The sequence below is a fragment of the Caretta caretta genome, chromosome 10, assembly GCF_965140235.1.
Source record: "Caretta caretta isolate rCarCar2 chromosome 10, rCarCar1.hap1, whole genome shotgun sequence".
NCBI lineage: Eukaryota > Metazoa > Chordata > Testudines > Cheloniidae > Caretta > Caretta caretta.
In genome coordinates, this window is record NC_134215.1 from 32,840,415 (window position 1) to 32,962,310 (window position 121,896).

Genomic DNA, 121,896 nt, shown 5'->3' on the forward strand with positions numbered 1-121,896 from the left:
CTTGATGATCACTTTAGATAAGCTATTACCAGCAGGACAGTGGGGTGGAAGGAGGTATTGTTTCATATTCTCTGTGTATATATAAAGTCTGCTGCAGTTTCCACGGTATGCATCCGATGAAGTGAGCTGTAGCTCACGAAAGCTCATGCTCAAATAAATTGGTTAGTCTCTAAGGTGCCACAAGTACTCCTTTTCTTTTTGCGAATACAGACTAACACGGCTGTTACTCTGAAAACTGGTCCTAAGTTTGTGTCTTCTAGGGAGAATGGCATTGTAACTAGGTTGCATCCAGTTAGTGTCCTAGCAAAATCCCAGAGATCAGACAATTCTGGTGCTTGTGTGTTGTTGGGAAAGGGTGTAGCAACTTTGTCTAATCAGGGTGATATCCTAGCCAGGGCACAAGGAGAGCAGAAAGGTGATATGCTGGTGTTACCTGATGGTGTGGAAACTTGTAGCAAGAAGGAAAAGATTCCTGAACTTGTGTGTGGCAAAGGGAAGGAGAATGCTTCTAACTTTTTATCTAGGAAGTCTATAAGTTTGCCTGAAAGGGGACTGTGTAGGAATCCACTTGATGGGCCAGAGGTGATTCTGGTTGTAAGTGAGACCCAGAAAGAGTCTGTTGTTGCTCAGGAAAGTGTTCCTTTAGAGCAAGCCCTAGGTGAAGAGGCTAAGGGCAGAATTTCTGTGAAAGGTGAATTGTTGCTTAGAAAAGCTCCTGGGGAAAGGAATCCCCATAGTAGTCTTTGCAAGCAGTTTACTGCAACTGAAGGGTGTGAAAGTGATGTAATCAAGAAAGTTTCAGTTCCTAACAGCCAGAAATTTTCTGTGGTGAATGGATCCCCTGACTTTCCTTTTGGAAAGTGTGGATAGCTTTGAGAAGGTCTCAGATCCAGTGTGGATAGCTTTGAGAAGGTCTCAGATAGAGTGAAAGCTGTTAAGAAAGTTGGACAGTCCTATAACCAAGTGGCTGTGTTTGGTCAGCTTGTTGGGGAGACAAGGTTGTTGAGAGAGGAATGTCTCCATGCTGATTCTGTAAGTGAACAGTCTGTGTCTCAGGTTCAGAGGGAAGACTGGGTAGCTGAGTCTGCAGAGCAGAACAGCTGTGCAGTTAATCTCTCAAGAATGCAGGGATGGCAGGTATACTCTCATCTCCAGACGCTTTGGATATGACTTGTAGTCTCTCAGTGAACTTAACATCTAATTCCATGTGGAAGCAGAGGTTGGTAAGGGAAGGACAACAGAACTCTGAGTCTAGCTTGTTAGTGAAAATGGATGGTATCTCTTTAAGACAGAGTCCAGCCTTGGAATTGGTAGCAGTTAAGGATCTGAAAACTGGTGAACTGGCTCCTGTCTGTGGTAATGCAAATTACTTGGCTGACAGGGAGAAGAAGGACTTGGTAATAGCTGTTAGCACAGAGAACACACGCAATCAGCCAGTGAATTCTGTTAAGCAAGAGAAATCAGGGTTTGATCCTTCAGGACAAGGAGGAAAAAGAGAACTTAATTTTGCAAAGGGAAGCCACAGGTTAACCCTAAAATGCCCAAACCCCAATGGTATTGTGCCGAAGATGTGGCATGAGAAATATGGCTGTAGATGGACACTTGCAAAGAATTTGTTCGTATTGCTCATGGTAATTTTTGTGACTGTTGCTATGTGTTGCTATGACCAAAAACTGTAAAAATGCATGATGTGCCTAATCTTTTGGAAAATTCCTTGAACATGTTAAAAGGAACACACTTTACGTTAAAAGGCCTTGTTATACTGATGTTTCACAGTTAATGCCTGTAAACAGTATTGGAACTTTTTACAGGAGAAAAGACATTCCAAACCTGATGTGATGTATGAAAAGGGAAACTGAGGCACACTACCATATTGCTTTCATGGCTAAATGCCAAGATTCCTGTACTACAAAGAACAGTAATATCTACATTAAGTTGATGTTAATTGAGTTCCAAACATTTGCCAGAGCTTGTATGGATAAAGTAGCTATGTTCTTTAGCTCTTGGCAAGATCACGAGACATACAGGAACCATGCTGCAAGAGCAGATCCAATCCACTATTGTTCTAACCAAGTTTTACCTTGAGTTGGTAAAGAGAATCCATCATGTTATTGAATATGACTTTGATAAACCATTTTTATTATACACTGATATGGCTTCTAAACTAATACTTGCTGTAGTAAGACAGAACCAAGGATGGGGAGCACTTGGGATGCGGTCAGTGATATTTGTGTTAGCCCTTCCCGCATCAATTTTGCGTTGGGAGTGTGACGTTATTGACTTGAACTGGGACTGTATAGAACATCATTGCAACCAAGCTCCTGTAGTGGCACCAAATCTTGTATAAAGGGGGTCAAATAACGTGTCTAAGACAAGGTTATGGTTTGCTGGTTATGATTATGCTATCTGTTTGCATGTATCATTTTTGTATTTAAAGATATAAGTATTGGCTCTATACTGTCTGTATTTCAAACTTATGCTATGATTCCGGGTGACACCCCAGACAAGTTGGTGTCCGCTCTGCCTAGCCTGCTTGATGGCCCATTAAGGACCATCAGCTAGACAACTGACCCATTGAGAGAAGGCAGACACGCCTTGGGACTCAGCAAGGCATGCAGAGACATGCCTATGGACAGAACTCTGAGGTTTTTCCAGGCCATGTGATGGACAGCTTGTCTTTGGAACAAAGAAAGACAGACCACATGGCAAGAGAATATAACAAGCTGCTGCAGCTCCTCCATCTTGTCTTCAATCCTGCTTCATACCTCTGGAGGGACTTGGCTACACTGAAGCTTTGAACCAAGGACTGAAAGACCCATCCCAGCTGTGGATGTTCTCCAGAGACTTGATTTGAACCTGCAGTTTATTCCATCACCGCTGCAAGCCTGAACCAGGAACTTTGCCATGACTGTATGTAATTGATTCCATTCAACCAATTCTAGCTCTCATCTGTATCTTTTTCCTTTTATGAATAAACCTTTAGATCTTAGATTCTAAAGGATTTGCAACAGCGTGATTTGAGGGTAAGATCTGATTTGTATATTGACCTGGGTCTGGGGCTTGGTCCTTTGGGATCGAGGGAACCATTTTTCTTTTATAGGGGTATTGGTTTTCATAATCATTTGTCCCCATAACGAGTGGCACTGGTGGGGATACTAGGAAACTGGAGCGTCTAAGGGAATTGCTTGTGTGACTTGTGATTACTCAGTGGGGTGAGACCAAAGTCCTCTCTGTCTGGCTGGTTTGGTTTGCCTTGTTGTGCACAGAAACCTCAGCCTTGGGCTGTAACTGCCCTGCTTGAAGCAGTTTGTCCTGAATTGGCACTCTCCGTTGGGTCCCACCAGAACCAGCATCGTTACAGAGGCTGAGTCGGGGAGGGAGAAAAGGGTCCCTTCCCGGTGCTGGGCCTGCTGGTCTGGATGAGGGGTGGGGAGGCTGCAGGGAAACCAGATCGTCTGACTACCTCTCCCTTGCCCATTGTCCCTGGGCCAGGGTTTGTGTGAGGTGCTTAGCACAGGGCAAGCCGGGGCTTGCTTGCACCACCAGACAGATGCACCTGCCCTGCTCCACATTCCAGCCACCGCCTCCCCCTCCCTGCCTGGCCATTGTTCAGTGGCTTGGTCACTGGCCTGAGCTGTATGGCACAGGTCCCGTGTGGACTAGGGTGCTGTGCCCCACGCACATGTCCCAGAAGTGGGAGCAAGGCCCGGTCCCAGGCGTCACAGCTTGTGGGAAGGCAGGGCCTGGGGAGGAAAGCTGGGGCCCCTTTGGAGAGTACTGGGCCGTGGGGATCCAGCCCTGGGCTTGACTTCCCCTCTCTGAACTGGCTGAATCTTGTGCCTCATTCCCTGTCCCAGGGGCTAGTTCTGTCCCAGAGGGCCCCCTGGGGAAGGTGGGTCTGAGATCCCCACAGAGGTACTGGGGGCGGGGGGCAGTGGGATGCAATGGGCCAAGTGAGCGTGGCTTTCTCTGGGACCCCAGTTCTGTGTAGTGCTGGGTGTGTATGGAGGAGATGGTGGGGAACCTCATGCTGCTTGACAGGGACTCGGGGGTGTACCCTCCCAGCACACCTGGTGTGGTCTGGGTGAATCTGTGCCCCCCAGCCCTGTGCTCCCTATTCCCTCTCTGTGCTGCTTCCCCCTCCCACCTGCTGGGAAAGGCCTTGTACAGAGCCCCCCAGGACAGAGCAACCCCCCAGCCCAGCCCCAGGGGAACACACAATGGATGATCCCACATGGAGATGGGGGCGGGACCAGCCAGTATATTAGGGACTAGACTCAGGGACAGTGATTCCAGACAGTATAGGGACCCCACACAGCTCTTCCAGCGTCCCACAGCTCCTGCAGCTCTGTTGAGGTCTCTCAGTCCTGACCTGCAGCCCCTTGGCGATGAGACTGAACCATGCCTGGGCAGGGCAAAGCCAGAGGACACTCGAGTCAGTCGTCCATCCTGGACGTAGGGGCACAGACTCAGCACCCCATCTAGTAGCTGGCTCCCGCAGGGAGCTGGTGCTCGTCTGTATCAGCAGTTTTATCTGACACAGCAAATGACTGCAGGTTGTGGGGCTGAAACGATCTCAAGCTGTTCTCAGGCTGTCTGTGGGTGAGGTGCTCGGCTCGCTTTCGTGGGTCCGGGCATGGGACAGGAGTACCTAGTGCTCGCTTTCGGTAAGCAGACCTGGTGCTGTGAGATGAGCTGAATGCTGGGTTTAGGCGCCTGATGCCAATGCTCATCAGAGCCCAGGAAAGGTGCTGGTTGGTACAGACAGCAGGACGGTGGCCATGGAAGTGGGAATCCAAGGAGCATGTAACAACTCACCTGCCTGGAAAATGGAGATGCTGGAGGGTTGGGCCCATCCCCAGCCAGCGCCAGCGATGAGAGCTGAGGGATCTACGCTGTGACAGGCAGGAGGGCTGCTGAGGTATGGGCTCAGGGGGAGCTGCAGTAGGTGCAGAGCTTGGTGGCAGCAGCAAATATTCAAACAAGAACTTTTGAAGACCAGAGTGGAGAAGGGTGAATAGGGTCGGTTGGTCCAAAGGACCGGGCAAGAGCCATTCCGAAGAGATAGGCAAGTGCCGTTCTGAAGAGACGGGCGATGGCCTCCGTTACTCTCAGCCGACTGAAAGGGAGTCGGGTGCAGATTCCCGAATCCAGAGTGGCAGAGATGGGTGCCATGAGGCATCCAGTGCAGTAACGCAACTGATCCCAGAGAAGCCAGCGGAAGCCCCGGTAAGAGTTCTCTTTTCTTTGTGAAGGGCAGGGCACCCTTGAATGGGTTCACTCCAAGAAAGGGGCCCGAGCCTTGGAAAGCATCATAGTTCCAGCAGCATCCGGTGAGCTCTCACTGGGCCTTGAAAATCCGGGGGAGATGGTGTAAATCTCGCATTGGCTGTACCCATCTCCATAGAATGATAGAATATCAAGGTTGGAAGGGACCTCAGGAGGTCATCTAGTCCAATCCCCTGCTCAAACCAGGACCAATCCCAAATAAATCATCCCAGCCAGGGCTTTGTCAAGCCTGACCTTAAAAACCTGTAAGGAAGGAGATTCCACCACCACCCTAGGTAACCCATTCCAGTGCTTCACCACCCTCCTAGTGAAAAAGTTTTTCCTCACATGTAATCTAAACCTCCCCCACTGTGACTTGAGACCATTACTCCTTGTTCTGTCATCTGCTACCTCTCAGAACAGTCTAATCCACTCTCTTTGGAACCACCCTTCAGGTAGTTGAAAGCAGCTATCAAATCCCCCCTCATTCTTCTCTTCCGTAGACTAAACATCCCCAGTTCCCTCAGCCTCTCCTCATACATCATGTGCTCCAGCCTCCTAATCATTTTTGTTCCCTCCACTGGACACTTTCCAATTTTTCCACATCCTTCTTGTAGTGTGGGGCCCAAAACTGGACACAGGACCCAGATGAGGCCTCACCAATGTCGAATAGAGGGGAACGATCACGTCCCTTGATCTGCTGGCACTGCCCCTACTTATACATCCCAAAATGCCGTTAGCCTTCTTGGCAACAAGGGCACACTGTTGACTCATAGCACATAGTTGACCTCCACAGCAGGTCTCCAAGGGAACAGCCTTTGGTACGTGTAGGAAGGGAAGTCGGCAAGCCAGATTGGGATAAGGATTGGCTCTAAGCCGGCTGGGTCAGTCGGGTTTGGGTGTGCAGTGGAGCTGCACGAGATGCCCTTCTGGATATAAGCCAGGCCCCTCCTGAGGATCGCCCAAACTGCAGCGGGAATTGCTCCCCTCTGGCCTTCTGGGGGGTAGCTGCTGTCCTGCCTGGCACCAAGTAGCTGATTTAGTATCGGTGGGAACAGGGAACGCCAACAATTTAATTCACACAAATGCCTGTTGGGGGCGCTGGTACAATGTGAATTGTGCTCAAAATGTCAACCTGAAGCAATTCCATGAAGCACGTGCACAGACACTGGTCAGGCAGAACTAGGACTGGCATAGTCTGATCCTGCGGTCCCACTGCCCGGAAGCAGCCCAGGCCTTTTAGAGCCAATTGATGTGGGTCAGTGGGCCCTGCTTGAGCGGCCCATTCCTCAGAGCAGTCCCCAGACATAGCCCCATGCAGACTGTTAGGATATAGATATTCAGGCCTGTCTGTAAAGGCCTATACTCTAAGAATTTAGGTGTATTCTTATCACTTGGCTAGTGATAGAGGTATAAAAGAAAGAAAGAATCAAAACCACTGTCTGCCAGTGTAAGGGCCTTCTCTTACTGTGACAGTTTGTGGCCCTGTGCTTAGGCTCAGGCCTTTGGCTAAGCAGCAGAGGCAGCCATAAGCTGGGAAGCGAACCGTCACATCCTCACATTGCAAACTAGTCACATTGAAATAAGGTGCTATTGGGCTGTTAGGCACTATCAGGGCCACAAACTGTCACAGTAAGAGAAGGCCCTTACACTGGCAGACAGTGGTTTTGATTCTTTCTTTCTTTTATACCTCTATCACTAGCCAAGTGATAAGAATACACCTAAATTCTTAGAGTATAGGCCTTTACAGACAGGCCTGAATATCTATATCCTAACACAGACGCCCGAGGCACTTGCCAAGCTGGGCTCCTCACACCTTTCCAGGGCTGGGACACTTCTGTTCTATCTGTTAAGATCCCTTTGATGTCACTTGTATTCAAGGTCATTTTCTTTTTGCTTTTCCTTAGCTGTCTTTCTTTCCGTGTGAGTTGGGACCCCCTGTCACGGGGTACTGGCTCTCGGAGGCAGGCTGGGAGGGCAGTCGCTCCATTCCAAGTGCCTGGGCAAGGTGAATAGGGCTGAAGGAATAACCAAACTAGGCTCTGGGAGAGTGGAAGATGGGGCTCGAGAACCCAGGCCATTGTTCCTTTCAGGGTCTGAGGCCAGGCACCTTGGTGGAAGGGCAGCCCGGCGCCCCATGAGCCTAGGCAGGAGTTGGGCGGATTAGACCCATTGGGGAAGGACCAAGGGCAGGGGCAGATGACCAGGTGGGTGATCCAAAAAACAGGCTCCATCCAAGTCAAGGAGACAGCTGCAAGGCAGAGCTCAGCCAGGGCACAGCCGCACAAGGAGGGCTGAGACCTTGCACCAATTGGGCCAGCTGGCAGGCTGGGGAAGCGCACACATGAACCACCCAATGCTCAGGAGGCATGTGGAGCCCCAGGCATGGTGCGTGTGGGGGCAGACAGGAGGACTCTGCTGGGAGCCAGCTGATGTTTAACAAACCAGAGGGGCACACTCTTTGTAGCTTCTGTGGGCTGAGCCCCAGGAGCTCCTTGCATCCCCGCATCAGCTCCCTGCGGGCTACGCTCCAATAACCTCTCTTGCAGGGAATCCCTGGAAGCCCCCAACCTCCTCCCAGTCTGGGGTTTTGTGCGCCCTCCAGTCCCAGCTCCACTCACTCCAGGGTCCCCCAGCCCAGTGGCTCAGTGTGCACCATTTCTGCTCCACCCCATGCCCTCCATTCCCCCACTGCCAAGGCCTCTGTTCACCCCTTCCCACCAAGGTCCTCTATCCCCCACCACTCCATGCCAGACCCCATGTGCTTGGCGCCTACACAAAGCATCTGCATTGGTGTTGCTTCAGCCAGGCCTGAACTGCACAGTGGGGGTGTAGCTGGCCAGGTGCTCCTTGCCCAGCAGTGGCGCTGTGCCAGGGGGTTGTTGTCTGTGTATACAGTAAAGTGAGCAGCTGCCAGATACCTCTTAAACCTCAGACAAGGGCTAGCAGTTCCACTGGGAAGCTGCTGTAGTGGCCATTGTCCATACCAGTCGTTCAGTCCCCAGCTGGCATATGCTACCCCCCACTTGCCTGCCCTAGGGAAGCCCCGCACCCACCCCATGTAGCAGCATGTGAACAGCATTTGAGGGGAAGGGCGTAATTTGGGTAGGCTGGTAGCGTTGCCACTAGCAGGGCGGATTTCAAGCACTGGAAGGGCTCTTGGCAGCCTTCAGTCCAGCCGAAGTGACTCCCTGGCACCCGTGAGAACAGGGAGGTGGATCTGGGGCAGTCAATGGCTCGATGATGAGGGGAGCGGGTGTGCGTCCTCATGTAGGCCGCACAGAAGCATAGTTTCCTGTCAGAGGACAGTGGGGGCTGCCCTGGCTGTAGCCTTCTCTGATCACATCTACTCCTTTCATCTCATCAAGCACCATCCCAGGCTGTGCCCGTGAGCTGGTCCCACAGCACTAAGGGCTGGGCTGGTGTAGTGGGAGGCGGCCTGCGGCGCCTCACAGCAGGGCCCAGCCATGAGGACAGAGCAGGAGAGGGATGCAGGCAGTGACTTCGGCACCAAATCCAGCCACCGCGTCATGACACGCTGGGCAGAAACTAGGGTTACCATGTAGCCAGGTTTTCCCACACGTGACCTAGCTTTTGGTCCGCCGAGATCCGTCAAGGCACATTTTTGAAATATGAACAAATGTCCACGATTTACTTACTTACCTTACTTCTGCGGTGCCTTCAGAGCCGGGCAGCTGGCTGCTGCCCCCCGCCCCATTCTCCTTACACCCCAGCCCCCCTGAAGCATCCTCTATTTGGGAACCTGAACGTGGTAAACTAAGCAGAAAAAGCTTCTCTTGCCACCGCGCGGCATCCTGGGATATGTAGTCCTGCCCCAAGCCGGGCTGCTAGGAAAGAGGGGCATGGCCCATCACCTCCATGGGCTTCCCGCCCAGCAACAGGCAGCCAGCGCCATGGGGAGGCACCCCAGCCCTTCCTCTCACTCACCCACCAGGGCCCGGGGCTGAGGGTGCTGGAGGCCCCCCAGAGCCCCATAGTGCCCCCCAACACTAGAAGCCTGTATTCCAACCCCATGAGTGTCACTTCTACCCCCCCCATACCAGGGGTCTCCATTCTAACCCCATGTGTCTCCTCCAGCCCCCCCCCCCCCCACACACACACACCAGGGGTCTCCATTCTAACCCCACATGCCTCTCCAGCTGGGGGGAAGGGGTTAAAGTGATCTTTGGGATGAGGGTAATTGCTCCAAGAGGGCAGAACCAGGGGAGGCACTTGGAGCCACAAGCTGGGCACTGGCCACAGCCGCCATTTTGCTGGGTGCTGCGCACCTGCCCTTTCCAGCACCTCCATTTGGCAGGGTGGCCCAGGGTAGCTGTTCCATGAGATCTAGAGCTGGTGAGGCCATGGGGACAAGCCCACCTGGTGTGGCCAACCAATGGCTCGGTGCTTAGGGGGGGACCGCTTGGAGTCTGGTGCCATGGGTGGGCTCTGCCTCCTGTTCCCTTTCCTCCCTCCCATAGCACCTGCACCCATCTCCCCAGCTCAGGCCAGGCGGAAACTCAGCCTGAAGCGGCCTGGCCGAGGTCACACCCTCTCGGGGAGTGCCTCACAAAGTGGTGTTGTCCGCAAGGGCCCGTCACAGAGGGGCTCGGGGCTGTGGGACATCAGGTCTTCAGGCCCCATGACCTGCTAAGGCATGCAGAAATGCATGTGGTCCTGCTTGTACAGGTAGGGCAGTTCTGACGGGAGGCCTGCGTGGTTGAAGTCCATGGCTGCCTTTGTTACAAGCAACCCACTGAACTTCTCCTGTTCAGATCACTGGTGCTCCCCTCTCCGTCGTGGGGGGATGCCTTACGCCTAATGGCTTTGCCCTACGGCGGAGCCATGGAACAGCAGGTATAAATGGCTGGGGATCCTCTTGGGAGCAATTCCCCTGGGCTGGGCAGGGTCCGAGAAAGGTCATCCCCCCTTGCTCCATGCCCGTGATGGTCGAGCTCTCTGGGCCGGCCGCAGCAAGACTGCAGAACTCCTGGGAGGGAAGGGAAAGGTAGAGGAGAGCAGGCAGAAGGCATGCACACATCTTGCAGGGACCTTGCTGTGGGACAGGGTAAAGAGAGGGGTGCTTTGTCTTATACACGCAACTACACCCCCCCCCCCCAAAAGTGTCCCATTTTTCGCACTAGCTATCTGGTCACCCTAGCCTGACCCTGCCCTTGACTCTTCCCAGGTAGGTCTTAATAACCCCAGCACCTGTCTCGGCCACGAGGGAGAGGGGAGTCCGTCCTCTGATACCAGTCCCTCATACTAGACACTTTAGGCTTCAAAGCGATAACTCTAAGGCAGGGGTGGGCAAACTTTTTAGCCTGAGGGCCACAATTGGGTATGGAAATTGTATGGTGGGCATACATGATAGGCCATGAATGCTCATGAAATTGGAGGTTGGGGTGTGGGAGTGGGTGAGGGCTCCAGCTGGGGGTGCGGGCTCTGGAGTGGGGCTGAGGAGTTTGGGGTTGCAGGAAGGTGCCGTGGCCCGGGACTGAGGGGTTTGGAGGGCGGGAGAGAGATCAGGGCTGGGGCAGGGAGTTGGGGCCCAGGAGAGGGACGGGGTGGAGGCACCAGGCAGCGTTTACCTCAAGCAGCTCCCGGAAGCAGCAGCATGACCCCCCTTCAGCTCCTAGGCAGAGGCGTGGCCAGGCAGCTCTGCACGTTGCCCCGTCCGCAGGTGCCACCCCTGCAGCTCCCATTGGCTGTGGTTCCTGGCCAATGGGAGCTGTGGGGGCCACACCTGGGGTGGGGGGGGCAGCATGCAGCGCTCCCTGCCTGCCCCTATGCATAGGAGTCAGAGGGGGACTTGCCGCTGCTTCCAGAAGCTATGCGGAGCCACAGCATGCACAGAGCAGGGCCAACCCCTGACCCTCCTCCCTGGCTGGAGCAGGGCAAGCTCCAGACCCTGCTCCCAGTGGGAGCTTGAGGGCCGGATTAAAACATCTGAAGGGCTGGATGCAGCCCCTCGGAATTTCTGAAGTCAAAATGGCTGAGAACTTAAAAACTGAGACAGTTCCAGATCATTAAACCCAGTGACGACTGACCCTAGTGATATTCTGAACCAAAAGAGCCCCGAATTGTAGCTGTCTCCATCACTTCACACAGACTCAATATTCTAGGCTTCAGTGTGACACACAGCTCAACAATGCTGGGATCTTCTATTATCAAAACTGAAAACGCTGCCTTTCAGTCTTTAGCCCAGCCAGACATGGATTTTTCCCTTTCCCCTGATGTTACTAGTTTCCTTATCAATCTTTTACGCTTACACACACACTCTCTCTCTATCACACACACACTGAAAAAGGACGGGCTTTTACCCAAAGTTGTCCTCTTTCTCTGTGTTAGAATAATACTTTTTGGGCATCTAAAGTCATGGGGGCAGGGCATCAGTGAGGGTCCCACAGGTTGAGAAGACAGGGATTGTCACGGAGCCAGTGGTGGGCAGTATGTTTTGAAGGGAGGAATGAAAGGGGGAGGGAGGGCAGGGACGTGAAAGTTGGGAGGCAGAGCTGAAGACCCCAAATACCCTCCTGAACAACTCTGACCCGTTTTTCTCCCCATACTCTCCTACCCTGCTTTGAGCTCCTCTTTCTCCCTAGAAACAGCATCATTGGGGGAAAAGGGGTAAGCCTGGTGCCCTGTCCCCATGCTTGGAGGGAGCATGGGGAAATGGGGAGTTCTGGGTTCCCTTTCCCTATTGGAGAACAGTGGAGGGAAGGGGAAACCCTTGAGCTCAGCCCCTGACCTGGTGGAGCAGGCACGGGGAGGGATTGTAGAGGATGTTGGGAGTAGTTGTAGGGGACGGAACAGATTGTTCTCTGGGGCTCAAAATCACTGACCGAACAGAATCAGAAAGGGGAAAGTTGGGAGATCAAAGGCCCCTTTGAAGACCATCCCTCTTTCACCAAGGGATCAAAATCAGTTTTTCATCAGCGCTCTCGTCAATGAACTGGGGTTTCTAAAGATGGGGTTTGGCTGGTCCCCTACATCTTCTCGAACACAGAATATTCTCACCTGCTGCTCTGACCATTGAGCTATGCACCACCCAGTGGCCAGCTCCACTTCCTCCTGGCCATGCCTTAAGGGGAAGTGGTGGGGCTGTGAGGAGCCCATGGACCCACCTGTGGCAGGCAGGGGTTGCAGAGTGGAGATGCAGAGGCCCTGCGCCAGCTCTGGGCCCTATGAGGCACAGGGGGCTCTACACATCCATCTACAGCACAGGGAGTTCTGGGAGCTGTGAAGTGGCCCATTCATCTCAATGAAGTGTTCTCAACTGAGTGAGAACACCCATGCAGATGAATACAGCCTGAAAGAAGGTGTCAACTGCTCCAGTCACCTCAGTGGGTATTCTCAGCCCTCCTTCCTGTGGGCCTATACCAGGCACTGAGCATGCCCATTCTCAGCTCCCAACTATGATCTCAGAGCTGCACACTGTGCCACACACCAAACATGCCCATCCTTAGCTTCCCACTTTCGCCAGGGACTCCTGGACACCAGGAAGAGAGCAGTAGCTTTGGAAACATCTTGAGCCTGGCCCCTGGCCCCATTTCTCAGTGTCTCAGGGCAGGCCAGGGCTGTACCTTTTAGGGGAGAGGTGGTCAGGGCCTGAGTTTTGTCTCCTTCCTCTGCAACCCGAACAGTTATAAGAATCCCAAAATGATAAAAGCAGCTCGGGCTGAACCTTCTATCTCCGAAACCCCCTCATCCCACCCCCAAATGCACCCCAGGCTCTGGCAATGAACAGGGATAGCCAAGCTGTCCACCGGCTCCAGCTTCCTTGGCTCCTGGTGAACAGCAATTGGGGTCTGACAGTTGGGGGCAGGGAGGCCAGGCTGAGCTCCTAGCTCCAACATGGGGTGGGAGGGAAGGCCCCCCCCCCCCACTAGCTGTAATCCGTGTTTTCTGCACTGTGACATGTAGTTAACCCTTTGACTCCTGGAGTCCCAGTTATCACCTCTGTTAAAGGCTAGGCGAAGCTTAGGGGACACAAGGCGGCAGCAGCAGAGAGGGCCAGGAGAAGCTTGATGCCAGGGAGTGAGCAGGCACCGTGTCAGAGCTGAGGGGAACATCAGGGCGCCTATTCCCAGTGCACAGTCATGTGGGCGGGGTGAGCGGGTGGGCGCCACCAGCCCGGCAGCAGTGAGTCCAGGTGCTAGATGGAATGAACCCATCCTGCTTGTGCAGCAGGGACGTCTCCCCACAGCCAATGGATGAGCTGGCCTGAGGGTGGGGAGGGCCATGGTCTGAAGAAGCAGTCATGAGCAGCAGGGCCCCAGCAGCCCCCTGGGAACCTAGAGCCTGCCTGCACCCAGCCAGACCCCAGGCCTGGGGCTTTGCAGATAGCTGCTTGGGGAGACAGGTGCTGTGTTCAGAGGGTGGGGCTGGCAGGACGGAGACCCCTTAATACCTCTGCAGCCACAGCCTCCACCAGACCTCTCCGGGCCCGCTGTGCACATCATGGGGTCTGAGTGCCGTGGGGCCTGGCCTCTGCAGGGGAGTTGGTTTCCGGTGACAGGGCAAACCCAGGCCCGAGTCTGGGCTCAGCCGTCTGCCCCAGAGTGCTCTGCTCCGCTCCCCCTGCATGGGGCAGGGGATGCACACACAGACTACAATAACGGCCAAACAGAGGCTATTGCTGCATGGATTTATTACTCTAAACAAAGGAACAAAGGGAGGAGCCCCCAGAAATCCCTGCCGGGGGAGACAGGCGGCTGGCCCATCTCACTGGGGAGGAGCAGAGAATGAAAGGCATGGTGGCAAACGGAAGCAGACGGCAGAGCCCAGCAGCCATGCACACAAACCTGCCCCTGGGAATGCGTCCTTGTGGGCAGAGCTCCCACTAGGGACAGAAGACTCCCGCAGGGTCCAGGCCAGCCCCATGGATGGGGTGAGGGGCTCCCCACAGCACAGAAAGCAGGAACAAGGCACACAGCAAGGTCACCGCACTGAGCAACATCGATCAAGGCGGGCACAGGGGGCACCAACGAGGCCATGGGCACTGGGGAAAAGCAGGTGCCCAAACACCTCCTGCTCCAGGTGTGCAGCTGTGTGCAGAGTGCAGGTCTCCCTTAGCCCCGTAGGCTGTCAGCACCCCCATGCCCCGCTAGCCCCGTCTGGAACCCTGCCCAGGGAGCATGCAGCTGCAGGTCAGGACGAGGGGCAGAGAGATTCACGCCCCTGGAAATAGCGGTGATAGAAGCTTCCCTGCTACCAAAGGGAGTCACCGAAGTCAGTGGCAAGGGCCGGGAGGTGCTTTTCACGGCATCTTCCTGTGCCATGGCCGTGCCTGCTCTCCAGGGGAGGAGCCGTAGCAGGAGCATTGGGAAGACTGACCCCTCTGCTACCCCAATGCACGCCCCATCTCCTCAGCAACAGACACCCGAGCCCAGGAGAGCGCAGTGAGGGCCTAGGGGTGATCTTCTGCCTCATGAAGGCCTTACCAGGGTGGAGGCAGCTGGCTGCAACTCAAAGGGGCCATGGGTTAGGGGGTGGTTCTCTGCCATGGAGGCCTTTCCCATGCCCCAGCATGGCAGGAATCCCGTACCAGGGGGCAGGACCCCTCCGCCTGGGCTTCACTGCTGGTGGTGCTGAGCATGGAGCTGCTGGCTTTGGAGAGATGCTGGGCCCAACCCCACCCACAGCTGAGTGCTCGACTCATCGGCCCTGCCCCAGCCAGCGGGAAACAAACTGCCAGGCTGATCCTCCCACACCTTTGGGCCCTGCAGCTGTAACAGGGCCTAGCACTGCCAGGGCGCTGCTCCCAACTCTCTGCAGGCCGGGCTCCCTGCTCCTGCCAGGGCTCAGACACACCACGGTGGTGCTGGGGCTATGGGGAGATTCCAGGGGCTAGGACTTGGGCTGGGGAAGGGTTTCCCCAGAGCTAGGAGGAGCAGGTGGCAGGGCTTCACTGCAGCAGGGAAAGTGGGCAGAATAGTAAAGGACGAAGAACAGGCTATTCTCCCTAAGGGCTCCCCTGAACAGTGTCACTCAGCAGGGCCCCACTGGCCCTGGCCCTGCAGGTAGCCAAGTGGGTGCTGCTGGTGGCTGCCTGGTGGGGCAAAGCCCCCCCTTCCGGCAGGAGGCTTGTGCTTGTGTCTAAGGAGCTCAGAAAGCAGCCCATGGAGCCCGAGGGCGTTGACAGAGCAGGCTGCCCTGGAGCCGCTGGCAGGAGTTCGCCAGTGCTGTGAGCTAGGTAAGAGCCTGCCTGCAGACATGCATGGCATGCTGAGATCCCAGGAACCAGGGCCTGGCAGGAAGAAGCCACACAGCAGGGCGGGACAGGTGCTAGGTCCACCCCGGCGCAGCAGCGACCAACTCCCCAAGAAGGACGGGCTGGAGGGAGCAGGGTAGCAGCTGGTGGCTGAACCCAAGAGCCCCCGTGCAGGATCAGGAAGGGGAGTGGCATCCCGTGTGCCCCATGCTGGAGATTCGGCTGGATCTTCCCTGGGAAGGACTGAGCAGGAGCAGGCTCCCCACAGAGGGGCTGTCCCTCCTGTGAGTGCAGCTGGGGCCCTCGTCCCTCTGCAGGGGAAGGCATAAGCCTATCCACACTGCTCCTCCCACACAAGGCTGCAGGGGAGTGAGCGCCAGCTGCAAAGCAATCATGGAGCCACCAGCTGGACAGGTGGCAATGCCACACCCAGGGGACCATCGCACCAGGAGGAGAGGGAGTGCCACATAAGTCTGGCTAGAGACCCCCCCCCGGGCTGGGTGCCCCCAGGAGAAAGCAGAGCAGACCCTGGCCGGCCTGCAAGGGGTGACTGGCCCAAGGGCCCAAGACGTATTTACAGGGGAGGGGCAGCACAACCCTACAGCTGCGAACAGTCGTCGTGTTTACAAAATATACATGGGAGTGTCCTTCATTTGCATCCCGCCCCCCAACAACTCCCTCCCACCAGCTCCTCTGTGGGGGGAGGGAAAGGGGGCGGAGGGGTTAGAACAGGAAGTACTTTAAACATCTTTAAAAAACCAACCTGTGCAAAAGTTGTGCCCGTTGGTGAGGGGAGCAGCCAGTCCCAAGAGGAAAGTGGGAGCCTGGCTCGAACCCACTGCAGGGGGCAGCGCCTGCCTTCCTCTTGCCCCATTTACAGACTCATTTAACACACCCGAGCCATGTTCAGAGTGTCATTTGGGGGCCCTGCTGGGCGTGGGAGGCTCCCAGCTCCCTCGGGGAGAGGAGAGCTTGTGCATGTGGCTTGGGACGCAGTTGAGACCGCCGCAGGCCTGGGCGGAAGGAAAGGCTGCGCGCGTCCTCTGGGCAGAGCTGGGGCTGGTCGAAGAGGAGGGGCTGAGTGGGACTGTTGGCGCCATGGCTTGGAAGGGTCTTGGAGTCGGACGACCCTGAAGGAGGGGGGAGAGAGAGAGAGAGAGACACAGATGTCACAGCCCAGGAAGACAGCTCACTCGCCTTGCGGTCCCTCCCTCCCTCCCTCTGATCAGCCTAGGGGTGGAGCAGGCGGGCACAGGATGGGCTGAGCCACAGCTTGGGGGAAATCAGCCAGCATGTGCACACCAGAGGAGCCCTGTGGGCACGGGACCTTTCGGGGATGGGGGGAGGCTAGAGGGACTCAGGCTGCAAACAGGACACTCCCCACAGTCTAGCATATGCCAGGTATGTCCCGCTCTCCTTTGCTTGGGAAGGGAACTGCCCTGTGCTGGCTCCCAGGACAGAGGGGCTGGGTGGGGACCCAACAAGGATTTCCTCTCCAGTTTCTTGGCTTTGCTGATGAGTGCACGAGCCCCATGCCCTCTGCCACAGTTCAGCAGGACGTGGACCCAGCGGGCACCGGGGCCCAGATGGGAACCCCCGCAGGTTTCAGGCTCTTGGCCCCCCAGTCTTTGGGGAACCCTGCACATGGTGAGCGGAAGCAGATCAGATCAGATCTCCTTGTGTGCGTGTGAGAGGGGGTTTCTGGGCAAGTTCCGCACCCTGGCCACTTGTGCTAACAGGGCTGAGTTACCCACATGCTTATGGGCCTCCTGCAGGAGCATTCAGCAAGGGGCTGTGGGAGGGTGCTCAGCATGGCAGGGACCGGGCTCCTCTGTTCCTGTAACAGCAGCGGTGGCTGGAGGCACCATGCGCCCCTAGTCGTGAGGAGCAGTGAGCTGAACTCACCTCGCTTTCTTGGGGAGAGGGACACTGGTGGCCTGCCCAGTGGAGCCTGGCGGGGTGCTGGGCCTGGCTAGCGCTGGGCAGAGGGGACTCAGGAATGCTGCCAGGGGGTAGGATCAGAGCTGACAAGTCAGTTTGCAGACAATTCACAAAGGAGGCACAAGCTGAGCAGTCTGGAGAGAGAGAAGCCCTGGGAGCAGCTGAACTCCAGGATTTCAGGCCAGTTGGCTGAAATCCCATGCCCTGCACTGGGGCCTGTTACTGCCACCCTGTGGTGAGGGGAAACCACTGCAGCAATGCACCATCCTGGGCCGAGCTGGAAGGGCAGGGAGGGGAGAAGGGGCCAGCCTGGTACTGACACATTCAGCTAGTCTGCCCCCACCACAGCCCCACCCTGAAAGGGGTCCTGCCGCCCCATGCAATTCCCTGCGCATAAGAGAACGAGACGACGTACCAGCTTACTCCTCTATCCCAATAGAGCAGGAATCAGGACCCAGTGCTGCCCAGGGCAGGAGCAGGGAGGCAGACAGAAGGAAGGAGACATTAGAGAGACGCTCAGAACAGACCGCGACTCTACGGGGGAGAACAGGCTGCAAGGACTACAGCTGACGGAGCTGCACTGGGAGCAGCTCAGCCACGAAGCCCCCCCGAAGCGCAATCCCCCGCCCGCGGCACAGTGAGTGGGCCCCTCCCTCGCCCACAGGCTGGTTCCAGGATGAGCCCAGTGTGCCGCGTGTGGATTGTGGTGACAGCAGGCACAATCCCCCTGCTGCCACAGCCCTTCCTGCACAGGCATCCTGGAGGAGGATTCCCCTGCTCTAACGGCAGCGGGGCTGCAGCCTGGGTCCTCCCCTGCACAGCCAGCAATGCTCACTGCTCAGCGGCCCCAGCATGGCAGGCCCTGCCTCTCCCTCCCTAGATCAGCAGTATGGAGACAAGGAGCAATAAAGCCAGGAGCCTGCGCTCTTCTCTGGGTGTGCCCGGGATCTGCTGCCAGGTGGGCTTTTCCCCTTGGTGGGAGCTCACAGCTGGAGCGCCAGGGCCAGTGATCAGATGCGGCTGTCACTAGAGGAGGGAGACCAGGGGTTTTCAGCCCCCCCACATGTTATGCCTCTATTCATGTACTCCTGAATCTTCGGTGGAGTGGGGAAAGAGAATCTCACCAACTTGGACGGGGAGGCCACTATCACACTTGCAATTGTGTTGCCGTCTGGTGGCTGCAGCCCAAAGAGCAGAAAGGAGAAAAGGGGGTGGGACTGGAAGCAGCAAGACAAAAGGGTGAGGGAGGAGGGGGACGGCAAAGGGAGATATAGGGCAAGTTACCTCTCTGGGAGCCCCACTCACCCATGCCCCTGGAGGCAGCAGTTAGCTCCATATGATCATGGCAAGTGGGTGCTTTAGGGGAGAGTTTCGCTCTCCACTGGAGACGAGCTGCCTGATGCGCCAACCCAGGCAAGCAAGCTGCAAGCAGGGTGGCTCAGCCTGCAGCCAATAGGCACAGCACAGACCCCTTGCCAAGCCGCGGCGGCACCACCCACCGCCAATCAGCGCCGTGCCCGCACAAGGGCTGGGCTGTTACCTGGCAGGTACACATCAACTGGGGGGTCGCTCTCCGACCGCGTAAGGCTCCTGTGCTCGCTGCAGTTGCTCTCTGGCGGGATGTCTTCCATGGAGGGCAGGCGGCTACCTGGAGTCAGCAGAGAGCTGGACAGCTTAGTCCCGAGAGAGAGATGGAGGGGCCTGTGCTGCCTTCCCTCCCGAGGAGAGACCAGTGCTAAGAAGGGCCCCCCACTGCCATACGCATTGGGAGAACAGGTTCCTTCCCCACTGTCCCTTGCTGCGCCCTGCAAACGCTGCCAGGTGACAGGGCCAGCGACTGAAAAAGGCACCTCTCTTGTCTGCAGCCGAGACACTTGAAGACACATCAGGCCTAGGGAGCCCAGCGAAGTTGCGCAATGCCTCCTGCTATTCCTCCTGACAGCCCTGCCCTGGGCACTGATCACAGCACCAGAGTGCGAATCCTAGCAGAGCACTGAGCCAGCCCCAGGCATGCAGGGAACAGCCTGGATCTTACCCATGGAGCAGCACTGGAGCAGGGAGATGGCCACCTGGCACTGGGCAAGACAGAGAACCCACCCCTGGCACTCTCCTCCTTCCCCATGTGGAAGCCACCTCCCACAGCAGATCAACAGGCAGCCTGGTGTTACTGAGGGTTTGTCTAGGGAATGAGATCTAGGCTTTTAAGTTGCAGTGAAATTTCCCATCAAGTGTTTGGGAATGGTGGGTGCTGCCTGGCACAACGGCCAACCGAGAGCCTCTGCCTCCCACCTGGCCCTTGGGCGCAGGCTGGGGAACATGGTGACAGCAACAAAGGGGAGGAGAATGCACACAGCCAGCCTGGCACTGCACTACTGATCTGCCCCGTCAGCCCACCCTGGGCAGAGCTCAGCTCCAGGGAGAGCCGGCTGGGAAGGAACGCATGAGAAATTTCAGTCACTGTCGCTTCCCTAGTTCCCAGCTGGCGTGGTTTCCCCTTCAGCTTCTGCCACTGTCCAAATGCAGTTTTTAAATGCTCCCTTTGGAAGATCTGAGACAGACGCGCTGGAAGGAGTCACAGCGCACAGAGCTCTGCAGATCTTGAGTGTTCTTCACACAAAGACCCCTGTTGCACAAAGTTCATGTTTCAATGAAGAATCACACCTGGGGCCCAGTAGTGATGGGTCAGGCGCTGTGTCCGTGCACAAGCACTAGGGGGCGCTCAGTCTCCAAGGAAATCCCATGGACAAAGCTCAGGCTTGTCTAGAGGGTGAGTGCATGGCAAACTGGGGTGTCAATCTGCAGCACAGCAGCCTGCCCCTGCGCTAACTGGCCACGTGGACCCTGCTACCACACGCAGAGCTCCCAAGCGCTCAATGCACACAGGGGAATGTTTACGTCTTGCCTCTGAGTTGGGAGGTGAGATTCCCAGCTCAGGTTAGCGTGTTAAAAACAGTGGTGTAGCTGGGGCTGCATGGGTGGCTGCTCAGACCAGCCACCTGTGTATGTACCCGGGATCCAGGCAAATACGTATTCCAGCAGCTATCCCAAGACGCGGCCCATGCTACCCCAGCTCCATTATTTTTAGCATGCTAGCTCAAGCAGAGCTAGTGCCGGTATGTCTGCACAGGCTGGAAATCACATCTCCCAGATTAAACGTGCACATACCCTGAGTGCATGGTCGAAGGATCCATGTGGCCAGTTGATACGCAGCAGGCTAGCGTGCTGCAGATTTACCCCCCAGCTTGTTGCCCGGACAGGCCCTCAGACTGGGGAATTGCAGCTGATTAGCCATTGTCAGATTCAAGTTTCCAAGGGGAACTGGAAACCCCAAAGCCGGTCCCTGGCAGAGGGATTCCCACATTCAACAGAGATCAGTGACCCGGGCATGTGATCCTAGGCTGAGACCATGTCCTTCCCCAAGGAGCACCTTCCAGAGGGATTAGAAGGAGCCCTGCCATAAGCTGAGAGAGCAAGACCAAGAGGCGAGCAGGGGGTCAATTCCAGCCCCAAACTCTAGACTAACTTATCTGAAGGCAGGACGTACCTTGCTGCAGGGATGAGATCCCCTCCATTTCTTCAGCCACTATGCTCTGGAAAAGGAGAGAACAGAATGACTTCTGCAGGCTGGAACCCCTCCCCTCGGACTCAGTATACTGTACCGACGTGCTCAGGAGGGCTGTGTCCAGGACAGGGGGCAGCCTGATGCCCCGATACAGGGTGCCCAGCATTATCACCACACTAGTACCGTACTGGCCTGGGGAACGAGGGTGGCCACCTGTCCAGTCACACCACCCCCTGCTGAAACCTCCTCCTGGAGGTTCCCAGGTGTCAGGTGCTGATTGTGGGTCCACTGGGCAGGCCCAGGTTGGGGGGTTCAGAGCTAGGAAGCTGCAAAGCCAGCTGCAGTGATTGGAGCCAGAATTAACCTAGATCTGCCACTCAGGAATCCTTCTGCACCGGCAGGAGCATCCCATGTTAACAAAGCCCTTCAGGTGCCAGCCCCAAGGGGTTAGAAATGCCCTCCCGGGCTGTAATTGTAATAGTTCCCATTGTGCCCAAGGGGAGGGGTTGGGAGCATGGGAAACCCAAGGCATTGGGGTTGGGGGGTAGAGAGCTGTGGAGTTAAGGGAGGTGGGGAAGTGTTTGGGGCTCCCCGGCAGCAGACTCCGGGCTCCTTCCCATCATGCACTAAAGGGTTTACCCTGAGCCCTGTTACACAGGAAGATCCTGCCCGAAATGCACCTCCCCCCAGACTGGCACCCGTAGCCAGCCGCCAGGCCACAGCCCAGAGAATGGCCCTTCACTGGTGCAGGGCTCATGGGGCAGGGAGCAACCAGGGTTGAGTACTTGGGATGGGGACTTACTCCAGGAGAGCTGTTCTTCCTCAGTACCAGCTCGGCCCCGCTCAGCGCTGGCTGGGAGTCCGAGTCCTCAGAGAGCTTCTCCTCATCCTCTTCGTGGATCGGCGACGAAGGAGATCGTAACGCACTGGGGGTAGGAGAAGGGTGACGTTGCAGAGAGCCACAAAACACAGCAACTTACATTCCCATGGCACCTCCCAACCCCCGGCAGGCACAGCACAGCGGAAACGGCAGAAACCAGGAGATGCACAAGAGTGTAGGCAGGGGAACGTGTGATCAGGAACCTCCCTCCCATAGAAAGGGCCACAAGGGCATAAGCAGCCGCTTCGAGTGCTCAGACCCCTGGTGCGTGTCATTTGAGACACAAGCCAACAGTCACCTGCATAGAACCTGCTCAGCAGGGCAAAGGGCCACCTCAGGCCTGCTGGGATCTGAACTTGGCATTCCCAGGAGTTTCAGCCCCTTCTTGCAATGCTTGTCAGGGCTCTGCTTCCGGACTGGGTCTCCACGTGTCAAGGGGAGGTTCACCTGCAGCCTGGGGCTTGAGGGGCATGATACCAGAAAAAGCTCAAAGGAAGTGTGGGCATAGAACTGGGGGTGCGGGACATGGGGAGTGCGAAAGCACGGCTGCAAAACCAGCTGAAAATCCGGGGCTGCCACTTCCCAGCCTCACACGGCACTAGGACAGCAGATCGCTCTGTGACCAGGAGCCAGGAAGGCTACTCCCCAGCTCAGTGTGTTTATGGACAGCTGATATGAGAAAGCTGGGGACCTCCTGTGATGCAGCCTACGGAGACAGATGGGAATGGTCGGTAGCCCTGAGCTCTCTAGGGGTATTTAGAAGGCACATGCAGGGAAGAGGCCCTGGGGGAGGGACGTTTCTGAAGTTAGGGCTGACCTGTCTGGAGATTTGCTCCGCTTGCTCTTTTGAGGGCCGCTCTCCATGGCTCTGTCAATCCCGGCTAGTGGACGGCCGGCTGGGGGCAGTCCATCCACCACCCCGGTGTAGCTGATTTCCTCGTACAGAGGAGCGGAAGGGATGGATGGGGAGATGGAGCGGAGGCCATTCAATGCTTCCAGCAGCGAAATGGGCTCATATCCTGGAGGGATGTTGTCGGAGCTCTGCAGGTGAGGAAAACAGGGGTAACATTAGGCAACCCCACCAAGCTGGACCCAGTCCAAAACCTGGATCCCTGCTTTATTCTTTGCACAGTAAATCCTTTGCTCCTTTAATGGTTAATTTAAAGGGGCACCACCAACTTAAAATTTTGTGCACACATCTGTTTCAAACAACAGTCAAAATTCTATAAGGCAAAGATTAGAGAGAGCAATATGTTATGTGCTTGCTATTTGTCAGTTTATTTCTTTTGTGCATCCAACAGCCCTTCCTGCTGCTTCCTCCACATAGTGAGTTTCCTTTGTTGTCTGTCTGGGTCTTTCACATGACTGGGAAACTGGGGGCTGAGGGGACATGCCATACATGTCGACGGTGTCCTGTTAAAAGTAGTTAAACCAATGTCATTTGAACCCAATTATTAATCACCATCATCAGCGGCAAACTGCACCTCAATTCTGCACTGCAGTGCTCATGTTTTGGGGGCAGGCTGGTAAATTCCCAAAGGGAAGTTTTTATTGCGCTGAGGAGGAGTATAAAGAATATGCCCAGCTCAGCATCTCTGCCACTGACTGAGATGTTATAACCCATTCACTTTGTGATGCCTTTCAGTGCCAACAACATCTGCTCTGACAAAGCACAAGTGCCTTGTAGAGGTTGGTGCATGCATGCCGGAGGACATGGCAGCGAGGTACAGCACACTGTGGGTTTAGGTAATTGGAGAGGCAGTGGGGGATAGTGAGCTAAGCGAGCAATGAAATACTTAATTGCATTGACACTAAAACTGCCCCTAGGTTCCAGGATTATTGCCCCACCAAGCTGGAGGGGGCATTGTGTACAGACACCAGCTCAGAGCTCCTGTTTCAGGAGGCAGCAGACATGAGGAGACAGTAAGAGATTGGTTTATATCGGGGACGTTTTCTTCGCAGTCATGAGGGGCAAGAACCAACCCTTTTATTTTGTGTTTTCTTTTTTAAACGAAAGCTCAGGTGCTGTAGCTCGGTTCTGAGGCCGGGGGGTGGGGGTTGGATCCTGCAGTGAAGTCCACAGCCAGGGGCCACACAGGGCCCTGCGAATCAGTCACTGAAACTTACACACATCTTTAAGCAACAGCTCCCTCTCATCGGGCACTTACCACCCAGCTGTCCCTGCAGCCTATTGCTCTGCCTACAGCACCACAGGGAAGGGAGGGATAACTCAGTAGGAAGGGAGGGATAGCTCAGTGGTTTAAGCATTGGCCTGCTAAACCCAGGAGGGTTGTGAGTTCAATCCTTGAGGGGTCCATTTAGGAATCTGGGGCAAAAATTGGGGATTGGTCCTGCTTTGAGCAGGGGGTTGGACTAGATGACCTCCTGAGGTCCCTTCCAACCCTGATATTCTATGATTCTATGACCACTGCAGGGTGCCCTGCGTGATCCTCGGAGGGCCTCATCTGCAGCTTGCGAGGAGGCTGCAGGCTGTGTCAAGCTTGTATAACAGCATCAGACAACAGCCCTCATCTTTAATGAAGAGATGCGACCTGCAGAGAACACAGGTCCCAGTGCCCCACCATGAGCCAAGCCCCCAGGCTGATTGGAGCAAGAGGAAGCAGGAGCCTCCCTGGTGTTGAAGATGAGGGTAGCTGCAAGCCTCACTGGATAGGTCTAGGGGATAACAATGGATCGCTCCTCCCTCTCTTAGGTCCGTCACTTGCATTTATACTTCAGCTGTGCTTCCCCCTCCTGCTTGCCAAGGCACGGCCCCTGATTCGTTGCGCTGTACCGCAATCATGAACAAGTCCCAGGGTGCAAACACTCAACCAGAAGAGTTTTAGAGAGGTTTTTTAAGCAACTTCACAACCAAAGGTGTTTGCTTTACACAAGGTGTGCAGGGACTCTTTTGCAATCAGTTCTGCTTGCATCTGAGACTTGGTTTGACTCTGCTATTGTCAACCCCAACCTCTCTGAACAAGAGTTTTACAAAGAGAACCCAAGCACGCCCTTCAAAGAGATCGGGGCTAGACAAATCCAGACAAGCTCCCTCAAGCAATCCCATGGGTGGAACAGGAACTCGATAGAGGCTCTTTTTCCCAGTCCTAGGAGTCTGGAGCAGGAAAACAAGTAAGAAGGGGTTTTGATCTCAGGGTTCCAGTACAGGACCGGGGCCAGGAATCCCTGTGTTCTGATACTGACTCCCTCTGGACTACAGGCAAGTCTCCCAAAATGTATCCATCTGTAAAACAAGGATAATGCTGCTTCCCTCCAGCACGGTGGTTGGGCGAGCGCTATTAGAACGAATGGGAGCAGTGTCTGGGGTTAGGGCACTTTGGGCATTAGGAGGAAGCGAAGCCCAGCGTGTTAGCAAGCCCTCGTACGTGGAAGGTCTCACATGCTAGTGAGACTCCTGGTGATTAATGACAGGTTTCAGAGTAGCAGCCGTGTTAGTCTGTATCCATAAAAAGGAGTACTTGTGGCACCTTAGAGACTAACAAATTTATTAGAGCATAAGCTTTCGTGAGCTACAGCTCACTTCATCGAAAGCTTATGCTCTGATGATTAATGTGACCAAGTCCACTCACTGTTTCCCTTGCACATTTCCTGTTGGGTAGGGAGACAGCACTCGCTTTGGGGGAACACAGGGCCAGAAGCCATACAGGGTTGAGAGTTACTTACAGAGTGCTCATCATGGTCCATGGTCTGCGCCAGGACGGGGCTGAACGAGACGGGCGACAGAGCCCCAGGCTTCTTCCTCACAGCTCGGATCTGCAGCAGGGCGCGGAAGGCTAGGAGGGAACACTGTACAGGTGACTAGATGGCCAAAGCAGCATGTCAGACAGCGCCAGCTTGTGCCACAGGAACTCCACTAGGGGCATGGCTCAGACACCCCGTTAGCAGGCAGAATTCACCATGGTGAGACCCTGCACCCTAGAGACCAGGAGCTCCTGGGGGGAGCCGCCTCCAGCTGACTGGCACCGATTTCAGGCTAAGTCTCGTAGCTGAACACACGGAAGCCAAGTGCTGGTGTCTAGCCCCCTTAGCTCATCCGCTAGTGCAAGAAACTGGAGGGAGGAGCAGTCTGGCAGAAGACAGAGCCCCTGGCCCCGAGCAGCATCTGTAGCGAATGAAACGGCAGCTCTATTTATATGGAAATACAGCCCCAGGCCCTTCTGGAAGTGCCCACTCTCATAACTAACCTGGGGGGCGCTGCTGCACCTGAGCAAGGCCCTACATCTGCGGCCAGCCGTGTCAGCCTGCCCCCAGCCAGCGACCCGCAGGGAGGAGAGGGGCTGACGCATGGCGGGAGGCCAGGAGTTGGTACACTGTGGCAATCCCCAATGCAGGCCCAGGGCAAAGATGCAGTCGCCAGGCTCGGGCACCGTGGGGCAGCACTACAAAGGCCCTCAGACAGGCAGGGACCCCAGCCATGGCTCAGGAAGACTCCCTGGTGCATAGGATGCTGCACTAGTGCTGGGAGGTGTGGGGATGGGGCCAGGCCTGGGGCTACTCTCTGAGAAGTGGGAAGGAGAAAGAAAAGCAGGCCAGGCTCTGACAGATTTGCACACAGAATGCCAAGGAGACCGTCAGCAGCTCTCTGTGACTGCTCTGCAAGAACCGCGCTGGGGGCGGGAGACACAGCTCCCTCTACTGTTTCTCAGCCTCAGATTTGTTGCTCCAGGCCAGGGTGGGGGTGAGGAGTTGGCCACTGTGTTAATGTGGCATTAATTTTCTGGTAATGGGGGGAGTTAAACGATGACTTGTTAACACGTTAGGGCTAGGAGGCACATCAGATGCGCTGAAATCCCCCAATGAACAAGACTCTGAGATGGTCTGAAACGGGTCCAGGCCCATCCCATACAAAGGGACAAGGTGATTAAACTCAGGCCTCCTTGTTTCATTCACAGGCTCACGTTGGCCTCCATGTCACTACCCTAGAGCAGCCTCTGCCCAGACAAATCAATGGGTTCTTTTGAGGGAAAAAAATAGATTTTTTTTCACCACTAGAAATCAAGGGTTGCTATTTAAATTACACAGTTTTCTTTTTAAAAAGAAACCTGATTAAAATGAAATCTGAATTTAACCCAAAATATGTTAAGGTCTAAACTTACTATAATTTTTTAAAACATTTAAATAAAAAATAAATATACTGAATCCATGAGCCTCTATCAAAAACTGTGAGATAAAGGCTGCTTTATTGATGTAAAGAATCCAGGGAACACAGCTAACTTTTGAGGTCAAGCTTTATAAATATGGCACATTAGCTAATGCACTGTATTAAGGCCTTATTTTATTTAATAAAAAATCAATTTTATGTGCTGTTGTGTGTGTTTAATTAAATTCCAGTTACTATCCTATTGCAGCTTAACACAAATTACAAGAAAAAAGTTAATTACCTAGTAAATAAGCAATATATTATTCACCATTTTCTAACATACTAAAAATATACAATTAATAAGAATTTGAAAATATTAAGCTATATAATTGCTTAAATAAATGTATGTAGTTATAGTGTACTGTCCTAGGTAGCAAAAAGATGTCCTAAATCTAGCGTAAAGGCTCTATTTAGTTGTAAATCAACATGTTTAAATGGTTATATCAACCAATGACAAGGCACCTTTCTGTAGAAATAACTGAAGTACAACTGGAAAAGTTGATTCAAATTGATGATTTGGCTGTCCATGGGGCGATTTACGTCAGTTCACCCTGCCTCCATCTCATTTCTGGCCCCAACTCACTCTCTGGAAAGCTCTAATTTTGTCACTTTGCTCAGACTTAGGTTAAAGGGAGTCTAAGAATACACCAGGCTTGCAACTGATACCGCTTGCTTGTGCTTAAAGACAACCCAGGGATTAGTCAGTTTCCCTGTTGCACTCAGCGGCTAGCAGGGCAGCGTGAAGCCAGAGGTTACGGGGAGTTTGAGCTGCGTTGGCTGTAACTTGGTCCAAATTCAGTTTCAGGACTAGACAAGAGCCTCTGATCAGGATGCTGCTGCGGACTTGGATGCTTGAGGCACTGCACACTATCCAGTTGTCTAGGTAAGGGACATGCTGGACACCTAGGCAGCGCAGGCAGGCCGATACACGCGCTAGGCCAAAGGGGAGCACCGGGTGTTGACTGCATGTATCTCAAGCTATAACGTGAAGGTGCTTCCTGTGGCCTGGATGTATTACCAGGAGTATGTGTCCTGCACATAGAGGGCAGCATACCAATCTCCACTCTCCAGGGTAGGGTAATGGAAGCGAGGGGGACAATCTGGAACTTGATTTTCTTTGTTCAACTTCCTGGAAGTTTTGGGGAATTAGGAATAGAATCCCTCTGTGGTGACAATGAGCCTTTTCTATCACTCCCCATTGCAGAAGAGACCAGACTTCTTAGAGTAACACAGTCTTGTGAGATGGTCCCTGAAAGGGGACTGGGAAGGTGGGCTGCGGGGAGGTAGGTGACTGGATAACACATTCCTCTTCACATTGCTGAGCACCCACTGGTCTGTCGTTATTTGAGTTCCAAGCACTGTTAAAAGTGCAATAGGCATCTTCCAAAAGCTGGGATACATGGAGAGCCTGGTATGCTGTCCAAGTGACTGTTAAGAAGCTGTTGATGTCTAGTGAGAAGGGCCTGATGGAGACAAAGCCGTCTGGTGCCATCGAGAAGGCCTAGATTGTCTCTTAAGAGTCCGGAAATCTCTGCTGGAAATGTGATCTGTGAGGGCAGAGGTCTAAACTGTTTCCTCTTTGATTGGGGTGTACACCCCTATTGAGCTCAGTTGTCCAGGAGTTTTTCAGGGTGCACGTGACAACGTCAGTCTTTTGAGAGAACAATTCAGACCGCTCAAACAGCAAATCCCAGATTGCAGCTCCTTTGGAATTCCAGACACCTGGAGCCACGGGGAACATCTCATGGCAAGGACAGTGGCCACGGATCACAAGGCTGTATCAGTTGCATCAGTAGCTGCGTGGAGGGATGTTTTTGCTGTGAGGTGCCCTTCAGAGCCATAAACTGTTCCCTAGTCTTCTCTGGTAGTCTGGCTAAAGCTGTAAAATTAATACAATTATATTTGGACAGGAGAACTTGACGGTTAGCCACCCTCAACTGTAGAGTGAGTTTTCCTGCCATATATAGCCAGTCTCTTGAGCAACCTGTCTTTAAGCTTGGCTTTGAGATGAGACAGGTGTGAATGCTCACTGGCAGCCATAACCACCAGTGAGTTGGAGACACATCAGAGAGTGTGATAACTGATAACAATCAGAATCCATTTGAGGAGCTTGGCAGCATCTTTCCAGTCTTTTGGCTGCAGGTGGAATAGAAACTGGGGTCTGCCCAAGGATTTTCTCTGGTCTCAAGCAGGGCTTCTTCAATGGGAAGGACCACGTTTCCCGTAGCAAGTGTTTGTGCAGCATCAAGGAGACTGCAGATTTTCTTGAACCAGCTTCACCTGCACTCCTAAAGAAGAGGCCACTCTTCTCATTAGGTCCTGGACAACCTTGAAGTCCTCTGGAGGTGACTCTGCGGGTGACAGCCTTGTCTGGAGATGACGAAGTGCGTGGAGGGACATCCAGGGGTTACTTGAGTATCTCATCCTCCTCAATAGGGGAAAGTCAGAGGAGCCTGATGAAAGGCTTCTTGGACTGGAGAAGGGGACCCCGGCTGGTCTGAGATTCTGAAGGAGGTCTCAGCTCCCTTGGAATGGGCCACGACCAGTATGGCCAAGAGAGGGGAACTCCACAGTTGGAGCCTCCCACAGTGGAGGGCACCATCTTGGGGCTTCCTTGAAAAAAGACGAGTCATAGTCCTTAGAATCTGTGCCCCTGTCATGATGTCTATGAGGTGATCTGAAAGGTCAGGATGGTAACAGAGTTCCGAGTCTGAAGAGGGAATGTGTAACTCCCCAAGGAACAGAGGGAGCATTCCTGTCGGGGCTCAGGGGGGTCTTGAGAGAGATGGGCCCTGTAGTCCATATATAGCATGGGATAAGGAGGTTTGAATGCTGATGAGGTAATGGGTGTTGGCAGTTTTGAAGTCGACTTTGTCAGTGATGACAAAGGCTTCGGTTTTAATTATCGCTCTGGGAAAGCTGACTTCATCGATGGTCCCAGATACGCTGAAAATACTGGCAACGTCTACCACACCAGATGTCTCTGTGTGGATGGTGCCGGGTGCGTCAACAGTACGGACAGGCCCAGTGGTGCGCATAGTGCTGAGAATGCCGAAGACCCTGTAGTGCTCAATACCAGAGCTGGGTGTTGCAGTCGTGGAAAGGCCGGTAAAAGGAGACACCCAAGATCTCTCGCAGACAGGAAGGCTAAAGGAGTCAGAGGCACTGACTCGATCATTGGTGGATCCAGCATTGCCAAGGTGGTCTGGATTGTCTGTACAGGTGAAGAGGGGCCCAGTAAAGATAAAGGCATGGGACTCAATGGTCCTGGAGGAACTGGAGTCTGATGGAGCTGGTGAGTGCTTATGTTTACGATGCCTCGAACCGGCACTGAAGGACTTACTGGAAGGCTTGCTCGATGAAGACTAAGATTTCAAGCGCTTTTCAGCATCGGAATGCTTTGGGTGCTTTGAGGCGGCCGACAGTGAGAGGAAGAACACTGTTTTTCTCTTGATTTGCATTCCGAGATGCGGGCAGCTGGAGGGGCATTCCTTGTGGATTCAGAATCCATCATCTCATGTGCGGGTTCAGTTCCAAGGCAAACCTACCACCACAGTGCACTTTTAGGCAAAAATCCCTCTGCTTTTTTCCTTTAGTGGGGGAGGGTACAAACTGGATATCTGTCCCTCACAATACCTTTTCCTAGTTAGAGTAAGCAGCTTTTGTGCCTGTCCATGCTAAGGAACAGAGGAGGTGGTGGCGGACATGCCCCTTTCATGGCCTTGGCTCACTGCACAAGGAGAGTAGGAGGACATGTGCCACCTAGTGGTCTGCTGGCAAAAGCCTTTGACTTGAACACACTGAGCACCCGTATCCCTGCACTGGAACATACATGTGCACAATCACTTATTTTATCTAGTAGTTATTAAAAAAAACAAAAACCCACACACTTCAGCCTGTCTCCCCCCAGTGTGTGTCTTCCCCCCCAACCCAGTTCTTATCCTTTCCCCCCACTTCTGTCTACTCCTGAGTCTCTACATTCCTCCACTGTCAGCAAATAGACACGCTCTGCCAGCAGGTTTCATCTCCCTCTAGTGGTCAGTTCACAAGGAAGATAACAGCCTTCTATTACTACCAATTACTCAGCTCAAGTGGCAGAGGTCCCAAACTAGCTGGTGACCCATGTGAGGGTCAACATGGTTCCACATGAGGGCATCAGTTTTTTCAGTAAGCTTTTTTTTAAAAAAGAAAATGATATAAAAGACTGTGTTAAAAAGAATGTTAAGATTGTACAGTGAAGCACTCATAAGTTAGCCTGACATCTGGCATTTCCTGTCTGTACAACCTTAATTTGCCCCCCTCCCCCTCCAATACATATGCATTATGATATAATCTTTAGTTACATGATCAGATACTGTTCTTTCCACAGGATCTTCTGAAGACCCAGCTATCCTTTTTAATGGTGATCTGGAAACAAATGGGGATTTTCTTTGTTTGCTTTTTTATGCATAAAGAATGCCTGAAAGGGTTTCTGTGGTGTCTAGAACAGAGGAGTTTTGAGAGCGCTCTATGGTGCACACTACATTCTAAGTCTTAAAAGACACCAGAAACCAGCAGTATATATGAAGCCTGGCTGTGTGCGGGTGCAAGTATTTAGTTAACATGGTTATTTGGGACCCAACTGTGCCTTTGTGGCTTCATCACATTATTTTTGTTATGTAAAGAGCAAAAGCATAAGAGTTTTCTATTTAAAAAGAGGTTACTTTTGAGGTGAGAGGGTTCTTTTTCTTGGCGTACTCTATGGATCCCTTGATTCCCTGCTCTGTTCATTCCCTCTGAGGCACCTGGCATTGGCCACTGTTGGAAGACAGGATACTGGGCTACATGGATCTTTGGTCTGACCCAGTATGGTTGTTCTGATGGAGGACTAGAGAACTAAGGTGATATCACAAGTATCAAGGAAGTGAAACCCAAGGAATGACAAGGAAAAATAATGTCTAGTAGGACCATTTAAAAGTCTCTGTTGAAGATTTAAATATCTCCATCCTTTCAATTAAGGACCTATAAAGCTTCTCCCCTCCCCCCCCAGCACTTCTCTGGTCTTTTCCCAGCAATTATTTCCCTCCCCCTCAGCTCCTCCATTACCCCTGACTCTCCCCCAGCCTTTGCACTGTTTCTGGTGGTGTGGGAAATACGGTTCTGTATTGCAGTTTAAATGAATTATTACTCAGAGTTCTGTATTAATATGCCTACTAAGGAATCTATTTGTCAAAAAACATTTCCTGAATCTTTTCTGTTGTCCGTATTGTTACAGACATACTTGCTGACAGGTATTTTGAAATAAATGACCAAAAATAATTGAAACTGGTGTGATTATACTGTGTTATTTTGACAAATAAAATATTCAGCATTTTGCAGAATTTTAATTTTTTTGTTGCAGAATTTTTAACTTTTTGGCATAGAATTTCCCCAGGAGTAGTATTTGGTGCCTTTACGAGCACCAGAGAGAACACCATCTTCTGAAGCAGTCGGGGACACTTAAATATTTATATTGCAGTAGCTCCCAGAGGCCCCAAGCAGGATCAGCTTCCCAGTATGCTGGGCACTCCGCAAATGCACACCAAGACAGGCCTTGTCCCAAAGATCTTACAGTCCAAAACAGTGAGCGTGGGACAGACTGGAGGGGATCCAGGATGGAGCAGGGGGAGAGGAACTCAAGGCAACAGCTGTAAATACATGTTTGAGGAATTTGGAGGTGAAGGATACTGGGGATATGGGGCGGTAATTGAAGACGTAGGCGAGTATGGGATAGGTTCAATACATCTGATACCATGGTTTGATTCAGGCTGATCACATGGCTTTCGGGTGGCCAACAAACAAGCAGGGAAAGCCAGCTGCTTCAGGCCCTTTCAAATTATAACACTGAGCTGTTTAGTGCAAGGTTAGCCACCCAGCCCCAGAGACACTTAAACGAGCTTGCAATTAAACATGTTACAATTAAATGAGCTTGCGTCCACAATAGGCCCTCCCGAGGCTCAGAAAAAACTATCATGCCTGGAAGAGCTCATCAGAGCCAAGGCCCAACTTGCAACCTCCCAACCTGTCTGATTAGCTCCCAGCATGGGGTCATGCTTGTGACCTAATCCAATTTGCTGTCCTATTCCTAGTAACTGCTGAAATATTAACAGGGCACTGAGCTGGAGACAGGGCTGCAGTTACTCTGTTCTGCGTCAGGCATTCATTTTTTGAATGAATAGGCCCTGAATTAGGGGATATGGAAAGGATTTAACACCTCCAAGTGCTGGACGTAAAGCAGGCTGGTGGTAGAAGCCAAACAGACTGCTGACTCGCAAGAGCTCCATTCATTTAATAGAATGCCAATGAGTTAGCATCAACCCTCTGGAGTGACGGGAGCCAGTTTGCTTCAGGAAAAACGGTGGTGCTTACATAAAAGACACACCCTTTTCCTCTCCCAGATGGGGCTGCTAGCTTGACACACAGGGTGAGTGGACTGAAAGGAAGACGAAGATACACACTGCTGGGACACTGGTTGGAGGAAGCTAAGCAGGCTATAGTCCATCTAGACTTTGCCTCCCGTTCTGGTCCCACTGGCTGAGCAGGAGGGGAGAGAATCAGACTACAGGTTTCTGCCCCACCCATAATCCCAGGGCACCAACCACTTATGCTGCTGGTCGGTAAAGCCACCCCTGCCCAGAGAGGTTAGGGCTTTTGCACCCGAATGGGGAGACTGCAGCTACCCAACAGATGGCAGTGAGACCTGCACCCTCTCCTGAGTGTACTCACGCAGCCTGCAGATGGGGCAGTTGTTGGCCTGGTAGCGCAGGGTGTCTGCACAGGAATTGCACAAGCACAGGTGCCTGCAGGGCAAGATGAGGGTGTCTCTCAGGTCGGACAGGCACACCACGCACTCGTTGCTGTTGTCACTGTTCTCGTCATCGGAAGGCTGTTATGAGAGGAGAGGCAGTGCCACGTGAATACAGGTGCTTTGCTGGGAAGGAAAGGGACACTGCAATCCAATGAGGTCCTTGCAGCTCAAAGGTGAAATATGGCTCAAAAGATAAAGAGGCTGCAATCCATGCTCAAGGAGCTCAATCTATTTAACTTAAAGAGAAGGTTAAGGGGTGACGATCACAGTCTACGAGTATCTACACAGGGAACGAATATTTGATAATGGGCTCTTCAGTCTAGCAGAGAAAGGTCTAACACATTACACATTTTTTAACCACTGCAACAATTTACCAAGGGTTGTAGTGGATCACTAGCAACTTTTAAAACCAAGACTGGATGTTTAGAAAAACATTTGCTCTAGGAAGGATCTTGGGGCAGGTCTCTGGGCTGTGTTCTACAGAAGGATCGCCCTCGACGATCACAATGCTCCTGTCCAGCCTTCTTCCCCTGCAACAGAACAGGCAACCAGCAGGGGAGCTGCTGAGCAGCAGGAGAGAAGGGCAGCAGCTGCCCACAGCTCAAACCAGATCTGCCCTGGGGCCAGGGCCGGCTCTAGGCACCTGCCTAGTAAGCAGGTGCCTGGGGCGGCAAACGGGAAAGGGTGGCACTGCGGCAGCTTTAGGCGGCACGCCAGAGGCAGCTCCTCCGCTTCCCCCTTCGGCAGCATTTTCCATCGCTGCTTGGGGCGGTCAAAAAGGTAGAGCCGGCCCTGCCTGGGGCAGCAGCGGAAGGAGGTGGTGACACCTACCATCTCCTCCTGCTGATTCACACACGTTAATTTCAAAGTCCTGGGTGCAGCTCAGGGAACACTGTCCATTCAGAACCCAACACTTGTGAACAGTCACCCTCCAGGGCCACAATGCAGAGCCTCAAGGGCTTCTAAGTAGCCCCAGGGACACAGGCTGCGGCAGGGAGTTTGTGGCCTTCTTCGAAGTGAGATACCTAGGGTGGGAGAGGGAAGACCCCTCCATCCCCCTTGGTGTAACACTGCCGCACTCTGGGCTCAATTATACGGCTTTCATTAAACAAAGCCCTGCGACTTGCAGCTGACAGTCAAATGCAGCAGTCGCTACAAAGAGGAACTTGCTCCCAGTCACAGCAGCTCCCTCTGCTGAAGCCAGGGGTGGGGGGGAGGAGAGAGGAATCCTTCCAGTGCAGTGGACCCTGCTCCCCCCCATCAGCAACACTTGCTGAACCTGGAGCAGTCGCAATTGTAGGGGAAGGGCCCAACCATTAGTGACCTCAGTGATGTGCACAGACATGCTCGTCCTTTCGTGCGAGTTCCCTTTGCTGACGCACACTGGGACGCACGCCGCACTGTGGGGCAACCTAGACGTAAACAAGAAGACACAGCATCTGCTCCTGCCAGATGAGCGAGCCAACCTGCTGACCACACTAGCGAGCAGCTGGAAGCTGCCTGCGGACATAGTGTGGGCTCTTGATCAATTTCAGGGCTCCTGCGTGTTGCGCAAGGAGGTCCTTCCTCTCTCCTTTTCACACTGGCTGCTCACTGTACTGGAACTGAACAACAAACAGCCCGAAGTCTTGCACTGACAGGGCTCTCTGTCTGAAAGAGCTGGGTCCGACGGCTCGTCAGAAGACAGCAGGAGTGCAAAGAGGAGTCTCTAAGGGGACCAGGTAATAGGATTTGAAAAGAGTTTCCCGCCTCCCCACGGGCTACCTGGTGGAGCAGCCACACAGAGGGCATAGATTGTTAGCACAGGCCTGGGAAAAGGCTGGGGGAGAAGGGGTGGGGCTTCCCCTGTTCTGTTCCCTTCCTAACATCACTTCCTCCCGCAAGCGCAGCACTGGGGAATCGAGTACAGCACTCCCAAAAGCAGTCAAATTTGTAGAGGCCAACACCCAGCACTCACCGTGCTTCTCATCTGCAGAGCACATCACAGATGAATACTCTCAGCCTCTCCCCCCTGCCCACTGAGCTGGGAAGGTCAGCATTACAGAGGGGTAAACTGAGACTCAGAGAAGTTAAATGACGTGCCCAAGGCCATGCAATAAATAAGAACCCAGGATCAAATCCCAGGCTTGTCTTCTCAAGAAGGAGCTGATTATGTCTGTAGTTGAAGCGGTTTCCATATAATCCCTTTGGCACTAGTGAGACTACTCAGAGTCAACTCCTCCACGGCTGCAGGGACATGGAGAGAACAGCAGTCCATTCCAACACATGGCCACGTCCAAGGGATGCACTGCAGCGGCAGACCCAGCACAAGGGGAATGTTAACCCCTGGCAATGAGGAGCCAACCTGCACACACTAACAGCACCGCTACAGTCGCAAACCTCAGGGATGCAGAGAGCTCTCCTCAGCCTGCCCTGTGCTAACCGACCAGTCAGTTGCAAGGAGTGATCTCAGGGAGTGCGGTGGGGGGTGGGATCAAGGACCCATTTACAGGGGAGGAAAAGGAAGACTTTTCTGGGCTGGGAAGCAGCCTGTGCAGGGCACCAGAGACAGAGCGTGCAGTAGCTGAGCCTGGCACGGCTCTTCTCGTGATGGACCGTTATTGGTATGGGCTATGGAGAGAGGTGCCCGCGGAAACCCAACAGCAGCTGGTGCCTCACTCCCTCTAGCTCCTGTGAACATCAGGCACAGAGCCCATCCTCAGGCTGCCAAACAAAACCGAAGGGGACAAATTCACCACTGACTGTGGCATCACAACAGAAGGGCCTGGACTGCCATAATTAGCAGTAAGGCAACATGACCAGTACCTTTGTCTCCTGGTTGTTTTTATTCTCGATGCCATAGATCTCCTGAAGCAGGTAACTCACCCGATCCACCTAGGAAAGAAAGGGACTTCACTTAGCCTAGGAGTCATGGCTGCTTTATTTGCATTTATTCCATTTTAGTCACTTCACCTGCAACAAGGGAGAGAATGGGCTGCCAGACCCGCGCCACAGCCTAGGGCAGGGGTGAGCAAACTTTTTGGCCCGAGGGCCACACCTGGGTGGGGAAATTGTATGCAGGACCATGAATGTAGGGCTGGGGCAGGAGGTTGGGGTGCAGGAGGGGGTGCGGTGTGCAGGAAGGGGCTCAGGGCAGGAGGTTGGGGTGCAGGAGGGGTGCAGCAGGGGGCTCAGGGCAAATGGGTTCAGGGTGCAGGCTCCGGCCTGGCACTGCTTACCTCGAGCGGGTCCAGGGTGGCAGTGGTGCGCAGGGGGCTAAGGCAGGCTCCCTGCCTGCCCTGGCCCTGCGCCACACCCGGAAGCGGCCAGCATGTCTGGCAGTGGCTCCTGGGGGTAGGGTGAAGCAGGCGGCTCCACCACATGCTGCCCTTGTCTATGGGTACCACCCCCAAAACTCCCATTGGCCGCAGATCCCCATTCCCGGACAATGGGAGCTGTGGGGGGCAGTGCACGGAGCCCTCTGCCCCAGGAACGTGGTGCTGGCCGCTTCCGGGAGTAGCATGGAGCCACGGCAGGCAGAGATCCTGCCTTCGACCCACTGCGCCATGGGGCTGGCAATCCCGCAGGCCGGACTGAAAGCCCTGATGGGACAGATCCGGCCCACGGGCCATAGTTTGCCCTCCCCTGGCCTAGGGGGCGTAGCACTGCCCGTGCAGTGCTGAAGGGGAGCTGATCTACACAAACATAGCAAAGGAGCCTGGATGAGCCATGGCCCAGCAGAGCCCCTCCCTTCACCTTCACGCTGAGGAGCGGGCTTCAGACAGGGGCACCGGAAAAGGAGAGGCCAGGAGGCCATTACTGGCGGTGAGTGCAAGTGATGTGAAGGGGGAGAGGAGCGAGTGGAGGCGGGGTGAGGGCAGGGCCTTTGGGGCAGGGCCATGGTTCCGGCGTCAGCAACCCCCTCCGCTTTTAGGGAGCTTCCGTTGCCCCAGCTTCCGAACTGGCTGAGGGGCAGGGACAGAACAGGGGTTACATCAAACACAACTGATAATACTGCACTTGGCTCATAGCAGGCCTGCAACAGGTGCCTGCAACTTCCGCTGGCTTCAACGGGCGCTGCAGGACCTGGCCCCTCTCAGGATCAGGCCCTTCTTGGTGGCTTAGCTTTAATCATGGATGTCCATGCTGAACTTCAGACCCCCCTGCTCAGTTCCATATAAGAAAGGCTGGACAAACGCAGCAGCAGCAGACCTTGCTTCTGCACTGTGGCAGCCAAGTTTCCCCAGCACTTGTTACCAGCATGTGGTGTTCTGCTTGCAGATACCCACAAGTCAACAGAGCCGGAGAAATGGTTCTGTATGAGAAAGCTACTTCAGAGGGTCAGGCTCCTGGGAGAGCGCTAGGTGAGCGCAGTGAATTTACCTACAAAAGTGCTCGAGCCCTTGGGGTGTCTCCCCTTTAGGACAGTACATGGATAATTACTGGGATGGCACGTGCAAGTGCAAAGAGGCACAGCTGGCAAATCGTAACTGGGTATGGACTGTACTGCAGCTGCTATGCACCTTTGGCCTTGCCATGTGCCCAACGCAGTGCCCCTCCACATGAAAAGCCATGGAGGAGCAGGATCAGCAGCTAGTGCGGTGATGCCTTGGCCTAGAGTGCGTGTGCATGTAGTAACTAGGTCACAGGTTCAGTTCCCACTGCGGGAAGGCTTCTTAGGTTATGGTTTCCCACACTGGGGAGATGAGGCAGGGTGCGGGTGTGCCGCTGCATCACGAGACAGATGGGGTAAGAGGGTGCAGAGGATCTTTTCGTCTCTGTTCCAGGAAAGGGATGAGGGGGGAAGACACTGAAAACTGAAGAGAGGAAGAAGGGCTCAGTGTTCAGAGCAGACCGGGGACTTGTCAGTAGGTGCTTTTACAGAGGACAGCTGGGGCAGCCACGCTGGCAGGTGCAGTGCTAATCTCACCTGAGCCTTCTACGCATGGAAGCACCCTGGTAACGGACACAACCATTGATCACTGCACTTTGTTGCAGATGCTATACAGTGAGCTCCACCAAAAAGCAAATCTCTCCTGGATCCACCCTGTGAAAAGCCCAGGGAGTGGGCGAAATGGTGGGGAGACCCTCAGTACTGCCCAGAGTGACATCCTGAAGATGGGACATGGAAACGTTTTACTGCATATCCAAAACTGACCCTTTGCCACTACTCTGCGAAGCCACCTGGAATCAGATGCTCGAACTCTCCCACCAGTCGGCCAGTTGAGTTTTCCACCTCCAGCCAATAACAAGAACTTGGTTGTTTGAAAGGCTGTGTCTGTGACTAAGAGCTTCAGTGCTGAAGAAAGCAGCGCACACAGATGACACAGGCCAAGCCTAATTATATCCATCCTGCTTGCCAGTTTAAAATGCTCCGACTCATGAACCAGCAGCTTAATTCCAGTGTCTCCCCACTGAACTCAGCATGGAGCCTACATCCATGCTGGGGCTGCATTTCAAGGCAATGAGGTCAGTGGTTGGACTCTGGAGTGAAATTCTCCGCAGTGCCTCTAAGCTACAGGCTGGGAAGTTTTACAATTATTGTGTGGGAGCAGAGCGTTTATAGCTGGACATTTCAAAGAGGGCCTTGTTCCATCCTCCTGACTCCTTGGGTAATCAAGATGTGCAGAGGGGGTCAGCTCCGAGGGTGCCGACGGATGGCAGAGTGGGCACTGGAATCTAACCAGGGTGATGTGTTCCCTTTATTGAAAGATCTCTAAAATAGAATGTAGGATCACACGCCAGTTAGAAATATACGAGGCTCAGTCGACGGCGAAATCCACCTCTCCGACAAGGTAGAACGCAACTCCTGCTAGAGAGACCTTTAGGTATTAATTAGTGCACTACACCCCATCTAGCCAAGAGAAACTCAGCTCAGATCATTAGCCAAAGGGCTTACAGCACTGGGTACCCAGAAGATCTCAGGGAGTAACAGGTGGTTACAGTGGTAGGGAGGGAAGGAAAGAAGTCTAATGATGGTATGAGAAAAGTTGACAATAATATACACACACTTCACTCCACTACTTTTCAGCTCATTCTACACACACGGGGAGCAGACTAATCCATGTTAATTTCTGCAGAACTCTGTGTTCCTGTAGGAACAGCTTACAGGTCTATTTTAAAAACCTGGGAACATTATGGGTGGGACTGTTTAGCTCCTAGATTTTATGAGCTGAGGAGGAAGAGACAATTAGGAAGGCAGAGAACTGTGTCAGCAAAGAGAGACAGACAAATACACACTATTTCATAGCAGGAGTGGGCTCCCATATTGTGGTAAGCTGAGAACTGTGCTGGCGGCCAGTTAAAAGGAAACAGCTCTCCATTTCAGCAGGCTAAAGTACTAAGGGAGAGCCGTGCACATGTAATGTAAGTCCATGCAGTAACCAGCATTTATTTGAATAGATCATTGCCATGTGGGCCAATACTTTACCATCAGCAAACTTGGCAAGAAGAACAGGCTGGTTTTGTGAGCTTGTGAATGCAACATTTCTTCCTGATTTAAAAAAAACAAAAAAACACACACACAAACAAAACCAACCCTGAAGAGGAGACACTGCTGATTTCACTGTGCTCTGCTCCTTCACAGCCACAGGGCAGCCTCCAAGATGGCATTCTGCTCTACACTGCCTGGGACTTCTCAAATTCAGAACAACGACCGTTGGGGATAATCCCTTTCCGGGCCTTACTTTACACACGTCAGTTAGTTTTCTGGGCTGAATTCTCTTGCTCCGTATCTTAAACCTATCGATGGGAGCTCCACGACCGGAGCGGAGACTGAGTTTTAATATAGCCAAAGGCAAAGGGAGACATCTAGCAAAGAGGAATGCAGGCCAGACCTTCTGAATGGGGGACTGTACTCTGGAAAGCAGGAACACTGAAAAGGATTTAGGGGTCAGAGTGGACAAGCAATTGAACACGAACACCCAGTGCGAAGTTGTAGCAAAAAGAGCTAATGTGATCCTTGGATGTGTAGACAGGGGAGCAGTGAGTACAAGCAGGAGGTGATTTTAACTCTGTGTATGGCACTGGTGAGACCAATGCTGGAATACTGTGCCCAGTTCTGGTCTCTGTATTTTAAAAAGAATGTTGAAAAACTGGCCAGGGTGTACAATGATTTGAGAACAGAAAAAAATGCCTTACAGTGAGAGGCATACAGAGCTTAATCTGTTTTGTTTATCCAAAAGGAGACTGAGAGGTGACTTTGTTACAGGGTCTAAGTATCTTCATGGGGAGAAAATACCGGGTATCGAAGGGCTCTTGAATCTAGCAGAGAACGGTAGAACAAGACCCAGCGGCTCAAAGCTGAAGCCTGACATATTCAATGAGAAATAAGGCACATGTTTTTAAGAATGCAGGTGATTGACCTTTGAAACAAATGACCAAGGGAAATGGTGGATTCTCCATCTCCTGATGTCTTCAGATCAATGCCGACTGCCTTGCTGGAAGATATGCTTTAGCCAAACACAAGTTATTGGGCTCAGTGCAGGGATAAGTGGGTGGTGTTGGTGGCCTATGATACACAGGATGTCACACTAGATGATCTAATGATCCTTTCTGACTTTAAACTCTCTGAATCCCCAATGGCCTAGAGAAGAGTATGAGCTATGGTGAACATCCGCAATTCATTCCTCTCTGTGGCCTACTGCAGATGAACGCTTTTCCCCACTGCTTGAGTTCTTAGATGAGTACGTTTACAGCAGCTTGAACTGGAGCGAGCAACTCTTGCTGTGTAGATGTCACACAGCAGGACTTGAGACACTTTTCACACTGCTTTGACTGTGGAAAGCTCTTTTAAGGACTCATCTACACTTGAAACTCTGCAACTGTACTGCTGTAGACATTACCTAGATCAACAGAAGGGGTTCTCCCATCAGCATAGGTAATCCACCTCCCTGACAGGGGATAGTTAGGTCGATGGAAGAATTATTCTGTTGACCAATCGCTGTCTACACCATGGGGTAGGTTGGCTTAACTATATCACTCAGGGGTGTGGATTTTCACACCCCGAGGGATGTAGCTGGGTCAACCTAACTTTAGTATAGACCAGGCCGAAGTCAAGAAGATACCACTTTCAGCCCATCTTCCCCAGCAGTAAATGTCTAAGACACTAACTCCCTGCTGGCTGCAGCTACAGAGGCAAAACAGACCAGCTCTGATATGGACAGTAGAGGAGCCTTATATGACAACAAGTTTCCAAGATCAGTTCCAGAGTCAAAAGTTTATTGAGAACAGCTGTTTCAAAGTAGCCATAGTCTAACTGCCTTTTGTTTTTGCCAAGTTTCCTGGTGTGGAGCCTATATTTTTCTGTACCCTATTTGCGCCCCTTTGTTGGCAACCTTTGGATATGGGATTGAAATGAGTCAGATGGAGTTCCCCTCTCCCCCATACAGGTGGCCCTTCCAGGTTATGCGGCTGCTCCCCTTGCTGTGGATCAACAGAAGTGTCAGGTTCCATATCCCATTCCAATTCCCTGAGTAACCCAGTTTCCATAGCAAGCCTTGCCTCCCCCCCCCCCCCCTTTTCAGCCTAAAGCAAAATTTGACATGGCTAGATTAGAGAAGGGCTATGATAGATTTCATCCTTTGTGCAAGTCTTGTAGACGCAAGTGGGAGCCAACCCAGCCCAGAGGCGATGCAGTTAGTGAATAAAGACAACAGCCCAGCCAGATGCGTCAGATGCGCCCCAGTAATAACAGTATTTACTGAGAACAAATGACCAGTGCAGAAATTAGATCACTAGCCAGATCACTGGCTGTAGAAACAGGCAAGCAAACTAAGTTACTGTTTGCACAGTGCTGGGAAGATGTCCCATGTTAAGTATTGACAGGTTTCAGAGTAACAGCCGTATTAGTCTGTATTCACAAAAAGAAAAGGAGTACTTGTGGCACCTTAGAGACTAACCAATTTATCTGAGCATAAGCTTTCGTGAGCTACAGCTCACTTCATCAGATGCATCCGATGAAGTGAGCTGTAGCTCACGAAAGCTTATGCTCAAATAAATTGATTAGTCTCTAAGATGTTAAGTATTATGATTATCAAAGACAGAGTCCACTCTTAAAGACCAACCACAACGGCAACTTATTAATGACATTCACATCAAACCAAGGCAACACATCATCTCACGTTTTAGGGGCTTTTTATCTTGCTATTTTTTTCCACCAAAAAGCACTACCTAAAAGCTACAGAGAGGCATAGTTTTTAAACCTCCCCCACCCACTGAGTTCTATCAGCCCATCAGGACAAAGCACTCTAACAGGCAATGCTCTCTCTAAAGCAGCTCAGGGAAAATGCAGCTTTATTCAAAAACTGAATATCCACATTAGAAATAAGGCACACATCTGCCAGGAAAGTGCAAGCCCCAGCACCCAAAGTCTTAGGGAGAGCTGAGTAAGGTGCAAAAAAGAGGGAGACATGATTAAGGTGAGGGAAAAGGAAGAGATGGGTAGTTGTTCTGTGGGTGGACTGGAACAGGGGAGAGGAGAGAAACGGGTGGGTGCAGAAGTCTTTGTTCAGTGCTTAACACAATGGGGTCCTGGGCCATGACCTTAGCTCCTAGGCACAACCGCAATACACATCATAAAGGCAAGGCGGTCATCGGTCAGGCTGCCACAGAATGGATGAATTTGGTAGTGGGATAGAAAGGAAGGAATGAGTTTCCAAAATGCAGAGAACACAACAGCAGGATTTAGGAAGGGCCTGGATGGGAAGAGAAAATGAAATCTCAGACTTGACACCAATACTGCAAGCTTTGGCCATGGGAAGGGAAGCAAGGCTGCCAATGGAGACATGAGGGAGAAGGGGAAGATGATCAGGCTGGGTTTTTGCCATGCTATCAATCCTGTTGCTATGCTGCAAAGGAGTCTAACTGTAAATAACCTGCTGCTCTTTTTAAACTCCACACTACTGGTGCTTCCGATCCTCAGCATGAGATCTGCTGGACTAATTCCTCCCTGCTGAGCAGATCTGTGGAGATCACCAGCTCAATGTCACAGTGAACTCAGCCAAATTCCCACGAGGGGAGGGGCCACCATCATATAACCAGTTTAGAATAGGTTTCAGAGTAACAGCCGTGTTAGTCTGTATTCGCAAAAAGAAAAGGAGGACTTGTGGCACCTTAGAGACTAACCAATTTATTTGAGCATGAGCTTTCGTGAGCTACAGCTCACTTCATCGGATGCGTACCGTGGAAACTGCAGTCTGCTGCAGTTTCCACGGTACGCATCCGATGAAGTGAGCTGTAGCTCACGAAAGCTCATGCTCAAATAAATTGGTTAGTCTCTAAGGTGCCACAAGTACTCCTTTTCAGTTTAGAATAGTCTTCCAACAAGGGCACACTCCTGGGCATGAGTGGAAACTGCACATGCCCAGTCTGCTTCTGGATTGAATAGCCAGTGCATTCACCACAGCTCACTCTTTAGTCTTCTGTTATCTCAGCTGAACATCTGTGTGCTGCGTCTTCTTCAAGGCCTTGCACTGCAGGTGCCCCCAAGCCACCTCACCTTATTCCTGGCAGAGAAATAGCGTCAAACTTCTCCTCCAAAGTCTGAATTCCTTGGGAACCTCTGTGTCTTGTGAGTCTTCCAGCTGTCAGGATATTCCCTTCAACTCTGCTTGGAATTATGATGGCTTCAGTGTCGCTCATTCTCGCTAGGCAACATCCAAGCCAGCTCTCTCAAGTCCCTCTGTGCTGGCAGGAAGATGGACCAGGTGAGTTAACAGCTCTTCTATCTCTGCTTTCTTGCAGTTGCTCCCAGGTTTCCTTTTAGCTGCCTGTGGACCAAGCACCCTCCATTTAGATCTCCTTGGACTGCTCCCGTCACCCCAGCTGCTCCTAGGATATCACCAGCAAAAGACGTTCCTTTTCTCAGCGAATAAGGAGACTTGACACATTGTGCAGGGAGAAAACAAGTACAGAGATCCCTGCAATTAGCTAAGGCACGCAGATGTGCAAGGAAAAGAGCTAACAGTTGTGAGGAGGTGGCTAACACTGGGGTGGCCAAAAAATGGTCCACCCAGTTAGACTTCTAGAGCCTCTATCATAGAACACAGAGCTGAAGGGGCAAAGAGTAGATTCTGAGCAAGTGGCGTTTGTGCTGCCCAACACATCCAGCAACGATGCAATTCAGACAGACCTCAAACTGATGTTGATAGAGCTTAGTGAAGACATCAGGACGGTAGATATTTCTAAGGCACTTACCATTTTGATATGCCTCAATCGGCTATGGAGATCCAGGAGCACAGAATGACAGATGTTGATCTAAACACAATGCACCACTCAAGCCAATACAAAAGGTGCTACCCGTGACATTACAAGTCCCATGGCGCAATGCTGGCACCTTTTGGTTGCACAGGCCCTATCTCCACCATAAAGGAGAGGAAGGCTCCCATCTGCTCCTTAATCTAGACAAATTAGGTGCAGCCCGTGGGCTTCTGGCAATCTGCCAATGCAGCTGCCCTTTGGGCACATGGGGGCATCTCTGGGATGGCAGCAAACATCTTGGCCCAGCACATTTTTTTTCTATAAATGATATAAACAGGGACCATATACTTACAATCTGCTTCTGTTTTAAAGGCTTCACAGAGAAGCTGCCATCCACGTGCTGGTGGGGGGAAAAGACAGAGAGGTTAAACGGACTCTACGGAAATAGCCAAAGCAACAGTGCAAAGACACTCAACGCGCAATTAGTGTCCCCACACAGGGAGTGAGTGTAGAGCAGATAGTGCACCCCAGGTCCTGAGGGTTTCTTCCCCGTGTAGACAACCCTTCGATGCTGCACCAGGAGTAGCGGGATAGCTCACGGCAGGAGGGGTAGCTCAGTGGTTTGAGCATTGGCCTGCTAAACCCAAATTTGTGAGTTCAATCCTTGAGGGGGCCATTTAGGGATCTGGGGCAAAATTGGGGATTGGTCCTGCTTTGAGCAGGGGGTAGGATTAGATGACCTCCTGAGGTCCCTTCCAACCCTGATATTCTATGATTCTAGTCCTTACTTTATCTATCTGAAAGTGTCACTTGAAGCATTACAGGACTAGGGGCCTCATTCCACAACCAGGCAGAGCTGTGGTTTTCTAAACATTTGCCAGCTGCACAGAGCATGTGGCAGAGAGTCAAAACGGACTTACAGATGGTCACCATGTGCTCTTGTGACAGCAAATTTAGTTAGAGCTACCGCGCTAATGGGCCACGCTTACTTAATCGACTGTAAAAGCTAGACCAGAAGAACAGAATCTACTACAGCTGCTCAGCACAAGACTCTTCAGCCACAGCTCAGCTCAATGCTCCGCAGAGCCCTTTGATTTTGTAACTGAGGCAATGTGCGCTCCAAAGTTACCATCAGCAGGGGGAAAAAAAAAGCCACAGCTTTTGCTTTGGGGAAGCAGCCATGCTGCAGAAAGGGTTGTTTGGGAGTTTGCCATCCAAGGCTTAAGTTACATTCACTGGGAGCACAAGCCAAAGGGCTGCTGTGAATCAGGAGGGGCCTCCTGATGGGATGGGGGAGACCAGTCTTATCTAGTACCTGGGTTATTTTAAGTGCATCATCTTACAGAGTGTGAAGGGAGTAAGAACATCTCCAGAGACCTAGTGACAAGAGGAATAAAAACACTTTCCCTGCAGAGTTTCACACAGCTTGTGTGGTCTCCTTACAGACCTACAGGGAAGGAAGGAATCTAAGTAAACAGAACCATTTACACTGGCACTCCCCAAAGCAGTTCTGTATTGCAGGACAACGGAAGTATGTCAAACTGACTGGTAATATGTCAAGCACCATTCAATCCTGCTTTGGGGAAGTGCACTGCAGATAAGAGGCTGTAATTACCAGGAGGAGACGGCTCCCTCCACTGAAAAACAGAAGTCAATGGAACAACTCTTAGATTTTTTTTTTTTTTTTAAACTGAAGTTGTTTGTACATTGGCCTGTGGCCTCATGAGCAAACCACACAGGCCGCCCAAGGGGATGCAGCGAGACTAACTTTTTCTTTCAACCAAGATCCTGAAAACAAGTTCATCTGGGCCTCCAGTAGCAGGTCCTGGGCATCACCTGCATATTGATACCAGACCCAGCCGCAGGAAGCGGCGAGGACCAAAAAGTCAGAATCCCTTCAAAATGTATCTACTGCCATGCCCCCCGCTGGGTGCTACCCCAGTGCAAGAGATTGTTCTCATGCGACTCCCGCACCAAGCCAGGCGATCTGGAGAAACATCCCGCTGGTGGGACCTTATCCAAAATGGGACATTTGCCCAGTCCGTTCTCTACCAGGTGATTCCTGATTTCTGAAGCTGCCACTACACCGCTGCAGCTGCTATTGTAACGTATGGAAACTAACTAAAGACAAAGGGAGCACCTGTCCCTGGGACTAGACTCAGACCAGCAATGGGGGTCTCTCAACAGAAGGTCTGCCTGTGCCTTTGGTGTCCCTGATCTCCCTAGAGGTTTATCACAGACAGGGTTTGTTGGGACCCAGGAAGCAGCACGAGTGGCTCTAGCAGGTTTTCCATGTGGTGTGTGTGCAACCATGTAGCTCCCCCACAGCAAGACAGCAAGGTCTGACTACCCTACTGGGATGACACTGTTGTTTTGTGTTTGTACAAACTCTTAAGGCTTTCAGCTGCTAGAAAGGAGGACCCCATTTATGTCCTGGCATGAAGAGAAAGCAGCTAGTCTCGGCTAAAAATTCCTGCAAACTCAGTGTGTTTTACTTTGTAATTCAGACATTTCACTATGGTTTCTGTCCTGCTACTTATCAACACCAGAGCACAGGAGAGACAGGCATCAAACATTTATTTGTGAGGCTACCACAGATTTCTAGCGAAATCTTTCTCAATGCTGCATTGAGGTGGTGCTCACCTCCCATCACCCCACCTCTGTTACCACCTCAGTACCCGCGTGTGCTAGATGGAAATGCAAACCCGCTGAATGAGTTTTGAAGCTAGGAGCTTTTAAAAAACCTGTTAAACAATTAACTGCTCTACAAGTACATCTCCAGATGCAAAAATGACACGTGAGAGCATTGACGTGGGCTAGAAAGAAGAAGAATGGATGTGAATGGGCTAATGTACAAGGAGCATGAGGGGAACTTGGCTGGTGGCAGCAGCCAGAGCTGTAATTTTGCCATCACAAGGTGAGCAGGGCAGAGAGATCAGGTAATCAAAGGGGCAACACCTACCATAATATGTCCTCCGCAACTTCACGTAACTATCAGGTTGAAGGTGTGGCCCAGACCAATGGCTCTCAACCTTTCCAGACTATGGTACCTCTTTCAGGAGTCTGATTTGTCTTGCATACCCCAAGTTTCACCTCACTTAAAAACTACAGGCGTACAAAATCAGACAAAAATATAAGTGTCCCACCCCACTATTGCTGAAAAATTGCTGACTTTCTCATTTTCACCATATCATTATAAAATAAATCAATTGGAATATAAATATTGTAGTTACATTTCAGTGGATATTATATAGAGCAGTATAAACAAGTGATTGTATGAAATTTTAGTTTGTGCTGACTTCACTAGTGCTTTTTATGTAGCTTGTAAAACTAGGCAAATATCTAGATGAGTTGATGTACCTCCTGGAAGACCTCTGCATACCCCTAATTGAGAACCACTGGCCTAGAGGAAAGAGAGCAGGGCAGGGCTCACAGACAGACAGCCACGTAAGCAGAAAGCGCCCCTCTCTTTTTGAGATTTAAAACATGAAGATGCATAGCCCAAAGCATGGTGTTTTAAGGCCCTTGCATGGCTATCTTGTCAGTCTCTAAGACACAGATTTTCTCCAGCAACAACAATGACAAATTGAATCCTACTTCTTGCTTTAGAAGTGTTTGAACAAAGCAGAGATGGGCAGACAAGAGTAATTCTAACAAAGAATACAAGAGAATGCAAGTTCCCTAATGAAGCCATGTCTCAGCCTGTCACCTAACAATGCTCTCGAAGGGCAATATGCAGATACTGAATTCTGCAACATTTACTTTTCACATTTAACAGCCAGAGAGCTAGGAAAGTGACTCCAAAAGGTCCGAATTCAGTCACACACACACACACACACACACGAAGAGCACCATGCTGTAGAGTCATCATCAGGAGCATGCTACAGGGCCTACACGCTAACAGCAAGGCATGACATTGGAGTGAAGGATGCATGGTGAGGACACAGGCCTGAGAACCAGGAGAGCTGGTGTGACGTTGCATTCCATATGCTTTATGAAAATATGCGTGGAATGTGAGTATCATGTATAGAATGTTTCAGAGTAGCAGCCGTGTTAGTCTGTATCCGCAAAAAGAAAAGGAGGACTTGTGGCACCTTAGATACTAACAAATTTATTTGAGCATAAGCTTTCGTGAGCTACAGTGGTTCCTCTAGGCCAGTGGTTCTCAACCAGGGATATGCAGAGGTCACCCAGGAGCTGTAGCTCACGAAAGCTCATGCTCAAATAAATTGGTTAGTCTCTAAGGTGCCACAAGTACTCCTTTTCTTTTTGCGAATACAGACTAACACGGCTGTTACTCTGAAACCAGGAGGTACATCAACTCATCTAGATATTTGTATGGAATATGCTTCAAGCAAAAGGTCTCTTGTAAGGTATCATTACAAAGCTTATAATCTACTGAGTGTGTTCATCCTATTTGTATGAATGTATCATTCTTGTATCTAAAACTAGAAATATGAAGTATTACTTTGAAGTACTATTGTAACTATGCAAAGTGTGGGCCATTAATGGTGGCTTGGAATCTTGATGGCTCCCATTAACTAGGGCAATTGGTTGTAAATGGCTGTTTACTTGTAAGCCTTCCTGTATACATTGGTGCCAGATAGTGAGTAATGAAGTCTCACAGGACATATGAACATGTCACAACACTGGAATCCACCTTAAACATGGTGCTTTTTCATTTAGAAGGAAGGGTGGAAACCCAAAGAGAGACAAAGGATTCCCGCTTTGTGCCAAAGCTATAAAAGGGGGTGGAACAGAACAAAGGGGTTGCTAATCATGAGAAATCCCCTAGTTACCACCTGAGTTGGAAGTAACAAGAACTGTACCAGGGGAAAGGATTGGGCCCAGACTAAGAAGGAGTCTACTCTGTGAAAGAAGCTTATTGGAACATCTCTGAAGGTGAGATTTTCCTGTAATCAGTTTCTTAAATGTATTAGGCTTAGACTTGCGTGTTTTGTTTTATTTTTCTTGGTAACTTACTTTGTTCTGTCTGTTATTTCTTGAAAACACTTAAATCCTACTTTTTATATTTAAAATCACTCTGTTTATTATTAAACCCAGAGTAAGTGATTCATATCTGGGGGAGCAAACAGCTTGTGCATCTCTCTCTATCAGTGTTATAGAGGGCAGACAATTTATGAGTTTACCCCGTATAAGCTTTATACAGAGTAAAACGGATTTATTTGGGGTTTGGATCCCATTGGGAGCTGGGTGTCTGGGTGCTGGAGATAGGAAACCTGCTGAGCAGTTTTGGTTAAAGTCTGCAGCTTTGGGGGCATGGTTCATACCCTGGGTTTGTGTTGTAGTGGAGTAGCGTGTCTGGCTCAACCAGACAGGGTTCTGGAGTCCCAAGCTGGCAGGGAAAACAGGCTCAGAGGTAGTTTCAGCATGTCAGGTGACAGTCCCAAGGGGGTCTCTGTGACTGAACCCATCACAGTTGGGTCCTCGTCCTAGCTTTGCCACAGATCGTGTGTGACTGTAGGCAAGACACTCTCTGCCTCAGTTTCCCCCTTCATAAAATGGAACCAATTCCCACCTGCCACCCAGAGGCTATGGGATGAGTTTTTGCAAAGTGTGCTGAGGTTCGTAGATGGAAAGGGCTCTAAGCACTGGGGATCACTATCAACAATCTCTAAAGAGCAGCATCTCTGTGTGCTTTTAGCACCCTTTTCCTTGAGACTTCCCAGGATCATTAGCAAGGACCACCATGCTGGCTCATCCCTCACTCTCCCCTTTCACTGAATTTTCTCCCCAAATAAGATGCATTTCAGAAGAGCCCAAACTCACCCCGTTGACCTTGGCCTAACAAGTTCTATAGCAAGTATCCCAGCTCACTGGGGTCTGGAGAATTCCAGAACAGCGCAGGAATCAGTGCTACAAAGGGACTGGACTCTCAACACAGGAAACAGAGCATGGGTCCAACTTTGCAGGAGGTTCTCACAAGAAACATGTGGGGGGGGGGAAAACCAGGTCTGAAGCAAGAACAGCACAGGTAATGCTCTCTTTCTAGCCAATCAAACAGCTTTGTTTATCACTTTATTGCTACCTAAAGGCTTGACAGGGGACTTCTAACTATACTGGTATAATCATACTGCGATAATGACCTGCTGTAGTTATACTGGAATAACTCCCCCATGTGATCATACCTATTCTGGAATGTTAGTGGCTTTTGTTTCAGTTTAGTTTAAACCCCTTCCAAAGCAACAAATTAAAACAGAAAAGGCACTCCTGCCAGAATAAGAGTGTCCACATAGGGAGTTACACTGGGATAGCTACAGTGGTTTAAATTCACACTCTACCACTACTGGAATAACTGTCCTATGTAGGCATGCTCTAAGAGTTTCATATGCTTTCAAAAAGAGGGGGAGAAAGGAACTGAGTGATGAAGACTGAAAATCAGGGTGTTAAACTTCATTTGTTGCAGATGACATTTGGAAATGGAAGCAGAAGCCTTGAAAAGAAGTCCATTGAAATGTAATTTACAGGGCATTTCTACCCTGAAAAGGGATGTGTCAAAACAGCCCCGCCTTACTCAATAAGCTTTCTCCCTGGGGGCATTCAGAGCCAGAACTCTTAACACACTACAAGTGATTACTCCATTTTACTACTATGAGTGCTCCAAAGCCAGCCCAGCTCTGAGAGTGGGAGCTGGAATCTAGTCTGGCTCTTGCACCACCCAAATTGTTATTTCAGTAGCATCCAGAGGTGAAAGTAAGCCGGTCCGGTCCGGTGTACCAGCAAGAGCCAGTACGCCATGCCGGACTGGACCAGCTTCCCCAGGCTGGAGCTTTAAAGGGCCCAGGGCTCTCCGCAGTGGCTGGAGCCCTGGGCCCTTTAAAGCGCTGCCGGAGCCTTGACACCACTACCCCAGGGGCTCCGGCCGCGGGTCTCGGGGGGGGGGGGGCGCTTTAAAGGGCCCAGGGCTCCCCGCAACGGCTGGAACCCCTTGCCCTTTAAAGTGTTGCCCAAGCCCCGCTGCCGGAGCCCCTGGGGTAGTGGTGGCAGGGCTCCAGCCGTGATTTAAAGGCCCTGGAGCTCTGCTGCAGTAGCGACAACCAGAGCCTAGGGCCCTTTAAATTGCCCCTAAGCCCCGGGGCTCCCAGCCACCTCTGCAGCTGGTAGCTCCGGGGGTGATTTAAAGGCCCCGGGGCTCCCAGCCACAGCCGGAGCCTTTAAATCTTGATTTAAAGGGCCCCAGTATTTAAAGGCCCTGTCTCTTCCGATTGAGGCCAAGCCTCTTCCTGTCGAGGCCACGCCCCCTGCTCAGAACTCGGGAGTACGGGTAAGTCCTTAAATTACTTTCACCCCGGTAGCATCCCATTGTAGAATAGTTGCTGATGAAGAGTGAGCCAGAGAGAGAGCACGGGAGAGTGTGCAGGCCTGGTAGGAAAGCCATCTCTTTACTTGACAGCTGTGTAGATTTGATCTCAAGTCAGACACAATTAATATGATTCCATTTTCAGAGCAGAACTGTATTTAACTCATCTAGCTGGCACGTCTAGAGTTGGAACAAGTTTACATGCAAAGGATACTAAAGATGGGACTCCAAGGCACTATGCTTTTTTCCATTTCCTCTGTGTTCCTGGGGACACTCAAGGTGCAATTAGTCAGTTACAACCCAGAAAAGAAGTGGCTGATTGAGATATTTTGGGGATGGGAAAGGAGATTCACTGCAAGACACTTAATAGCCCTGGGAACCATCTAGCAGATTGATAGGTGTGTACACATGTAAGCACACATCTGTTCACTGAGGGAGTCATAAAAAGGAAAGAACTGCATCATTAACATGAAACACACAAAAAGACTCAAGAGCCGCATTTTCCAGTCACACACTGAACTGCCGAGGCCAGCAGACTACACACGTACTGCCGAGGTTACATGTTTGTTTTACCAATACATAAATAGCAAATTACTGAAGCCTGCTGGTATGTCCGAGTTCTGTGAGTACCCTTCTCCGCTTGCTCTGGTGACTCTGGCAGTAATTGGATCCTTAACAAACAAAGCTGCTTTGGATTAATGGCCTACACTTCAAACAGCCCCAGACTTTTCTAAGGAGAGTAAATGTGCTTTAAGCAAACAAGGTGAGGAGGGCCATGGGTGGGGTGGAGATTGTCTGGAAGGAGCAAGGCTGCGGCTGCAGAGCAGAAAACTGGCAGAGCAGAAAACGTGCAGCTTCCTGGTTGCTTGAAGCCTGTATTCCTTTCATGAGCAGTGCGGGGGGGCTGCAAGGGACATTTTGCTGCTATGTTCCACCTATGCTTGGATTTGCCTTCCCTAGTCTGCCAAACATGGACGGTGGGTGAACCGTGGGCTCGGGGAGGCTAGCCCCCGGCCTGCCCCTTCTGTCCAAGGCCCTGCAGCCCCCCCTCCCCGCAGGCCGCCTGAACGCCCCCAGTCCCAGAGCACCACGTGGGTGGTGTGAGCACTGGCTCCAGCCACCCGGAGTTCCTGGCTGCAGGCTGGCACCCACTAGCCCCAGCCTGGGGCCCCGGCCATGGGGGAAGAGCTGTAGAGGGCAGGGAAGCAGGAGGGGACCTGGGGGCAGAGCCACGCAGGGCTTTTGGGAAGGCTCAACCTCCCCTGGCCTCTGATATCTGCTGCCCATGGGGCTAAAGTCCTCAATGGTCACTGCACTTCACAAGCTCTCTGTTCAGACTGCAGTTGGATAGCTCAGCCTTGCGAGCAGAGTTTTGGGGCCATGACAGGATCATGGCAGGATGCGCTCTCAGGTTGCAAACATGCATCACCCATCACTGCGTCACAATCCCATCAAGCAAAGTCAAGGGACCATATCCCGATTCCATGGCTCCCTTTACACTTTCCTGCATCTTCCACCAAGACTCCTGGCTGCTTAGCCCTCTGGAGAAGGGTCCTAGCTGCTCCCTCCATTTGCTCAGCAGTGGGCAGCATGCTCTGGAAATTGCCACTATATTCTGTGCCCAACACTGGGCAGGACCCGAATGGCATCAGCCAGCAACATGAATTCCATGCAAGGCCACCAAGAGTTTTGGCCTGCTGCATGAACAGTCTGAGGGAGGCCAAGGCTGCCCCTGGGGACACACACATTACTCAGCGAATGGACTGACAAAGAATCCCTGTCTATAAAACACCCTAATGTTAAAATTGTTCAGCTCCCAGTCTGCCACTCACTACCAAGCCACCTGCTGGCATGGCACAGGCAACATTGCTCCTCAGTCTTCAAACAGGTAACCAGCTACTCCTCTTTACTGCACCCCCCCACCCCCTTTCCAACCCTCCCACACTGCAACACCTCACACAGGGCCACGGATCAGGCCAACCCGCCTCCACTGCGCTCCCAAAACACCAGGCAAAGAATAACCCTCCACGCTCGCCAGCAACCCCGGACACAGGGGGCCAAACAAACAGGGCTAGGAATCAAGGAAATAAAGCAGGTAACCTAGCCCCTCATAACATGGTCAGGGCATGGGAGGTTCCCCAGAGAAGAGGGTGTCCCTCCTGACTGTCCCAGGCCCAATAGGGGAGGGCTGGTCTGCATTTAGCCTTTAAGGTGACATTCAACAAGACACAGGAAACCATGGGCCAGCTATGGGGGCAGGAATATGGGGGGGCTATGGTTTAGGAGAAGGAGCCATGGGTGTGTTCCACCCCCAGTCCAGGATCAGCTGGGCCATCAGCCCCTCCACAGCATGAGGGGAACCCCATACGGTGATCACAGACTCCTTACTGCCCTGGGACTCCAGCCTCCATTCCACACTGGCTGGGCTGTGCTGAAGGCAGGGGCTGTGGTGCAATGCTCCCTGAAGCAGTCTGGCAGCCAAGTCTAGCAGAAGGCACTCAGGACCACCCAGGAAAATCACCAATACCTAGGAGCAGGCTGCACCAAGGACGGTAATGCCCAACTGGTGGGCTAGCAAGCACAGAGCAGGTGGAGAGTGAAGAGGAATGATGGAGTACTCTCAGTGCTTGTGCTCAAACATGGGGCACTCAAAAGGTCTGGGCACTGGACTGAGCTCAGCACCACTCATGCAATGGCCCAGGCAGCTTTAGGTGCTTTTGAGTTTTGCTGACCACCTTGCTCTGCTCTCTAAATATTAGGGAGGCACTCATCTCCACCTGGCATAAGGTGCACTTGGCATGCTTCCCCTTCAGCCGAAACCCCATGGACCTCCACATTACAATAGCTGGAGATCTCCGTGCTCTATGCATCAGGTCAAAAGCACCCAGACTCCTTGGAATTACAGGTTAAGCCCTTGGATCTTCTGAAGGAGAGGAAGTTCCAGGAGGGCTCAAAACCCCAAGATCCTTTCTGCCTTGCTTGGAGAGCGAGCAGCCCGTGGGCCACTTCGTGGGGGGTGGGGGGGTGGGGGGGAGGGAAAGATCATTGCTAAATTTCTGCTCCTCCCCTCCAGGCGGCAACATGCCGTGTGAGTACCAGCTGCTGCCTCTCTCCCAGAGTGAGCTGAGTATCGGTGTCACCGTGCATCCAGAGTGTTGGACTCTCTGGGACAGAAAGTGCTACCAAAATGGAAACTATCACAGCAGCACTAATGATTTCTAACAGAATTATCATGCACCATGGAATGTTGCACCTTCCGGTATCAGTCACAGTGAGGTGCCAATTCTCACAGCTCAGGAGACAAAACTTGCTCCATCAGCCGGAGGCCATGGGGAACAGATTTCTATAAGAAGCGTTTATTATAAAGGCTGGCCACATGGTGCTAGAATATGATGCCAGGAATGCAGAGCAAGGTTCATTTCAGGACTCCAGCTCCGTAGCCACAGGAGGCTGGGCACTATGCGAGAGTGGTGAGCTCGGTCTTCTCAAGCGGATAGTGGCGAGACAAACCCCATCCCTCTGACTGTCCTGCATACAAAATTACACTGGCAGTGGATTTGGCGCTAGCGACAGCCAAGAGGGCACGAAGGCAGCAGCAAGGGGAATAACTAAGGGTCTTTGGAGAGCAGGGAACGGTGAACGCTTTGGCTACAGACGTTAATTCACCAGGCACCGTGCAACACCACTCACTTTTGTCTCACATGGAACAAGGGCCTGATCCTTCCCATAATCTCATCATAGTCCCAAAGGGGCACCTAGAGAATCTCCCACCACAGGCAACAGCCTGGCTCTGACCATTTCAGGCTTCTATACCTGCCCGGCTCTCTCCTGATTCACAGTATGGGCAGGGCCAGATATACTGGGAGAGAGCAAGTTTGCTCTTCTTGCTTCCAGGAGAATTTAGGGAAGAGGCAGGAAGAAATTCCCAGAGGAAGTGAGAGCTGCCCTTTTCCTTGTTCTAACAGTTCCCTAGCTGGCAGATGGCACCCCCAGCTGAGCTCTCTCCATCCACCGGAGGGCCTCCCCACTCCCCAAAGCAGAACGAAGAGAGACTTTTTATCCACCTCCAAGGTCAGCGAACACCACGTAAAATAACTTAGTTCCCAGAGCACCTTTCCAGCCAGGGGTTTTCTCCAGCACCAACTGATTAGCCCTCCCACTCCCTTGGAGGAAGCTATCCCCACCATGTTACAGCTGGGAAAACTGGGGCAGGGAGGTTGTGCAACTTGGCCAGGGTCCCAGCAAGCCCTGAGCAGAACAAGGCTTAGACCTCAGGCATTGCAGACTCCCACACTTCGGGTACTAGTCCACGGCTCGGAAAAAGAAAAGCAAACACGCTGCTCCCTCCGATCGCTCTCCCAGCCCCTCTCGCCTTGCCCTCAAGTGCAGTTTGCACCACTAAACTCCCTGAACAACCTCTAGGTACTCCCACTAAGGTGCCTTAACAGCTGCAGCATGGAGGAGCAGTAGCTGCACTGCTATCAGACTCTGCATGCCGCGGGGGGGAGACAATCAGTACCGGGACCTATCCATACAGCAGAGTTCCCTGTAATATATCACGGTTTAGATTTGCACTCTGGGTGGGAATAAGCTACTCTTACCATGTTCCCAAACACTGTGAGAGCCCTGGTCTTCACATATAACATAGCACCAGTTTGTAACAGGATTTGGTCTCAGACTAAACAGTCATATAGCAGATCTGGTCCTGCAGATGGATCTGAAGGCTCTGATCATACTACCATGACAGCCTTCTTTTGTCTAAACACCACTGCATTTAAACATCCTAGATGCTGGAATCATTCCAATCCTCAGGTGGCCAGGAGATGTTGCCTACAATTGGCTGGTTGACCACCACAACTCTGTGTACTGAATACACCTGCATGGGAGCTGATGTATGTTACATATGATGGTAGCGTATTATGGTAGCACCTGGGAGCCCCAGTCACGTGCAAACAGAACAAAAGACAGACATTCTGTACCATGGACACTTCCATCCACATGGCTATGTGGACACACAGGAAAGGAAGCAGAACGGCAGGGCTCAGTTACCTTTTCAAATGCAGCCAGGAGAACATGAGCATGGCCAGTAACTTCAACCACCACTGGAAAGAGAGAACAACATTGGTTAAAACCTTGAACAAGGTCGGCACCTCCAAGCCCACCACACACAGAGGGAACAGAACGAGGGTTATGCTTCTCCCCGCCATTTTTCGGTGGGGAGGGGGGCGGGAAAGGGGAACAGAGTATTTCATGGCTATTGCTCTGTGAGGCCAATCCCCTTATGATTTGGAGCATGTTGGGGAGAAGGGGTTCAGCGTAAAGAATGTAACAGCCCAGGTTATTATGACTGGGAATCCAGCTGCTGCACACAAGTTGAATTATATCCCATTTCCCCCTTTAATTGGCCCATGCTGCATTTTCATCCTTGCCTGCAATGTCAACAGCTCTCCCAGTTTATACTGTCCAGCAATTCAATTAGTGACTTCTCCACATTAGCCTCTGGAGAATGGTAAACACTTGGACCCAGAGAACAGCCCTGTAGGGCCAAATGGCACCTCCATCCTGCAGACAGCCTGTGAACCACTGCCCACTCAGATCCATTTTACCAGCTGCATCTCTCGCAGCTGTTCCGTGCAATCTGGCTTCTCCTTTACAGACACCAAAGCAGTGAGAGCGAAAAGCCTGCTGGGTTTCTTTTACTCCCTAAGCTTGTTATCCACGCAAAGAGAGACGTCAGGCTGGTTTATCTACAGCTGGCAAATCCTCAGTGTTTATTGCCTTATTTTACTCTAGTCCTAGGGATTCCCAATTCATTTATTAATTGTACCAGCAGTTTATCAAGTACAGACACAAACATCTTGGTTTCATTCTCTGGCCCCTTCTGTCCTTCTCCCCCCACGTTTGGCCCCTTCCCAATTGGGGGTGATCTCATTCTTCTAGGAGAGCTCAAAAGCAACTGATGAAGCTTCTAGCACTGTACGCGTGGCTCTGTCAACACTCAGGAGCCAGGCAAAGACAGCGTGTTTTAGGAGTCAGACTCGTACATGCAGAGCCTCGGATGAGAGTCTGGAGGAGCCACGAGGCAAGACAAGGGGGACAAGGGGTATAACTGCCTTTGGTCCCACTCACATGACCACATGGCAACTAGCTAGGGATGCAGGGAAGGTTTTGAGTGACCTGCTGATTCTGCTGTCAGCTCCCAGGCTAGTAACGGCAGAAGGAAATGACTCTGCTTCCAAAGGGAAGGGAGCTCGGTAGTTCCTTTGCAGCCCCAAAGGGCATAAATGACAAGGCGACCCATTCATTTGATTCTGGCTTAAAAAAGCAACACGTGGGAGGAGAAACTATGGACTCTCTTGCCAAGAGTGACTTGTGACCCTTGGGGTCACACCGAGCTCTCACAGAGAGTCTTTAGCAGGTAAAGTATAGTTGGCAAAGAAAACAGTGTGTGTATGGAGGCCAGGGGGGCTGATCCCCTCCCTGCTATCAGTGAGGGGGAAACAAGTTCCAGGGGATTTTTCTGCAAACAAGCCAGTATAAATTCTAATCTGAGCAATGGAATTAACTTCAGCTCTCCCATAAACCATTTTAAAGCCAAGTTAGAGATAGGAGAACCTAAACAGAAACTATGCCTGTTCATGCAGGCAGCTTGCATAGCCAGAACTGGACAGTCACATGCTGCACAGAAATCTCCCCTCCATTAAGGATTTTAAACTTAGAGCAGTTCCAGTTCCAGCCCAGTAGCTTTATACTCACAGTTCTGCACAGAAAGCAAGCATCTCCTGGCAGCTTTCGGACAAACAAAGCATTTTGCTGATTGCTCTTTTCATTTACCGTTCAATTTTATTTAATGCACATGCCTATCACTTACCAGGTGATCAGAACACCTACTACTAGCTCTTTCATTCATTAAAAAGAAAGAAAAAGGCACATCAAATTTTCTCAGATCCCTTTGCAGGGTCATATACTGTGCGCGTTGATATTTTTTCCAGGAGGGGATTTAAAAGCCATTGCCTGTCTAGGTTATTAGGACAGATTTACAGAGTTTATTAAATCAAATGAGAGTGCATTATTGACTAAGAGACACTGCAGTATGCACACAGCTGTATGCTTGTTTCCTTATTCCCCATCTCTTCGTGTTCTATTTATCAGGCCATGATAGGCATTTCTATATATACGCACCACTGCAGCATACAAGTAGATTGTCAAAGCATTCCCCAGACATAATGAAAGAGACACTTACATCTAAGAAAAACCAAACTTCTTTACCAGTGTTACTAACAGCACCTTAGATTATTACAACTGCAAACATTTTACAACTCCTTTCCTTCATACTATATTATGCTTTATTGCTCAACTTCATGTTGGTTCATATTTGGGGATTTTTCTCAACTGGTTTTGCTTGCCATCAGTTTCTGGACAGTTTCACATTTCTGGTTCCCACGTCCTAGCACAATGCTGCAATGTTTGTGCTGGAAATGGAGTTACTGTAAATAATCTGTTGGTCTCTGCTTTGGAAGACATTACAAAAAAAACAAAAAAAAACTAGGGTGAAATCCTGGCCCCACTGGCTTCAATAGAGAAAGGACTGCGCTTATGACAAAGGTAACCAAAATGTCTCCCATTAACTGCTGACATTCAGGAGGAGTGGTAGCCACACAAACAGCCTGCAGAGGAACAAACCTCATGCAACACGAATGGCAGTCTAGATATTATATTTATTAGCCAGCCATGCATCAAAAAAAAGCAATGAATGTTTTTAAATGGGTGAATGTATTAAAAACCGACAAATAAAAAGCTGCTCTGGCTGATCATCAAGTAGGGCCGAAAGAATTCAGCTGTCCTTTGAACTAACCAGAGCCTTTCAACATTCAAAGTTAGGTTTCACTGTAAAAACAGTTTGATTTAACAGTGATTTGAAGAGCTTGGAAACATTAATGTTATTATAACAGCACCTAAAGATTTCACACAGATCAGGGCCTGCCTGCCTGCACATACACATAGCCAGAGGACTTGCAGTCTGATCAGACAAAGAGCAAGTATTACTATCCCCATTTTACAGATGGGAACTGAGGTGCAGCAGGATGAAGGGACTTGCCCCAGGTCACACCACAGTCTGTGGCACAGCCAGGAACTGAACCAAGGTCTGACCTAGCCAGTGCCTTAGCCATAAGACCACCCTTCCTCTCCAAATGAAATCTGAGTGTAAAAGGCAGATTTGACTGTTACCTGGGCCCCTTTCCCCTGGATGTTTAAGTCACATTCCTGAAACACTGGAAACACATGGAGTCATTAAGCCCCATCCTGCATGAAGCACGTGTTTGGGGGTTGCACCCCTCTACAGCTATCTCTACATGCAAGCCAAGGGTGTGATTCCCCTGCTTATGTACATATACTCAGGCTGGAGCTACCCCAAGTATAAAGAGCAGGGTAGCCGCAGAAACACGGGTACTGGCAGGGGAGGCATGGCTGAGTCGTGCTGAGTCCAACCCCCCCCGAAACTGGTGGGTACGTACCCATGCGACTGCTACTTGTGCTACTGAGGCTACACTGCTATGCGTGCTCTTGTTAGCTTGCTGAGAGCTAGTGTGTGTATGTGTATGTGAGAGGGGGACTCAATCATCGAGTTCACAGTGCAGACAAAGCCTCCAAGGAGCTTGGAGAAACAACCAATCAATGAAAAAGCATCTAGCTTACCATCCCCTTCATCCACTACGGCTTGGATCACCACAGGGAACACGCCACGATCCAAATCAAAGTTCAACTGAGAAGAAAGAAAACGGGGTTTCAACAATGAGAGACAAAGCCCATGTTAAGCCAACACCAAGACAGATGAAAAAGTAAGGCTCAAGACTGGTGGCTGGCTGTGGGGAGCTGTATTGTGATACAGAGTGTGGCCCACAAAAAGTGATGACTCTTTGTTAGGCCTGGGTGGCTGAGCTCCCCTCCCAGCTTTAGGGGGTGGGGCTGCCAGGGTAGAGCAGAGGCACTCTGGTGGGGTAGTACAGGGGGACGGCTCCCCGGCCACCTCCAGTGCTGTACTTGTTCTGCGGAGAGAGGACGTCATTCTGATGGGCTGTCAATCCCCACTTTCAATGAACACAAAGAATCTGTACCAAACATAAGACGACGCTTATCTTCCAGAAGGAAGAAATGAACATATTTATTACGGGTACAGTGATTAAACAGGAAACATGGCTAGCAGACTAAGGAACCAGAGCAATTTGGATTTATTTGCACCCCACCAATTCACATATCCAAAGGAGCTCCTGTGCAATTTCCAGCTGCACAAAGTATCTAGAAAATAACTAATGCCATTAGTGATGCGTCAAAATGGTACGCTGTAGTAGCAGTATCTAAGGGTAGTGTTGCAGATTTTGCCTCCTACTTTATACAAACTACGTATCACAAACTAAATATGAGTCAATAGTGAAATACTGCTACAAAAAAAGCAAACGTTATTCTGGGATACATTAGCAGTAGTGTTGTAAGCAAGGCAAGAGAAGTAATTCTCTCTCTTTACTCAGCATTGATAAGGCCTCAGCTGGAGCACTCGGTCCCATTCTGGGCTGCACACTTCAGGAAAGATGTGGACAAAATTGGAGAAAATCCAGAGAGGAGCAACAAAAATGATTAAAGGTCTAGAAAACATGACATGCAAAGAGTGACTGAAAAAACTGGGTTTGTTTAGTCAGGAGAAGAGAAGACAGAGGAGGAACATAACAGTCTTCAGTATATAAGTGGTAGTTATAAACAGGAGGGTATTAAATTATTCTTCTTATCCACTGAGGACAGGACAAGTAATGGACTTAAATTGAAGCAAGGGACTTCTAGGTTGGCCATTAGGAAAAACTTCCTAACTCTCAGGATAGTTAAGCACTATAAGAAATTATCTAAAGAGGTTGTGGAATTTCAGTCAAAGGAGGTTTTTTAAGAGCAGGTTAGACAAACACTTGTCAGCGATGGTCTAGATAATCCTTAGTCCTGCCTCAGTGCAGGGGACTGGACTAGATAACCCACCGAGGTCCCTTCCAGTTCTGTGATTCTATCACAGCAGTAATGTCCTAAGTGTAGTAGTACAGATTTTGCTTCCCACTTTATACCTCAGCACAATAATAATAGGCTACAACATTTTAAAAGCATGTTCTTCAGCTGGTAAATTAGCAACCCTGCCTATGCCACGAAAGAAACCCAGAGTGCCGCATACAGTCCTTGATGTTAGATCATCACACACCCCAGATCAGTAAAATTGCAATCTGGCATAAACCTCTCCCCCTGAAACACAGCACACGGATTTTCCTCTCCTGCCATGTTGTACACACAGGAGGTCAGGAACATGAATTTCAAAACAACAGCAGACAGTGACAATTTAAAATCTCACTTGAGAGTGCACAGCATAGGCCCAAATGCTTCCATTGCCTGAACTTCATAAAGCACTTTAACAACTGCAGGGAATCTTGTAAATTACAGAAAATGGAACTTTAAAGTATCGTTAGATGCCAGGAGAGGAGGTGGCTCAGGGATTCATTTCTGGAATTTTCTGAAACTACTGCATCAGTTCCCCGGCTTCAACTTGCAAGCCTAACTAAGTCTGTTAGCTACAGAGCTCTAAGTAGCTGCAGTTACACACTAAGCCATGGCTTCTCTTGTGCTCAGCATTGGCCATGAGATCTCCAAGGCAGAAGAGCAGAGTGAAAGGGACTGGCTTCCAGCTGGAGAAGGCACCAGCCCTTGGGGGAAGGGCAAGGAGGAGGGCAAGAAACTCAGTACCTGAGGTTATTGAGGCTGTGGTGCCCCAAAACAGGCTGGGTTTCTTGCCCTCCTCCATGCCCTTCCCCCCAGGGCTGGTGTTATCCATGGTCCCACTTGCCCTCCAAGGCTGTTTGCAATTTAAAGTGAAGGCTGACTTGAGAAGAGCCTTTCTTTTCAGCCTCTCTTCTGGACTCCTAATGAGCAAGAAAGAAGAGTCCACTGGATAAAGATGGGGCCTATTATTCACAGATTTATTTTAAGATGAACAAGTGATCATCCTAGGTCGGACTATCAGAAATGACCCTTCCAAGGCCGCTTCCTGCTCTCTGAGTCCTCCACAGTTCAGAAAATAGGAACATTTAACTACAGCACCTATCTCACAATAGTATCCAAACACGGTGTCAGACTCATCAATGTCACACACACTTATGGCACACCTGCTGTCAGATGTGCACAGGGGATTTGATCTACATGAGCAAGGTTCACACAGACATAGCAGAATACCACAGCCAAGTTCCAATTTGCAGACCAAGAGTTCTCCCCCTGCACTTCAGGATAATCACCCTTGTTCTACAAAACAGCACACACATACCACCATAGATGGGTGCCTGGGGGAATGAGAAATGGCGATCCAACTGATAACGTACTGCATTTGGTAGGAGAAAGGATAAAGCCCTTAAGTCAGATCTCTGAGGTATCCAATGAGTCCTCCAACACCAACAACATAACAACAAAAACCCAATATTCCTACGGAAAAAAAATAAGCAGAAAATTCCTTTTAGGCCATCTTTACACATCATAAAGCAGCAAAACGACCTCACAGTGCAGATACTTTCCCTCTTTTATTGGGTCTCATTTATCAAAGCCACCAGGCCAACCAAACGCCTCAGGAAAGGAGACCCTATTCACGTGTATATCCCCAGACAGATAATTAGAAGTTCCCTAGCAACTAATCAACTTTGCCTGCAACCAGAACCCTAAAGGGCTGTTGTGGGCAATATGCTGCTTTCAAAAGCCACGTCAAGTTGTTAGTTGCCATTAATGGCCTCATCGTTATAGCTGTTTACTGCATTAAAAAAATCACTGAAAGGAGCCAGCCTTCTGCTCTTGCTGGCAGCTGAAAGCACAGTGCCTGAAGTGACATCTTCACCATGAGCTCGGGGTGCGATTCCCCTGCTCATGCTACCTGAGATTAAATAGATGTGTAGCCATGGTAGCCCGGGTAGATGCAGCAGAGGGATGGCTGAGCCATGCTGAGCACATACCCACTAGTTTCAGGGAGGTTTGGCTCAGCCGTGCCCCCATAGCCGCTACCCATGATATCAAGGCTACGCTGCTATTTATATTAGCACTAACTTCATGAGAGCCGGCACGAGCAGGGGAGTGACACCTCTAGCTCGTACTGCAGATGTAGCCTTACACACACACTTTGGATGCTAAGAATGCAGATACCCCAGTGTAGTGAATTAACAAAGCTGGCAGGAGGGGGGCCTGCTGATTCAAAGGAGAGAGGCTGGAAAACATACCGGGGAAAGATGTTGCCAGGCTCAAGAGGCTCAATGAACATCTGGCCTTTCCTTCCAATAGGGTAAAAATGGACTTGAACTGCTCCCCCCACCCCAAACGCAAACCCTAGAACTCCTATGCCTTCAATTTCACAGGAATAATGAGACCAGAGCATGCATCTGTAGCGTATGAGACTTGAACCTCTGGGGACATGTTCCTTTCTCCCCACCCCATGCTTCCTAGGTTTCTCTCTCCCCAGCTCTGGATGCTGCAGAGAGCCCAGGGCGTCAGATGCTGGGCCAGCAGCCACTGTGACTGCCATTCAGCGTCTGCACAGGCACCAAGAGCCAAGTTGGAGGCTGCATGGCTGGTCTTTGCCTGCTGCCATGCTGTGCACCCTGCTGCCAGACAGAGCTCCTTCCTGACCCTGGCTCTTCAGCGCAGCACCAGGGCACGCAGCCTCATCCACTTGCCCCGCCAGACAGACAGGCAGCCTGTGCAGGGAAAGCAGAGGGGACTGCGCTCAACGGCTAGAGTCAGTAGGAGGCCAGTAATCACGGGTGTATCTGTCCACTCCCCTCCCAGCCCTGAGCCCAGTCTGCTTTCCCTGCGCAGCACTGAAGGGCCAGAGTTGGGAGGGGAGTGGAAAGATGCACCTGTGAGTACTGACTGGCCCCCTGCTGTAGAAATAGGAGATAAAAGGTGTCCCAATTTAGTAAGAGACAGGTAATTTTCCATTTAAATATGCGATGTCCCTTGTAATACAGGACTGCTGGCACCCTACCCACAAGCCAGGCTGAATCACAATGGCAGGAGGTAACAGAGCTGCGAGGGGATGACACTTCCCAGGCTCATTCCATGGCTACCTGACGGCTTCACTTTCCAGCCCTGCCAATCCGGCAGTAGTGACAAAGAAATCAATGCCTGCAGGCTATGGGTCACTAGATTCCCTTAAAGCCACAGAAAGACCCGATTCCAGAAAGGGCTCACACAGCTGCTTCACAAAAGCAAAACATTGTGAGAAAGGAAAGAGAGTGTCTGTGTTCGTTCTGAAAGGCGCCAGAAGAGGTTTGGACACATCCCCACATGCCAGCGTCGTGTGCGCGCACTAGAAAAGGAAGAAAATGATGAATTCCTGCAGGAAGTTACAAAAAAGTTCCAGATGCTCAAGGTTCACTCTGGAAATGGAGGAGTGAGAATGATGGTCCACAGTATGAGACAGGTTATATACCACATCTTCTCCTTGGGTCACAGACAGGCATCCAGAAACGCTCCTCCTGGTATCTGTACTGATGACCAGCTTTTCTGGATCCAACATCAGGTAGCTGTTAAACAGACACTCTCGCTCATTGGGTTTGATCAGCAGCAAAAGGTCAGAACATTTTAATCTTTAGGTTTCGCCATTCTTACCCAAATGAGTCAAATGGGAGCAGCTCACTCCTCTCAGAGGTATTGTTTCAGGCTGTCTGCATCCAGAGGCAGACGGCACTGCACAGTGGTTACAGGCAGTTTGCAATTTGAAGGTTATCTTCATGGGGCTAGAGACTTAATTTCAAAGCAACAACACTTGTCTTCTAGAGCACGAGACATCCACCAATGAAAAAGCAGTCCTCACGGAGCAGCAGTGAGCCTCTCCAATTGGACCCCTTATCTTGTTTTTTCCCCAGACTTCATCTAGGACTGATTTTATCACCTAGTATCTCAAAAACAGAATGCTTTATAACTGTTGACAGCTGGAATTCCAAACATCCAGAGCACTCCTTTTCAGCTGTGTAGTTTCTCAGCAGGAGACCCTGAGTACATCTGGCAAATCGGGGGCAGGGAGGAAGGGGGAGAGGAGAAACAAAACAGAGTAAACTCCCATGTAGTTAAAAGCATAATACCCAAGAGAGCTTCTGAGTAGGGATAACTATCCTGTACTGCACTTGAAGTTCTAGCATGTCTTTCCATCTCTAACTGCTATGAGCTTAATTTTAAACCTAGTAACTTTACCCACAGTTGTTCATGATGTTCCTTCAGGGGAGCATTTAGTATGCTGAGAATGGCTTCATTTTCAAACCATGGCACAAGGGGCATTTCTATAGAAAACAGAGACCCACTGTCCCATTACCTCTCTGTTCAGTGTGCTTCCTTCCATTAATTATAACCTAGATTTTAAAAGGTTTCAGAGTGGTAGCCGTGTTAGTCTGTATCAGCAAAAATAACGAGGAGTCCTTGTTATTTTTGCTATTTTTAAAAGGTGTAACAGTGGATCTCTTAGGCCTGCGCTGCACTAAAAAGTTAGGCCGATCCTGCTACATCACTCAGAGTTGTGAAAGATCCACAACCTGAGCCATGTAGTTTAGTTGATCCAGTACAGAGCGTGCTGGGTTGATGGCCTCATGGACGGTAGAACCTCTCCCACTGGTGTAGGTAGGGTCTACACTGAAGCGCTATGGCAATGCAGCTGAAGTTGTGCTGCTGTAGCCCTTCAAGTGTAGACAAGCCCTCAGATACAAAGTAGACTAGTACCACCTACCAAGTACAACGTGGCCCATTAAATACCCTGCTGCACTGCCACCAGACGGGCAGCATACGTAATATCTTAGGCCTATCAGGCTGCAGCAAGCTCCCAGGGCTAGAGTAGATCTTCACTAGAAAAGCTGCAGCAGCACAGGGGTTCTTCCCTCGCTAGGTCAACGGGATCTACACTGGGGTTAGGCTGGCTTAACCAAGTCGCTCAGGGGGTGTGGATTTTTCACACCCCTGAGCGAGGTAGCTGGGTCAAGTCAACTTTTTAGCATAGACCTGGCCTTAGTCCAGATTTCCACTACAAACTTATGTCGACAGAAGTTAGGTCGGCACAGAGCTGCTGCAGTTGGTACACTGCTCATGTGCGCGCATACCGGCCCCTTTGTGTTGGCAGTGTGCGTACTCACCAGGACTGCTTGTATCGATGCAGAGTGTGGATAGGTATCCCACTATGCAACTCACCACCTGCCAGCACACTGTATTTTGGGAAGTCTTGGCAATGCATGATGCGGCCAAAACGAGTCGCACAAGACTGACTGGGAGCACGGGGTCAACTTCCCAGTTTGCAGCTGTCTCCATCCCATAATTTTATCTGTATCCCAAAATCTTTGCACCTTTTTTCAAAATCCCCCAAACCCACATGGCCCTCTTCGCTGTCCGCCACGTCTGACAGAAGCATGGCACCTGTATAACTCTGCACTAGTGTCATGAATGTTGCAAGCACAGGGCGCCTGATCCTGAGGAATTTGCAGAGATGCAAGAACTACTGAATGAGTGAGGAACGTGACATTTCCCTGGAGGATAGAGTGCTGTGGGCCATAGCGAGCACCAATTCAAGTTTGTGGGCAGCATTTGCAGAGCAGCTGCAGATGGTGGAGTGCCACTTCTGGGACTGAGAAACAAGCACCGACTGGTGGGATCACATCGTAATGCAGGTTTGGGATGACGAGCAGTGGCTCCAGAACTTTCAGATGCGTAAGGCCATATTCCTGGATCTGTTTGCTGAGCTTGCCCCAGCTCACCAGAGTAGGGACACCAAAATGAGAGCTGCACTGGCAGCAGAGAAGCGAATGGTGATTGCATTGTGGAAACTTGCAATGCCAAATTTATACCGGTCAGCAGGAAATCAATTTGGAGTCGGGAAATCCACTGCGGGGACTGCTGTGATGCAAATGTGCAAGGCCATTAATCGCCTCCTGATACGCAGGGCTGTGATTCTCGACAATGTGCAGGACACAGTGGATGGATTTGCAGCAATGGGGTTCCTGAACTACAGTGGAGCAATAAACGGCACACACATCCCTATTCTGGCACCAGACCACCACGCCACAGAGAGTACATCAACAGAAACAGCTAATGTTCCACAGTTGGGCAAGTGTTGGTGGATCACTGGGAACACCTTACTGATATCAATGTGGGCTGCTCAGGGAAGGTGCACAATGCTCTCATCGTTAAGAACACAGGACTGTTCAGAAAGCTGCAAGCAGGGACTTTCTTTCAGCAATGCAGAATGACAGTTGAGTGCACTTTTGGTCATTTGAAAGGACGCAGGCGTTGTTTACTCAGTGACCTCAGTGAGAAAAACAAGCCAATGGCTATTGCTACCCGTTGTGTCCTGCATAACATCTGTGAAGCAAGGGGGAAAAACGTTTCTGGCGGGTGGAGGCAGAGCAGCTGTCTGCTGAATCTGAACAGCCAGATACAAGGGCTATTAGAAGAGTTCAGTGTGGAGCTACACAGCTCAGGGAAGCTTTGTAAGACCATTTTAACAGTGAGCCACAGTAGCATGTGTTGTTGTAGTGGACTCTACCTCACCTTGCTCTTTAGTGGCCTGGTAGGAATCATGTGGTGATTGCTGTATGTGTAGTAATAGAACATTGTCAATGCACCTATTAATGTTGTTTCTGAATGACCTTATGAGTTGTGAGACACTTTGCAGTAACAGGTAATTGGTTGCTTTCAGAACTGCTGAGCACTCAGCAGCATATGTTGTGAACTAATAAAAATGAATGGTTACAAATAATAGAATTTTATTCTGTAACAAATTCAGTGCAAAAAGAACCTGTGCAATTTCAAAACAAATCCATTAAAAATGGAATAAAATGGAATTTATTAAGAGAACAGAACTTGTGAAGGGGAAAGAACATTCATGCCCATTTCAGCTACAAATACACCGACTGTGGCTGTCATGGGTCAGTGATTGTTTTTCATGTGCCCCCGGGTGGAGTGGCAGGGGTACTGCAGTGACCCCTGATTACACATGAAATGTTGAGGAGGGGGTGTGTAGGGAGGTCCCAATATTGGGTTCTCAATGGGCTGCAAAGAGAGGTGAGCCTGGGATTGTTAAACCTGCAACAGAGTCTGCAGCATCTGTGTTTGCTGTCTGAGAAGCCCCATTATGTCTTGGTGCATCTCCGTCTCCTTGTCCTGCTGGAACTCCTGAGCCTTTCTCCTCCACTCTTTCCTTCTCCAGGTGTCCGCAAAGTTCATCCTCCAGGCCCTGTGCTCATGGTGCAGTGCAGTACAGGATCTCATTAAAGATGTCATCCTGAGTTCTCCTTTTTCTCCTCCTCATCTGGCTCTGCCAGTATGGAGGGGGAGACCCTGAAGGTCGCAATGGCAGCAGCTGCAGATATAAACACACAGAGGTACCACTGTCAGCATATTCACCACAGAAAGCAAAACTTAAGATGCTTAATTCACTCCCGTTGCTCCTCTAAAGCTTTAAGCTCTGCATTCTCGCTTCTACTTGGGATTGCTTGTGCACGGCACCAGTCACTGCACCAGCCATGGTGAGTATGATCCACTGGGGGTAGGGGAAATGAGGAGGGAATTGTTTGATCACATGATTCTAGTTGTACAAGGCAATGGCACTGAATACTGAATGGCACAGACAGTGGTGATTTTAACTGATATCTCAGCCCTGAGGGTAACAGAGGCAGAGAGAGCACAGCTGCTGCTGGTGTCCCAGAGCTGCCCGGCTCATATGCTGCTAGCCTGTGTACTGCAATGCTGCCTGCTAAAATGATCACCAAGTGGCATGGGATAGCGTCCTACCACGGTAGAAGAAATAAGACAGCCCTCCCTAGCAACCTTCGGCTGACAATGGAAGAGGGCTGCAATGAAAGTTTCATTGAGATCTCCGTGGAGAATTCGAGGGACATCCCTGTGTACATAAACATGTGTCCCCCTTGCCTAACTCTAGAGGGGAATGAAAACCTGATAGCAACTCTACCTCTCTTGGTTGTACCACTCCCTCTTCTAGCAAGAATCAATTAATAAGAATGTCCTGCTACTTTGGAGATGCCACCCCTGTAATTGAAATATTTATCCACACACACTTACCAAGGCTCTTTACCCTACAGTGAACTTGCCCAGGATCAAAAGGCAGGACTGGCTGGATTGCGGTGGAATCAAAAACAGGTCCTCACTGTGCAGCTGGATTCCCCCGGTCACCTGTCTCCCATATTCCTCCTCCTCCTCTTCCACATCCTCCTTGCTGTTCATGGCAGGGACCTGTGACTCAGGCTCCTCAGAGTGCTGGGGGTGGTGCTGGGGTCTCCACCGAGGATAGCAAACAGATCTTTGTAAGAGCAGCAGGTCTGTGGCTCGGCACTAGACCGATTGTTGGCCTTCCTGGCCTTCTGGTACACCTTCTGCAGTTCCTTGACTTTCACGCAGCACTGCTGGTGGTCCCTGGTCATGCCCCTTCTCTTGCATCCCCTGAGCAATTTGCTCACAGATGTCAAGGTTTCTACTGCTGGTTCAGATCTATGCCTGCACAGCCTTTTCTCCCCACAGGCCCAGGAGATCCAATATCTCCTGCCTACTCCAGGCAGGAGTGTGCAGCCAGCATGGTCAACTGCGCAGTTTCACTCAACAAGAGAGAGCTGCTAGGTGTGGTCGACAAGCCAGGCAATCAGGAAAAGGAATTTCAAAAATTTGCAGGGCTTTAAGGGGTGGAGGTGGGGGTTCTGGTCTCCGTGACCTCGGGGAAGCAGAGTTCACAATGATGACCAAAGCAGTCAGTGTGGGGCATTGTGGGACAGCTGCTGGAAGACAGTTAAGGTCGACATAAGTAACACGGCGTCTACACTCGCACTGCATTGACCTAAGTACAATGGCTATGGCTCTTCGCTGCTTATGGTGTCAGCATAATGGGGCACTTCCATTGGTGGGAGACAAAGTTAAGAATAGACAAATGCACAACTAGGTCCACGTATGCTATCTTGCATCGACCCAACTTTGCAATGTAGACCAGTCTTAATTTACTTTGTGGAGAGTGCAGGAGAACAGAAAATTGGGAATCTACCACCTTTTTGTTCCTAGCTTCAGTCTAATCATTACAGAGGCCGAATGTTCTAGGAAATGTTTAACTATGGTTAGTCTACAGGCTTCCTAGAAAAATTTTCAGTTCTCAACTATATAATGACATGACTATGTATCAACTTAGACCAGTTGCTATTAAAGGTCTTGTGACTGAAACCACTTCCTGTCTCAGCTCAGCCTCAAACACTGCGAGATCCTCTGCAGGGGTTCGATGCGTCTCTAGCTAGCCATTTCTATACCACATTTTCAAAACTACCATGTCTCACTCCAAACATTCCCAACTCATTAAAGATAATTGACTAAGGTGCAGCTGAAAGCAGCTCTTAGGTTCCTGCTCCACATCTACTATTGCAAGAGCACAGCTACATTTTGGCACATTTGGCGGGGAAAGCATAGGCCAGAACTACTTTGTGAATTTGTGCACTGTCTGAATGTACGGTCTCCCAAAGGCTGCACTTCATGTTCCCTCTTGGATGTGTAGAAGACAGTCTTTCAACAACGAAAGCCTCTTAGTACAGTTTGCCAATGAACCAACACATCTGTAAAGACAAACTAAAACATGCACTTAGTAAGGTTTATCCAGCCAGCCAGCCACCCCAGGCAAGACTGCTTTCCATCCTGTCATATGGTCAAGGGCTGTGTCATATACAACCACTGCAGTAGGCAAAAGCATGAACTCCATCTTATTCTGACAAACTAACAGTGAAGTTGGCAAGCAGTCCACAGGGTTTAAGTGAATACAGCTGAACAGCAGCACACAGTTTGATGTCCGACAGGAGTGCTGCATTTCAGAGAGTAGTTAGGAAGACCTAGCCACATGCATGTTATTGGGCGTGGAGGGGGGAAGGGAAGGTAGATACACACACAGAAACCCTCCTCTGAGCCATGCTGCCTGTTCTACATTTGCTCCCCAAGCAGGACTCCCAGTGAAGTCAGTTGCAGACCTGCCAGACGGCAGGGCTGATTATGCAACAGATCAGCAGAGTGGATCAGCAGAATTTGGTCCGAAGAGGAGATGGGAAGGGGGTTTACAGCTTATGTTTCTATAGTACCTCTGACTCCAAAGAGCTTTGAAGACTTGACCAACAGATGTGCAATACACAGATCACCTCCACCTCTGCTGACACACAGCTGTTTAAAGACTAGTTGCAAAACTTTTGCTAAGAGTTAAAAACCTGTTTGCACAATTACAAGTGACTCTGGCTGGTGGCTCTGGCTGGTCAGAAATGCCATTAACAGAGGATTTGAACAAATTTGCTTTTCTAAGAGGCTGAGGAGAGTCTGGGCTGCCAGCATTTTGCTTCCTTCATCAGAGTGAGTGACAAAGGGAACGAAAAGCAGGGCTGAGAATGGGACAGTTCTTTCAGCTGTCGTAGGTGTACTTGTGAGGTCATCTACTGGCAGAGAAACTAGAACATCTGCAGCCCAGATTTCTCAGGATCATGGGGAAGAGCCTGGTAATTGCCTTACGGTTTGTTTTGAAACTATGGTTAGGGGTGTATTTTACCAATGGCTATTCACTCTGCTGGAATTGCACAACATATATAGGGTTTTTTTTGTTTCCACGTTTAACCATGCACTGCAACATTACAACAGTTTGGGACAGGAAGTGAATATCATCATATCCAGTTGAGCTTGGACAGCAGGGTGAGGGTTAGAGAAAGTCCCTATCTTGGTTGGAAACTGGCCAAAACACCTGGATTAACACCACTCATAATACTCTTCTGAGCAGAGAGCATCATTAACCACAAATGGCCAAGTCCTTGGCATTATAGCTCATCAACAAGGACAGCACCTCTAGCAGCAAAGCTTCCCACAATTCCATGCTGGGGCACTGGTATGTTACTGACTCAAAGGACACCACTTCCTCTAGCACATAGGCGAGGAAAGTACTTAGCTAAAGAAAACCCAGCCTTCCATAGCTAGTGATACGTGACAAGTTCCGAGGATAAGCTAAAGGAAATGGTATTGAGGAAGCCAGTCAGATGTGCCTATTAATCTTGTCCCAGGAGACAAAAATAAAGGGAATTTAGGAACTGAAATGAGGCAAATTTAAAACCAATCAGAGAAAATGCTATTTTGTACAGAGTGTAGTTCACATGTTGGTCTCAAAGCCACAGATGCGACTGAGATAGACTTCAGCATGATTAAAATACCAGGTAATAACTCATTTATATGAACAGGGAACCCTTACAGCTCCCTAGCTAGGTTTAGAGGCACATTCACCATCAGTATTTTAGTAATTTGACAACTATGCCGTCCAAGGGTGGTTAACATCAGTTATGGTAAACACGATATTTTAAACTGAGAAAGATCCCACCCAATATTTACTTAACTGGCAGGTGCTGGGAAAAATGGAAACAAAAGAAAAGAAATGCAGTGACTAGCTCATTCACCTCTGATCTCACAATCCTCCTCTGCAGTAAGGTGCGCCATCATTTTGAAATTAAAATCAGCAGACATAAAAGCCTCACCCTAAGGCTGATAAACCAGATGGAACAGTGAAATTAAACGTACCAAAAATGCTGTTAAACATACAAAGAAACCCAGAAAAAATATCAATCTTTTTCTCGCTAATCTCTCAGTTCTAGGAAGGTAGGCAAGTTACTTGTAATAACAGTAACTAACATGTCACACAGTATCATTTTGGAGTTGACAGATCCCTTTATGTTTTGGGCCCACATGACTTGATAGAATTCCTTTCATTTTCTTGTAAGAATCTTCTTATCTATCAGATACCGGACAAAGAGAAGCTTATGGAAGGCTATACATAAATGCTCACTTTCCCAACCAACACAGCTCCAGTCATGGTGATCTTGAGTTCTTTGAAACCCGTGAATGAATGCAGATGTGCCTTATAGGCTCAATTACCTTTGTAGCATCTTTCCAAAAGGGCTGTGGTGAATTCTCCATTACTGGCAATTTTTAAATCAAGATTTGGGGGATGCTTTTCTAAAATACCTGCTCTAGTTCAAATAGGAATGATTGTGGGGCAGTTCTCTGGCCTGTGTTACACAGGAGATGAGGCTACATGATTGCAGTGGTCCCTCATCCCTTCCGGCCTTGGAATCTATGAACACATATGCGCCCCCTCAATATTCTGTAACAGACACACACTAGGAAAAAACAAACACACGCTGATTCACCAGTAGGACATCATGAGAAATGGAATACTAATACTAATTCACAGCTCAGAACACAATTCAAAATTGTACTCTTTTCTAGAGAAGATAAGTATTTATTTTCAAAGCGATCAAATTCTACCCTGCTTGTATGATTCTGACTTCCTTTGATGGGGTAAAAAAAAAAGTGAATATTGTAACTGGGGACTCTCTCTTTAAAAAGAAGTTTACTTATCAATCATGTGGTTTAATACGTTTGCTAAGTGGATCCAACTTTTCTGCAGGCTCTGTGTAACCAGACACATTACTAGGTGATAAATGCCTCTCTGAAGGGGACTTGCGTTCCTGAGCTCCCACAGTGCCCTGATCAGTTGGGAGAACATCACATCAAGACTGGATGAAAAAGCAGCAGCTTCCTCTGGAGATGGCACCAGTGTCATTCACCCAGAGAGCTGTAGATAAGTTCCAATCTACTCCAGGTATCTGAGATCTCGACAGACAGTCCAACCCGCCCCAACCCATGCCCTTTTTTTTTTGGCTTAATATACCTACCCAACAGTTGTCCTGAATGTTTCAGACCCATTTTTCCCAGGGCCCTTCACCTCACGCTGACAGATCATGCCACGGCAACTGTGACTGGTAATTTTCCAGCTACAACTCAGGAAGTTAAACAAACAGAGCCCAGTGTTTCTGGAACAACAGGGTTTTGGAGAAGAGGGAAATCTAAGGAGAGATTTACCTCATCGTCCTTCCAGTCTGAGAAATCAATCTTGAAGGAAGGCAGGGAGAATTGCTGGCTCACCCCTCTCTTGTAATGAACCGTCTCTGACTGCAGAGAAGGATTCTTTGTGCTGTATCTGGAGAGGGGGCAAAAAAGAAAACTCAATGTAACAAGTGATTGCTCTGTGCTGGACTCTAAGAAAGTCATTCACGCCTGCAGCCTCCCAGGAATCACAAATAGCTGCTCTGAGAAGCGGAGCTGGCAGGGGCTGGCAGCCATTCACTCTGGACACAAAAAGGAAGGGAAAGTGAGCTCAGGAGAGGGAAAGAGCGCAAGAACACAGCCTTGATCTGCAGTCAAGTTGATCAGTTCCATAGTGGCCTGGCTGGGAATATTAGTCAATGGGGCAGCACAAAGCACTGCAGACAAGGGACCCCAACCTAGCAAAGGCTGACCCCAGAGGTCTGGAGTATGGGTACTGGCAGCACATATTTTAACAGGCTCAGGTCTCCTCAATACTTTTGAAGAGGAAGCCTGGCCCCTCCCCTCACATGCACAGCTGAAAGCTTGAGCAGTGATCTAACAGTGATAAATCTTTCCACACCTCCCCTCACTTGCCGACAGGCTGCCTGCGTCCCGCCTGCGATGGCATTTGGCTCCCTCTAATGGCTGCACACAGAGAGCAGTGGCAGCTTAGCATTGGATCAGCATTTGGGCCAAGTAGCAGGAACTAAATTTGATACCCTCCTCTCACACCCATGTCTCCAAGCCCCATTCCCCTTTCCCTCCCTGCAAGAGCAGCATCCTTGATCTGAAGGCAGTACAACTCCACTAGCTCAAGGGCACCCCCCACCAGCCGCACCAACACCAGATCCAGGGGTGTTGGCCAACTTTCCCTCCACACCTACGGTGGAGTGACAGTTATTCCCTTGTTAGAGTCTTACTCTGAAACCAAGGCATCACCTGGAGCAGTAGGGCCAGCTGCCACCCTCCAGGCCTTCTGCACTTGTAATCGGCTGGGTTCTCTATCCTAACCCAAGTTAGAAGTTCCAGCAGGGCTGTAAGCATCCAAGGAAACTTCCACCTGGTGCCACTATTTACTGTGTCCAGGGTGTAAGTGGTATCTTACAAATCATAGGGGAAGCAAATGTCCCGGGTGCAAGCTAATGCAGAAATAATGATCCTTGAAGGGTGTTTAGCAGAGTTCAAACCAAGGACCTACAGTCCAGACCTTTATGTACTTGAGCTAAAGGAGTAACTCCATTGGTTAGCCATAGTAATAGGCTGTTATCCTCAGTATTCTCCGTTGTAAGGGAGAGGAATAGCAGCGGCTCTGTAAAAACAAATGGTTTGAAAGAGGGGCTTTGCGCTTGCTCAAAGAGCAGGGGCTGGAGAGAAACCAAGCAAGGGAGGTGAGGAGAATGGGAGGCGCGGCTCTTGAGGTGAAAGAGGATGAGAGAAGGGCAGAGGTGTGCGAAGGGCAAGACCATGGCTCTGAGGAAAGTGTGCAAGGAAAGAGGAAACCAGGGAGTAGTAGCACCGCTAGGAGATCTGGATTCAGCATTTTTAAAGGATCTGACTAGCCCTTTTGTGATACAGAAGCGGAGCTCGCAGACTGTCAGGAACTAAAGCACCTGCTGTGGCTGGAAAGCACACTTGCAACTTCCACGGTAACTAACGCAAAGCGCGTGGAAAAGAGATGGTAAGACACAGCTCCCACAAGGGCTCCAAAGAACACGACAACAGCCACTACCACCTACTGTGCCCTGCCTCTGCTCCAGCCAGGAGCACGATGCAGCTCCCACATATTTACACAACAGCAGTCATCTCCCTCACGTTTTCTGTCTTGCATTTAGAGCTTAAAGCTTCCCAGAGCTCCACAGTAATGCTTTTGTTGCCATGGTTGCGTGGTACAGTTGGTTGGCTCCTTAGATGCACTTTTAACTAGCTGATAGCTCCATTTCCAGTGTGTTGGTTGGCAGTGTAAAGCAGGGGATCTTCTCTTCAGAGTCCACAGCAGGCTGCTCCAGGACAGCTACACCACTCACCCACCTAACAGCCGAGAGGTTTAATGCAGTTCTGACACACGTGATCAATAATTAGCTATCCACAGCCTGTTTTGAGCACCACTGCACACCTACCATTAAAAAGCACCAACCCAGGGAAAGCACCTGCTCATCTGCCCTTACCCTTACACGCTCAAGCCAATACTTTCAAACTGGGGGCCTAAAGTTAGGCTCCTAAATCCACAGTCAAGTCCTTAGGATTTAGCCACCTGATTGTCAGAGAAGCTGAGCACTTACAAATCCCACTCAAGCCCGTGGGAGCAGGAAGCTTGGAGAAAAAGAGACCACTTCTATTTTAGGAGTTTAAACGTCTGATTTTAGGTCTCCCAGTTTGGCCTCAGCTATCTTGGTGATGAGCACAGTATAAATGTCTGGAGGAGAAAGAACTGCAGATGTCTTACCCAGCCGGCCTGAGCCAAAAATTACATGCCCCAGGCAAGCTCCCCAGTTGGTGTACACTGGCATAGTTACACTGGAAATCCATTGCCACGACACTGACACCAGCTAAGAACCTGGCTGGTAGAATTCTGCCAGGCTGATTAGACAGTCAGTGGAACCACTTGCATGGGGTGCCAAAGACTGATTTTGCAAATTAACAGCTGGGTGAATAAAAAAAACCATCCAGGGGACTGCACTAAAACGTGCTTTGTTCATTCTTGCTGGGGTAGTTTCATTTTAATGATTTATGACAATACTTCACAATGTACTAGAAAAATGTTCAGAACAGTACAGCATAAAAATAACACAGCTGTAGTAATAGGAGATCTCGCTGCAACTCTGTTATTAAAGTGCTGTGGGGAGGTGGGAAGTGACAGCTGCTTTGTGTGTGAATTATAGGGTACGCAGGTGAGTGTGGTTTTACTTACTATACAGTCAAATCAGCTACAGCAAGCACATGGTGTCCCAAGTCAGGCATAGACATCACTTCAATTCAATTGGGATTTTATTGGCAGAATACACTAGACAAATGTTGCTAAAGGCTGAGTATGAAAAGCCAGACCCCTTAGGTCTCTGTCAGAGGCAGTTAGGACCCATGCAGGACAGGTCACACACAATGTTTGGGGTTTGATCCTGTGTTCGTTTGTATGTCCATTCCTGACCTGGTGGTAGGTTGCCACACAGTGCAATGTCAACTCCCTCCTTTCTCCCAGGAAGAGGCATAGCTTCTCCGCACCAGCCCTGGAGAAACTGTGGCCGAGTGTGTGAAATCTGCCCTTTGGCAGGCAGGTTTCACCATCCCAAGACTGTAGCAGGTCTAGATTTGCTAGCTGGACTTATTGTGTAAGACGTGCTGCACTCATATTTACTCTAACCAGCATGCCCAAGTTGTTCAGTTACATGCTAGTGCAGCTGCAGAGAAAGGCAAGAGGGGGCTAAACTCTTATTAAAGAAAGAGGGTTTACCTGTGGGCAGTGAAATCTCTGGAATTTAGTTTTATGGCATAGGAGTTTCAAGCACTATAGAATTTCTTTGGGGGCTGCTATCTGTATGGCTCAAAGCAGGCTTTGGCCTTAAAGAGAGGAGTAGGTTTGTGCCCAGCAGTAAATACCCAGCCTTGGATTGCTTCACACACTTCTGCTATAGACACTCATGCTTAATTTGACTTCTCTGTACAATCAAGGAGAAAGGACTTTCACAGGCCATGAATAAGCATGAGACTATTAAGTGACAAGAGGCTCATCTAGTCCTGCTGCCTCCTTTCTGTACACACTCAACTGAATGCAGCCAGTAGGCCAAGGCATACATTTAATTAGCTGGTTCACCGCCATCAAAAGGAATTAAATTCAAAATCCCACATTCAAACAGATGGTAAGTGACCCAGTGTCACATGGGCTGTCACTTTAAAAGAGACAGGGTTGGGTGGGGTGGTTTTGCAATACCTGATACTAATAGAAATGAAATGTAATAAATCATTCCAATGAAATCAGCTGTGCTTCATTGTGCCTGCAAGCAAACAGTGCAGTATAAGTAATTTAGGGAAGAGCATCTCTTGTCTCTAAAGACAGGTTTCAGAGGAACAGCCGTGTTAGTCTGTATTCTGTGTTAGTCTGTGTTAGTCTGTCTCTAAAGCACATGGAAAGGAAAAGCTCTGCACAAGTACTGAACAGTATCCTCACACAGAGTTAGAAACCAAAACTATTAGGTCACCTTTGGCAGCACAGGATTGTTCCTTAAAGTGCATGTCCAGCCCAAATGGCTAGTTTTAAGTGACTCCAGTCATGGGGCTGACTCCAACTCTTTCCCTTAGGGGACTACTAAACGTTCATACCTCACAGTTAGGAAATGGTTTTGTGACATTCAGCAAGACACCTGCAGCTGTAAAATCCCTAGGGACCCTGTTTTAACGAAGAGCATGACATGCCAGTGTGGTGTGAGGCTTTGGACAGATTAGGGAAGGGAGCTCAAAGCCACTAATCATGCAATGAAACACACAGGCTGCTCATACCACACACACATGCTATCTTCCCCAGCCTAACAGACTCCAGAAAACTCAGCTGTCTCATGAAACAGACAGAGAAGAGACAAGAGACTCCTTCTGTCTTCAAGATGGATTCCCATGGTACTGATGCCATTCCTTTTCTAATTGGAGTGCTGAGCCATTCTGGGAGGAGATTTCCTTTTGTCTTTGAAATGGACCCCAGTTCTCTCAGCAAAGGGAAGGAGACCTATTAGCTCTGGATAGAGCTGCAGGATAAGCAGGCCGGGGGGGTTGTCGTCCATGGAGAATGGTCTCTGCACAGAGAGCTGAGAGTCCCTCCTCCAAAATGCAGCAAAATGACTCTAAGAGGCCCAAGCCATGCTCCAAGCCGGGGACTGAAACAAACATCATGTTAGTATGATTAGGGATTGTGAGGTGGGTCTTTCAGCAAAGTAGCCAGGGAAGTGAGCTTCAGCCATTTAGAACTTCCAAGGAGCATGCTGCAGACTGGTGGCTAAGAGGACACGTTTGCCTTGGCACCTTTGGAGGAAGCCTCTCCTGCTTCAGAGATTGGCTTCCACTTAAGAGGAAAAAGTGACTTTGGTTTTCAGAGAGATCCTGCTCCCCCCTGAAGCGCTGGGCATATCAGTCTGAAAGGGGTGAGAGGGGGCATTGATTCTAACACACACAACAGTTGCACACACTGACCCTTCAGTTTAGATATTAGTGTCAAACCAATGGAGATAAAGTACCCTCAACGATCGTGCACTCCAATTAGTGTGCTAAAAATGCAGCTCTCCACTTTGAGGTGTTCTAAATGCAGCCCAGAGTTGTTTTTTCCACCAGAACTTGGAGAATAAATCAAAGCAATTATAGTGTTTGCCCTTACAGAACTGCTTGGCAAAGCTAAAATCAGGGCTTTAAAAGAACGTTTTTAGTAGCAGCGTGCTAAATCCAGAGAAGCAGAGATACCCACTTCAGGCAGCTGCACTAGCCCCAAGATGTGCTTACAAAGCTGCCGCCACCATCACATGGGAAAATAGTCTGGGTTGAATTAAAGCAGTTTATAAAGTCTATATTTGCTGCTCTCTTCCCCAGATCCCTATTATCTACCACATGTGCATTAAATCAGGATCTTGGCTTCAGAAGAGTCCATCGGCTTCTGTTGCAACCATAACCACCACCACCCAGTCATAAGCCATCATTATCCTCATAGTATGGGAGGGAAAACTGAGGCATGGTTGATTTGCTCAAGGGTCAGTGAAAGGCAGGAACAGAACCCAGCTGTGCTCTTTCAGTCTAAGGACTTGCGCACTGGACAGCTATGCCACTCCAACATAAAGGCACAGTCCCTAAAGATGATCCCTTTTCAGAGCAAGGGTGAGGGATATTCTGCAGGGCAGTAGGAGAGAAGCTGGCACTGCTGCTTAGCCACGTTTCACCAGTTTTAGGGACAGAGGACTTCAAGTGCCAAGAGTGTCAAAGCCGAGACCTTCGCTAGCACTAAATTCACAGGAAACCTTTTTAAAGGCTTACAAAAACATAACATGGAAACAGTTAGGATTTCTAGGAGCCTGCCTATATACTGCACTGCTCAGGAGAAACTGGGGCTGAAGAGCTGGGTTTTCAAAGCTTCCCAAGAGGTGCCAAAGCTCTGTAAGAGGAGCTAATTTATTACTTTTCACAAAGAGTAAAGACAGCTGCAGGCTTTAACAAAACTAGAGAGGAGCCTGATCAAAATCCTGACTTTGGACACCCTCCAAGTTTGGAGGAATTCACATCTGGATGGGAATGTTCAGCCTTTGGCCCCATTTCTAAAAACAACATTCATTGATCATTAGCAGGATGTTTACATTGTGCCTAAGCAAGTCTTTTGACATCAATTCTATTTGATTTTTTTTTCTGCTTTAATCATTAATAGATCACTTACCTTAAATTACACAAGTTTCCTTTAAAAGCCAGTATGATGTATAACACAATTGCAGAAACCCCTAATTCTAAGTGTAGAGAGATGTCAGCCATCACTTAGAGATCTACATTAAGCTTCTCCAGCCTAGAGATTTCTGTTAGCGACAAAAGATCCTGAGCTACTTATAAATAGAGGGGTCTAAAAATCATGCCATATGAGGCCTGCAGTAGTAAGTCACCAGGCCCCCGTGTACTTAAATTGCATGGAAAAAAAGAAAATTACAGGCACCCTAGGTCTTTAAACACGGAAGTGTGCCCCCTTGAGACTAAAACATCCCAAAAATATAAGACTCCGCCTTGATTGGACGCAGCCTAGATATGCTGATCTAGATTAAGCATTGCATACTAGGACTTTGAGTCTTCATGACTGAATTATATTGACGATACAAGCCACACTAACATTCCCTTGGTTGAACTTTGACCACACAAATGTTAGAGTAGGCACCAGGAAGGAAACATCTAACAGGCATTATTGCCTATAAAACACAGGAGAGACCCTTCAATATAATTAATTTCATAAGATGGTCATTTAACCCCTAAAGCCGGGGGAGGCAGCTCGATTCCTTACACATTTTTCCCTCTCCTGATCCTTGAAGGGCGCTCATTCTCACTGCATCAGTTCTATTGACCCAGGTGTTGCAATGAAAAGGGACATCCTCTTGAAATCTAGTTGGTCAGTTACAAAAAATGAGCTTACACCTTCAGGAGCTACACCTTGTGTCTCCCTGACAAACTGTATGGCTTTAGTTTTCTTTTCCCAAATGTGCATGGAAAAACCCACACAACTAACTAACAGGGGAAACTACTAAGATACAGAGCTGCCAAATGCACAAAGCAAGCAAACTGTAAAGGAGAAACCTCGCGCTCTCTCCTGCCTCCTTTGGTGTTACTTGTACCAGAAGAAAAATTTCAGACAGACTTGTGACCTGTAAGTTGCCAGTGCCCCTTTAAATCTGTTTTCCCAGTACTTACACTGCCATGCCACTGATGAATTCCTCTGTAGCCTGGCAGTAGATTGTGATGGCAACACGGGCATCAGCATCAAAGGTGAATTCTAGGCTGTACAGGACTTTCTGCTTCCCGTTCTCCTCAGTAGGACTGTCTAGGTCATCCTTATACCTAGAAGAAAAAGCCAGAGTCAGGACAAACTTTACAGATGGAAGATACTTGCTATCTCATCTACTTCATCCTCAGAGGCCAGTGCAAGAGTGTTCTTAGAGTATGTTAAGCTTTGTCCAGTACAGTCTTAATGACTAAAGCCATGGGTCACCGTGTCACCACAGAGAGGCCCACTGTTCCAGCAGAGCTAACTGTCAGGAAGGTTTTTTGGATAGTCAGCCTAAATTTCCTTGTTATCTGCCTCAGAACAAGATACCCCCCTAAACCCATCCAAGTCACCCTGTTCTTGGGAGCAACCCCAAGCAGCATAAGTCTCCCTAAGATGAGCATTTAAGCCAAGAGGAGGAGATCTACCCTAAGCAGCAGCTGAATCTCTTTCAGAGGTTATTTAACTGCAAAATGCCTGCTACTGACGTTTTAGCTCAGGGGTGGCCAACCTGAGCCTGAGAAGGAGCCAGAATTTACCAATGTACATTGCCAAAGAGCCACAATAATACGTCAGCAGCCCCCCATCTGCTCCCCCACCTGCCGCTCCCAGCGCCTCCCACCCACTGGCAGCCCCGCCAACCAGCACCTCTCCCTCCCTCCCCACACCTCCCGATCAGCTGTTTTGTAGCATGCAGGAGGCTCGGGGGGCGAGGGGTAGGAACAAGGGCACAGCAGGCTCAGGGGAGGGGACAGGAAGGGGTGGAATGGGGGTAGGGCCTGTTGCAGAGCCGGGGGTTGACCAGTGAGCACCCCCGGCACATTGGAAAGTTGGCACCAATATCTCCAGCCCCGGAGTCAGCGCCTATACAAGGAGATGCATATTAAACTTCTCAAGAGTCACACGTGGCTCCGGAGCCACAGCTTGGCCACCCTTGTGCTAGCTGATCTCACAGTCACTCTATTTCAGTCCCAGGGAGGCAATGGTCACAATCCTACAGAAGAGAAAGCACTATAAATGAAGTTATCCACACAATGGACAATGCACACTACAGCCTGGTTCCTGCCGATGTAAGTGCCGTAGTACACCGACATAATAACCCCATCTCCATGAGAGGCATAGGGCTTATGTCAGCGCGAAACTGTTCCTTACATGGCTGGAGCCATGAAATTGACAAGAAGCCAGCTTCCAGCTAGGCTGCTGCTAGGTCTCCACCCCAAGCTGGGCTGCCACTCAGGCTCCTGGCTTAGACTGCCACCCAGGCTCCCCAGAGGGAGCCCTGCTGTCCCCTGGTGTCTCGACTCCCTGCTAGGAACATGGCAGCTGACCAGATTCTGGGCATGGAGCACCCCACCAGAGGAGAGACACACCAAGCAGCTTCCCCTCCACTCTCAGTAGAGAGGTAAGAAGCCCTGGCCAGGCAGCTGGGCTTCCAGTGGGAAGCAGTGCAGCGCTGAGAGCCCTGGATCTCAGCCCCCCACACTGCCCCTCTTCAGTCAGTGGAAGTGCTCCTGGTGAGGACATGCACCACTGACAGGAGGGCAGTGTGGACATCAGCCATCACATTAATTACTGTGGTGGCTGTAAGTCAACCTAACGTAGGTCAATTTAATATTGTAGTGTAGACATGCCCTGAAGGAGAGATAGAAGGGACAAGATGCACTGGAAAATCAGAGGAGGATGTAATTTAAAATGCTCCTCCACCGCCATCATCCCTTTCTCAGTCACAGTCCTAGGGTACAGAGGCCTGGTAGGGAGCAAGGCTCCACAGCCCTGTGGCTCACTTCTGGTTTATGCTTTATGTTCCTAGAGCCATGCGCTTCAGGGTTTCAGCTGGCCACCTGCAGCAGTCAGGAAGGGATTCCCTCCACAACATATCTGGGGAGGGTTTGGGTTTTTTTTTTGTTTTGTTTTTGAATATCTCCTTCCTTCATCAGCGATGAGTATGGCTAGAGATGGGACACTGGTCTCTGAGGTGGCACCGAGCATTCTCTCTCTCTCACATGCTTAGACGGCTGAAATAATCTAGCCCCATCAGTTAGGGGTTGGTTTGTGTCCTAGAGTAGGAAGGTTTATCTTTCTTATACATTTTTATCCAGCCTAATGTCACTGCTGATTCTGTCATTATCCCTGTACATTCTAATCCTTTTCTGAACCCTGTAAGCTCTCTCAGTTGCAACAACATCCTGAGGCAATGAGTGCCTGTCAGGCAGAAGAAGGGTTAAAGCAGCCTTGGAGAGGCTGCGCAGAACCCAGACAATTAGAAGAGGGCTGACTGAGCCAGCCAATAGGGAGAAGGCTTAGTGGAGCAGCCAATTAGGGCCAGGCTGGCCCATATAAGAAGGGCTGCTGAGTAGAACAGAGGGAATCTCTCCCTGGAGTGCAAGGGAGAAGGACTGGCTGCCTTAGAGTACCACCTTAGATAAAGCAGTGCTGGGTAGGGTTAGGGGAGCAATAGTGAGCTCTAGCCTGAGGATTGCCAGACTGAGGCCCCTGATAAAAAGGGCCAGAAAGGTGCTAGGGCTACAGGGAAGTGGCCCAGGGAAATAGGCAGTGGGAGTTGGAGGAGCAGCAGCATATGGCCGCCGGCTATAGGGTCCCTGGGTCAGGGCCCAGAATAGCGGGCAGGTCCATCCACCCTCTTTTCTCCCACTTGTCACAGAGGGAGTGATCAGTATTCAGACTGTAGTTTACTCCTTGAGGGGAGGGGCTAGACCGACCACAGCAACAAGTGGATGGACTAGAGACAGCTGGTTCCCCCGAAAGGGGGGAGAAAGCAGAGTGGGGCACAGCTGGAGGGCTGTGCCCAGAAGAGGACGCCACGATCTGGGGAGCGATGCGGGTCTTAGAGGCAGAGCAGAAGTGATGGCAGTGAGACACCATTAGAGGAATGCTCACTGGTAACCAAGAGCTAATTTCCAGCATGGCCAGCAGGAGGCACTGAGGTGGTGAGTCCTGCCCCATTACAGTGCCTTAGTTATTTATGTGCTTGTAGAAAAGTTTTTTCTGTGGATCAGTTTTAAACAGATTGCCTTTTAAATGTCTATAATGATACTGAGCTTGCTGCCCTAGCCCAGCTTCTAACATCCTACCAGTAGCACATCTGAGGCTCAGCTGGTTAAATTAGGTGGACAAACCATTCAGGGAGGCCTAGATAACAAAGGGGCTTTTGCCTAGAATCCTTCTGGCTCTCCAGCACCTGTAGATCTTCTCTCCCAAATAGCCTCATAGAGCACTCCATAAGGCTATCCGGAATACACTGCAGATGTAGCTAGATGTTACTTTAGCAGGATGTCTCCAAGAGAATCCATAACTAACATAAATCCAAACACCAACATAAATTCCACCTTCAGTGGGCATTTAATAGGTATGAGGTTTTAAAGCATCAATGATTTAATATAAAAGCTGCCAAATAAAGATTAAAAATAGTCAAATTAAACAAGCAATGCAGGGAATGGTTACAGCCTTATTTTTATTTCCTTAGTGCACAGCTATCTGGAAGATTCCACACAAATCAAGCAAGAGACGACAGACCTTTCTCCAGGGTTCACCTAGGTCAAAACAGGAACTGGCTTCTTAACCAGAGCTTTTCCAACTTGCTGGAATAAAAAGGATAAAAGCAAGAAATAGCTGCCATTCTGAAACCGTGGCTGCTATGATCTATATAAGGCAGACGAAGTAGGACGTGACCAGGTTGCGTTTGCACTATTATGCAAATAGATACAGTCCTGATTTAAGTATGGTTACTGGTGCCACTCAAGAGAATAAATTCATGGTAAAGCTCAACACTGTAAGCATGGAAAGGCATAGCCAGATCAGCAAGCTCTCCGAGTGAGTGCGAGTGTAACTTCGGCATTTCAAGCAGACTGACAGACTGGGAGACTGAAGGAAGCAGAAACCTCTAGACCAAAATTTTCAACAAAAAAATCCAACCTTTTCCCACTTGCAGATCTCTACAAAACTTCAAAGGGAGGTGCAGACCACTTTAGAAATCTTAGACAGTCTGTGGCCAGGGGGCCGCAGACCACCGGTTGAAAACCACTGCTCTAGACATGTACAACACAGAGAGCAGCAGTGCAAGCTTCCCTGCACCATCCCCTGCCAGCGTGCCTGCCCCTGAGCTCAAAGAACGCCCCCTAAAGGCTCAGGAGACCTCTGTCTCCATGCCACCACTGACATTGGGGGAGGGGAAATCAGTACCAATTTTGAGTGGGAGGGGAGATGGTGATGGGGACACCTCCCCAGTGGGAAATGTACCAAAACCTAGACCTCATTTCACATAGGCAGCCAGGCAGGCATTGGCCAGGAATACCATTGGCCTAGGCAGGGTTAAAAAATCAGCAACATAAGCTCTATATACTATTAACAGCCACCAAGCTAGCCAGGATGTGCATATTAACATACACTAGGCGAAAGCAGGGAAGCTACACGTAGCCATGGGAACAAATGCAGCACAGCAAGAGGAAAGAAAGTTGCGTATCGTGTCATTCCTAGGGCTCTGACAGCCCGCACCCACTGATACCAGCCCGTTTCTCCACAGGGCTTGCTGTGCACGCTAGGTACGGCAGTGGCAGACACAGCCAGGCTAACTCTGCCGCACGTTAAACCCTATGGGATGGCATTGTTAGAAGCACTCAGCACTTTGTCTGGAGCCTGACGGCAGTGACCTCGGAAAAGACTGTGGAAACGTACAGTAAACTCCGCTCCCTGGGACTTCAAGGGAAGTGGAATTAAGCCAACACCAAGCACTTTTGAAGGTCTCTCCCTACAGGTTCTGAGCTCGGTCGTTAACAGGAATATAGTTAATTTCTCTTTACAAACATTAATACCCACTGCCCCTTATGAGGCATGTGTGGTAAGCAGTACCCCCATTTTATGGACGGGAAAACTGCAGCAGACGATGTTAAGAAACTCATCCAAGGTCACAGTGGAATCAGTGTCAGAGCAGGGATTAAGACCCACGAGTTCCTGGCTCTCAGGGCTGTGCTGACACCTGTCAGTGTCTCAGTGTACCTTAATGAAGATCTGTGGTGCACTTCTCTGCATCACAATGCCTCTAGTAACCACTTTGCTCATGCCTATTGGGGCCAAGTGAGGACTCTCGGATAGGCAGGAGAGTTCGGGGGTGTGCGCTCCCACCTCCAGGACCTACATAGTCTCTTGCCATAAAGGACTCCATCTGCTTTGTGTGATACTATCTTTAAAGCATGATCTGATGAGAGATGGAGCATCCCGAGAGACCCAAGTAGTCAGGAGCACAATACACCCCACACTGGCTGTCCACTCACAGCGCTGGTTACAATCGTTAACCTTTTAGCTCCCAGAGAATCTTTGTGATGTCATGAACACTGAGAGAGATCAGAGGGTTTCCTGGCTCTTAGATCACTGAAACCTGTTCAGAAAGGAGGCTGAGGGCCCCTCGGCCTGCTCTGCAGTTCTTCTTACTACAGACCACCTCTTTGTCTTCTAACCTGTCTCTCAGCTTCCTCCACCGCAGAGGGCTGGGGAGCTCTGTTGCACAGCTAGCTGGCGGTTCAGCTGAGCTGCTGATGTGTCGAGAAGCCATGCACTCTCCTGGGTCCCCCACTCATCCCTCAAGGTTCTCTCTGTTCCAGAAAGAAAAGGAGTACTTGTGGCACCTTAGAGACTAACCAATTTATTTGAGCATGAGCTTTCGTGAGCTACAGCTCACTTCATCAGATGCATACCGTGGAAACTCACTAACCAATTTATTTGAGCATGAGCTTTCGTGAGCTACAGCTCACTTCCTACCCCCATCACCTCTGGATCTGCTGCCAATGTTTGTCTCTGTCCCCATCATTCCTAGGAATAAAGTGTTTAAACCCTAAATGGTCTAGGACCCAGTTACGCGAGATTGCACCTCCTCTCCCTTGCATCCCATCTGGATCGTTACAGTCAGCTGGCTTGCTCTCCTGGTCAGGTGCTGGAGTTGCACTCTCTGGAAGCTGCTCCTGTTGGCAGTCCAGCAGAGTTGGAGTTCTGTCTGACTGGAGCCGGGGATGACGCATTTACGCTTTGAGCCCAACCACCATGGAGTAACGCTGTTGATGTATTTAACACCAGGTGCCCTGGGGCTGGGTGTAAAGAACCTGCCAGTAAGTAGGGGTGCAGGTGGTCGAAGGTTATGCTGTGCACTATGCTGGCCTGCTGCAGGAGCCAGGAGCACTGAGGGCTATTTCAGACTGCTGTGCAGGGAGCAGAGAGATCCTTTTCTATGGCCTAGTTTATCACACAGCTGGTGGCTGCAGCTTCAGGAGAAAATTGTGTACTTAATCCTCCTGTGATCCTTGCAATGTGGAGCATCAGTAGGTGGCTCTGGGGTTAGTGAGCGCTTTCCAATTCCTGAGTCCAGTTCACTTTACAGTACATTTACACAATCCTTTCTGATTGCAGGGGCGAAAGGCCCAGGGAAAGATACTGTATGCATGTACCTGGTCAATTTCAAGTTACAGTGTGTGGAAGACTTTGGGCATTCATGTCCAGTACTATGTATACAGAGTCCTTTTACAGCCATCACTATATATGATGTTAGAGGCACGTCTGAGAACACAGATTTGATCCATTGTTGCACCAGTATTCAAAAAGGGTGAACGGGATGACCGGGGTAACTACAGGCTTATTAGCCTAGCATTAACCCTGGACAAAACCATAGGAAAGCTGATACACGATTCAATCACTAAAGAATTAAAAGGAGAGGAATATCATTAATGCCAGGCAACATGGTTTTATGGAAAACAGATCTTCTCAAACAAATCTGATTTCACTCTTTGAAGGGGTTACCAGTTTGGTTGATAAAGGGAATTGTGTAGATATAACAGACTTTTGTGAGGTATTTGACTGAGTACCACATAGTGTTCTGATTAAAGAACGAGCACGATACAATAATAAAGCATACTTCAAATGGATTAGGAACTGACTTGACAAATCTCAAAAAGCAGTTATCAATAGGGAATCCTCATCAAATAGGGGTGTTTCTAGTAGGGCTCTGCACGGATTGGTACAGGTTCCAAGACTATTCAACATTTTGTTGATAAATGGCATAGTCAATTGCTTGATCACACTTTGGTTCATTATAAAATATACTTAAGAGACAAAATAACCAGTGTCAGTCAGGTTTAGAGTTATAAGCCAATAATCACATAGTACAGGAAAAAGGTTTTCTTTGATACCAGGGTCCGGGAAGCCATCCTGTGCAGCAATGTTACATGCACCTTACATAGAAAGCGTGCTCCCAAAATTACACATTCCATCTGGTGTTATTTAGATCATGATTTTACAAGTTACACATCTCTTTCTATGTCGCTCAAATCCAACCCATCAGTTTGTCCCAGTACCCTAACTTGTTTTTCTGTTCCTTCCTTATCTTTGTTTGGGATATTACCTTCCAGGTACTGGCCATGAAGGTACTTTCCATGAAGGCATGGAACAAATGTATCTTGATTTTGACAAGTTTCCTTATGCCAAATGCTTACTTCAGCAAATGCAAGGAGTTATGGGATACTTAGCATAGCGAACAGGGTTATGGTACAGGCCGGTTTAGGCTATATCACTGTTACAATATTTGTGCTTTATGTTAATGGTGCACAAGGCATACCAATACATTTATATGTTGCAGATAATATATATTAGTGTGTATACACACATACACACGCACGCACATGCTAGCCAGCATATATTAGCCAACAATTTTAATCAAATTTCTGGAAGTAAATATTAATCTATTGAAGATGAACTTGCAGATGACACAAAGATTGATATAATGCAAAATGATGATGGAGGACAGGGCAGTCATACACAGCCATTTGGGTTGCTCGTTAAGCTGTGCCCATTCAAACAAAACGTGTTCATCCAGCCAAATGCAAAAATTACATGCCTGGGAACAAGGAATGTAGGCCAGACCCACAGAATGGTGGACTGCATCCTGGAAAGCAGTGATTATGAACAGGATTTAGGGATCATAGTGGACAGGCAACTGAAACATGAGCTCCTAGTGCAATGCTGTGGCAAAAAGGGCTAATGTTTTCTTTGGATGGATAAACGGGGAGTAGTAAGGAGTGGAGAGCATTTTCATGGCATTAGCAGGACTGATACTAGAATACTACATCCAGTTCTGGGGTCCACATTTTAAAAAGGATGTTGAGAAAATAGGAGAGGGTGCAGAAAAGAGCCACAAAAATGATTCAAAGGCTGAAGAAAGTGTCCTAGAATAAGGGATTTAAAAAGCTCAATCTGTTTAGTTTATGAGAAAGATTGAGAGGCGCCTTGATTACAGTGAACAGGTATCTTCACAGGGAGAAAATATTGAGTACTAAAGGGCTCTCTAATCTAGCAGAGAAAGGCAGAACAAGAACCAGTGACTCGAAGCTGAAGCCAGACAATTTCAAACTGGAAATAAGCCACAAATATTTATCAGTAATAACAACAACAAAGTATATTTCTTATAGAGCTTCTTTTATCAGCAGATCTCAACGCGTTTCACAGAACCCCTTGAGGTGGAGAAACGTCATCCCCATTTTACAGATGGGAAACTGAGGCACTGAGAGGCTTGTCCCAGGCCACACAGGGAGACCATGGCAGAGCAGGGAATTGAAGCCGGGTCCCCCACATCCTTAGCCAGTGCCCTAACCACTGGGCTATCCTTCCTCCAGTGAGGGTAATTAACCATTGGAACAAAAGACCAAAGGAAGTAGTGGGTTATCCATCTCTTGATGTTCTCAAATCCAGACTGGCTGCCTTTCTGGAAGACGCTTTAGTCAAAAACAAGCTATTGGGTTCAACACAGGGGAACTGGGGTGCAATGTAATATGGCCTGTGATATCTAGATGATCCACTGGTCCCTTCTGATCCCTGCCCCAAAGAGCTTACTATCTGATTCCAGAAGTGATACAAGTGAGAGCAGTAAATGCCATGCTTAATGAAGGAAGGGGAGAACAGGACTGAGACCCCTAAAACAATCTGGGCCAAGTTAAATGAAGTCACACAGGGATGAAATAGTCCTGCAGCTCCCTGTGCTGTCAATGCGAGATGCACAGGCAGTTTGATTTTTTGCTGAGCACCTACAAGTTCCAGGGCTGCTTTGATCTGAGCCACACCCACCACAACATGGGTTCCTCTGCTTGTCTCTCTTCCTTGAAGTTCTCTCTTGGGAACAGCAGAAGTTTTACTTTCTCTCCCTTGGCCTGTCGGTTCGCAGCATGAGCTGGCCAACGAAGCAGGAGCGGAGTTACAGTAGTAGGGTGATGCGACAAAGGTGCAGGCCTCAATTACAAACAAGCAACTATTCTCCGCTAGCAAGTGCCAGGTAAATCGCTCTGGGCAGACTCCCAAGCGACAAAGTGGTATACTGCCTGCCTCCTCCAGCATCCCCATGTAGCCTCCCTTCGTCTCAGGCAAGATGTGGACAAACTGGAGAAAGTCCAGAGAAGAGCAACAAAAATGATTCAAGTACTAGAAAACACGACCTATGAGGGAAGATTGAAAAAATTGGGTTTGTTTAGTCTGGAAAAGAGAAGACTGAGAGGGGACATAACAGTTTTCAAGTACATAAAAGTTTGTTACAAGGAGGAGGGAGGAAAATTGTTCTTCTTAACCTCTGAGGATAGGACAAGAAGCAATGGGCTTAAATTGCAGCAAGGGCAGTTTAGGTTGGACATTAGGAAAAATTTCCTAACTATCAGAGTGATTAAGCACTGGAATAAATTACCTAGGGAGGTTGTGTAACGTCCATCATGAGGGATTTTTAAGAGCAGGTTGGACAAACACCAGTCATGGATGGGCTAGATAATACTTAGTCCTGCCTTGAGTGCAAGGGACTGGACTAGATGACCTCTCGAGGTCCCTTCCAGTTCTATGATAAGTCTGAAGAAAGCAGCAGCGGCAGAGGGCAACAAAATCCCACCACGAGATGGCCTCTTTCCAAACACACAATGCATCTCAGGACTCAATCTCCCTCCAATAACTGGAGAGGACATCCAGGTTAGGAGCTGCTGACCAACGCTGGCTTCCTGACTTACTTTCAAACTTATTCATAGCACCAAGAGGAGAAAACTTCCTCAGCCATTTGACTCTCAGGACTTTATGTGGTGACAATTGGCTTGCAGCTGTTCTGTCTCCTATGGGGACTCACCAGCTGGCAGAGTTCCTACCAGGAACTCACAGTCACCTTCTGAAGTGGCAGGGCAGGAGGGAAGAGAGGTCACCTGACTCTGTTATATTCAACAGGAGAGCTCACCCCTGCCCCTTCTGAAGTTAACACAGGGGAGTCTGGTCCTGGCAGGAAATCAGGAATTTGCATAAGTTCTCAAAGATACAGAGGTTCAGGCAGGAACATTAATGAGTGTGGAATTTCTCCCGGTGACCACCACAAATACTTCAGGTTTGGCAACACACTGAACTTTGCTCACCAGTCACAGCATGGCCGGGAGCCAGAGTGGAAGTTTCCTCACACCCTCCCCCAAAGCTCTCAACTGCAATCTAGAAGGATCACCTAGCCCTCCAGACAGGTGAGGCTCCGGCTAACAATTCGGAGACAGGGAAAACCCAAGAGCTCATGGGAATTTTACAGTCAGATCTCATCTTTCATCAAAAAGCGAGCCAAATTCAGCCTCATTTTACAGGGACAGGAGGGAGAGAAGAAGAGAATCTCCAGAGAACTAGGAACTGGCTGTTTTTCCATGTTCACAATCACAAAGAAACCCTTGCTGGAGAGGTCAGGGAGGGGCTTTTACACGTTCCTAGGGAGAGGGGTTGAACTTCCACTCAGCACAGGCAGCACAGTGCAAACTGAGACCTTTCCCTTGTGAAAAAGGCTGCTAACCCTTAAGTGTTAAAGGATTCTTTAAGTGTCTGGGTCACTAGAACTCCTAAACATACTGATGTCAAGAGAAAATTAAACAGTGCAGCACTGACCGTGCTCTGGAGCTCACTCAGGACCAGTAAGACTGACTGCCATGTGAGAGGCCAACTCTTGAAAGCAGATAGTACCTGCATCTATGTGGGTTCATCGCTGTGGTATCACTGAGCACCTTACAAACAGCAATGCAGCCTCAACTCCCCCAGATGGCAGGTCAATTTCATTCTCCCCACTTGACAAATAGGGTAACTAAGTTGCAAAGTGGGGAGATGACTTGTCCATCAGCAGGCTAGTGACAGAGCTCAGATTAGCACTTACAAATTCCTGTACCAGCAGCAGGCCCTTTCACAGATATAAGACTCTACACATCTGAGAGCTGGTGCGTTGCTAACCTATGCTTCCTAGAGGACTAGGACACTGTTTACATAGCGAGTCCTGGCTTCAGAGGAAGCAGGAATTAAGGTGTTATCCCAATAGAGACAGACGTACCCTTTGGCTAGAAGAGCCAAGAGCTCTTCGTAACATGGACATTTACCAACGCCCACTATCTGAGTGGGCGCTTCTTCCTTCTCCACCTGTCCAGCTCATTCTGAGACCATCACTTTGAGTTTTTGACCATTAAAAAAGACTAATCAGAGTTTTCAAAGAAAAACAAGGTTGATCAGTTTCAAATGCAGTTCTGGTTAATCTAGCCCCTTTTCTACCAAGAGAGACAAGGTGGGTGAGGTAATTTCTTTTATTGGACCAACTGCTGGTGGTGAGACAGACAAACTTTCGAGCCACACGGAGCTCTTCTTCAGGGCTGGGAAAGGGACTCCCAGTGTCACAGCAAAATGCAAAGTGGAACAGAGTGTTTAGCATAAATAGTTAGCATATATCTTATGTTCTTATGCCATTCAAGGTGGTCATAGGACAAAAAGAGAGGGTTAGTAGATTACAGATTGTTGTAATAAGTCATAAATCTGGTGTCTGTTCAGTCCATGATTGTCAGTGTCTAGCAAAGTAATAAATTTAAGCTCCCAGCATCTACAACTACACTGCCATACACTTTATACCAAGGCACCCAAACCTTGCCCAGCCATGACCTGAAATTGGCAACTTGCCAGGAATGCACACATTTCCATAAAATGACAAACTGCACAGACTCTCCAGGGGCTGTATGAAATGCTCCATGCAGCTGCCAGGCTGCTCAGACTGTGTGCTGGGACCTAGATCTACCCCAAGGCTCTACACCTGTATTAAATAAGTACAGCTGCAGACTGATTGTTAAGACACTCCACAGCTACGTTTAATCCACAGACCTAACTCTAGCTACCACTGCATTTGATTTAAGTGCAGAGCAGTGAGATATAGACCCGTTAGCCTGGATGAGCTATCTCCCTACAAGTGTGGGATACAGTCACCTAAAGGTGTGTGAATCAAGTGGGACTACACTGTGTTTTAGCCAGCAAGAAAAATCTGAAACAGTTTTATTCAAAACTAATCAGTCCTCCTGGCCTGGCCCTTGCACCAAAAACAACTTCTAGCTTTGCAATCACAAAAGTTCAGAAAGAAATCTGTCTGCAGGAGTAGTGACATGACTAATATTTTCTATTTGTGTTAGCGTTCCTGAGTGAGACCCAAGTGTCACAGCTTCCTACAAGGCAGCGTTTGCTCTACTCAGCCTCTAGAGAAAGATGTCTCCCCAGTGCTGGTTGGAAATGCTGATTACCCAACTCTGGGGAAATAAATAACGGGAGTTATCTGAAAAGCCCTGGACAGCATTGATTACATGTGAACCCTGAATATTCTGAACACCCTTGGGAGTGACACTGGAATAAGGACTTGTCACTTAGTGCACTGAAGAGAAGGCCATCAAATGTAAGTGTGTCCCACCCTTTGCCTTCAATACAACAAACAGTTTGGTCAGTAAAGGTACCTCACAAGACGTAGAGAGTCTTTGCGGATATTCACCAAACTTCTCAGTGTCTTCACAGGCTCGTGTGGGGCTGGTGTGACATAGGGAAACTAGAATGAGAGGCAAGAAGTTGCTTTGTTAACATACCATCTTGGGAATTAACACTTTAAGCAAGATGCAACCTAATACAAGAAACATCCACGCTGCCCGAGATCATGCTCTTGTCAACACTGGGCTGCAACCAACCACAGCTGGCACTAAACAGCAATCCCACTGGCAGGCTCAGTAGAGAGACTCAAGCTGAATAGGCTAGAGAGACTAATCAGTCCTCTCCAGCTCAGCAGCAGTCCCCACAGCAGAGTGTACACACACTGGCAGGACACAGTGCAGAGCCTGTCCTGAAGCTGCCCACGCTGTCCTTATGCAGCACTTTTCACCACAACCAGACATCTCTCTCAAATACCTCGCAGCTCATGCACATCTACTGTTAAATTGTCTGCCACAGGCAGGAGGCGGCACCTCTTCATGCTTGTGCTTTCTACTCCCCTCCTGGAAAGCCTGGTGTTTGTTTAGTCTAAAATAAATCTCCACCCTTGGTTTGAGAAGAAGGAATATAACGCTTTCCTAAGTGCTACAGCCTAGGCTTGGCCATCTTAGCTCTACTCCTGCTCAAAACAGCGAAGTCTGAGGAAAAGACCCACAGGGAAATCCAGGACCAAGACTACTGTCCTTGTTCGAGAGAGACCAATTTACTTTCTCTCCCAGTCAGAGCCAATGGCCTCAGAGGTGCACACAAAGGGGAAAAGAAAAAGGTCTTGGACAGGGTCTTTCCCAGCAGGGAGGTGGCTGAAAGCCTGCACTGAATTTATCCCCAGGTCTAAAACCTCCCTGCAGGAGAATCCAGGAGGTCATAGCAGTGCAATAGGTTTACAAGTGACTGCAAGGTAACTATACGGGAATCAGAGTCTCAGACCCAGTGCTGACATCAGGTCAGAACTACTCAGCTCAGCAGTCTGCACTGAAGGGTAAAAGAACCAATGGCAATTAGGCTATTGATATCAAGCCTGTTCGTAAGGCTTGGAAGCTTGTATAAAATGCAAATTTGAGAGTCAGGAGCGGTCACCCATGACAAACTGAATCATGCAGTACTGTTACTTCCTGTTCATACCAAAGCAATCACGAGATGGAAAAAATCTCTCTCCAGACAGAGCATTCTGCAATTCCGTATTGCTGTCCATGCCAGGATCTCAGAGCTCTTTACAGTCTTGTCAGACACCTGAGAGGTAGGCATGATGCCCATATTGCAAATTGGACAACAGAAGCAGAGAGAGGCGATGTGATTTGCCCAAAATCTGTGCTGCAGTGGGGCTGGATCGTGGCAGGATGTTCTCAAAATGGCATCCTCCATGTGGATGGGGGCATTATACCAGATGCCCACTCACAAATATACCACTTCCCAAGATCACACAGCAACTCACTGGCAGAGCCAGAAATGGAACATAGGGATATCCCAATCCCCTAGTACTGTGCGCCAGCTCCAAGACAATGCTCAGTCTCCTCCTGGGTAAGTATCGAAGCTGGATTTCCTACTGACAGACACATACAGATGTGAAATTAACAGCACATGTGAACTTGCCTGAACGGGTCTGTTCCCCAGGAAGTTTAAATCCATGTTCTCCCCGAAGAGGTAACCCTCGGGATGTGGGGTATCAAACTTCTCACCTCCCATGAAAAAGTGACTTGCAAAGTAGTTTCCTGGAAAGAGAAAAAATTAACAAATTCATGTGAGATTCATTCCTGGAGCATGGCAGAAATGTGCAGTTTTTAGTTGGGGGGAAGGCGGCTGAGCGGGGGAGCATAAGACACAAACAAAAGACTTTTTTTTTCAGGCAACAGCCATAAATCACAGCACCGCATTAAACAGCTCCTGGCAACACTGAATCATGCAGTCAGCGCCAACAGCACTGGGCAAGAAGCAGCAACCAGAACCCTACAGAAGACAAGTCACTGGACATTTTTCATAAAAATATGCCCTACTTCAAATGGGACTTCTATCAGGGAAATTCTCTGGCCTCTCTCATACAGGCAGGTAGATGTGAGGATCACAGTGGGGCCTCATGGCCTTGGAATCAATGTATTACAGGGTTGTTAACCCGATCGTAAATTTCTCCCCCAAGGAAGAAAGGAGGCAGATTCTTCACAACACTGCTGAATTCTGGGAATTATCCCACTTTCCATCCTCATTTTCAAGGTCCGCCATCTGCCTAGCCAATGAGGAAAGGACACTTTTCCTTTCAGATCCCATGAATGTAGTTCCTCATACAGCCAGAGGAGTGACTGTGAAGCAATGCTTGGTTCTTCTCCCTTCCCCATGCCCCTAGGGTGAAAACACATTACAGATAGGGTGCTAGAGGTACACAGATGCTAGTCTTGATTAAACACAGACAGCTATAACTGTAAAAAACACAGACATCTGTAAGAGATAAACCCCAAGACTGAACACAACCTTTGCTCTGCGAGAGCCTCGCTACACGTTCATCTAATTCCATTTCAAGGGGATGCACTGAGGCGGCAAATGGTGTGAGACAAACTGGGTGCAAGGTCACTGGAACGCCTTCCTCCAGCAGTCACTGAATTACTCACAAATGCCACACACAATCTAGTCACTTGCAGAAAAGAGCTAGCCGCTTTGGGCAACTGCTGCTCTCAAATGCAGCCGTCACATGTTCACAGGGCAGAGAAGTGAGAGACGGCACAGACCTATTAAGCCCCATCCGAGCTATCTTCCTGCAGTTTTGAAATGGGGCTTTTCCATGCCCACAATGAGAAAGGAAATGGGCCGAATATAGCTTCACTATCTTGGCTCGGTGCAATATACAGGAATTTTGGGCCCCTCAAAAGAGCACTACCTAGAGTGACTGCATCTGGAAGGTTATGGAGAGGACTGAGAAGAATCCATCTGGCTAGCAGCACTGGTGAGTTGCTCTCTAAAAACAAGAGGGGTTTCATGAAAGGTTTCTCCTTTTTCAATTATATTTGTTCCTTTGGCTCCAAGAAAGGCTTTTTTTTTTTTAACCCTGCACAGCTGGTACCACTTTAATGATGAGCTCCACACTGCTGAGCTCAGCTAACAAGCTCACAGGCCTCCAGATGTTTGTTTTAAAAACAAGCCTGCTCCCTGGATACACCAATCACAAGCTTCGCCTGGGTCCAGAATCTAGAGGGTACCAAGTCCACTGCAGCAGCATGGCAGTATTGAGGTATCCCAAACCACAGACTCCCCCAGGCAACTAGGAGCAAAAGGAAAAGCTATTCCCGTTACAAATCCAAGCCAGATTTTCTGCTCAATATAGCCACGGATGCATTGTGATATTTATGCTTATGCTGTGGTTTGTGAAAGCAGGATTTAGGAATCAATTTTATATTTTATGTAGGTCATGCAGGAGGATGTTTTGAGGCATTTCATCTGATTAACTCCAAGGAAAAGTCCTCTGCAAGAAATCTCAGAATTGCAGTGGCTGATTATCCTGGCTCAGTGTCAGATGGCTTGCTCTTGACTCCGGTTTGATATTCTATGAATGGGACGCGTTAACGGGATTATAGCTCTTCTCAATGAACCTGGATTTATGTGAAGTTCACATTAACATTACTGTACACAAATTCCCATATATTCAAAGGAGGTTGTATCCTTTAATAGCCTCATCAGAGCATCCATGGTACTTTTTCTCCCACAGGAACTCAAGGTGCTTTATAAACCATGGACCAACCCTGCATAGACCTACTCATGTGAGTAAGGTTTCCAGGAGCAGGCATTATCCCCACATGGATCACTTTGCCCACCACTGAAATGCAGCCCCAGCAGCTGTTTAAAAGAGCACAGCAATGCTGCGCTACGTTACGTTACAGTTCAGGATGAGAAGTGAAGCAGACTATCATAGCCAACTGGAACTGCAGGGGGGATTTTAGGAAGATGGAACAGAACTGGCCAACTGTAATCTGGCCAGGACATTGCAGCTAGTATTTTCACACTTCTGAGAAGTGGTATTAGTATCTTTAATGTCCACAAATGATTAGGATCTCGGTTTTCGTTCTCATCCAGAAAATGGCTCACCTAGCAACACAGCCACCCTCTAATTGCAAGCTAGAGCATCTGTTTGGTACTCAGTCAAGAATCTCTCCTCCACTATATTACATACTGGAGCACCCAGGATTTTACCTAGGGCAGTGGTTCTCAACCGGTGGTTCACAGACCCCTGAGGGTCTGCAGACTGTCTAAGGGGTCCGTGAAAGGTTGTTACCACCACAGAACAGTGGTTTTCAACCTGTGGTCATTGGGCCCCTGGAGGTCTGCAGACTATGTCTAAGATTTCCAAAGAGGTCCGCACCTCCATTCAGCATTTTTTAGGGGTCTGCAAACCAAAAAAGGCCGAGAACCACTGCCCTAAAGACCTCTCATTCACAAGTATTGCCCAGGCCTGATCTCACGTAGCTTGCAAGATATCTGACAACATCACAGCCCTACCTCAGCTGGGTGTTGGAAGGATAATGAATGTGTGAGGCACTCAGTGCTATGGAAAAGTCTATAAATAAACCTTGCCATACTGATGGTAGGCTGTATATGCCACCCAAAGCTGGGGAGGACTGCCAGGTCAAAATGTGAATTCTTGCTCTGCGGATGGCCCTTCTGCCTTAAAGTGCTAAGGGTCTGCCTTGAGCAAGAGGTGCATGGTACAGAGAACAGCCATTATGTGACCCCAAACACTATTTCCTCCTCTCCTCCCCTATGGCAACTGGTAGATGTAAGGGAGAGTGCACATGCACGTAAAGTGCTCATTGAAAGGCAGACATTCCAAGCAAGAAACACAGCACTGTGCAAGTCCTAGAGCGCATAGGGCAAGGGATTTATAAGAGCTAAGAGGAAAAAAGCCAGAACAGCATCAGAAGCCCTTGGGGGTACTGGTAAAGACTTGGGGAAATGTACTAAATTAGTGCTAGATGGTTACCTAACAGGTCAAAGATGGCAGTGACCTGTGGTGACAGATTCATAATACAGTGTGCAATAGTTAGCAAAATATAAGCAGGTGGATACTTTTCACAAAGCGATCCCTCTATGTCTGACCTATCAGGCCTCATCTGCAAAGGAAACCAGCTCAACACTTTCAAAAGATGAGCCTGGGAGCTTAAATTCATAACTTTGCTAGACACTGTGACACTGCACCCCATAATGCTTTATAGAAATATGCTTATGAGTGTAAATATGACATAACCGGAATATGCTTTATGCTAGATTTGCCATGTAACATATCTCTGCAAAGGTTATAATCTACGGATATATTCATCCTATTTGTATGTATGTATCATTTTTGTATTCGAAGTTATGAATATTGGCTATGTACCTGTTTGATTTTAAGTAGCCTCAGTGAAGCATTTGGTCAGCTTCTTGAGAAACGACTGTTCTCAGTAAGTGCCCAATCAAGAAACATGTAAGCTGACAATGAACTTTGAGAGACACCAATCCCCATCTGAGCTTTCCTGGGAATGTGGCATTGGCCTGTAAAGAACTGAGTCATGCACAGATATGTGACTTGCCCATGTGACTCCAAAACTCCATCTGGTAGCTGGATTCTGCACAGGAGAGGAGAAGGAATTTCCACCCACAAGAAATGGAGGGGTTTCCCCAGGGGCTAAATAAGCCCCTGGGGAAACCCCTCCATTTGGTCTTCAGTTGGCTCAAGAGATAGCCTCTCAACCCCAAAGAATGCCTGAAAGAAACTGAAGCAAAGGACAGTAACTACAGGGACGTGAGTGACTGCTGGACCCAGACTAGAAGGAGGCTAGTCTGTCAAAGAAGCTTATTGGAACATTTCTGAGGGTGAGATTTACCTGCATTTAGTTTCCTAATGTATCAGGCTTAGACTTGCGTGTTTTATTTTATTTTGTTTGGTAATTTACTTTGTTCTGTCTATTATTACTTGGAACCACTTAAATCCTACTTTCTGTATTTAATAAAATCACTTTTTACTTATTAATTAACCCAGAGTACGTATTAGTACCTGGGCGGGCAAACAGTTGTGCATCTCTCTCTATCAGTGTTATAGAGGGCGAACAATTTATGAGTGTACCCTGTATAAGCTTTATACAGGGTAAAACGGACTTATTTGGTGTTTGGACCCCATTGGGAGCTGGGTATCTGAGTGCTGGGAGACAAGAGCACTTCTTAAGCGGTTTTCAGTTAAGCCTGCAGCTTGTGGGGGACATGGCTGAGACTTGGATCTGTTTGCAGCAGGCAAGCGTGTCTGACTAAACAAGGCCAGGTACTGAAGTCCCAAGCTGGCAGGATAAATTGGCTCAGAGGGAGTCTAGGCACATCAGGTGACAGTCCCAAAGGGGTTTCTGTGATCCAACCCATCACACTAACAATCATGGTTTTAATAAAAACACAGGATTCATGGCTTATTACAACCACCTGTAAACCACTAAACCAGATTTTTGTCCTATGACTACAGGGGTGTCAACGGGCCACTTCACCTTTATTGGTCCCTTAGAATGTGCGCTAAATACATATGCTAATCTATCTGTTCCAACTTGTATTTAGCTGTAACACACTTAGCCCTGGTCTACACTTCAGAATTACTTTGGTAGAACTGTCAATGAAGCGCTCCTTGCTGCTGTCCAGGTCTCCAGTGGAAGGCTTCATGAGCCACAGGGGTAATGGGCAATGTTCCCTCTAATTTTTTACATCCATGTGCAGAATGAATTTTGTTATGTGCACCAATATGGAGGTGATGTGTGGCGGGGGGGGGGGGAAGGCGAGGGATTCAGAGTGTGTGAGGGGCTCAGATATGGGGCAGAGAGTTGGGATGGGGGGGGAGAGGGCTCTGAGATGGGGCCAGGGATGTGGGGTTCATGGTATTGAAGGGGGCTCAGGGTTGGCTCAGAGTGTGGGAAGGGTGCGGGCTCTGGGGTGGGGCCGGGGATGAGGGGTTTGGGGTGCAGGCTGCCCTGGGGCTGCGTCAGGGAGAGAGGACTCTGCCCAGCCTTCTCGTGCCACAAGAGCTCCGGGGACGGGGGAGAGGTGCCTTTCCCTGGCAGCTCCTCTCTAGTCCAGGCCCCTGTGACTGCGCTGCGCAGCCCTTGATAGCCTGCTGCGTGGCTTAGGGGAAACTTAGGCAAGGGGTAGGTTGGGTCTCCAAAGATCACGATTGGCATTTCAACATCCCCCATTGGAATCTTCCGGTCTGGAAAGAAAGTCCCTGCATGCAGCTTTCTATACAGGCCAGTGTTCCTGAAGATGCATGGGCCATGCACCCTCCCTGACCACCCCATGTTGATGTCAGTGAAAGGACCCTGGTGATCCTCCAGAGCCTGCAATACCATAGAAAAGTAGCCCTTTCTGTTGATGCACTCTGTCGCAAGGTGGTGTGGGGCCAAAATTGGGACATGCCTTCCATCTATCACCCCACCGCAATTAGGGAATCCCATTGCAGCAAAGCCATGCACTGTCTCCTGCACATTGCTCAGAGTCACAGTCCTTCGCAGCAGGAAGCAATTAATGGCCCTGCACACTTGCATCACCGCAACCCCCATGGCGGACTTCCCGACTCCAGACTGATATGTGAGTGACCGGTAGCAGTCTAGAGTTGCCAGCTTCCACACAGCGATCGCCATGTGCTTTTCCCCTGTGAAGGAAGCTCTCAAACTGGTGTCCTTAGGCCGCAGGGCATGGATGAGCTCCACACAGAGTTCAAGGAAGGTGGCTTTGCGCATCCAAAAGTTCTGCAGCCGCTGCTCCTCATCCCATACCTGCATCACAGTCCGATCCCACCACTTAGTGCTTGTTTCCCGAGTCCAACAGTGACGGTCCACCGTGTGCAGCTGCTCCCGTGAATGCCACCATCAGTCTTGAACTGCTTCTTTCCATGGCACACAGCAGGGCAGGCAGCACAGATTCTTGCTCAGATTCACAGCTCATGAAATACTGCAGGATCTGCAGCGCTGTGTTCTTAACACTCAGCACAAGACTGGAGAGCAGTGCAGGATCCCATGCTTTCAGGTAGAGATGGCGGGTGCACAGTTGAAAAATGGCGCAAAACGAAGTCAGAAGCCCATGGAATGACGAGACACAGAAAACTGCAGCATGGGGCGGTGAGCCTTCCCCCATGATGCACCGTGATCCATTCCCAGAACTCCTAGTGGCAGAAGGTGGTGAGTTGCACAGTGGGGTAGCTACCCATGGTGCACCGCTCTCTCTGTCGGTGTGAAAGCACAAACTGGGGACGTGCTCCACTGACACAAGAAGTGTCGTGTGAACGTGCACAAGCGATGTAATTACAGCAGTTTATGATCATCAACGTAACTCACGTCAACTTAACTCTGTAGCACAGACATGGTCTAAATTTAAACCTCTACTACCAATGACAAGCTGCTCAACCACAGTCACAGCTGACTTTTGAAGCTTGCCCAAAATAAAGAGAACACAGAACTCTTTATAAAAAGTCCTTACCCTGTTTAACTAGCACCTCAGATTCGTAGAACAGGGAGAACTGGGAGGGGGGGAAATCCAACTGAGTTTTCCCTGCTCATGCTTTGTTTGCTTCCTTGCATTTTCCTCTAGACACAAATTAAGGGCTTGCTAGACTTGCAAGTTAGAGAGCATTAAAGCAGCCCCGGGCGCCCTAATCCATGAGTGTCCACACTGGCAAGGCACGTAGTGCATCTGGACTCCGCAGCTGGAGCGTTCCTGATAATCCACCTCCACGAGAAGCATAACGCTTGCTGCGCCCCAGCTGGAGTGCCGTGGCGCCAGTGTGGATGCCCTGGTCTATTAACGTGCTCTGATCGGCCTCCAGAAGTGTCCCATGCTGCCTGTTCTAGCCACTCTGGTCATCACTTTGAACTCTACTGCCCTGCCCTCAGACCCACCCTTTAAATTCTCTGGGAATTTTGAAATTCCCCTTCCTATTTGCTCAGCAAGGCATGGACTGCTCTCAGTGCATCTTTCCAGGTGACCATGCCTCCACACAGCAGGCGATCCCCAGTATGGAGCAATGGCGAGGTGCTGGACCTCATCAGTGCTTGGGGGGGAGGAAGCTGTCCAGTCCCAGCTGCACTCCAGCCGTAGGAATTACGATACCTTCGGGCAGATATCAAGGGACATGATGAAAAGGGGCCATGACCGGGATGCACTGCAGTGCAGGGTTAAAGTGAAGGAGCTGCGGAATGCGTACCACAAAGGACGTGAGGCAAACCGGCCCTCTGGTGCTGCCCCCATGACCTGCCATTTCTACAAAGAGCTGGAAGCAATACTTTGGGGCAACCCCACCTCCACTCTGAAGACCACCATGGACACTTCAGAGCTCAAGACAGGAGGCAGGAGGAGGAAAGCGGGAGCGAGGGTGCTGAGGAGCTGGGGTGGGGGGGGACGGGACAGCCCAGCATCCCTAGATGCATGCAACCAGGAGCTGTTTTCAAGCCAGGAGGAAGGTAACCAGTCACAGTGGACAGTGCTTGGGGAAGAACAAACAGCAGAGGAGGTGCCCAGTAAGTGGCTTTTATTTTGGGAAGGTAGTTGTTCGGTGTGGGCTCTTGGGGCGAGGAGGGTTAGGGCTGCATGCATGCCTAGATGCGAAATAGGGCATTGATGTGCTCTCTCACATTGTGGTAATCGGCCTCAATGATCTCTTCAAAGGTCCCATGCAGAAGCTGGGCAATCGGCTTACACAGGGTCCTTGGCAGAGCTACTGTGCTCCTTGTCCCAGTAAGGCTAACATGTCCAAGCCACTGTGCCGTGATGGGCGGGGGGACCATTGCTGCACACAGGCAAGCCGCATATGGGCCAGGGTGGAAGTAGAATTGTAGAAGATCCTCCCTTGCTTCCCAGGTCACCCTCAGTAGTGAGATCTCTTCCAGGACGAACTCATCCTGTGGAAAATGTGGGGACAGTGTTCAGTATAGGGGCCCCCCTGCAGCTGTTGGCTCTCCCCAAAGCACAGAACCCCAGAGGACAGTACGGCCGTGAAACAATCAATCCCCCTTGCCCCTGTGCTTACTCACCACTTTGGGGCTCCTTGTGGGTTATGTGCACTCACTTTGGGATGGGCAATTTCTGCTATTGTGTACACTGTACTTGTCTTTAAATACAGCAGAATCATTGCTCTGTCTGGTGTGAACAATGCTGCCTCTGTTAAGTGTTGCATTTTAGCTTTACAGATGCAACCTTGAGATCCCAGCCATCCTTGTAATTAACAGCCAAAAGACTCCAAAGAATCAGGAAGCATCCATGAAGAAGCAAAGAGGACATGCTGCATGAAGTATCATGGAGCGCCAAGCAGACTCAATACAGGCACTCGCAGCAATGCAGTCGGAGCACATCCGTGCACATCCCCCATCCCAAAACTCTTTCCTTTGTGCCCCTGTCACCTCCAATGCACTTTCCCCAATATCCGGGTTCTTATCGCCACCAACTGCCTCCAACACGTGTAGCTTCACCACCCAGCCCTGCAAACTACGACCCTTACCCACTGCACTCAACCCCCATCACAAGTGCAGCACCCATTGCACAGCACTCCAGACAGGAAGGCAGAGTATAACAGGACATACGCAAATCTCTGATTGTCCCATTCCCCACCCCATCCCCTTCCCTCATCCCACACAGCATAGATGTGTCATGCCCTTTCTATTTCCCAAACAGTTGTATTTCTTTTCAATAAATGAATTTTTTGGCTTTGAAAACATTCTTTATTATTGCATTAAGTAAAAGATACCGTAGCCCAGGAAAGCAACAGGCACTGCAAGTCAGCACATCATATGTAGCAAACATGGATTCCTACTAACATTGGAACCACTGCACTTCACTCCCGTGCAGGGCACCAAACATTATTGGTGGTTTTCAGCATCAAATTGTTCCCTCAAGGCCTTACAGCTCTGCGCTGGGCCCCTATAATCCCTAATCCTTACAGCCCTGTGCTGGGCCCTTCTAATAGCCCTGCTCTCTGGCTATTCAGTCTCCAGGTGTTGAACCTCCAAGGTCCATGCCTGAGTGAAGCTTTCACCCTTCCCTTCACAAATGTTATGGAGGGTACAGCACCCGGATATAACCGTGAGGATGTTGTCATCGGCCAGGTCCAGCTTCCCATACAGACCACGCCAGCGGCCCTTTAAACAGCCAAAAGCACACTCCACAGTCATTCTGCACTGACTCAGACTGTTGTTAAACCACTCCTTGCTGCTGTCAAGGCTCTTTGTGTAGAGTTTCATGAGCCAGGGCATTAAAGGGTAAGCGGGGTCTCCAAGGATCACAATGGGCATTTTGACTTCCCTCATATGATCTTCTGGTATGGGAAGAAAGTCCCAGCTTGCAGCTTCCTGAACAGGCCTGTGTTCCGAAAGATGCGTGCGTCATGCACCTTTCCGGACCAGCCTGCGTTAATGTCAATAAACGCCCACGGTGATCCACAAGCGCCTGGAGAACCATAGAGAAATCCCCCTTCCGATTTATGTACTCGGAGGCTAAGTGGGCTGGTGCCAGAATTGGAATATGAGTCCCATCTATCGCCCCTCCACAGTTAGGGAAACCCATTTGTGCAAAGCCATCCACAATGTCATGCACATTACCCAGAGTCACGGTTCTTCTGAGCAGGATGCGATTAATGGCCCAGCAAACTTGCACTAACATGATTCTAACATGATTCCAACGGTCAACTTTCCCACTCGAAACTGGTTAGCGACCGATTGGTAACTGTCTGGAGTTGCCAGCTTCCAGACTGCAATAGCCACCAGCTTATCCACTGGCAGGGCAGCTCTCAATCTTGTGTCCTCGTGCCACAGGGTGGGGCCGAGCTCAGCACACAGTCCCATAAAAGTGGTTTTTCTCATCCGAAAGATCTGCAGCCACTGCTTGTCACCCAAGACTCGCGTGACAACGTGATCCCACTACTCAGTGCTTGTTTCCTGAGCCCAAAAGCAGCGTTCCACTGTGGTGAGCATGTCTGTGAATTCCATAAGCAATCTCATGTCATATGCGTTATGCGAGTCGACATCATCGCTGGACACCTCACTGTCAGTTTGTAGCTTAAGGAGTAACTCGACTGCCATTCGGGACATGCTGGCGAGACCCATCAGCATATTCCTCACAAGTTCAGGATCCATTCCCGAAGACCGAAAGGGAAGACAGAGCGCGCAGTACAAAAAACGTTGAAAGATGGTGCCAAATGTGGACGGAAGCACAGGGATTGCTGGGTGGCGAAGTGATGCATCACAGGGCATTGAACAGGATGCCCCGCACCCCCACCCCCTACCCATTCTGGCGCTGTAGCTTGTGGGAAGAGGTGCTCTGTGGGTGCTCTCAATGCCGCTGCAAATGTGGCCACGCCAGTGCGCTTGCAGCTGACAGCGTGAACACACTGCAGCGCTTTCCCTGCTGCGGTCTCCAAGGGCTGGTTTAACTCACAGCGCTGTAGATCCGCAAGTATAGCCATGCCCTAAATTAGTCAGTTTCACTTTCTGGCTTCCAAATATTTAGCACAAAGTGCTAGGCTTCTAATATTGTCCTGGAAGGTTTACACTACATTTAAAGAAACTTCGCTATTCATTGAACTTTGCTGTGTGCCCACCCATTTCCCCCCTACTCTTTTTTTTTTTTTTTAAAGTAAAATTCAGATTTTGGGCTTGATTTTTATTTAAAAATATATTTAAAACTTTTTTTTTTAAGATCCAAACCCAAATGCCTTACCTAGTGCTACTGCAACTTTAGTATGCTTGACTTCAACGTTAGAGTCAGGAAATTCCAAACATTCAGGGTGGGGAACTCAGATCTGCTATGCATCCTATGTGTGTTACGACGTAAACATTAAGGTTTCACCCTTTAACAAGAGGGATATAAAATGCTCTTGTTTATTTTGGAGATGTATAAAATTCACCCTTCCACATGCTCATAATAGAATTTTTTTAAAAAAAGTAAATCTACCTCTTTTCACAGACAGAGTAAATATAGTAAAAAGAAAAGGAGTACTTGTGGCACCTTAGAGACTAACCAATTTATTTTAGTCTCTAAGGTGCCACAAGTACTCCTTTTCTTTTTGCGAACACAGACTAACACGGCTGTTACTCTGAAACCAGTAAAAATAGTGTATACTTATTTTGTGACTGAGTTAAAGGTGACCTGCAAAGAAAAAAAATCACATCTTTTTCTTTTTGCTTCTTCAGAATGTATAATGGTAGCATGAAAGTTGGGTGGGTAGTTGTTTTAGTTGTTTTCTGGTTACTTTTTACATTAAAAATTCAGGTCTTGTTTACCCACAGAATATTCTACAGAGCATAAGAGAACTGATAGGGTTACCACAAAAATCAGAGTACACAGAAGTGAAATCTGACAGACATGGGAAGCTATTTTTATTCATGCTAATTAAAACTTTGTTTCTTTTTGTTAACAGCTATTTAACTCAATTGCCCAACACACTTAGGAGAAAAGAAGTCTTTGTTAAATAGTTACCATTTTCCCCCGCCACCACCCTATACTCACACACTCCTTCAATGAAGGACCGAGAAGGAATAAATTCTCTATGCACAGTCCTACTGAAGTCAATGTCTGCCAAACTGTAAGTGTTAGAGACCTCTGATTATAAAAGCAAAACACCTCCTAGCAATAGCAAAAGTCGGCGACACTCCTTGTATACGGTATTTGCGTCAATAGAGGAATGTTGATTAAAAAAAGTAGGAGCTAGAACTCAACTTTCATTCCAGCGTCCTCTGAATTACTAGCATCTCTAGCTCTTTGCTGCTGGCCAAGTCTTGCTTAACAATTGCCAGCTGCGCTCAGGGATTATGCTCAACCCTTTGGCCCAGTGGCTGGAAACTAGAGCTCAGCAGAGGAGGAAGCTAAGGAGGCAAACAACAGGGTACTGCATACAGGGTTTGGAGAGAAGCAAGAGATGCTCCAGGATCAGAATCCAAGTGAGTTAAATCAGTATTTGGGAGAAGCCTAGGCAATCCCTTTAAGTGTCTTAATACTACGGTGACACTTTTGATGATGGAACCAGAATAGTACAGTGAAAACATGCCTCCATACCCCTCTGGTTTCCAACTGAGTTTGCTAACTAGGATGGACTCCCATTAGGCACTTTGGCGCAGATCTACAAAAGGACTTAGGTGTTGCAATGCCCAACTTTTAGGCACCTAGAGAAAAAAAAAATCACAGGAGCAACACTGCAATCCACAAAGCCTGAGTTAGGGGCCTTGGCTCCCTATACAATGAATGGGGAGAGAGCGATGCCTTAGAATGCAATTCACAAAAGCCAGCTCACCAGGCGGGGTGCCAACGAAGCTAGCCAATGGGAGATGCCAAGGAGAGGGGTGTGTGCTAAGCCTTTTCCCTCTCTCCAAGAGAGGTAGGTAAGTTCAGGCTGCAGGGAGGTGCCTGTCTCTGCTTAGCTACCCATACACAAGAACCTCCTCCTCCTCCCCTCTCCCCCCACCCCCAGTCAGCTGCACCTATTTTATTGCTTGTGGGAATGAAGCACCTGCCTTGCTCCACACAAAATGGCCAAAGGAGGAGGCAAGCATCTCTGGATAACATGTGCAATGAGTTGTTTGCTAAGAAGAACAAAACACATGAGAACCTGCCACCAACAATGGCCTCCTTCAGGCCTCCTTCACCTGAAAAGTGCAAATCATCCGTCAGCGATATGGAATCATGCAACAGTTCAGTATCTTCACATGTCCCATCTGCAACAGATGGGTGATAGACAGCACGGGACATCTTGTTCCTAACATGATGGTGCTGCCACCTGCTCCAGAAGCCTTCCTCACCTTTGTGCGGTGTGGCCGAGAGTGTACCAGTGCAACAAGGAGATGCAAATGTCGCAGGGAAAATTTGGCGTGCTCCAACGCATGCAGCTGGGACAGTGACAAGTGTAGCAACAGACTAACGAACTCATCAGACACAGATTCTGAGGGGGAGTAGAAATGTTTCAACTATCTGCAAATTACTGTGACTATTTTTGTGAATAAATATAGCGTTGCATTAGGCTTTCACTAGCTCATCGTTATATGTAGGAATTACATAAGAGTACATGGTTATACTTTGTTATTCACAAGGTATGTTCAAGACATTCTACAGCCCTTATATAACTCTAAGGGGACTTAGACGTCGTTTACACATACTGTTGTATTCAGTGATAGCAAGAAGATAATTTACAGTTGTACCACAGGAGCTTTAGAGCAGATAGCCAAAGTATGTTTTATAGTAAGGGGGTAGGCCTGATCTACCTAACTGCATAAAAATAGACTGAAAAACTTCTCTCCAATCAGTCCATTCTACAAATGATGACAAGTACTTTGATGTATTACCTGGTACAAACAAAGTTCATACTGTCATAGGACTACAAACCTTTGCGTTAACTGAAGGCAGAAAAATACAGGAAAATCCATATCACCTGGGGCTAAATATTTCCTGAACGTTCCAAAATGGTACAATTTGAGCACCAAGTTGCATTAATTGGATTTAGAAGCTTTCTGCCCATTTTGGTCAAAGTTAAACTACATTTCTTTGAGTTACAGCCCTTTTTCTGATTTTACGATTTTCCAGATTGGATGCAGGATAATGTTAAACACCGAGACAGAAAAACTGCACCATCTCCAGCAACTACATCCACTCTGGTGATGACCACCAGAGATGTGCCTAACGTGGTAACAATGACATTCTGCTAGCTGATGGGTTACCTCTTAGTGCCCAAAATAGTCCAATGCTGGCAGTAGTGATGCACCACCCACCTTAGCCCAGTAGTTAGAGCATTCACCTGGGATGTGGGAGACCTGGGTTCTGCTTGATGGGGAGAATGGGAGACTCCAGTTCAAATCCTTTCCCCCCATCATACAGAGGGGTGAGTTGAACCCAGGTCTCCCACATCCCAGTTGAGTGCTCTAACCACTGGGCCACGTGATAGTCTGATAGCTTCATGTCTCAGTCTCTCTTGCTGAAGCTGTTCCACTGGGGATAAATAATACCAGTGACTGAGCAAACTGGATCCTGTCTCCTACCTCCCGGTGGGGTCCCAGTCATTCTTTCATCATTTATCCACAGTGGAACAGCTTCAGCAGGAGACACTGAGGTACCCCCACATCAGAATATCCCACTGCCCAGAGATCAGCCAGAGGCGGCCTCCAAGCATACATACCGGATCAGGCCCTGCACGCAAGATAGGCAAGCAAATGCCTATCTTCCCCTGGTTGATGGATCGCTCTGGGGCTAAGGCAGGAGACAAGCATCTGGATGCCTAGGGGGAAGCAACAGGCGCTGAGGGAAGTTTTACCCTGAAAATTTAGGCATCGAGTGAGTTTAGGTGCCTAAAGGGCTCAGCAGGAGTTTTGCAGATCACAGGGGTGCATAGAACTGGGATTAAGTACCTTGGGGGATCCCACCCTTTAACAGTGGAGCAAATCCATAAGGAGCAGGAGATTCACTTTTATGGGCTCCCTAAATGACTTTCACTTCACCCCCTGTATATTTGGTATGTTGTGTTATTTGTGCACAGTTAAATTTAAGCCCTACCAGATATGGGTAGTGTTACAGTTATTGTGGAAACCATAATTAACTTTTCTGTGCATTTACAAATACATTACATGAGGAAATCTACACTGAAGTGCTATCACTGCTTAGAATCTAAAGGAAGGAAAATGTGAGAAAGATGTGTTCTTGATCACAGATTCCAATGTCTATAATGTGTGGAGTAACTCACAAGGCCACAGGTCTGCAACTCTGTGCCCTGTTATGTTACATTTAATTGCAAGTCTCATGCCAGACACCTGTGTGTGTTGGTTAGTTGTTGTCTTTCCTTCCCACACCCCACCATCCTTCCCATCTGTCCCTCTTTCCTCACTTCTCCAGGTCCCAGCCTCTTTCCATCTGACTGTATTCTCTCTTCCTTGGGAGTTTTGATGTGGAGTCATTATCAGACCACACCACAAACTCTCCCTTCCTCACCCTATCATCCTTAGCTCTGGCCCTTTCCCCATCACCTGTCTCCGATGCTTTCTCCTGAGTACAGGCTCTTCACTGCCACCTAGTCTCTGTGCTCCATGCTAGAGACATCTCTCTCCTTCCCTTTGTGGAGCACCCAGGCAAAAAACAACAGCTAGAGGAATGGAACTGCTGCAACAAACACCTTGCTGGGATGCAAGTTCTTGGAAGCAAGCACTTGGTATTCTTAGTTATTGGCTTCAGAATCTAGAACAGGACCCCAACGTTGCTGCCAAGTTACAAATAATAATAAACTCCAGAAACCAATGGAAGCTGGCACAACACTCCAACAGCTTCTGTGCATGGGAAACCAGGTGCAAAATGGACTAATGCTTCCTCTCTCCCACCTTTGTCTTATTTATATTACAAGCTCTTCAAAGTAAGACTTCTGTCTTATTTGAGTATGTGTAGCCCGAATGGAACCTCAGTTCTGATTGAGGCCTCTCAGTGTTGTTAGTTTATAGTAGCAGTAATAAAATAAAGGGAACCCATCACTTTTTTTGGCCATTCAAACAAAATACCAACAAGCAGCTACTAACATTTGCCAAGTAATGGACTCTAAGTAATTGAGTCAATTCCATTATGCAGAGCTGCTGGAGGAAGAACATCAAGCATGAAGACTCACCAAGGATCTGCGTGATATGCTGCTGATCCAGCCAGAGCTGCAGGAGCGGACTCAGTTGTTCTCTGTGATTGCCTATTTGTGGCCCATTTTGTATGGGCACCACTTCTCCTTCCCCACACAAAAACTCGCCGGACCAGCTGGCATGTGCACCCATTTCTGGCTTGCCCCTTGAGCTAGCTGGTCATCAGTAGAGCCGGCTCAGTCTCCATCCAGCAGATGACTGAGGCTAAAAGGTACTAGTAAAAAGGAACGAAAGGAGATCACGGGTTTTGGTCTAGTGAAGCAGTGCTTAGTGGGGTGGGTAAAAACTTTTTGACCCGAGGGCCATATCTGGGTATGGAAATTGTATAGTGAGCCATGAATGCTCACAAAATTGGGAGTTGGGGTGCAGGAGAGGGTGAGGACTCCAGCTGTGGGTACAGGCTCTAGGGTGGGGCCAGAAATGAGGAGTTCAGGGTGCGGGAGGGGGCTCTGGGCTGGGACAGGGGGTTGGGGTGAAGGGGGGAGGTGAGGGCTCCAGCTGGGGGTGCAGGCTCTAGGATGGGGCTGGGAATGCGGGGTTGGGGGTGCAGGAGGGTGCTCCGGGCTGGGACCAAGGTGTTAGGAAGGCGGGAGGGGGCTCTGGGCTGGAGCAGAGGGTTGGGGCGCAGAAGGGGGTCAGGGGTGCAGGCACCACATGGCACTTACCTCAAGCAGCTCCCGGAAGCAGTGGCACGTCCCCACTTCTGGCTCCTACACGGAGGCATGGCTGGGCGGCTCTGCATGCTGCCCCGGCTGCAGGCGCCACCCTTGCAGTTTCCATTGGCCGTGGTTCCTGGACAATGGGAGCTGCGGGGGTGGCACTTGGGGAAAGGGCAGCGCACCAAGCCCCCTGGTTGCCCCTATGTGTAGGAGCCAGAGGGGGCACATGCTGCTGCTTCCAGGAGCCTAGCAGAGCAACGGCACGAGCGGAGCAGGTCAAGCCCCCGACCCCGCTCCCTGGCTGGAGCGCCGGAGCAGTGCACGCCCCCAACCCCACTCACCAGCGGGCGCTCAAGTGCCAGATTACAACATCTGAAGGGCCGGATATGGCCCCCGGGCAGTAGTCTGCCCATCACTGGCTTAGACGGAATCCTAACTCGCTTCACCCTGCTAGGCTGGGAGCTCACAGCACCAAGGCAGAGCTCCAGGTCTTTTGCTAGCACATGGAGCAGGCAGCTGAGGAGTGGGAATAGCTAACAAGGTGCTCTGCTCCAGCTCTGCGACAGCTTTAATCTACTTTTGCATGTCCCTCAACCGTAGAATGACTGCGGGACTAGCAAGAGGGCCTATTCTTCCTCTACAAATCCCTCAACAGGCAAGATCCTTGCTGTATCAGTGCTTGTCTTGTCTACCCACCTCCCTATGAGGGAAAATACGGCCAGCCAAAAAACGGAGTCAACTGTCTTGCGGGAGCAGATGGTGTTTTCAGAGAAATCTTGCTGTAGAAAGGCATATAAGCATCTCCTCTACAAAGATAGCTGGTAAAAGGCAACACTTCACTGGTAACCATCCTCCAAACACGATCCATCAGAAATACAAGGGGAGGCAAAGAATATGAGCCTAGCTGGACACTGCACCAGTGCTCTGCTAACCCTCCTGCATAGCTATCATAGCATAGGCACATCAGAAGGGCATACCTGAAAACCAAGCATTCATCACAGCCCTCGTATCCAGTGATAGCCCACCAAGGTGCTGTCACTCTGCATGACATCGTAAGCGGTCATGTTCCTTTCAGCGTGAAGGTGGTCATCTTTCTTATCTAAAAAACTGTATTATTTCATTATTTCTAACAGTGTTCTTTCTGGGAGCCTTCTTTAAAGCCATTTTTGGCCTAAAGGATTTTGTCCCAAGTTGAAAACTTGCACCTTTGCAAATGATCCAGAGATTGGATCACTCCTGATTTGAGCGGTCGCAGCAGCAGCACGTCATGCATGCTCACAGTGGGCCTGTAGGGGCTCAAATCACAGGCCGCACCAGGTGGCAGAGAACCTGATGTGCAACAGGAGACATTTGGAGACGAATTAGCAATTAAAATAGGATGGAATCTGTGGATAAAAATGTCAGCTGAGATGTTCTGAAAGACAGCCAAAAACACAGTATATGTACTCAGGAGACTGGTCAGGCATGTGCGCACATGGACACACAGCAAAACTAAAGAAAAAACAAAGGTTCCTTTTAATATCTCTATCGGTAACAGAAGTAGATGTAAAGGAACAGCATCAAGTTAAAAATCTTATTAAAAACAAGTTTTAACTATCACATTGTGCTCCAGAAATAATTAAGATATAATTGCTTTGCACAGTTTAACTTTTGTATTTCTCCCAGCTTAGACCATGAAATCAAAACTAGTCACTTGCATTTGTTTCCAGTCTGTTTCATTTTCAGTTCTCAGGCCGTGGTCCTCTGGTAACCAGTCTTTCAGCCTGCGGGCCAAACTCTGTATTCTCAAAAGTCAAGGGTCATAAATCAACAGTTTAGGGACTGATTTTCTGCCCTATTCTGCTCCCTTTGTGCCGCTTAGGTGGCGCAAAAAGAGCAGAAGGTATCTGCAGTCCCCTGCTGTGGATCTTTTTTTTTTGCTGTATTCATAACTTTTTGTCTCCTAACGAGGAGAAGGCTATCCTGGTTCCTGGTGAATTATTTTTTTTTTCCTCAAAGGAATCAACCTTTAATCTTTATATAACATTAGGGCAGCAGCTTTTCCATAAATGCTCCAGACTCTGGATTTTCCATCTCTGCTGGACAGCCCAGAATACATGCATTTTGAGATTATGCTTGGTCTACTGGTAGCTCTACCTGGCTTTTCAGCCCAGCACTGTCTTTAGTCAGTCCTTTGTTCTAAGCAGTAACCACCACTAACGATGGAGTTTGTACATTCACTCCAGACTGATCCAATTCAATCATTTTAATTTCTCCTCCAAAGAAGTCAGAGGGCTGGAATTTACCTACTCCAGAAGTAAGGTCACTCTAAGGCCTGGTCTACACTACAAAGTTAGGTCGACATGCACTGCCTTGCGTTAACCTCACTGCGCATGTGTGTCTACACTTAAATTTGCCTCCCACCAATGTAAGTGCCCCATTACAGCAATGCAGTAGCACGACCTCCCTGAGACGTGTAGCACCATGGTCGACGTAGTGAGATCGCTGCAATGCAAGTGTAGATGCTGCTATGTCGACCTTAACAGTCCTCCAGCGGCTGTCCCAATGCTGACAGCTCTGGTCACAATTATGAACTCCACATCCCAGGGGTCAAAGAGAATAAAAGCCTACCACAGACCCTGCCTTTAAAACTCTGCAGTTTTTTGAAATGCCTTTTCCTGACTGTACAGCTTGGCAAGCACACCTAGCAGTCATCCACTGTTGTGTGCAACTGCCTAGCCGACTATGCCTGCTACAAGCTCCTGACACGCTTCAGGACAGATATTAGTTATCGTAGTCTTGTGGGGAGAAAAGGCTGTGTAAGCACAGCTACAGACCACAGAAACATAGACATCTATGAGCAGGTTGCACAGGAGATCAGGATAAAGGGTACGACAGGGACCAGCAGCAGTGCTGCAGGAAAACAAAGGAACTATGACATGCATACCAGACGGCCAGGAAGACCGGCAGTCAATCCAGTGCTGAGCTGCAAGCCTGCCACCTTTACAAAGAGCCATACAGCTCTGTACTGAGCTCTTCTAATAGTCCTTGCATCTGGCTGCTCAAACTCAGTGGCCAGCTGCTTCATCTCCACCCTGGCAGCAAGTTTTGCCCTTTGCTTGACAGATACTATGCAGGACACAGCAGGCATCTGTAACCATTGGAATATTCTTCCCACAGAGATCCAATCTGGTGAGTAAACAACATCAGCATCCCTTCAATCTACCAAAAGCACATTCAGCTGGGATTCTGCACCTGCTGAGCCAATGAATCTCTCCTTTGGTGCTGTCCAGGTGGCCGGTATACAGCTCCATGAACCAGGGGAGTAAGGAGTAGGCTGGATCCACCAGGATCATTATTAGCATTTCAATATCACCAATGGTAATCCACTGGTTGGTAAAGCAAGTCCCTGCTTGCAGCTTTCTGAAAAGTCCTGCGTTCCTAAAGATGTGAAGATTATGCACCCTCCTGGACCAGCCCACGTTGATGTTGGCGAAGCACCCCAAGTGATCCACCAACACTTGCATAACCATAGAGAAGTATCCCTTTCTGTAGATGTACTCTGGGGCAAGATGGGATGGGGCCAAAATCATACAGCCACTGCAGTTATTAAATCGTTTCTGTGTGCACACTTGGCTTCTCATGTCGGCGATGCATGTCCTACCCAGGAGTACTTGTGTCGATTGTACTATCAATGTGGGACAGATCTTGAAACCCAGTATCAGCTGACATAAGCAACGACACCGCGCCAACCTAATGACATCAACCATGACTCTATGCCGCTCGAGGAGGTGGTGTTACTAAATCGGCGGAGAGAGGCATGTATGTTGACAGGAGCCAAAGGTAAGTGAAGACGCTTTCATATCTAGGTCAAAGCAAGACAGCTTACTAACTGTGTAGTGTAGACCAGGCCTGAGTTTCAAGCCTTTTTAGGCAGGGCCAGGATTGTGCATGCCTTTAGGAAGCAGACCCATCCCCACAGAACACAATGCTGAAGGTGGCTGTCCATCTCTGGAAATTCAGGGTCAGGAATTCTGTACCCACAGTGGGAAATAAAGAACTGCATGGGGACCAATCAAGGAACATCCCTATAATCAAACTGCTACAACTACTGAGAAATGTCTCACAAACAATGTCTTCTGTCCATACATACTCTGAGCCTCTTAAAATAAGATGAATTAGATCATCATTCCCTCTGAAGAAATAGCACAGTAATCTAAATGCCAGGATGACTGACAAATTACAGCCATCAGGAGCCTACATCTGGAACGCACTGTGATGACTGGCCTTACATTCCAATTACACAAAGCAGCACCATAAGTCTCTTGCTTTTTCAGTTAGTAGGCTGGTTCCCCTATACATTTCAAATCACCCCAAGATCACCAACATCCACCTTCCTTTCCCCATCATCAGGCCATTTAGAGATTCTATTGATACACTGATTTGACCACTGCTGACATATACCAGTGAACAGTGCCTCAGGTTTGTTAATCACAGCAGTCTCTCTCCAGAACAAGCACAAGGGCATCTGCTTAAGAAGCCCTTGGGAAAACGATGCCAGAGACATAGAGCTCTTTGACAGCCACCTCTTAAACGGTGGAACACAAACACTTTTGCCCCCACTGAAAGCTTCACCATTAAGTCTAATTTAACCCACATTTCTACAGTCCCATGGCAACAGGTGCCCCTGATTTATTTGAATGCCAATTAATTATCCTGGGGAGGGTAAGAGACACAAAGGATAAAGAGTCACGTGGCATTGGCAACACAGATGTTTGTGTGTGTTTGTCATTACTAGGAGAGCAGCTAGAAAGGCTGATAAAAATGTTTCATGTTAACAGATAACGTATCTCATCAACCTGGTTCCTATTTTCCCTTGCAAACCAATATTCAAGAGCAACATTTAGGTGAACCTAGAGTCTTGAAGGCTGTGAGGATTCAGGACTGGATGTCCCAACCTAAGTTCCCTATAAGCTACACCTATTAAGCACTGTACAGGCACTCAGGGAACCTGCCCGGCTGAGAATTGCCATGGCCGGGGGAGGGGCACCCCTCCCCAGCCCCGGCCCAGATCATGTGTGGGAAAAATTAGAGGGAACACTCCCAATTCTCTTTAACCAATGACAGGCAATCTCCTCTTCAGTTCAGATTTGTGCAAACTTCAGGCTGGAGCTTAGTAGTCACATTCTGGGGTCTCTGGAACTCCCAGTTTGAGAAATTCGTGAATCAGAAGAATCAAATGACCCTGCCCTATGGACTATAGACAAAAATCCCTCCGTAAGCAGAATTAATGACACTGAACAAGCCTCCCATTCATAGGAGAAAGGAAGAAAGGAAAATGATGGATGGAGCAAAACAGAAGTGGCAGGCAGGGAGCCTTTGCAGCCATACAGATCATAGAATCATAGAATCACAGAATCTCAGGGCTAGAAGGGGCCTCAGGAGGTCATCTAGTCCAACCCCTGCTCAAAGCAGGACCAATCCCCAGGGAGGAGTCAAAGGGAAAAAAAAAATCAAACAGAACCTTTTTATTGAAGCAACACATTTACACTGTCAGGCAAAAAAATCCTTTCCATAGGACTTTTGGGGCTGGACAGCCTGGAAGTTACAGATTTATTGATTCAGTAAGAATCAGGTTTTCTTCCTGCTCTGCGGAGGCACGCGTTTCTTGTTAAGTTCTGATGGTGCAAGGGGTTGTCTCCAACCCATGCAGTGACAGCAGAAAGCATTAAGTCTGAGGAGATGCTGTCCTCTTACTGCAAGGTGTTGCTTTCTGTGTCTTTAACCCTGAGATCAGATACTGGCTGGAAGGAAGCATGTCCCTGAAAGAGACCATTACCCCACCCAGTCATTTTTGTTGAGCACCACACACCTTGTATTGTTTACACTGTACAAAAAGGAAGTTAAATGCAGAGATGGGGAAATAGAGAACAGCCCTTATGGTGTAAAAAAGTCAAATGCTCTCAGTTTTAGAAGAGCAGGGCTAAGCCCCAAAAGCCCATGAAGTGCTCTTAAAACTCTACTTGAAATCCACACCCATTCTTTTTCCAGGGATCTCCCCTCTCCTGTACTATAACACAACCCGAAAGACTGCTGGCAGGCATTACAGGCCCATCATTTAAGAGTTTGATAAGCAAAGGTCTCTATAAGCTCCAAGGTGAAGAAGTCTTCCCATGATGTAAATTCTCCTGTTGCGTATGCAATCCAAACTCTGCACCCTTGTGCTAGGACAGGGGTCCTGAAAGAGGGACCTGGCCAGCTGCGTGCCAACCAAGCAGTGATAGCACCAGTCAACTGCACAGGTGAGGCCCAGCAAGGTCTGAAGTAATAACTTCACTGTCAATAACACAAGGGGGTGTGTGCCGGATGGGCGGTAACTGGTCAGTGTACCTTGGGACTGCGCTGATCACACCTACACAACTGCATCACATAGTGGTCTTTAACCTCCAACCTCCCCAAGGCCCCAGGGAACGGGTGCAGGGTGAAAGCAACCTCCTGGGGGTAGAGACGGGGCCAAGCCCCAGACCTGAGCACCGCCAAGGGGGGCCAGGGCCCAGGGGGGAGCACAATGCTCAGGGGCACTGAGAGGGTTGGAGGGGGCCAAGGCCCGGGGGGAGCGACAGGGGGCTGAGAGGAGGTTGAGGCGGGGACAGGGCCCGGGGCGCTGTGCGGGGGCGGGGGGTGGAGGCCCAGGGGCGCTGTGGGGGGGGGGGGGGTCGAGGCCCGGGGGCGCTGTGGGGGGGGGGGGGGTCGAGGCGGGGGGGGTCCAGGCCCGGGGGAGCTGGCGGGGGAGGGTCTGCCCCCGGGCCGAGCCGCCCTTACCGGACTTGGGCGGGTAGCGATAGGCCGAGTTGGCCTGGATGTCGATGTCCTCCACGCCCGCGATGCGCCGGCTCAGCAGGGAGCCCATGGCGGGACCGGCCCGGCCGGGGACCCAGCAGCGGCGAGAGCGGCGGGCGATCGAGCGCCCCAGACCCAGCGACTCGCCCCACCACAGCCAGCCGCGGGGCAGCATGGGAAAGCGAGTCTGCCCGCCCCGCCGCGCAAGGCTGCCCCCGCCCCCGGAACAACAACTCCCAGCAGCCATCGCGCCCGGTCCTCCAGGCCATTGCCCGATGGCTCGGCCGGGCCGTACCAACAGCGGAGTGGAGGGTGCGAGTACTGTGCCCCTTCACCCAATGGAGTCTTCCGGGAGTGTGGGAGATGTAATGCCCACAGCCGCCAGCAGAGGGCGACGCCTCCTATCGGGCAGCCCAGCCCCCCGACGAAGCCTGAGCTTGCTGCAGCCGGGTCAGCTGGAGCAGCCGTGGGCCGCGGCCAGCCCCCCTGCCCGGCCCATCCCGCAGCGCCAGGGCGGTGGGGATCCCTGATAGGGACCCCCAGCATGGCTGGGCAGGGCAACGGAGCCTCCCCGCCCTGGGATCCGCCTAGCATAGCCAGAGCACCCCCGGCATGGTGGGGGAGGGTGACCGGGAGCCCCCAGGCAGAGCGACCTAGGGCAGCCTACATCTAAAATGATTGGGGGAGGGGTAGCTCAGTGGTTTGAGCATTGGCCTGCTAAACCCAGCCTTGTGAGCTCAATCCTTGAGGGGGCCATTTAGGGATCTGGGGCAAAAAAATGGGGGATTGGTCCTGCTTTGAGTGAGGGGTTGGACTAGATGATCTCCTCAGGTCCCTTCCAACCCTGATATTCTAGATTAGCTGTTACCACTCAAGAAAGAGATCCAGGAGTCACTGTGGAGAGTTCTCTGAAAACATCCACTCAATGTGCACCCACAGTCAAAAAAGCAAAGACAATGTTGAGACTCATTAAGAAAGGGACAGAAAATATCATATTGCCTCTGTATAAATCCATGGTACGCCCACATCTTAAATACTGCCTGCAGATGTGGTCACCCCATCTCAAAAAAGATATATTGGACTTGGAAAAGGTTCAGAAAAGGGCAACAAAAATTATTAGGGGTAGGGAACGGCTTCCATATGAGGGGAGCTTAATAAAACTGGGACTTTTCAGCTTGTAAAAGAGATGACTAAG

General features: G+C 49.6%; 1 protein-coding gene across 6 annotated transcripts; it reads right to left on the reverse strand.

Moving 5' to 3' along the window:
- Positions 1-13,904: 13,904 nt before the first annotated feature.
- Positions 13,905-120,884, reverse strand: MGRN1 (mahogunin ring finger 1). Of its 6 annotated transcripts, XM_048865680.2 has the most exons (18): positions 120,684-120,884; positions 97,199-97,317; positions 95,584-95,672; positions 82,720-82,866; positions 75,313-75,430; positions 61,051-61,117; positions 59,110-59,142; positions 57,403-57,455; positions 45,385-45,432; positions 36,660-36,728; positions 33,773-33,932; positions 25,552-25,661; positions 22,685-22,908; positions 21,790-21,913; positions 20,970-21,015; positions 18,966-19,073; positions 17,841-17,885; positions 16,426-16,614 (listed from the first exon to the last, which is right to left on the reverse strand). In XM_048865680.2, the coding sequence occupies exons 1-17, from the start codon at positions 120,874-120,876 to the stop codon at positions 17,845-17,847; spliced, it is 1,749 nt and encodes a 582-aa protein (XP_048721637.1). In that variant the 5' UTR covers positions 120,877-120,884; the 3' UTR covers positions 16,426-16,614; positions 17,841-17,844. The 6 variants fall into 6 exon arrangements, with proteins under 6 accessions (XP_048721634.2, XP_074988945.1, XP_074988946.1 ...); XM_048865677.2 differs by lacking the exon at positions 17,841-17,885 and having other exon boundaries at positions 13,905-16,614; XM_075132844.1 differs by lacking the exons at positions 17,841-17,885; positions 120,684-120,884 and adding an exon at positions 113,202-113,370 and having other exon boundaries at positions 13,905-16,614.
- Between the last annotated feature and the right edge of the window lie 1,012 nt (positions 120,885-121,896).

Bases quoted from the DNA above. Each gene is read 5' to 3' on its own strand.
- MGRN1 (XM_048865677.2), bottom strand. From the start codon at position 120,876: ATGCTGCCCCGCGGCTGGCTGTGGTGGGGCGAGTCGCTGGGTCTGGGG. The intron at 45,433-57,402 runs GTAACTGAGCCC...TCCCCCCACCAG, and splicing joins TCCTGGCTGCATTTGAAAAG to CACGTGGATGGCAGCTTCTC. The intron at 16,615-18,965 runs GTAACAGCCCAG...CCCCTCCTTCAG, and splicing joins AGTTGATGTGTACCTGCCAG to GGTCGTCCGACTCCAAGACC.